Source organism: Brassica rapa, chromosome A07, assembly GCF_000309985.2.
Source record: "Brassica rapa cultivar Chiifu-401-42 chromosome A07, CAAS_Brap_v3.01, whole genome shotgun sequence".
In the NCBI taxonomy this organism is placed as follows: domain Eukaryota; kingdom Viridiplantae; phylum Streptophyta; class Magnoliopsida; order Brassicales; family Brassicaceae; genus Brassica; species Brassica rapa.
In genome coordinates, this window is record NC_024801.2 from 17,777,618 (window position 1) to 17,917,766 (window position 140,149).

Genomic DNA, 140,149 nt, shown 5'->3' on the forward strand with positions numbered 1-140,149 from the left:
CCTGAAGATATATTGAAAATGAATAATAGTTATGAAAATGTTAAAATATATATTATCTAATGATTAAAATAGTAATATTATTAATTAAATCGTATAAAATAAATATTATGCAACTAAACTCTTTCTTAACACTAAACAACATTCAATCATTAAAAACGTTTATTAATTTATAAATTTTATCTAATCAATAATAAAAATTCGAGCTGTTGCGGTCATGATCTAGTTGAGTTTTAAGTTACTTATTTAGATTTCAAATATATATTAATTCATATATTTGAGTTTTTTTTATGGATCTTTAGATTTTGCGCAAATAAATACCTATTCGGTTTGGGTCGGGATACTACTAGATCGGATCAGACGGATTTTTTTTTTTCTCTGAGTTCAGGTACAAATGATCACGCTGTGAAACATGGCTCAAATCTTCTAGGATATGTTGGTTTTCACTCTTTTTAACAGGACGGAACCATCATATTATGGTATGTAGTATTGGTTCATCATCCAATGCCTTTAAAACATTGATCTAAGAGTAGTTAAATAAACATAGTCATCGTCGTCTGTCCTTGTAAATCACTTAGTTAATTGCTACCAAGTTTTAGAGAAGCTGAAATAAACAGCACTAAACTTATCTTCTATGACATAATCTGATCAGCGACATGTGGATTCATATTCCTGGTCGCCATTTTACAAGAGAACAAAACTAAAAGAATCAAAGAACAAACAAATTATTAGAGAGTTTCTACAGGAAAAAAAAAATACTCAAGGAAGAATAGCTAAAATTCATCATCAGATGGTCCTTTCAGTTTGCAGCTAAAGAAGCAGCCTCTTCAAGTCTCTTCCATGTCATCTCTCTTTGTTCCAACAACTCACAAGCCTTAGCTTCGTTCTCCAGATGTCGCTTCTCGCACTCTTCAAACAGCTCATTGTCCATCTCCATAAACATTCTCCTAACGTTCTCAGACAAACCATGCACCGCTTGGTTCCAATGTCCTTTCATGTTCCTCTCCAACGCTTCAAAGATTATCGGAAAGATCATATCTTTGTTCTCAGCAATCAAGCCTACGATATGCTCATTGTTCCACAAGAAAAGAGCTCTCTCTGCAACCTACACCTCTCTTAATCAACACACATCACAATCGAAAGGACAAAACAAACATACAACAAAGGTTTGAGAGAAACGAACCTGGAAGTTTGCGCTGTTAAGACACTTCCCAATCTGTCTAAAAAGAGGAACAACACAATGCTGAAACTCTGAAGGCTCTGTAACATCCAAAACCTCTTCAAGCTCTCCCAAGAACAGAACCTCCTTATTACAATTCGTAAGCGGCCAGTACTTCAACAGCCCACGGATCACAGTATCAGCCAACTTGTAATCTTTCTCCACAAACTGCACCACGCAATACGACAACTGCTGGTGGAAAATGGAGATGCCTTTCGACTTGTGCAGCGGCAAAATGGCCTTCACAAGATACAGTACATGCTCCTCTCTCATCGGTACTGTGAACCCATTGATCACACTCCCGAGAATCTCCAGCAACTCTCCGATTCCAACACACCTCTCAGTCTCATACAAGTACTTGTAGAAGATGTTGTAAATGGAGCACCTGATGAAAGGACGGTGGAAGATGAACTTCCCGTAGATCCTGTGAAGGACAGTTTTCAAGTACTCCCTCTCCCTAGGATCCTCGGAGTCGAACAGATCGAGCAGCCTCGAGACAAAGGTGTGGTTGATGAACTTCTTAGCAGTCTTGGGCTCTATCTCGGAAGACACAACGTAACGCAGGAGAAGCTCGTAAACAAGCTGCAGATGAGGCCACCATGGCTCAAGATAAGGCTCCTCCTCCTCGGGATCGTTACCTTCAGGAGGAGCTCCGGTGTTCTCGTAATGCGCGGGCGGGAGACACCTGAACATGTTCGCCGAGACCATGCGTATAAGCTCGCTCTGCATCGTCTCGTTCACTTTGCCTGAGGAGGAGTGGAGGAAGTCGACGAGCTCGAGAAGCGTCTGCCTCTTGATCTCTTTCTCGCGCGGCATGATCAGTGAGTCTGAGAAGTCGCATTGGCAAGAGCACATGTGAGCCTTCTTCATGAAGAGGAGAGGACGATCCGAGGAGGAGACGTCTTTTAGCAGTGGAAGCACTTCGAGGGAAGGTGGTGCTGTGAACATTGGGTGGTTTGGTGTCTGCGAAGGCGACGGAGCGGCGGATTGTGATTCGCCGGTTGACGATGGAGGCGCGGCGGCGGTTGTGGGGCGGCTGCTGCGGACGACGGTGTTGACGCCGGAGGTGTTGTCTTGATCTGATTTGCTGAATTTCTTCCCGCCCAGTTTCATGATCTTGTTCAACATTTTCGGATCTCTTTTTATTACAAAGATGCAATCTTTGTCTTTTTTTTTTTCTTGTCGGAATGATTAATCACAACCCTAAAGGGAAACAAGATTGGTCGTGAGATTGGTTCTGTTTCTTGTTTGTTTCATCAACAACTGTAAACGAGAGTGCATTGGTGGAACAAATGGTTTACCTTTGAAGCGATGATGAAAGGAGGAGATGTCTGAGATCGGAGAGGGAGAAGCATTAGGACGACACCGTATTGTGGAAGACTGTTCAGGCGTAACCAGAAAATGATGTCGAGGATGAAGGAGATCAGTTTTTGAGGAGATGTATTTTAACAATTTTTTAAAAAGATAATAATTTTCTTTTAATATTAGCTTTTTGGTGAATCATTGTGTTTTTTTTAAAATGTCAATTAGCATTCTAGATTATTGTATAGATTATAAATTTATTTCAACATTATTGTAATTTTATAGATAATTGGAAACATTATAAAAGAGAAGCCCTTATTTAAGAAAATCTAAAATATAATAAAAGAATATTAATATGAAACAAAAATCAAAGTTAAACCATAGGAATTTTAAATTTGCACATTAAAATTCAGAATTAAGTAATAGATAATATGTGTTTCAAAAAAAAAAAAATTATTTGCCAGTAATAGTTGACTGATATTTTGAATTAAATTATTATGTGAATGTCAAAATTTTGAAATCATTTTCTCATACCGCATAATAGAAACAAATACTCATTTTTAGTTTCTGTTGCTTATAGCCAGAGGCGGACCCAGTAAAGGATTGGGTGTGTCAGTTGACACAGGTTAAAAGATAAAAACAATGTTTTTTGCAAAAAGACTCAAGTAGAATCATCAGTCCAGATGGTAAATGCTAAGGGATTGACACCCCTAAACCCAAGTAAACTCAAGTTCGATGCTCCATATTTCTTTTTTTATTGTGATCTTTTTTGAAACAAAATATTATGACACAGGTTAATTTAATTGCTGGGTCCGCCACTGCGTATAGCTGTAGAGTTATATTTCATTCCGGAAATGAAGATTAGGGTGTTTGTGAGACTTAGATTTTTATAAAGTTTGTTGATTTTAAAAGTTAAGAGATTTGTTAAATTTGGAAAGAGTTATAGAGAATTTTGTATATTGTGAAAATCTATAAAAATAAAGTAATGTAGTGATTCTAAGAATTCAAGAAAAACATGTAGTATTTTCAAAATCATGTTTTGTGAGTTAAAATGTTAAAAATTCAACTCCGAGTAACACTTATTTTAATAGATTTGTAGAATCATTAAAATCTAAACTTTTTGAATAACAAATGATTTTGTATAGAATTATAGAATCACCAAACCAATAACACTAGATTTTAATGAGAATGTGTGAATCTACAAACTAATAACACTAGACTTGAAAATTCTATGAGTCATTATAAATCTAATTTCCACTCACACCCCCTAAAATTATTTTTGTACAAAATGTTAATACTTCTCATTAGGCCCATGCTCTGTTACCAACGAGCCACTTCAACACACACATAATCCGTGATTAAGCGATTTTGTTTTAATCATCTCTATTATTAAAACTGAAGTACAAATTAGGTTTGTTTGGAAACATGACTTGCAGTTTAAAAAGATGGTTTGTTTGGAAACATGGATGACAATGTTATATAAGAATTGTTTGGAAACTTGGATAGCAGTATATGTATTTTCTTTTATTTACACATTTAGTCATTGCATTTATAATAAATTAGGTATTTATTTTTGTATTTCTTTTATTTACAGATTCTACCACTACATTTAAAATTAATTTAAATTAATTAATTATAATTCCAAAACTTATCTAAACAAATCGATATTCATATATTGATCATTATTAATATTGTACAAATATTACTAAAAAAAAATTTCTATTTCATTTAATTTAGCCAAACACATTAAAATAAATTTTTTATTTGTTTACGGAATCAGTTAGGCATAGACATTCGGGTACCCATTTAAGTACGGGTTGTTTCTTTCGGGTAAAGATTTTTTGGGTTTTGAAATATCTTTTTAGGTACTTCCTTTTGTATTTCTTTTTATTTACGGATTCTACCACTGCATTTTAAATTTAATTTAAATTAACTAATTACAATTCCAAAACTTATCTAAACAAATCGATATTCATATATTGATTATTATTAATATTGTAAAAATATTACTAAATAAAAAATTTTCTATTTCATTTAATTTAGCCAAACACATAAATATATATCTATACATATATTTATTTTTTTACGAAATCTGTTAGGCATAGATATTCGGGTACCCATTTAGGTACGGATCGTTTTTCGAGTATAGATTTTTTGGGTTTTGAAATTAGGCCATAGTTGGATATAAGTGTGAGATTCAAGTTGGATCTCCCGGATCTGTATGAATTTGGTTCTGATATACAGAAAAGTAAAAATATTCAAATAACGAATGTATTTGAAAATGATTTAGATATTTGAACCAAAAATAATCATATTATCCGGTTCGATCTGGATCTTTTGAATACAATTAGTTATATGTAGACATATCTAAAATATATTGCACTAATCATGAAAAACAAATATCAATGTATAAATACATAAAAACTAATACCTGCGCAGGCGCGCGGGTCAAGCTCTAGTTTTACTTATTAAAAAAACAATTTGATTATGGGTTTTCATGGGCATGTAAAACATCTGCTACCTACTTGGGCCGGGCTGGCCATTATTGATTAGGAGCTAAACCGCAGTCGAGGTTTCTGCCATATTTTGTTCTTCATCGATTTAAGGTTTTTTGTCCTTTCGCATATGTTAGTTTCGCTTGTCACAAGTCTTAAAACATGACTAAAAATCCATAGAAACGATTGTTATTCTTATTTTCTGTTCAGGAGGGAAACTTTTATATATAATGCATAAAATTTATAATCATATGCAATAATTATGTAGTAAACTACCTACGGCTGTGTGGCATGCTAAGTTGCTAACTATCTGATCGCTTGTTTAATTATTTTCACAATTTCTAATCGTGCTATTCTACATTAAATCTCTAAATTATCTCTGTCTAAATCAAAGTTCTAAAAACCAGTCTACTTCCTATCCGAAATTTTCTTAAAATCTGATTTATATTGATTTATACTATTCGAATTGATATAAACTGTTCTAAATCGGTTTAAATCGATCAAAATTTGTCTAAATATGCTAAATTAAGCAGAAATATTATTATAAATCTAGAAATTTTTCTAATTTTTTTTTGTATATATAATTTTGATAACTCATCATAATAATTTTATAATTAAACTTAAAAACTAAAATATATCACATAAATGTATAAAATATATAAAATAAATAAAAAATTTGCTAACACATAGATCTTGCCTAGGCCCTGAATAATCCACCTAGTCGCTAGTCTTCTATAAAGCGCCTAGTTACCGCTTAGTGATTTTTAGAACATTGGTTTAAACCAATGATGTTTGAGTTATTTCCCCAAGTTAAGGTATGAAGTACGATCATTCTGCTAATAAAAATTCAACTACATGTTAGAGCAGTGTTTTAACTCCTAGATTAAGTAGATAATGTTAAAAATATTTTCATTTACATACTTTAAAAAGTAGTATAAAATGCATCTTCTTTTTAGATTGTGGCTGTGAAGCGTATACTTATTTTCATTCCAATTCTTTAATATTTAGGCATGATAGATATTTTACAATGCATTTAAATAAATAGCTGATGGAAAGAAAGAAAAAAAGAAAAGATACGATTACAAATATGGCTAAGAAATTGACCAAGTCAGGTTACCATATTTTGATCATGTTAAAAATATTTTCATTTACATACTCTGAAAAGTAGTACCCTCTCCGTTTCAAAAAAAATAAATATTCTATAAAAAAAATTATTTCAAAATGATATATTTTTTGTATTTCAATTCATTTTTTATCAACTAATACTGTCTAATTGTAAACTTCAAAAAAATTAATTGTATTTTTTAAAAATATTTTTTAGTTTAAAATTATAGAAAACAAATAATCAGGTAAAATTATGCATATAATATTAAAATTCAATATGTTTTATTAATCTATGTGAAAAAACTTAAATATATATCATTTTGAAACGAATAGAGTACTGACTAAATTAAGAATGTGTCTTCTTTTAGGTTGTCGGCGTGAAGCTTATAATACTTTTTTCATTCCAATTACTTTTTATATCTATCAATGAATTCAAATCGATAACTGAAAGAAAAAAGAAAAAAAAAGAGGAGAATTTACAAATATGGCTGAGAAATTGACCAAGTCAGGTTACCATATTTTGATAATGTTTGTTGTCATGTTGTGGAAAAAGACGTGAGAGTGTGTCCCACGATGCATGTCCAGTGCTGAGCAAGAGTATCCCACTAAAAAGATCTTCTTCTACTAGCCTCTCTTCTTCTTCTTCCTTTTCCTTTTACCTTTTCTCAGATAAGAAAAGACAATAAAGTTTATTGAATAAGAACGTAGAGTGCGACCTCCAAAACCCACTTTGTTAAAAAGTTTCACTTTCGGCGTTTTCTGATGCGATTAGTAGAACTGTAGAACCAACTACACACAAGGTAGAGCTAGTGTCTCTATCTTTTCCTGGTTTCATATGCTTAACGTTTATCTCAGTTCAAACTAAATATATAACATACATCTAGTTTGAACATATAAAACATTTACTACAGAGCTCAAACTAGATATGTTAAGCCGTTTTCACTGTCTAAAATGCGGTTAATGTACTCGGTTTGAAGGCAATTATGTAAATAGTCAGACTTTCACTCGTATATACAACACTATGTTTGGATGAGTGAAACGTAACTTATGTGATGTGACAATCAAACTGTAAGGGATCAAAGCTTCACAATCTAAGCCAAAGGGTCAAACGTTTTAGTTACAAGATAAACATTTGCATAAACATGCATTAAATTACCTAACTTAACCATCTAAGCAAATCAAACCCTTTTCTAGCTACACCAAACCAACCAAAATACATATATTACCAAGCTTTTTATGTTTTAGTTAAGAAACGGTTAACCAAACCAAACCAATATAAGTATATATGTTGAAAAAGGTACAAACCAAGACACTCCAAAAATTAGGTATACTTGCGCCCATAAGATAGTAAACCATAATGATATTTCTATGACTTCGTTACGTTTCATTTAAACTATAGTAACCCGAACTTAAACTTAACTCGAACTCTTACTCTATTATTACAAACTGAAAACTAAATGGATTTTAAACCAAGAATGCTTAAGACGGATTTTTGTTGAACAAGCGAACTAAATAGTTAATTAGAAGTTTTAGTTTATCGATCACGAACAACTTTGAATGAAATTGTTTACCGATCGAATGTTTGCATGGTTTGAAACTTTTGAGTATTGAACCGCAAGCAAGATTTCAGCGAGTTACTTTGATGATCTTGGTTCTCGATGTATTTCAAATTCAGATGTTTTGATCCTTCTCCAAATCTTGAATTCTTCTTTATGAATAGATTTGAAGTCTTTTGAGTGATTTCTTCAGTGAGCAATTTCTTCATGTCTTATGATGGTGATTAAACTTTCTAATAATTTAATTGGTAAACTTTTTTTGAACTCTTTATCTCTGACTGTCTTGTTGAGAGCCTAGACAAACCATTGAATAATTGTCCCTATGAAAATTACATCACGTGAGGAAGCAACTAAACTAAAGATGAAATCTGCTACTAGTTATATTTGGACCGACGCATAATTGATTTTTTTTTTAAATTGATATTTAAATTTACAATATATAAAAAGATTGTATAGATGCCAAACAAGTCAGCTAGTAAAATGGTTGCGGCTGTAACTTCCGTTATTCGGATTTGATTTGCTGGAAAATAGTCAAAATATTATTTATAATGTTTGAGTTTTTGGGTAAAAAAAAAGAGTAAAATATCATTTTCTTTGTTTACCAAAAAAAAGTTGTATAGTTGTAAACAAATGAAAATACTGTATTCGAGTGTCGGTGGATGAGGCCGAACCGACAATCAAAGACGTGGGTCTACTCAGACCATCTCCAACTCACCTTTATTTTTATCTCTATATTTTCCTCTAAAATAGAGAAATTCTATTATAGAGGTGGATTTGCTCCAATGTATGCCTTTATAATAGAGTTTCTCTATTCATAGGGGAAAATATAGAGATTTGCTATTTTCATCTCTAAATATAAAGGTAAAAAGTAAGATTTCTCTATATTTTCCTCTAAAATAGAGGAACTCTATTATAGAGGCATACATTAGAGCAAATCTTATAGAGATCTCTATTTTAGAGAAAAATATAGAGATATACATTGGAGATGCTCTCACAGATATATGACGTTCTCGTACCGTCCCTCCCCCGACGCACGCACACGCGCAAGAGCGAGACAACAACATTTGTTTTCTTTTTGAAATTTATAAAACGTTTCAATCTTCTAACTATATCTAAATAAAAAAAACCAAGCTAATGGTTTTTGAACCCCTCCAAATCCAATGATGTGAAGACGAGCACTCTTCGTACATTCTGTACAATAGAGGCTCTCCAAGTGGAAATGAAATTACATCAACTAGGTAATTATCCGCGCTACGCTGCGGGATTTTTTTTAATTTTATTGTTTATAAAATATTTTGATTTTATTAATGAATAATTATATTAATATAAGTTTTGTATCTAAATATTTATAATCTAGACATATATTGTATTTTTTTATATTTTGGTTATTGTATAATAATTATTTATTTGATATTAACTTTTAATAGATTAGCTTCCAAGTTCATTTTTTCGCACCTTTGCTCTCGAGTTGGTGGTGTAAAATCTTTTTTTTTTGGGTTTTAGGTTCCAGTTTGTGGTCTAAAATACTCTAATATGATCCTCTTTCCATTCCATAAAAGTATTTCGTATTTAAATTTTGTTTCAATATAAATATCAGTTTTACATTTTTATATATTACTTTTTGTATCGATCAAATAAAAAAATAATGTGGAATTCTAATTAAAAATAATATAGAGAACTTAAGCATTTTCTTAATATTTTTTTTACAGCCGCCTTATAACCAGACTTATGTATTTGATCCTTTTTTTATTTCGTATTCTATCCTTATTACTAAATGATATACGCTAAATTTTTGTTTACATTACTATTATATTTATACTTTATTATTCATTTATTTTTCAATTGAGTTTAAAGTTAAGGATAGAAGTCCAATTCATTTCCTTTCTTACGCTTTTCTGGTTCACCAAATTTAAAATTCAACATTGTAGTAAATGTCCTTCACCTCACTTCAAATTTAAAATTCAATATTGTAGTAAAATAATTAGCCTTTGTTAAAATAATATATTTTGTAAAATGATTTCAGTAAATATTCTCCATCGCCAATATTAGTATTGACTTTTGAATAATATTTTACATAGAATATATTATGCGATATTTTGATAAAATTCGTCACATAAATGTTTGTGCATTCTTTATTTGTTGATTTAGTTGCTCTTTCATTTTGATGAACTTGGCTACCAACTTTGAGAATGAGACCGACCATCTGCATCAGAATTAGAACAGAGCAAGTATAATCGACTCTTCTTAGCAGTTAGAACCAAAGCTAGTATGATCGACTCTTCTTTAGTTTCAAAAAGAATTATTCTTGAGAAAATCTCAGCTTAGTTTGAGCTTAACAACTCATCAAATAATTCCATCATCGGTTTGATTGTTTGTGGCTTCTTCACCCGATGGAATTATGGATTGTGAATTTGTGGTCTTCTTCATGTTTGAATGTTACTTATGATCCCTAATAGTGTCATGTTATATGGTCTTCGATTCACAAATTTAGTAATAAATTGTGATAACCTGGTCTACTATAATCTGTTTGGTTTGTCTAATTATATTTATTTTTATCAAACCAAAACTCAATTCTTTTATTCACTTTAATCTAACCCGTATATTTCTATAAGCATATATATCTCCTTCTACCTAAAGCCAAGTTGTCATCTTCTTTGTATCGTAAACATTGATGCTTCTCACCAGTACCTCCTTTTTCTTATCTTCTCTTCTTCCCCTCCTTCAGACTTCGTATGGTTCTTGGTTCGTCTCTCAAACCTCCGTTTATGTATGCGAAAAAGACGTTGTGTTCGTCTCCAATCGTCACCACCAATGTTGTCCATAGAGTGATAGAGTCATCTCATCTTTACTCTTGTTGGTATTATGTAGCGGAACCGAGACGTGGATGAGAGCGACGTCGGAGCTGCCGCCTTTCACCATCACTGGACGCTGGAATCTTCACAATCCACCGGAGATCTGCACCGTTACCATAAACCCTATAACTCCCACCCAAAACCCTCTACACTTGTTCACGGATCTCATCGCTCTCCGAGAAAGAAGATGGAGGAGGATCGTGAACTCACAGAGAAATTTACAACATATAAATATCTCAAAAGAAATTTTTGAGTTTTGATAAATAAAAGAAATTACAAACTATTTTTAAAATGTTAACATTTTAGTAGTTTTCAAAAATAAATAGTTTTTAGTATTTTTGATAAGTAAGAAAGAGTTATAAGATATTAACTTAGTATTTGGTACTTTTGATTGAAAACAATAATAGAACATTGTTGGATATCTTGAATAATTTTTTTTTAAAATAATACAAAAGGGATAAAAATGAGATCACTACAGGAAATGTGGGTATTAATAGCTGGCGTTAAACGCTATAAGTTCGTTTTAATAGTGTTTCCTAAAACACTCTGACAGCACCCGTTATCATAGGTCCTCCGACTCTTTTGATAGCAGATTTGTTGTATGCTATAGTTAAATATACAACGATAGCATTAATTTCTTTGCAATTGTTAATATTTATAATAACGTCATAGAAATGTTATTAAACCCCACTAATTTGATTTTTACTATTGCAGTTTGTCATCCATTTTACAGATTTGGCTTTTTTAATTGTAGCTTTTATGATTCCAGTTAATTTTATAAACGCAATTTCTTTTAGAAATACAAAAGAAAATGAAAGTGCAAATTTTACATTAAACATGAAAATTTTACAAATCTACTTCCATCCAAACGTATCAAGTTCAACAAACACCAACAACATAAATTTCCCCATACTCATAACACCAACAACAAATATCCCCATGTCCACTGATCAGTGTTTTCTTCATATTCATCCTCTGAATTAACCTCATCTTCACACAGATCATGAACTGTGCTCACAAACTCAAGAACCTTGTGCAGCCTGTCACTCTACCAACACGTTAACTACACATCATCTCCATTGCTTGAGATGTCACAGCTAAAGTTTTTGTAAACAAGACACTCGGGACTTGGCAGCCTGTTGAACTTTACTCTTGTAAACAAGACACTCTTGCTCATCGCTCTCACCAACTTCATCCAAGATTTCCTGTTGTAAAAAAATATTCACGCCACAAAAGAACTAATAAAAGCCCGGCAACTTCGGTAAAAAAAAAAAGAAATGGTTGAGAGATTAACCTGCAACTTTTGCAGTAAAGTTCCACAAGTAAGATCCCCAAGAAGAGGACCTACAGCATTTGTGACCACCATTTGTCGTGAGTTCACAAGATACCTGCAGAAAATATCAAAACAAAAGAAGACCATAACTAAACTAAGAGTATAATAGACAGAACTTGACAGTGATTAATGGACATTACGCATCAGATTGCAATGAAATCTTAATTAAGAACACAAAGCTAGGAGCAAAGCAAGAAACTCACATAGCTTTTCTTAATCAAAGTTGAAATCTTTTTCCAAATCCAAAAACACATCCTAATCACTCTTATAAATGATTTAACTTCAGAGACAAATAATCAAACCAGCCAGACACTCAGAAATATACACAGCACAGAATCATTGCAGGTTTTTGATTTTAAAAACAGAACAGTTTTGAAGAAACTTTTACAGTGTCAGAAACTGATCAAATCGAAACTCAGATCCTGAGCAGCACATGTTAATTTCGAAATTATCTTACACTTAACAATATCAATTGAAATAAGATCAATCATAAACAGAAACAGATGAATCACTCTTCTCAAACCCAAACAGAAACAGATAACACAGATTCTACAAAACCAAACACAGATCTGATTTCTCTGCGAGAATATGAAAAGTCTAAACTCAGAATTGTGATCAAAGAACTCTATTTTATCAGATTTCAACACCACAAACAACAGAACGATCAAATCTCAGCAGAATATGGAAAGACCAAACAAAAATCAGAGAGAACGATGAAGAGCACTCCCTTTACTGAGTTGCTCTGACACGAAAGGCAGTGGTACCCATCTCTCAATTCGGCTCTAGGCTCGAGTTGATCTGCTTGACATAGAGAAACACGGCGGTTAGGGCATGAGAGAGCAGATCTGCATTCACGGAGAAATCTGGTGGTTACGGCATGAGGAGGAGACTATGCGGCAATGAAAATTGATCTGATTGCAGTAGGCTTGTAAACTTCAGAGAAGAAATTCATCTGATTTTCACTTCTCTTTTGCAAACTTCAGAGAACTCAAAGATAGTAAGGGTGAATGAACGAAGAAGAATGTGCAAACACAATTCCAAAGACGTGGAGAAACAAAATGTTTTAATTGGTCACTTAACTTTTTTCAGTTAATGACATGTCTGCCTCTTAAGATTCTAAAAGTCTGATGTGTCAACACAAGAAAAGAACCTTGTGCTATTATTGTGTTGATTAACCAACGAGACTTTTTGATGTTTACAGTACGTAGCTTTTTTTCACACATTAAAAGAGAAGCCTACAAAATTTAAAAGTAGAAGCTATTTTGAAGTATTAATAGTACAAAGTTGTGTGACCCTTTGGTTTTGTAACATTTGTAGTCTTTAAGGTTCCGAATGGTAAAAGCAGATCAAGCAGTGCAGATCAAGCAGATCATGCAGATCAAGCAGGACAAGTGCAGATCAAGCGGATCATGCAGGAGAGATGCAGATCAAGCAGAACAAGTTATGTTTCAAAGTTATGAATGGCAAAAGCAGTTCAAAAGTGCAGATCATATATTGAAACAATAAAGATTACACCAAAATATCAAAACACATAATAAAAAATACATAAACAAAGGTAAAATAATTTAATGATTTGCCCATAACATATCGGCAATGTTGTCTCTAATGTTTGTCATATGATCTCCATCAGCCATATTTGCTGTCTCCATGTCACTTATTTCATTTTCAGAATCTTCGTTGCTGGTATTTGTATGTCCCATTTCTTCAACAAAATCTTCGTCAAAATAATTTGAAATTCTGATAAAATTATGCAATCCCATTGTAGCACTTACCACTCCTTTTTGAACTGCAATATCATATCTCGGAAATTCACTCAAAATCCTCCATTTCTTCTTCCAAACTCCAAATGTCCTTTCAATAACGGAACGTAGAGATGCATGACATCGATTAAACAGTTCTTGTTTATTCTTAGGAGGAGGACCATTGTTGAAATGAGACATGTGATACCTAATAACACCATTCCGAGAAGATCTATATGGAGCCAAAAAACCTTGCTTATTCGGATACCCAGAATCAGCTACATAATACTTGTCTCCTGGAGGCAAAGGAAAATCAGAATCACCGTCTTGTGCCATCGTGAGAACTGCTGTATCGTGACATGATCCGGGTGCTCCATTCCAAACATATGTAAACAACATATTGAGATCACATATCGCCATGATGTTAAATGATGTCCTATCATGTCGATTCCAGTACATTCCTTGTAGTTCAGGCTTCACTTTAACACATACATGAACTCCATCCACAGCTCCTACAAATCCACTAAAATATGGCCAATATCTTCTGTCCATTTGCAGCCTTTCAGGAATTCGAAGTAGTTCTCGTCTTGTTGGAGTCTTAACATAATCACAAGCAAGTAACTCTGTCGCCCTAAGAACTTCAAAAAATTTTCTATTCACTGTCTCTTGTGTCCGTCCAAACCGTAATCCAACATCTCTTTGAACTTCATTGTGCCCACAAATTCGCAAAAACATTGCCACACTCTCTTCAATGCTAACATTAAGAGTGGGATGTAAACCATATTTTGATTCCAATATGACACATAAAGATCTGAAAACACCAAGAGACATTCGTAGTAACTGAAGACACGCAGCATCATCTTCCTGTAGTCGACGCCAAATATTTCTCCATCCTAAACCACCATCGGTTTGAGGTGCTCCTCTTTCAAAGAAACGATTGTAATAACTCAATGATGGTTGAATTATTAACTCTTCAAACTGCTCATTTTCTAAATTCCATAACTCAAGTCTTTCATCGTGATTTAGACTGTGGAGATTTTGTGATCGCAACTGACATATACGAAAAGCCTGAAAATTTTAACCACAAAATAAAAAATTAAATCAATGAGAAATATCCTTAATCAAAAATACAATACATAACAGACATTACAAAAGAAAATATAAAACAAAACACAACGACTACAAACAAAGCACGAATCTTATTAAGCTAGTTATCCGATGTGGAATCACTTTCTTGTGTTTCATTTAGATTTAGTCCTCGTTCAGTTCCCCAGATATTGAATAATCCTCCTCGTCTTCGTGGACGTGATGCTTTACTTGTAGAAGCATAGTTTGTGAATTCTGGTGAAACTCCTCTGATAACATTCTCGGAAACAGGAACTTCCTTTTCACGTGTTGTAGTTTGTACTTCTGTTTCTAGGGAAAATCCATGTTGAACATTTCTCGGAGGAATATATTGTGGAGCATCTTGTGATGATCCCCATTGATGAGTGGTCGGTGATGATCCCCATTGAGGAACAGCAGATGTAAGACCCCATTGTTGAGTACTTGTTGATGAACCCCATTGTTGAGAATTTTGAGGCGCACCCCATTGTGGAAAAGGTTGTGTACCCCACTGCGGAACATTTGGCGGTGTACCCCATTGTGGAGCATTTGGCGGTGGACCCCACTGCGGAGCATTTGAAGGTGAACTCCATTGCGGCGCATTTGGCGGTGTTCCCCATTGCGGGGCACTTGGAGGTGTTCCCCATTGTTGAAAACCAGAATTCCATTGCCCACAAGTTGGACTACCAAACTTTTGGCCAGATTCTAACCGCTTTCCCACGAATTCGCCGTCCGGTGTATATCCACTAAGAGCTTGTAAAAACTTCAACTTATCTTCTGTGGTTCTTTCGGCTCTGTCAATAAAGTACTTACGCCAAAATCTTTCTTCTTTAAATGCATGAATGCACGCCCAATAGAAATTGGTGTCATTTGGAAGATCCATTGATTCGAATATCTTCACCGCATTATCGAATTCATTGTAATCATCTTCATCAAAAGAATTTGGACGTAGTTGTTGCAAACTTTGGCGCTGAAACTCTCTAAAACCCGTCATCGTATCTGTCAGAGTTGTCTCGAATGATTGTTTTCTACGACTTCCTTGGGATCCACTCCTGGCAGCGATCCGGGAGGTTCCTGCACCTCTTTGTGAACTACTTCCACGCCTTAGTCCACTTCGTTGTTGAACTCTAGAAGTAGGAATCTGAAAATGATCAGCAGCTGGTGAAGAATTCTGACGCAAATTCTCACGGGTGAACTGATTTGAATGACGCATTTCATCATCAATATTAACGCGATAGACTTCTTCGCTTTCTTGTGTCTCCTGGACCTGAGTGTCTTGCATATCACCGCCATATGTTTCAGTTTCATCATTATTTTGACCATCATTCAGCAACTCTTCTCTTCTTTGGTGCAAGGAGTATTGAGATTGTGATTGGACGTCGTATAATACGAAACATCGTTGCATCACATCCCAAAGCTCCGGTGGTTTTCGTTTAAATGATTTTACAATCCTATCTACCTGTTAATAAGATTATGTAGTTTTTAGCTTACAAATATTATAGATATGTTATTTTTTAAATATATTTTGGTTGTAACATGCATGTGGATTTTGGTAGATATCAAAGACCGTTGGAATCAAGAATAGCACATGATTTCCTAAAATGATCTCCAAGTTGATATTTAAATTTAACCATAAAATCTATATTAAAAAAATGGAGATGTTTATATTGATTTTATAATACAAAATCATTTTTTCGTACAAAATCATATTAATTTATGACTGATAAATTTAGAAATAATATCTTAATAATAAATGTATTACTTTCTAAAAAAATAATTATAATGTCATCTATATTTATTTGTTTTTTATTTTCGGTTTTACATTTTATGTGAATTAAAATGTAACACATATCTTTTTCCAATTGATACAAGTATAAAGTATTATACTAATAATTTACATGTATATGTTTTACATTGAAAATATATTTTTCAAAATATCTCTCTTTTTATATATACTTTCAATTTTTAATAGGTTGAATTAAAATATGACACATTTTCTCTTTTCAGTTAATATATATATATATAGTTATATTATTTTTTTACATGCATAAAATATAGCTTAAACTCTAAAATAAAACGTTCAAAAAAACCAAAATGTATCATATATATAGAGAGTTTTCCAAATAAATATTCTTATTACGATATATTATATTTGAACAAAAATAATTAATATAATTAATTAAATATAAATAACAATAACAATAAAAAGTAATTTACCTTATGTTGGAGAGAATTGAGGCACAACACTATTAGCAGAGGATAGCACAAATCTACGACAGTCTTTTTTAACTTCCACCCTACATCACAAGAGTTTTTCGATTAATAATTGAAACTAATATAAATAAATAGATACAATTTAACAAAATGAAAATAAAAGATAATATAACCTTAAGCTAGACAAAATGAATATTGCACAACACAGCCTAACCAGTACACACAACACAAACTACTGCACTTTTGTTTTAATTTCCATAATACAGAACACAACACGAGAGTTTCATTTTTATTGTCTAAGGATTTTTTTTGGGTTACCGGATGTGTGAGAACTAGTAATTCGTAATGATTGAGGTACAACACAAGACAACACAAAGTTATAGCACCTTTTTTATCTTCCACCTTACAAACAAGAATTTTTTCCAATTAACTATACTATATTTTCAATTATAATTATTATTTATTTACATGCATATTTTATAGATTAAAACTCTAAAATATAAATGTTCAAAAAACTATAAAATTTATATCAGACATATAGAGTTTTCGAATTTCATATACTATATTTTCAATTTTAATATATTATATTTGACAAAAACTAATACATATATGTATATATATATTTATATTTATATAATTACGTAAATATAATAAAACTAAATTAAAAATTATTATTACCTTAAGCTGAAAATAATGATTGAGGCACAAGACAGCACAAAGTTACTGCACCTTCTTTTTTTATCTCCCACCCTACAACACAAGATTCTTTTTCTAATTAACTATACTATATTTTGAATTATTAATATATGTATTATATATGTGATCAAATTAATATATATGAATGAAACTTACTGTAAGAATGAATGAAGCTTACGACAGTACTAGGATAAAAGAACTACAACACTTTTTTTTCTAAGAATGGTAGTGTACATAATTTTTTTGGTTGTCTAGAACCTCTTTTAATCGAAGAAGTATGAAACTACGTATGTTCTTACTCTCTTTATTTATAAGTGGTGAATTATTCATATTTTCAGAATTAATTTAATTTTATTAAAAAATTCTATTGGATGAAAAAATGGTGGAATCCGTGAACTGCATCAAAAGTTGAGAGGGTAGAAGGACATGCAGATCATCTGCTTTTACATAGATAAAGACAAAAAAAGTTACCATTGGGCAGGTCTCCTGCTTTTCTTTTCTGGAAAAGTTAAAAACTGTGATTGGCTGTGGCAGTACAAAAAATACTAATGTGCAGGACATCTGCTAACGATCTGCCTCACCATTCACACTCTAATAGTGTCGTGTCTCCACTCTCGAGCTCTGAGAGTGTTTATGATGACTACAAAAAATAAATGATTAGAGAATCTGACTCCTTAAATAGCAGAATGTTAGGATAAAGTTCGGAGAAAATTATAAATAAATACTTCTTCCGTTCCCGAAATTAAGATTTTCTAAAGTATTCACGTTTATTAAAAATTTAATAAATATTTTTTATCTAATTTAATTTTATATTATTATAGACTTTTGAATAATTTTCCACCAATAAAATTTAATTATTTCAAATATCTTCAATTAATATTTCTTAAAAGCATAAAAAATACCTTAACAATATAGAAAATCTATTTTTATGAAACAAGAAAAAATTCAAAAAAAATTTACTTTCCGGAACAGAGAAAATACTATACTTGACCACTTTTGCCAAAAAAGTATAAATTCTCCATTAATCCTCCAAACATGTTAACTTGTGTTGACTGAGACAAGTGAGGTATAAGTTTAGTCAGGATTACTTATCACTTAACCAATGTTTATTTTTTTTAACAGAAACCAAAATGACATTGTTTTACTAAAATACAAAATACCAAAATTTACCGTAAAATATTGAACCTACACATTTTTGTTAAAAATTATGAACTTTTCATTGATCCAAAAAGTATAAATTTGTTTTCAGGTCGGATTTTGGATTTTTGGTTTATATATAATTTTTCTCAACTAAAATAAATTTATATTTTAGATCAATGAAAATTGCACGTTTTTAGCAAAAATAAATGTTGGTTAAATGGAATTTAGTGTTGACCAATGTTATACTTAAAAGTAATTGGCGTAGATGCACCCAGAAACTCATGTAATTTATCATATAACCTTGTTTCTTTTTAATATTTTTAATGACTATAATACTCTTATCTCTATCTCTCTCTTCTCCCTTTTATGTGTTCTAATCTCTTTATCTCTCGTACAAATTCTTCAAATTATCTTCTAATTCAACATAAATCTTTATTTTTTTATTCTGATTCTTTTGACATCCATAATGTTAATCTTATTATCTCACCCCAATTCCAATGTTTCCAATTTCGAATCACAATTAACTTTTAGATAATATATATGTTAGTAGATATTTTATTACTTACATGCTATTATTTAGATTTTAATGGATTCTTAATCGATACATGAAGTGTTAGCGGTTACAAATAGATTTGGAACTATTTAATAGATAACTAATTAATTGTTAATAGTTTCATTAACTGATATATGATTTGTTAGTCGATACATTTGTTTGATACATAGATTGTTAGATGATACCGAAATTATTAGCAAATATGTTAGTTGGTATGTAGATTGTTATCTGCTATGTAAATATTTAGCTGATAGATCTAGAGTTACATGTTTTCGACAAAGCATAAGGGCATTTTCGTCCGCACAGTGTCAAAAGGTTACTCTTTTTTGGGTTATCCATAATTATGGGTATTCAGCAAATTTGGACTTTAATTGGGGATATTCCACACATTGTTTAAAAAACCTAACAAAATTCACCGTAGAAATATTGAACTTACATATTTGTTGCTAAAAAGTATGAAATTTTCACTGATCCAAAAATATAAATTTTTTTTTAGTTCAGATTTTTGGTTTATATATAATTTATCTCAAAAAATATAATTTATCTCAACCAAAATAAGTTTATATTTTGGGTCAATGAAAATTGCATGTTTTTTAGCAAAAATAAATGTTGGTCAAATGAAATTTAGTGTTGACTAACGTTATATTTAATTTGGCTCGGTCAACACAAGTTAACATGTTGTTTAGATTAATAAGTTCATGTTTTTTTTGACAGAAATGTGTAAATATAGTATTTATTTGATGTTTAGTTTGTGATATTACGTTAATTGATTACTTTGACAATTCGGTACGACATACAAGAACTATGATCTTAGTTAAAATGCATTACTTTATCAAAATTTTCTGTAATTTCATTCCAAAGTTTTCGTATTTCACTACAACATTCTGAATGTTAACGCTCAGAAACATATCACATTTATAATACCACTTTAAATTTAGATTTAGATTCGAGGGTGGAGTAAGGTTTTAGAAATGCGAAATTTAGAATTCTAATAAATATATAAATAAATATTTAAAATATATCAAAAACTTAAAAATAAGTTTCAAACATAATTTTTGATTATCAAAAATAAAAAAAAATTATAAAAATTCAAATTTGAAAAAGTATAATTCAAAAACATTTAAAAAATATTTTTTTTTTATCTATTTAAATAATTTGTTATATATAGAGAGAACAAGAGTATAAGAGTATTTTGTCACTTAATAAAAAATATATTTTTAAAAGTATCTCTTTACTGATGGTAAAGATGAATAATGATACCATGAAAATGGTAAACATGAAATTCTCCCCGGAAACAAAGTAAATAAAAGTATACAGTTTTTAGGTTTAGTTAGACTTCAATTTCACATATTCAGAAGAAAGCATTACGAAATATGGTGTTTTCAACATTTACACCATCTAAAAAATAATTTTAATATTCACATATTTCTTTCTTTCATTCCTCAAAATTCATTATTGTAAAAAAAAAACTTTAAACAATTTTTGCCTTCACCAAAACTAAAATAGAACAATAAAAATTAGAAATTTATTTTGATTAGTAAATCATTTTAAACTATTGCTTTAACAAATATTTACTTATTCATTTAAAAATAAAAGATCTTTTAAATTTTATTTATTTGGTTAACTAACTATTGAAACTAAATTATCGTTCCAAAAATTATTCATCGAAAATTCCTATTTGTTTTCAAAAAATAATTCCTTGTCTATAATCATTTTTGTTCATTTAGGGTTATTTGTTTCTCCATCCACAAGGCTTATCTGGATAGAGATGTGAATTTTGTTTGTTTAGACCTTAAAAGTACAAGTCATCGAGATGACTCATCTGAATAAGTTTTAAAATTTAGACTTAATTTTGAAAATTAGCTCGATGCTCCAAATTGAACCATCTGGATGGAGATGGTTATGCCAAAATGGTATAAGGGTTGTTTGTTTCACATTCTATCATCTTCCAGACGATTTATTTGTATGATCTATCCAGATGATCTATTCATATTTTGTGAGATTGTTTGTTTGTCCATCCAAATGGTTCATTATAATGAATCATCTGGATAGATTTATGTTCGTTTCTTTATTTCTATTTCCATTCAGATGAGTTCAATAAACACATTACTAATATACCCTTATTTTGATTTAATCATATATTTGATATTAAGTTTAACTATATTGGCTGTTATTATTTAGTCTAAAATATGTTTACATTAAAATTATCCTAATAGAATATTTTTCGGTTTTGGCTGAAAAGTGAAAAAATTCGGTTTTGGAAGGAAAATGAGATTTTCGGTTTTAACAGAAAACATAATTTTTTATGTTGGCGGGAAAAATGAATTTTCAAATTTTGGCAAGAAAATAAGATTTTCCGGTTTTGGATAGAAAATAAAATAAAGAAACCGAACATAAATCCATTTAGATGGCTCATCTAAATAAACAAATAAATAGTACCATAAAATCTAAACGAGTCATTTGGATGGATTATACAGATGGATCGACTGGATTGAAATGACAGATGATGAAACGAATAGTCCCTTAGTTTATTTTGATAGTCATTCGTCGAATCTTTAATTTAGTCAAGAACTTAAAACTGGTTAATAACTTATCTAGAATAGTGTAAATGTCAATGAAGAAATCACGATGAAAACAAAAACAAACATAAATTACATAAAATCATTATGTTGTATTTTTTTTGGTCAGCATGAATCAAGGAGCGGGAGTCCTTTTAGCAATATGACAAGATGTTTCTCCTTTTCTCCTAATGTCTCATAACTCAAACACAAAACTCAAATCTATACAACAAATCATAACCTGAGAACAAAATAAAAACCATATCCTAAAATATTTAAATAAACCAAAAGAGAACAACAACCTTTTCTTGTTCATCGTTCTCTTGCGGTCACACCAATATCCTTGCCCCTTGTCTTCTGCTCTGCCCTATGAACCGATTGCTTGAACGCTACGGTTGGAGCAATTCTGCAATTTCTCCTTTGATGCTCCAGAACTAGTTCCCCGGCTAACCAGTCAAGCTTCTCGAAATTGCTTTGTTCATTGATTATTTTACCTCCAAACAAAACGGACTCTACATTCTTTTGCTTTAACATCTCCTCAGCTACTCCAACCAGCATATTTACATTGCTCCCACTCGGGTCAGTGTCTATGTTTGGCTTCCAGGGTCCTAAGCTCGACCCGTTCGCCTGCAACAATACCCATCACTTAGTGACTACCTAAACCTACATTACACCTCAAAGTACACTCCAAGAATTGCTTGTGAAGAATCTACAAATACATTTTAAAACGGGTATAATTTCATTTTAGACAAGTATCCAAGATAAACCATATAACTTTTCCTTCCAATAAATCAATCGGATCACACGTATGAGCAATGTTGGAGAAAAATATATGTGGTAAATAAGGGATTAGTGCTTAGGCGGGCACCTAGATAAAAAATCGTTTTAGAATCGTTTTACTTATAACCAATTTGTAGCATATGCTGAGAATATTTTTCATACCTGAATCCGAACGTAGTTACTACTGCGGCAGTGACCAAAAGCCATTGCCACAGCTTGGTCGACCGTGTCGGCAGCACCATCATTCGAAATAAGAGCTGCAGGTCGAGCCCAATGCTTAGACGTCCACTTGATAATCCGATCATACTCATAGCTCACATCAATCAACTGGCCCATACCAAGAGACAACACAAGCAGATCCTCAACTCCACGCACGAACGGAAACTCCTGCTTATTGTGCAACACGTGCGTAATCGCAGCCGCCGTTGGATTACTCATAGCTAATCCTCCACCGATCGCCACACACTTAGTCGTTCCATCAACCGACTTCATCTCCACCGGCTCAAACACCCCTGGCTCGGCCCATGTGGCTCTACAAACCTCCCAGAGCCGAAAATCGTAGCCGTCAGTCTCAAGCGCGTCGGCGCGTGAGAAAAGAAACGGAGCCGAGCTTTTAAGGTCGTAGCAAGGTATGAGCACAGGTTTGAGCGTGTCCTTTAACGTTAGCTCCGAGAAACACTCTTTCATCACTCTCTTTAACTTACCCGTTCCGGAACTACCCAACGACCCGGTTCTCATGACCCGTTTCACGAACGACCCGTAAAGACCCTTTGCGTTTTTCGTTAGGAACTGCCACGTGTCCTCTGCCTTAAATATCGGACGGTTACCATCTCTCGACCCGAATAGCATCGCCGTGTAAACACCGCCTATACCGGACCCGGCGGCGACGTCGAAGTAATCGGCGATACGGGCATTCGGGTCGCCCGACTTGGATTTCAAAGCGTGTTCTAGATAAGCCAACGCCTTTCCGGGTAGAATCCCTCTCATGCCTCCGCCATCGATGCTCAAGATACAGACTTTCCCTCTCTGGTTCTTAGCCGGCCCAGTAACCGCCGCCGGGTTAACCGGTTCGGGTTCGGATGATCCGGAAAGAAACTTGCTCTCCAGGATGGAGAAAATCTCGTAGCTGAGTTTGTCCGTATCGATGCTCGGTTCTTGCGTATCCGTCAAGAGGCTGCTATCATCAGCCGCCGTATCTCCGCCGCCTCTCTGTTTTATTAAATGCTTAACGGAAGCCGTCGTGGCTCCTCCGCTGGGTTTATTGCGTACTCTTTGCATGATGACTGAGAGAAATCAAATCCAGTCCTTGACTCAATTAAGACAACAACAAAACAAATAACACCTAGTTCGTTTTGTCTACCATGAACGCAAGAGTTTCAGACCAAACCAGTCGTAATTGGTCAAACCAAGTAAAGTATAGTCTTTCTCTTCTTTTGCGCGGAATCTTCAAATATTCAACACGAGCTCGTCTTTTTTCGGAGAAAAAAAGAAAATATCTGAATCATCTTTTTTACTTTTCTGCAGAGAGATGATGATAACGAAGAAGAAGAGAGCAAGAACGCAAAGAGTTACAGAGGATGTCTGTGTTTTTGTATCTCACGCTTTACCTAAAACCCCTCCCACCAAACCAAGATTGAAGAGAAAGGAGAGCAGACAAAACGCGGTTTAATAAAAATGGAGGAACGAGCAACAAATATTTATAGCTAAACTTTATGTTCTATAAACACAGAAGTGTTACAATTTTGTCATTAAAGAGACTTGAAGTTGCATTCACTTTTATAGAGATTTTATTTCTATAGTTTAAATAATCACACTAATTTTCATTAGATGCTGATATATTGGCAAAAAATGTTAGTTTTAGTGAGCAAATTTCTATATTTTATATGAGAAACTACGGATTACTCTAGTAATACTGACCTTTGGGTTTAATGTAATATTTAACTCTAATTTCTTTTAGTAATAAGATATTAAAATGAAATAATCAATTGTTTCTGTTTTAGTTTATCAAATGAAAATATTAAATTATGGACTGCAAAAGAAAAAAGAATGTTTATAGGGAAAAGAATGGTACTTGCAAGTATCACCTAATCTTACTCTTGCCCCTCTGTCTTTCTTGTTTTTTACATAAATGTAACGCTCCAAATCCAACGCTTAACAGGTTAATATTCATGCCTTTTTTTCCTTCTCTCATATATGAAATGCAATCAAGAGAATAAAATGCTAATAAAAAGAAAAATAATAATTTTATATAATTTGACCTTTACGGAAAAGAGATGTTTAGTATTTTTGTCAAAAAAGAATACATCAGAAACGTGTGGGGAGGGACTTCGGAAAATATTTTATAGAAATTTTCAATCATATATTATATGGTGATGTAAAATTCGACAAGTCAAAGTTGTATCGTGTTAGCTAATCTTTCTTTTTTTCTCTTTTGAATATGGCATTTAAAGTATTTATTTGCTATGTCACATTTTGGTATAATCAAATCTGTAAATATGTTTCATATAACCTACAACAGTATTGGATGAAAAAAAAAGGTAACTGTAGATAGCCAAGTCTACAGAACTAGGGTTGGGAATTTTAATCAAAACTATAGATCCTGCCCTATATGATCCGCTATGGAGTAGATACGAATCAACATTTAAAAACAAATTGAGTTACTGATATGGGGGGTGATTGGTTAGGTTGTAACTATAAAAAAATTACTTTAGCATTTTGTCTGTAGGATTTTTGATTTAGCTTTAAGTGATGTAAGTTTAAAATTTCCTACAACTAAAAAAATGAGGCTTTAAAAAATAAGATGTTTACAACCATTTTTTGAGTGTTTTTACTGTAGCTTTAATTTTTTGGTTGTAGCTTTAAAAACCAAGATAAAGCATGATTGGTAATATTTAAGGTTGTAGATGAAAATTAAAGCTAAAGTCACTTCCTACATCCCAACCGATCACCCCCATGGTATGGGATAAGCTTATTTTAAGCGGAAAGAATACAGGTCAACCGAATTTGAATTCCGAGTATCCATCGATCTGCAAATTATTATTTTTTAAATATTCTTTCATAAAAAATAAAAAATATTACAAATATGTATATTATTTTAATTACAAATCTATAGTTTATTATTTTCTTTACTAATATATAAAAATTTTATTAGATGAATAATTATAATTGAGAAAATTTTATTATAATTAATAATACCTGCAGGTTCAACGGTTTACAGGTACAATTTGACAGAGGAAAAGCAAATTACAGAAAAATTTTCTTTGTAAATTATACGGATCAGATTTTATAATAAGAAAAATAACTCAATCCACAAACTTATTAATGGATCAAGCAGAATCAGTTTGACTAGCTTTCCAATGCACAAACTACCTTTTTTTTACCCAAAAAAAATAAATCAGCCAATCATATGGTGTTGATTTGCCACATCAGCCTAGCTTCTGAGTTATCGAACAAAAATTCGGCTGCATTAGATTTCGCTACACATTTCAAAACCCAATAAAAGCTCAATGTCTAATGGCCCATTTAAATATTCACACCAATAAGATACTCCCAAAACTCCACCTCACCAATCAGGCGTCCTAAAAAGACTCTTGACTTTTTCTTTTCTTCTCCTCATACTCGACATTTCTTCAAACGATGGTCTTCTCATCTCCCATACCTTCCTCCATGTCTCATGATTATATATTGATTCAATCCACAAACTCACTACCTGTAGATCAATTCGACTGCTTGATTCAATTTCTTCACTACGAAATACAATTTTCCAGTTTTAAAATACAATTCAAACGATTGTATCATATCTCGAACCGTTTTGATATGTTTCCAGGTTTCATGCCCATCTTACTTTTGGTAAGAATGTATTTGTACTACAACTTAATTTAGGATATGTTCTGTATTGAATTGCAGGCCTATATGGTGGTGCGTTCGGACCTAAAGGCACTGAGATAGTACAACTTCATCGTAAGTATGGTCACTGGAGTGATGCCGAGGAAATAACTCCTCAGATACTGAAATCTTTGAATATAGTGAGGCGGTGAAGTTACATGGGATCCAAATGTGTTGGCTGGCCAGGTTAATAATCTATTTAGTGCTGTAACTTTTTTCGTATCATGTATGGGATACAAAAAATTAAAATATGGTCATAAATTCTTGGTAGGTGAAATTTCGTGCAAGTGTTGGAAGGGAAGTCGTGTGAGGGATCGTGGATTGTACCCAGGTGAAATGGGAGTGGTAATGACAGTTTACTCATCTCTCTGAGTTTCGGTTTTATGAGAACTACAATTACTGACCTAAAACCCAGACACGTAAACCGATAAAAAATCCAGAGCAAAAGTCAAAACCGTGCTTCGGTTTTCCTATTGAAATAATAGATACACTAGGTGATAACCCGCGCCTTGCGCGGGGTGAATTGACTCGGTGATTTAATGTTTGACATCCAAAATAAAATCTGTATTTGCAATATATGATTGATAAAGTAGGACTTTATAACACCGGAAGAAAGTTTCAAGAACGGTAAAAACATATTTAAACAATAAAATAAGTCTTTTATAACTTAAAAGCTCATTTATTATTAAGATGCATAATTAAAGAATTTATCATAATAGTTCTTAAGTAAGATATTGAAAGCCAAAACAAAAATATAAATGTGAATAGAATACTAATAAAACGAAAAAATCTCCAGTGTGGAGCTGCGCACCTTAGCGAGCTTGGTCATGTCTCGGTTCTAAGATACAGAGTGTACTCTGCTTCAAAGTGTTCTCGTCGAGATGAATAGTCATGTCTCTCTTCTAAGAGAAAAGAGTGGGTTATATAGTTCATACAATATATACACGTTCAAGAACCATTATGCAGTGTGGATGAAAAATGCTTAGCGAGCTCGGTGATGTATCGTTTCTAAGATTCAGAGTGTTCTCTTCTTGAAAGTGTTCATGCTGAGTTCTTCGCCGATATGAATGTTTATATCTCCCGTATAAGAGAAAAGTTAATTACGTCTTCATCTTCTCGATTCTGTGTTTCTAACTTACATGTGTTACTATCTAGTGCTTCGCAATATGCACTGACAGAGCACACCCGTATATGTTCTGGAAAGTCTTCATGATGGGAAATAATCTTTACGATGGTACGGTGATGTCGTAGCTTAAGCTTTACGTGATAACTCATTCCACGAGTGGTTTTTTTAATTTTCTAGATCAATGAAACGTTTCCAAAAATTCTGTAATAGCAAAACCAATTAAGGCAACTAATTTGTGAGAGTCTCTGTACAATGGACACGTGTCATACATGGTGTGAAAGCATTAACTCCAATGCTCCTCTTTTAATATATAAGGGATACATTTAATTGGTTTGACCATGTTGGCATTTGAATCTAAAGGTTATCCAGAGAGATGTTTATGTATATGCAGCTTGGGAGTTCCATGGAAAAAGTAAGAATCGCAGACTTTGGGTTTAAAACCCAATGGAAAGGTGATACAATAGAGCCAACCCGTCAGTTATTTGTCCTGCGGGTTAATTGTTTGGTTTTTGCTGAACCGGGAATGCGACTATACGTGACAGGCGGGGATATAAACAACGGATGTGTTGGACATAAGATCTTGATGAGCTTTCGTTGAAGCTGTTAATCAGCTTGGCCGTAGTGAACGTGCCTAAGCTTTCCTCTTCTCTTTGTTCCTGAAATTAATATCTGAAGGCTATTATAACTGTAAGCAGTGGGGCATACCCATATATTCTCTTGGATATTTTCTTTCCACCATAGTAGCCACGCCTATGGCTGTTCTGAATCTCTTTAATAACCCTGGCTTGACCAGTTTAACAATAACCATGGCTTCATTCTTACCCTGGCTGTTTATTTCTTTTTTTCCTGTATTTCATGTTTCTCTACTACAGATAGCTCCTTTCTCATTTTCTACTTTCTTTATATTTTCTTACGAACAGAAATACAGAAAGGAAAAGTGTAAGCAGGAGAGTTCAGAAGCTACCGGCATATACTTTCACAGAATAGTACTTATGTGCTTTCCTGAGCTATAAACCACACATGCCTCTAGAAAATGACTCACTCCTTACAGAGGCTAATATCTCTAAGGCAACATGCTACAGAGGGACAAAGGGACCCCCGTATCTTTATATAATTGTTCTTTCTTTCACAGGACAGCTCAAGAGAAGAAGATGACACCTATCGAAGAAATCAAATATCTTGACATGTAAACGTAATGAATTTCAGTTTTCTAACTGGATAACAAACCTCTAATATTTTCTTTTTGTAATTTTGATTGTTATAGGGTTACTTATATATTTAATTTTGTCGCTCTTTCTTTACCAGGAGCATTGAGATCGCATAATCTTTAAGGCTGAAAATTGAAGTTCAGAAATGCCTCCCATTTGCAGCTCGAGGTAATGGTTTCACCTGCATAGCCGCTAAAAACTATCATTTTTTGCCTCCTTTCTAACCAAAAAGAGTATTAGTACTACATATCATGCCTACTGTCTGATGTTGTTTTAGTTTGTCTCATATGAGAGAGAGAGATCTTCGATGTATACATATATAATACTTGGGCAAAGGTTGTATGTGTTTTGATTGAAGATGAACTTGCAACGGTGTAAGCAGGGGATTAGCAAAGGCCCCCGTTAATGGATTGTTGTTACCTTTTATACCAAGTCATGTTCCATCCGGTAAAAGAGGAACCGGGTTATATTGTGGAAAAGGTTGCAGAATTAGCAATCAATGAATTTTTAGATGCAACCTGCAAGTCCTCTCTTTTGGATTTTTTATTAATCATAACTGATACTATGAGGTCTTAGAGGGTGCGTGAGAATGGAACGGTTTCAGATGTCTACGAGGTATAGTTCGTTACTCATTACTAGAATTGTTTTCAAGATTCTCATGGCTTGCCTTTCTACTGCTTCTTAATGTTTTTTGTTTTGTTTTTGGCATCAATCAAACATTCATTCAAAAGGGAAGCTACTCCGGTTCGTTTAGACCAGCTACTAGAGCGGATCTAGGTTGAACCAGAACGTGACCTCGTGATCGTCCTTCCTTGGCCAGGAAGTCCGCACGGGTATTGTTGTCACGAGGTACGTACGAGAATTCAACATCATGAAAACGAGAGAAAAGAAATTTAATATCGTCTAAGTCCGGTGCTAAGGCAGGCCATTCTTCATCTCTACGAGTGAGGTTTATCAGCTGTTGACAATCAGAGCCGAAGCTAACCCCATCAAAGCCTTTTCGCGGGCTTCTGTCATCGCCCAAATAAGTCCGTTAGCTTCTGCGTGAATCGGAGCTTTTGCACGAGGGGCACACTTTTGTCCCTGCATTAGCACAATATCACCTTCTGTTAATACGAAGCCCATACCCATCCATTCGTCCTTATCAGACCAGGAGCCATCTACTTCACACCTGAACCGCTTTCCCGCGTCAGGCGGAACTTGGGTAGGCCTCTGTTCTTGATTTGAATAAATTTAAATATATAATGTATCCTCCAAGTTTCTCTTTTCTCGGATGTTTCACTAATTTATGAACTTATTTCTTAAAGTAAATAACCTTTAACTTTTTAAAATTAATGCATTAATCAAAAGCAAAGGAATGTGAGATTAAATTTATTAAAGAATGACAACACTATATATGCAAAAATACCACCCTAATAATTTTGGTTTATCATATTGACTATTATAAAAAGTAAATATGATAAACGATTTAACCGTTTTAAACTCAGCATTTGTCCATTTTGATGAAAGTAATAGATTTTCAAATACGACCCAAAAAGTGTTCAACGGCAACTTGTTATGACCAAATAATTCTTATTAATATTTTAATTTACCAGTTCTTTAATTTTCCATAAATAAGCAATGCAGTAGTTCAATTTTTCATTTACCATTTTAATAATATACTCTAGTTTTTTTCATTTAATTTACAATATATACAAATCTTACATGTTACTTGATGATCTCACATTTAAATATTGGTTATGGTTGCATCTTTGTCTTTTTAACTCTTCTTGATCTTTTCGATCTTGTACACAATTTTGGCTACATTTAATAACACTGTAATCATGTATTTTATAAAAAGTTCTAAATTTGTTATTCACACTTGTATTTCTTTAAAATATAAATTATTATTTATTAGAAATAAATCTACATATATTAAAACAAATATTATACTACTTTATTGTCATATAGAAATATTCAGACATTTATTGTTAAAAAAGTAATATAGAATTTTGATTGGACATTATAGTCCCAACATTTATGGAGGAGAACGCTTGCAAAAAGCCCGGCATTGACAAGACCCCTTAATCTCCCTCTCACAAACACTTCTACCATAAGGTCCATATACCTTTACACATAAAGATTTACACAGTGGATCACAAGATTTTTTTGTGTCAACTGGGACATTATACGTGCAAAACAGTATTCTATGTCCTTGCACATCTGCCATCATTCCTGTTAGATGTAGAAATATTAAAACTTTTATAAAATATAAAATTTATTTATCAACAAAAATCTGCTTAATAAACTTTGTTTAACGCATTATAAACAAAAAGACACAGAGATATTTTTAGTAAATTAAAAAATGAGCATATGATTTGATAAAAATGTTAACTTTTTATTTTGTGAAAAATATTTTTAAGAATGGTGTACATATTAATAAAAAGTACATATAAATTTTTGATGTTTTAAGAAAAATTACTGTATATATTGAAAACCACAACATATTAACTACAAAATATAAAAATCCAATTCAAAATATTTGATAAATTTATATAAGAACTAACGTTCATCCATATTATGAAAGTTGGTTGTTAACATATTTGGGAGTGAAAGGAAAATGTAGAGAAATAGATGATAAAAAATGAAGATATCTAAAATCATTTTATGATGGTATTTCTTTATAAAGACTATACATTTAAAAACTAAAAATGGACTAAAATAAAAAATAATTCTTAAATTACTTTAGGGACGATTCTTTTAGGTTTAACACAAAAAAAATATTTGACTCTGTTTTCTATATTTTCAAGCCATCTATGTATTTAGATTTTTACACAAATATATAATTTAATACTATCTATCTATATATATAAAGTTGGCTTTTCTCTTCTTATGACATGTGGAAGGGGGGTTTGTTGACATGTGTCCTCATATTTGTTTTTGTATTTTAAATCCTTTTTCTTTTAAATTATTGCAATTTGTTCCATCAATTTCTAATTATGTACTATCTAATCATTCTCACACTTATTAGTCCCTAAAATTCAAGATATAAATAAAACAATATAAATATATTTTAAATATTTAATTTATTTACAATTAAAAATAGCATAAACTTTCACAATTTTATTAGGTTTACTAATTTTTATTATTTCATTTAAAAATTATATATTCATTTTACTATTAATATCATAAGATAATCAAACTAAGAATAAGAAACTAGAGCACCAACGCAAATAACCAAGAAAGCGGGTCAGAAGGAGAATAATAATCGAAAGGTCAAAGCCACCAAGAAGCAAGAACATATATGCCTAAAGCACCAAAATCACAATCAATAGCTAAAAGGTAAGAAATACCTCACAAACTAAACAAGAATATACAACACGGCCATGCAAGTGAAAAACCACAAAGCTCTGGATAGAAGGGACCAAAGCTCCAAGAGACTAACTCTGCACACCTATACCAAAGGAAACATGGAAAGAAAAGAAACAACTTGAGGAAGGAGAATGGAAGACAACCACCAAAAAATCAGAGACTAAACTTGAGACCAGAAATAACCTTCCAAACCCATATAACATGCACGAACGAAAACATTATCCAAACCTCGAGTGGCAAACATGGTGAAAGGGAGAGCCACCAGAGATGCGATGAAAGCTGCAAAGAGATGCGAGAATAAAGAGGGAAAGGGAGACGAAACGAAACGAAATCAGAAAACTATGAAGCCGTCCTCAAGCTATGAAAGAGAGCATAGAAGTTAGAACACCAAAAACTAGATCTTGAAAACCAAGACGAGCATAGACTATTGACGGTAAGCCAACGATGAGGAATACAACATCAAAAACGACTAAAATCTGACCCAACCAAGAAGATGCAGTTCCTAACATCAGCTGAAATCTAAAGAAGAAGAGGAACAGTCAATATTGACTGGAACAACCTACAATTCCGTGAGAATCAACCGAAAAACTGAAAACTGATAAACCCGATCTACAACAAATACCATATAATCTCACAGGTGAAAAAGACAAGGAAGAACAAGAGAAAGATGTAATTCTTTTTCCAGTGATGGTGAGAAGCACCGCACACCAGAAAGGTAACGAAATATATAGACGGTGATGACTCAAGGTCAAAATATAGGGAGAGGGCAAAAAACATCTTAAAAGTTATAATTTTCAAAAATATGAAAAAATATAATACAATTTTGACACTGAAACCGTTAATCTTAGAATCAACAAAGTTATTGAAATTCAATATTCTTTTACATTAGATGCTCATTTCACTACTAACAAGTACTATACACACAACAACACATTATTCGAAAAAACAAACACAAAATATATTAACCTATCTTCTATTACTACGTAACACACAAAAAACACCAAATAATGATCTTAACAACTAAAAACGACAGCATAATTACATTATCTAAAAAATCATGTTCTTAACAATAATAAAAATCATGTTCGCGCGGACACCCCCTAGTATTTTATATAGTAAACAAAATTGATTATATGGGGTTTACAATATATTAAACATAAAAAATTAAGGATATAAGTATTATAATTTATTATAGAAGGAATTAATGCAATATATGAAGATGTAAATACAAACCTAATGAGAGAATGATAAACATAGTTAAGAAGGTGAACAAGAGTTGAAAGGATTTCCTCATTTTGGATTACAGAAATTGATTGATACTTAGTTGAAAATTTAGGGGAAAAATGAAGTATTCTATTGTTCACAACTGAAGAAGAAGAAGTATTCTTACATATATATATAATAAAAATATCAAATTTAAACTAATCACAAATTTGTGTTCCGAGTTAAACGAATCTAATTTAGAAAAATTTTAACTTTTTTTGTTCTTATAATATGTGAAACCCTTAGACTCGTTCGCTTTCCTATAAATAAATATAAGGATGTGTGTCCTAAGAGTGAAAATAATTTTGATGTTTTCAAAAATTATTTCTATCTTGAAATTATGAATTAATTTAAGGGAAATGTCAAGAAAATACTTTCTCAACATCATTACTTAAATATACAGTTATTAGGTGGAAAAATAAATCAAATGTAAATTTTACACGCGTTTTTTCGAAGAGGCAGGACGATTCTGGAAAACGGGGGAAGCATCATCGGTGTCGCCGGAATCTCTGCCGTCGAAGACCATGAAACTCAATCCAGTTGAAACTGCTTGACCGCTCCGCCATCCCGAGTTCGCCGTTGAATTTTTCAGATTCTTCATCATCCCTTAAGTATTAAAACCAGTGAGAAGCTTCAGAAGATAAAACGCTGAGTCTCGCCGGAACGTTTTCAGTAGAGAAACTCCGGCTAATCTGAAACCACATCATCTCTTCTTTGCTTGTCAATCCACTCGATTTTTTTATATCAGTTTTTGATACTCCGCCCAAGTATTAGAACCCGAAGATTGATTTCTTGCTGAATAATAAATCAAGCATAACTTAGGAGAAAATTAAAATCTCCCAAAATCAAACGGGAGAATAAATTAAAACAGGGAAAGAGGAAACAATTTTTTAAAAAAAAAAAGATACACAACAAAATCCTCTAAGGAAGAAGAAAATCCGCTAATCAGAACAAACGAAGATCGATTCAAAGATCGAATAGTCTTATTTAATTACATAAACAAAAAGTAAAGATAGTAACCGGCGGCAAGAGCCACCGGCTACTGGAGATGAAAACAATTGAACGAAATTTTGTTTCTAGAAGGAGGTTGGAGAAAAGGAGAGAGAGAAAGTTTTTTTTTTTTAACTTTTTGGATTTTTTAACGATCCAATTGAATCTCGAGACAACTCTTCTTCCAATGCCCCCCACATCTAATCTATTAAAACAGAGTCCTAATTTTTATCTACTTAAAAATGTTGTTATTAACTTTTGGACTTATTCATACCTCACTAAAGATAAATATAACATCCCTTAACTTTTGGACTTATTTTTATTTTCAATATTTTTGTTAGTAACTGCCCTATGTCTGCTGAAGTTTATTAGTATATTAATTAAATATAGTAACTATAATTGATATACTGTATGTATAAAAGATATTTATATTCACAAAACTGCACTTGTGTATCTAGGAATATGCAAGATCGAGAGTTATTTTCTACACTTTATTGATATATTATATATAATAATTATCTTATATTTATGGAGAGTGATTAATATGTTTAAAAATATTTATATACACTAAACTATATTTATATCACAAAGGAATATAACATCACGAAACATCTTTACAAATTATTTATCTACACTATGTTAGTAAGATACTTTCACTTTTTTCAAGATATAAAAGTGTCGATAATGAAAGTTTTAAAAAAAAATATTTACATAATCAAAACAATACTATAAGTTCCATTTATTTTAGAATCTAATCTATTAACTTAGAGTTCTATTTTTTATCACTTGCAAATAATCTAGGTTGGACAATTACATTTAACTAGCTTTACTATTATTTTTACTTATATCTAATTGAATTATTATTAAATATATGTATACCTTAACCTAAAATTAAGGAACGAAATAACTAATCTATTGTTTTTTAAATAACGAATTCAATTTATATTAACACTAATTTTAAGTAAATAATCAATTATATTTTATTTATTAATATAATAGTATTATATATGCCTACTAATTCATATATATAATTGTACTTTAATTCAAATGCAAGAAACAAATTATTTAAAAATCAGACCAAATACATAATAATGTAATTCCTATAGATAGAGTATTAAAATTAGATATATATATATATATATATATATATATATATGATAAAATAAATAATAATAGTTATTAATATTTAATGATATGGTGGAACATGTTATTATTGATATTTTTTATGAGCATAGTTTTACGGATTGTTCCAACAAACATAAACAATATTTATCAAATATAAAACTAACTGAACAAAACATAAAACATATGTAATGTTAGGCTCGGGCGTTCATGTATCCGTTGGGTACGGGTTGGGTATTTGACATTTCGGTTCAAAACTTATATCTAATCCTATGTCTCATTCTGGTAAATTTATAAGTACAGATCAGATTTGATATAACACACTGGTTTTGCTTCTAATTTATATCACATCATAAAATCCATAAAGTAACCAAATATTGTTCCAATTCAGGTTATATTAGTTCGGTTCTGATATATCCGAAGTTAATTCCAAAATTTTTAAAGCAAAACATAAGAAATAAACTTATTTATATAGAATTGGATATTTAAGGTATTTATTGAAAATTTAAATACTTATTTTTTGATATAATTTCATAATAAATATTGAACTGAATATTTGAAGTACGTATTTATGTTTCAAGTATCTATATTTGTGATTAGTTTGGACTTTCATATCGTTTTTTTGGATTTTTTATGGTTTTTTTTTTGTTTTTTCGGGTTGCCCTTTCGGATTCGGCTAATAACACTTTGGATTCAGATATATGATGTACTATCCTACAAGACCAATTTTGAGATTTCTTACATTTCGTATTGGGTATAGATCGGGTTTTTTTGGTTTAAGTTCGGTACAGACTTGGAATTACTAAAATTATTATGCTTAGACCTACTTTCAAGAAAAATACGATTATATAAAATTTTTACCAAAAATTATCCCGCGCTTTCGAAATCAAGTTTTCATTCTAGATCAAAGAAAGAATAAAAAGTAAATCGAAACATATCCACATCAATTGGGGGCTAATTGTTTAAAATTTAAAAGTTTGAACCAGGATGGAAATAATCAATAGTTTCGGGGGGTAATTCAGGAAAGTGGAAAATGCCTGCAAGATGTGTGTTCTTCGTTAACATCGCGCAAAACACCTTTACCTCTCTATCTCTCCCTCCGGACGGCGAACATCTTCAAATCAACAACGACGGAAAACCCAATTTCTCAAAATCCGAAAGTTGCACACTTTTTTGACTTTTGAAAGATGGACGATTACACCAGAGAGATGATGGATCTCAAGACCTTAGTCACTCGAACCCTCGAGAAGAAGGGTGTCCTCGCTAAGATCCGGGTAACTATAGAGATGATAGATCTCAAAGTTTCAACCTTTCAGCTTTAGATAGAATTAAAAAAAAAAACTCAATTGTACATTTCTAGGGTTCAGATCCGGGTTTGAATGTGACTGATGTTGTAATGCATCTTAGATTCCTCAATAAGTTCATTTCGATTCCAAGTTTCCTTCTTTATAGAAAACTAGGGTATGAGGAGCTTATAATATAATAGTTGGGTTGCTATGGCAGGCTGAGTTACGAGCGAGTGTGTTTGAGGCAATTGAAGAAGAGGATCGAGTGATTGAGAACAACGAAGGGCTGCCTCCAGCTTTGTTGGGAAGCTGCAATGACCGTGCTAGGCAGCTTCATGCTCTTCCTTCAGGTCTTTCTTTGCCTTTATCTCTCTTCAGATTGGTTTTATGTGGTTTTTAACTTCTTTGTGATGGTTTTTAAGTTCGATTCTTATGTGAGAATATGAACATTGAGGTTGTGCGGTTGAGTGAGTAGGTCCTCACTTTGAGGTGTTGAATGTTATGCAGGTAGGTTGCTTTGTGCGTTAGTTTGTGAGTACTTGGAGTGGGCGCAACTCGATCACACCCTCAAAGTGTATCAACCCGAATGCAATTTGGTAATCAAGTAATTGCTTCTCTTATTTTGTTTGTCTAGTTCAGTAGATTGTAGATGCAGTTTAAAACCGTGCTTCTTACTGATCTGGTGATCTGCATTGGTGCCTGAACAATCTATGCACAGCAAAAGGACTCTTGGAAGTCTGAATTAAGCGACTTTAGCAGCAACCATGGTTATGAGCTCAATAGAAATGGAGATAGCGCACCGCTCCTTCTCGATGTTCTTGAAGGATTCTTGAAGTTCGAGGTATCTCTTTTACTCCTTATTCCCTGTGAATATATGTTTAGAGAAAAGAAGGAACTCAAATTAACAATTTTCTACACATTTAAGGATCATGCTTTTAATGTAAAACATTTTATCATTTGTCTTTGCTTTGTTCTGCTCAGGTTTAATGATACAACATTATTGTTTTTGTTTGCAGAGCATGACACAGAACATGGGTGGTAATTCAAGGAGAGAGTCAGAAACCGAGTCTTCATCAAGCCTTGACTCTAGGAATCCTCCTCGCAGATCATCTGCTTCTGACAATTTACCTCCTCTACGAAGGTACACATATCTCCCAAATAAAAGATCTTTACATCTTTTTCCTGTTGCATTATCTGAGTCACTCTTATACTTGTTTGTTTGGTGTTTGAATTAATGTGCAGGACGGGATCTGGATCCCAAGGATCGGGTGAGTCATCATTCCCCTATTTTAGTGAACTAGTATAGTATTAAGTTTCATAATGTCGTATACCAAATGGTTTTTGCAGATAGAAGAGGTGGGAGCAATTACAGAAAAGATGAAATCAACTGGAGACACGGTAATCAAGATGCGCATGAAGAGGTAATGAGAGCTTCAGCGGCACTTGAAAATCTTCAGCTTGATAGGAAAACTCGGAACATGACATCCTCCTGGAGGTAAACCTTTTGAAGGCTTTTATCGTTAGTTTGAAATGGAAAAAGGGAAAAAGCTTGAAAGTGTTGATGTTTTTGTGTTGCAGGAATGTGAGAGATGGAGCAAATGAAGAAGATGGGAGGGATTGAGTTAGGGTTGCGAATAAAATGCAGCTTCTGAGAATGAGTGTTGGTTTGTGTACGTGTGATATGTATGTATGTTCTTTATTTGCAAACTGTGTGTTTCGTTGGAACCCCTTTGTCTCTTTAAGGTTATTCATGAGATCATATTGAACGGTTTAATGTTTTTCTTGAGCTGGTTTGGTAAGAGAAGGAACTCACAATGAACAATCAAAAGGAGGAAAAGAATGTGTTGCGTAAGTGAGTAGCGGCAATGTCATTCACTTTCTTCTGTTGATGGATTATCACTGCTTTGAGTATTCAAAGTAATCCCTCTTCAAAGTGGAAGCAGTTTTGGTAGTTTGATAGAGTGATGTAACTTTCACCAATCTTGCATCATCATATAAGTTTGGTGGTCAAAAGAAATAAACTGCGAACATGGTGTGGTGGATCCAACTATAATTAAACCTTGTAGATTGCATTTTGAATATGGACCTTTTTCATATTTTAAGTCATAACTTGTTGACAAAAAAAAAAAAAAGTCATAACTTCTTTTTTTATTGTCAACAGTTTATGCCATAGGCATTTAAAAAAGCTTTCGAGTCTAAATGCTAAATTGAAAAATAATTTTTAAACCAGTCTTCAGTGAACAAGTGAAATTTGACTTAACTCCCAAAATATGTAATATACATAAATTTCTAAATTGTTAAAAATATTAATAATTTTACTAATTAATTTATAGTTCCCAAAAAATCATAAAATAATTTATCATTTCCCTCTATTGTACTATTACATATTTCATCCGTTTTCAAAATGATACATGTTTTAGATTTTTTTTTCAAAAAAATATATTTCTTACATTTTTAATATATTTTCTATTAGGTAATAATAGTAAAATTTAAATTTTTAAAAATTAATTGTATTTATTAAATTTTGGTTGGAATTTTTATTATAAAAGAAATGTATTTATAACTAAAATTTAATATATATATATATATATATTAATTTGTAAAAACTTAAAAATTTACAGCTTTTGATTTACATCTTAATATGTATAAGAACTGTGGAAATATATTTTAATTTTAAAAAAATGATCTTTTACCTTCTTTACATATTTAATAGTTGTTTGCTCTTTCAGGTTCAGGTGTTAATCGTGGTAACAAAAAAAAAATATGAAAACGGGGGTCGTGTTATTAGGGTTTAAGACCTTTTTGATTTAATTTAGTTTACCTTTGGTTTTCTTCTCCCTCGTTCAGACACAAACTCTCTGTTCAGTCTGTCTTATCCCGGCGTCGCCTTTACTCTACTCTTGTTGTATTGTATTAAGCCATGGAAGCTCGGATTTTGCATTCTTCTTCTCCTTCTTCTTGCTGGTTCTCCTCCGGTTCCATCAACCGACACCGTTTCTCCTCCACTTCACCATCTCCTAACCCTCTCTCCGTCAGCTTTCCCCAGAAGACAAGAACAACAAGGGTTCTATCAATGTCGAAGAAAGATGACGACACCGAGAGTCTCAGTTACAAAGGCTCAGGTGTAGACATCGATGCCGGGACTGAGCTCGTTAGAAGAATCGCTAAGATGGCTCCTGGAATCGGCGGCTTCGGTGGTCTCTTCCCATTAGGTACACAACACAAAAAGCTTCAAACTTTCACCCTTTTGAGAATGTTTATAAAGTTTTCGTTTTTATGATTTGGGTCGGAGCAGGTGACTCTTATCTCGTAGCTGGTACGGACGGTGTAGGGACTAAGCTTAAGCTGGCCTTTGAGACTGGGATCCATCACACCATTGGAATCGACTTGGTAACACAATCAAGAACCTGTCTTGTGTGTGTGTGTGTGACCTTTTGTTGGAGACACACTCATTGTTTTTGTTCCTTTGTTTGCAGGTTGCTATGAGTGTGAATGATATTGTTACTTCCGGTGCTAAGCCTCTCTTCTTCCTAGATTACTTTGCTACTAGTCGTCTCGATGTTGACCTTGCAGAGAAGGTATTGGTTGCTTTCATCTTTTGCTCTTTAGGACTTGATAGTCATGAAGAGTGTCTTTCCAGGTTATTAAAGGGATTGTTGATGGTTGTGGGCAATCAGACTGTGCTCTCTTAGGTGGAGAGGTATGTTTCACATTTTAGAACCCAAGTCATAGCTTAGTTTATGTACATTCCATAATCTTGGTTTGGTTTGGTTTGGTTGTATTAGACTGCGGAGATGCCTGACTTTTACGCAGAGGGAGAGTACGATCTCAGTGGGTTTGCAGTTGGGATAGTGAAGAAAGATTCTGTTATCAACGGGAAGAACATAGTTGCTGGAGATGTCCTTATTGGCCTCCCATCTAGTGGTGTTCATTCCAATGGTTTCTCTTTAGTAAGAAAGTAAGTTTATTGGTTGCATTCAGATACTTAGTTACTTACTACTAAAAAGACCACTATTGTTTGCAGGGTGGTGGCTCGAAGCGGTCTTTCGCTGAAAGATGAGCTTCCTGGTGGATCAACTACCCTTGGTGAAGCTTTAATGGCACCCACTACCATTTATGTCAAGCAGGTTGAGTTTTTTTTTTCTTTTGTTAACAAATAGTTGAGATCACATATGTTACCAACTCTTTCTCTGTGTATCCATACAGGTACTTGACATAATCAGCAGAGGAGGAGTGAAAGGGATAGCTCATATAACAGGTGGAGGTTTCACAGACAACATCCCTCGTGTCTTCCCTGACGGTTTAGGTGCTGTTATCCACACTGATGCTTGGGAACTTCCACCATTGTTCAAATGGATCCAACAGGTAATGAGAGCATTCAAGATGACTCTTTAACGATGTATGTTTTTCAAAATGTTTTGATTGTTGGTGTGTTATTGAAGTCTGGGAGAATAGAAGACAGTGAGATGAGAAGGACGTTTAACCTGGGAATAGGGATGGTTCTGGTGGTTAGCCCAGAGGCTGCTTCGAGGATACTTGGTGAAGCCAAGAATGGAGACTATGTTGCGTATCGTATTGGAGAGGTTGTAGATGGTGAAGGTGTGACATATCATTAGATCCATGTTTGTGTTTTTTACCAACTATCAATGTTCTGAATAGGACCGTGCGAACTGTGTTTCAAGCTTGTGAGAGAGAAGATGTGACCACTTTGTTTCGCAAGTTTTAATCCATTTTTGTTACCGTTAATGGTTTTTATACACCATTCATGTCATGTATCTCACCTCGCTAAAACTCATTTATCTTTTTATATGCTTAGTAAACCAACAAAATAAGAAAATAAGTCAAACTGTGTCCCAAAATTAATTAAATGTGTACGACAAATGTACCTACGAAAATTTGAAGATTTACTGGAACAAAAACTTCAAAGGCTTAATATATCTTATGACATGTCTTGGAGCTTAACGTCTTTGGTTTAGAGTTGGTCTCTTTTCCCTCTAGATCACTTCTTTATAAATAAGCTTTTTTTTGGTCAACTGGTCTTTTATTCTCCTCCATCAACAAATTTTACATCCACAACTCACCCAAAAAATATTCTCACTAAAACTATGTTATAGTTATTCGGTTACACAAATGTATGATATTCGCTCATCTGGATGTTTCCTGAATATTTTTTCTGTCTTGTATCATACTGAAAATGCAGAATATTGATATTCTACATATATCTTGATCAAACTGATACTAACTAACAAATTTTGTCCATGATCATATATATCCATCAAAACTTATCAAGAAAATTCTTATTTGTATATCACCAACATATCTACAAAACTGTTTTCTACTAATAGACTCTCCGCAATGTGAATACGTGCACCAAATTGAAATTTTACTTTTTAAAAAATATCCAATATAAATATATGGATATAAAAAAATATATTTTTTATTTTATACATATTTGTGTATATTAAAGTATGAAATGATGATGTCAAGGTGTATAAAGACAAATCAACTTATGCATACAATTAAAAGCTAACTAAAGCTATTACATTGAGTTGCATCTCAATTACTTATCAATCGGTTCTAAAATGTATTTTTGTCAGTTTAGATACTAAATTCATCTAAAATCCTGCCCTTTGTTTACCTTTGGTATATATTAAGAAGAAATCTATTTTTACTGTATAAAAATTCTATTTAGTATATTAAATATGTTTGGGTATTTGTCTATTATATCAATATTTTAGTTTTAGTAGCGTATAAATTTAATATGATCTAAATTTCTGGATTATTTAAAAATATACAATGAGAATAATGGATGTAATTATCGGCTACATATAGCAAGATATTGATGCAAAAAAAAATCTCCAAAAAATCAAGATATTTTATGAGCTGAAGATATTTCTTTTATTTTTTTTTAATTTACTTTTGAATTACTCTAACCAATCAAATCTGATATTAGTTTATGTGATAATTTATCGTAATTAGTGTTTTTTGAACAGTTAAACCAGTTTTAACAAAAAAAAAACAGTTAAATAATGTGACATTTTGAAGTTTTTCCTCATTTTGATAAGAGATGCTATAACACTGTACTGTCCTCGTTGGTGCACGTTAGCATAACTCCAAACTGCATTATCATTGGCCGTTATGCGTTCAACAAAGGCTTAGGGTTCCGGACTCAGCGGAGGCGTCGCCACCGGAGAAAGTCGGATCTTCTAATTTGCAGATCAGATGGGCGAAGAAGACACCGCGGAATTGGATCAGAACAGTTATAATGGTGGCGAAGATTCTTCCAAAGTGCTTACATTGCCCACCGTATTAACCCTCGGCCGTGTCGCCGCCGTTCCGATCCTCGTCGCGAGTACGTTTAATCATCAGATCTAAACGAAAGTCTCAAACTTTTGATTCTCTGTCTTTGAGTGTAGCCTTCTACGTTGATTGCTGGTGGGGGAGAACTGCCACAACGAGTATCTTCATTGCAGCTGCCATTACAGATTGGCTTGACGGGTACATTGCGAGAAAGGTACTTCCTTTTTGAATACCCTTTTCATCTTATATGAGGTGAAGCTTGATGTTGTTGTGTTATTTCAGATGAGATTAGGCTCTGCGTTTGGTGCTTTTTTGGATCCAGTTGCAGATAAGGTTAGAGGAAGTCTCTCTTCCTTTGTCTTCATCACAAGACTTTTATCTTTCTGATTGAAGTCTTATGGATATGCAGCTTATGGTAGCAGCAACGTTGATATTGCTGTGCACTAAACCTATGGACGCTGTTGTTTTTGGACCAGTTCCTTGGTTAGTGACTGTACCTTCAATTGCTATCATTGGTAGAGAGGTAAGGTATATAAAGTTTACTGTGAGTTGCACTTACCAGCTCTTGGTTTTAACTATTTGGTAACATTTTTCATTTCTAGATTACTATGTCGGCAGTAAGAGAGTGGGCTGCATCTCAGAACGGCAAGCTTTCGAAGGTAAAAGTGATCAAATTCATTCTCTGGGAGCTCTTTCTTTTTGTTACTGTTTTTACTTTACTCATGTAAATGGAATTGATAATGTTCTTAGGCTGTTGCTGTAAATAGCTTGGGAAAGTGGAAAACTGCAACGCAGATGATAGCGCTGACCATACTGCTTGCAAGCCGGGATAGCAGTTTTGAGAGGCTATTACCGCCGGGTATTGGGTTGCTCTATGTATCTGCAGGTCTCTCTATATGGTCTTTAGTTGTTTATATGAGACAGATTGTGAGAGTACTGCTAAAGAAGAAGTAGCGAGATTGCTTTTCTGGCTTTTGCGTTCAGTATATACACATAGAATGGAAGACTCGCCCATCAGCATTTACATCTCTTCTTGAAGAAAGCACTATAAGACTCTTATGATGCTTTAGTTCTGTTTTCAACTTTGGGTACTGCGATCATACTCAGCTTGGTTTGGTTTTGTATAATCTCTCTGAATCACGTTGCTCCTTGCTCGCTGCACACTGAGTTTTACTGAAGCAGGCAGCACGAATTTTTTGGACAATGAAGGAGAAAGCAAGCAGGTGCAGTTTCATTCTAGTTGGAGACTTGCTTGGGCTCATGAACTCTTGAGATAATGAAATAGAACAGTTGTTGCATGTGTTATGTAGATTCTTTTTCAATCTTTTCCTGATACAATATAAACATATATAAAAACAAATCTTTGATATAATATCTCAGTGGCTTCGTTTCATGTATGAATCTTTGTGATAAGCAAATCCAAAAGCAAAAGCAAGAAAAAGGATGAACAAATCATATCTATAAACCCAAAAGAATGACTAATCATCATCGAAAATGATGATACAGGTATAAAGAAAAAAAACAAATCCCAGAAGACTAAACAGAGAAGACTCTTCTTAATACTTGAAATCAGGACTTGAGAAGATGTTGACATGCTTGCTTCCAATTGTGTCTTGTAGTATTGTGATCTCCCCTTCTTTCTCTAACACTTTCTCCTCCAATCTATCTATAGTCCCTCTCAACGTCTCGTTCTCGGAGCTCAACAGCATGTTCTTCTCACAGCATTGTCTTAACTCCCTCCATACTTGGTCTCTTTCATCAGACACTTTTGGTAACACTGTTTTCAAGCTCGTTATGTCTTTTGTGGCTTCCTGGAGATTTAACTCGAGCCGGTTTATGTTTTCTTCTTTCTTCAACATCTGGTGTCAAAAACGATCAAAGTAAACTTATATACACAGCTGTATACCAGGAGCCACAGAAAAACGCAAATATAGGATGTGTTGATGTTATCATACCTGGAGCTTGAGGTCCTTTAATTCGTGAGTCTTCACTGATAGGTTGTCTAAAGTGTTTTGAACCTCACATATCAGAATCTCATTGCCTCGTACTGCTGCTGCTACTTCTGCTTGCAGCTGTTCAATTTCTTGTTCCTTGGAATACAGTTTCTCCCGTAATAAACTTGTGATTAGGGTCTCAGCTCTCAGTTCTGCTCGAAGGTTATCCTACATGAGATTAAGCCAAACGTTAGCAAAGATAACGTCGAGAACGCATCAGAGAAAAACTAAGATATGAACATTTATTTCGAGACTCACTTCAACTGTTTGGTTTCTTTGCTCCTTAGGCCTACCCGTACTTGAGCAAGATGATTCTGAATTTGAAGCTACCACACTAGTCACTGTTTGCAAACTCCTCTTCAAGTTTTCAGTTCCACGCCTTATTCCATGGACTTTCATTTCAGATTCAATCATAAACTGCTCGGTCAACCCGTCCTTCATCAAAACTGTCTCCTGAGAGGTTTCAGTAAACTGAGTTAGCTTCCCTTTGATGAACTTCAGTAACTTGTAACACAGGTGGTTGCTCTCATTTAGCATTGGCAATCCTTGGTCTTGCAAGTAGCTCATACGCATCTTCAATTCATTCTCTAGCTTAAGCGTTGTAACGTCTATCTCTTTGCCGTTTCCTTTCAACCGATTCAGCAGACAGATATTCTCCTGGCGAAGAGAGTCAGTTTCAAGCTTCATTGATTCAACTTCCTTTCTAAGTGAAAGCTCGATCCCTGTCAACCTTACTTGCTCCACCTGCAGTTTCTTCTCTGACGGTTGCTTCTTACTCTCCTCGGAAACCCCATCTCGAAGCCCCTCGATTGTCTTCTCTTGTTCTTTGCAGGTTCTCAGAAACTTCGCAACAGATTTGTGCAACTCCTTGCATTCTTGATCCTTCTCCTCAAAGTTCCTTCTTAAAAAATCAATATCTTCTGTAGCACCTGCGTAGCTCTCTTTGACCTGGGAGAGAGTTTGCTTAAGATACGAGTTCTCATCATGCAACTCATCTGCTGCCGTGGTCAGCTCTGCAACTCTTCTCTCCAAATGTGTGATCATGCCTTTGCTCTCCGTCTCGTTTTCATGCAAAGCCGATAGCTCTCTCTGAAGTGAGACATTCTGCTCAGCGAGCTCTCTGACACGCTCCAGCATCTTCCTCTCTTCAAACTGAAATTTCTCAAGCTTAGAAGTCCACTCGCCTGACCTTCTATCAAGCTCTTTCTCCAATCCAGCCTGCAACTCGCTCCTCTCTTTCTCTATTCTCTGTATGTTCAAGTCCCAATCTGACTTCAACACTCTCATTTCTTCCCTGGCAGAAGCTCTCTCAGCCATTTGGGAGCGCAAAAGATTTACATTCTCATATGCCAACTTGAGCCTCTCGTCTTCTAGTTTCCTAATGGCTCCAACCAGAGATGAGACATCAAAATCACAGTCAGAAAGGCATCTCTGCTGCTCCATTTCTTCAGAGAACACTGTCACTCTCTTCTCAGCTTCTTTAACTTTCATTTCCAGCTCTGAGTCAATATGATTTTGCTGATGCTTTCCATAGCCATGCGCATGATATTCCTTCACAGCTTCATAACGTTGAGCAGTGACATCTGAGCCTGAGTCAAAAGTTCTATCACGGGATCCACCGTAGACATCTTGAATAGTGATGGGTTCATGATTTGACTTGCCGTGACTCTCAGAGAGTCTTTCAATGACATTTCTTGCAAGCGAACGAGGCGATCCATGCCTCGATCCATTCTCCACACGATCAGTAGAAGCTAAACGATGGCGGGTGCCTTTAGCTTCCCTAAACGAATGTGACTTTCTTTTGTCATTGAGATTGTTTGATGGAGATGTACAGTGGACTCTGGGTGGAAGCCTCCTTCGGTTAATGCTGCTAGAGACATCACTGCGTGAAGAAGTACTCTTTTGCTTGCACTGTTCTAAATGCTCTTCTCCATCAATATAACGGTCCAGAACTTTACTAGAGAGATTACTAGAACAAGTTGATGAGCTCCCAGATGAATCTTGCTGGACTTCAAACTGCCTCTCTCTCACTTGTCTTTCTGGAGTGAAACATCTGCCACATAGTTTTCATCACTATTAACAACACCCAAACATGTTTAATCAAAAAAATCTGAATAGGAAGATCAAAAGCATACCGAGATGAATGATCCCGCCGCCTATCCTGGCTTAGCTCATTGGTGGAAGTTTCTCCAAACTTATCAAAAGTGAAACCTGCTGAGGACAAGGAAAGGCTTCGTCTAAGAGCTGGACCACCAGAAGCCTCGCCTTGTGAGTTAGCACTATCGAACTCTTGTTCAGTCTGATTACTAGCTTGGATTCTCATCTTGCTATCCGCTGTTTTCTCACCATTACCAGACGAAGATCTAAAGAAGAAGAACTTCTTCATTGATGTGTTATCTCCAGTCAAAAGAAGTTGCTAACACAACGGCACCTGGAATCAAAAGGATTGAAAGATCACATTTTGCAGCAAAGTAGTGTTCTTGCATAGATAACCACTACTCAAGACTTGATCATAGCAAACATGGAGTGAGGCCTAACTAAAAGACCAAACTACCCTTAGCATCTTCAAATCAGAAGGAGATGCAAACACTACTGCAGGTGGAATCAAAACATAATAAAACCAAATCAAAGGATTGAAAGATCACATTTTGCAATTTGCATAGATAATCATAAGCTCATAACATTCGAGTGATGCCTAATTAAAAGACGAAACTACCCCTAACATCTTCAAAGCTATACCTAAAACCCTGGAGAATCAAGGCACGAAATCGAACCTGAGACCTAGCCTGCGGAGAAACTGATGAAGAAGATAAACGAAACAACTTTTAAGCAAACTGCTTTATCAAAGAAACACAAAGAATCGCTCTTTTTTTTCAAAATTGAAAAAGAGAGGATCTTGGGGATTTATGGGCTTACCATAAACACCGATCTTTCGAAATTCGAACGGAGAAGAAACCGAAACGCAGATTTAGTAACGGCGTTAGATAACGTCGATTTGATCTGAACGAAGCGAGAGCGAGAGAGAGAGAGTGTCGTTTGACGAGGAAGAAGAATCGAAACGGCTATCCCTCTACTTTTGGTGGTGTGTGACTGTAATAAAGAGTATCAGTGGAGGGTATATATGTCAAACATTTGAATTATTTCGTTGCGCGGATAAGCACATTGGAGAAGAGGAGCGTGGTTTGTCATTTTGTTCTACTTTGATTTAATTAATTGAAAGAGGGTGTTCAAGGTTTTTTTTTCCGTAAACAAAATGTTTATAGGTTTGAGTGGTGATATAAGTAAATACTAGATTTTGACCCGTCCTTTAAAGGACGGGTATATTTTTTGTTTCAATTTTTCTGTATTATTTCAAGAAATTTAGTTTTAGATACAACCGGAAAACTATAATCATAATTTAAAATAAGTTTGTGGCTCCAGAGTTTTGTACAAAAACTCATTAAAGCGGCAACGGTAATCCAAAATACTTCAAATACTGGAGATATTTGAAATATTTACTCGGGTTTTAACCAAAGATTTAAAAATAAGTAATTTTATGTTAAATTTAAGTATTTGTTCATGTATTATAAAATTTATATGTCATTTGTTGTTTTTATTTTTGAATCCGGTTTGTGTTTGAAAAATATTCATCAATTAAAAACTTGATAACCCGCAAAAACTGCTAAAACCAGAACCTGCAAGTTGAAATTATGGGAGAACTTATGGGTGATTGACATATAATCTAATTTTGTTTAAATTATTGTTTTTAAAATTTAAAATTTAATTTGTTATAAAATTGGTTTAAATTATATTTTATGTGAAATGAAAAATAAATAATTTGAATTTTAAAATTTTACTATGTTTTTAAACATGGGATTTTCTTTTATTTTAATATTAATATATTTATAATTATATTTTAAAATAAATTAAAAAATGACATAGTTATCTACAGTCACGATATGACAGGTTTCTCCGCTACCACCCGCAAACGCAGCTTTTGCAGTTGCTAGCGGTTGTTGGCGTTTTGCAACAATCGCTCAAACCCCTTTGAACCGCTCCAAATCTCATAAACTCAAAAGATGGTTTCAGCTAGCGTTTGCGGTTGCGAGCGTTTGCGGTTGCGGACGGTTGCGGGATGATACTTTTTTTCTTTTTTTTAAAACAATATAAATACAAAAATAAAATTATTCAATAAAAAATTAAATTGGAATTATAAAAATACTAAAATATATCTATTGTATTTTAACTAATATTATAAAAAATTTAAATAAAAATATTTTCTATTATTTTAAAAAATTTATACTATAACTTTCTAAATATAATTTTTATATTTATTATAATATTATGATTTTTGATATTTTTATAATTGTATAAAATATAAATATTATTAATTTATTATTTAACTGTTGTTGTATTTGGTAGTTAACCAGTCATAAGTATCCCGCAAACACACCGATTTCTGACCGCATAACCAGTCGTACAAATCTCTTAAACCCGCTAATAATCATAACCACCCGCATCCGCAAACTTCTGTAACCGCAACGCTACGTTTGAACCAGTCATACCCTCAATCTAATAGCTCAATGACCGGAAAATAATTAGATTCAATTAAACATTAATTAAACCTTAGTTCATTACCATTAATTTGTGTGGTGAAAATAATATTTATTAAAGTATAGTATCAATATTACTGTTTCCAAATGACATAATATTTATTTATTGGACTTCATAGTCGACAGTTTGTAATATTGAAAGTAGTGGATCATTATCTTAGAAGTAGGTACAAAATTATTTTATTAGTAACATTCGTATATGACAGAATTGGATCCGAAAATTTTGGAATAAAAGTGGAAGTTACAAAATTGTTTTACCAAGGTGGTTATTTGATATATTTAGATAATCAATTAGATGCAGTTATATTTTAAGTTGGACTCAACTATTATCAACTGGACATGTTTCTAATTTAATAGTATTGATATATATATATATATATGATTTTTTTTTAATGATTTTTAAGTTAAAAGAGGTAAAATTATACGATTGGAAGATAGTGAATATAAAAAAGGTACAATGATAAGAGACATTGTTTGTTTTTTTTGTTGATGATCTTTAACAATATAGGAGATGACCATATGAGTTGTTTTTTATTCAGAAGTTACCAATTTTTTTTTGTCAACATAAAAATGTCGGAAGTTACCAACTATATATAAGAAAACAAAAAAGGTAAATAAAAAATCACTATAGGTTTAAAATTAAATTGAGACAATTGTTTTTATTTAAGGAAATTGATCCAGGTAACCATGAAATAAAGCATAATTATGTATCTAACTAAAATTAAACAATTTCCACTATTGTTAAAATATATACTATATTATCATTACTTTCCGGTTGCTAAATATATAAACTTCGTCTTCTTCAATTACATACCACTATCACTATTTCTTCCAATCCACCATCACTTTTTTTGTGAAAAAAAACAATTTTAATAATTTGGGCCTCTATCACCATATCACGGTAGCTATTGTTATCACTTCTTTTATTTATTAACCAAATTTATAGTGGGCGCTTTCATATTTTTGCCATAACATCATTCAAAACACTACTATCTCTTTGATATCAGCCACCACTTTTTCCACCGTAACCACCACCACTCGTTTGTATCTATAAATTCTTGATTGTACTATGTTACTAGGATAAGACCTGCGCCTTGCGCAGGGTAAGTTTATTTGTATATATTATCGATAATTTATATATTTGATCATTTTATTTATACATATACAATATTTTTTGTTGTTATTATATAATTTATTATAGAATCAATTTTTATTAAAAATTATGGAACAAAACTATAATTAATTTATCATGGGTTGATCGGATTGGACATTAAACAAATTATGACATAAAAACCTTATTTTTTTCATCGAACACATTCTTGAAAAAAAATGAACAGTATTGTTTTCACAGTTGAATTATTTTGACTTTTATCTTCCATATGGTTTTGAAAGCTTTCATATCAACCATCGAATTGATACATGTCATTTTTATGTTTTTAATCGTATACTTAAGAAAAACTTACATTTTTATAATTTAAAGTCGTTTTAAAAAATTCAAAATATAACATATAAGAAAAAGTCTAACATATAAGAAAAATATAACATATAAGGTGTCATCATTTTTCGTATTTTAAAAGTTATTTAAAAAATATATATATAACATATAAGGTTTCTTCATTTTTGTAATTTAAAGTCATTTTAAAAAATCAAAAATATAACATATAAGAAAAAATCTGTTTTTTATTATATGGTTAATGTGATTGCTTTTTAATAATATAAAATAAAACAAAAGTGAAGAAAGATGCAAAAATTGTTATCAAATCTTTATTATTCATAATCATTAATTGTCATATATATGTAAATCATATTAGGTAATTTCGTAGCTTTTATTTAAGGAAAGAATACACACTTCTTATATTTTAGGTTAGTATAATGTTCTCTAGTGGACATTAAACAAATTATGACATAAAAACCTTATTTTTTCCATCGAACATATTCTTGAAAAAAGTGAACAGTATTGTTTCCACAGTTGAACTATTTTTACTTTTATCTTCCATATGGTTTTGAAAGCTTTCAGACCAACCATCGAATTGATACATGTCATTTTAATGTTTTTAATCGTATACTTTAGGAAAACTTACATTTTTGTAATTTAAAGTCATTTTAAAAAAATTCAAAATATAACATATAAGAAAAATATAACATATAAGGTGTCCTCATTTTTGTACTTTAAAGCCGTTTAAAAAAAAATATATAACATATAAAGTTTTCTCATTTTTGTAATTTAAAATCATTTTAAAAAATTCAAAATATAACATATAAGAGAAAATCTATTTATTTTTATTATATGGTTACTGTGATTGTTTAATTTTTTAAATAATATAAAATTAAACAAAAAAGAAGAAAGATGCAAAATTGTTATCAAATCTTTATTAATCATAATCATTTATTGCCTTATATATGTAAATCATATTAGGTAATTCCGTAGCTTTTATTTAAGGAAAGAATATATACTTCTTATATTTTAGGTTAATATAATGTTCTATAGTGTTATATACTTATGGAAAAATGGGACAACTTTAGATTAAACTATAGTTTATATTAGGTGCTCTAGAATTCTTAGAAAATAGATTTAGAAGGCATTTAGATGTGCCACATAAGCAAGGGGTCTTTTTTAATTAATACAAAATTGAGGTTACATCTTTTCAAATGCTTCTCAATTAATATATAGGGGATTTGAATAATATATATTATAGTATTTTGTTTATTAATATTCTATTTTAATAATGTTTCATATACTATGTTCCTTTGCATCTTGATCATGATATATATGTCTCCGTGTGTTTTTTTATAAGCAGTGGAGATGATTTTTGGGTTTGTACTGCATCTCTATGAAATACCAAATAGTAAATGTCTCATTTTTTTCAGGACCTTGTCGATATTGACATATTTCGAGAAGCTAAGAGAGTGATTGACGCCCTTAAACGTAGGGAGGTAGCTAATAAAACACGCTTGAAAAAGTCTAAGAGCATCATTATTGCTGAATCCTTAACAATTGGTCCTAAAACTTTTTATTTTTATTTTTATCCGATTTAAAAAAAAAATTAAAAATGAACCAATCGCGGGCCGCCACGTTTCAGTGGGGCCCGCGAACAGTACATGGACCAAACCAAAATGTCTCTTAGTTAGGGACTTTCTCCTTCGTTCTGGTGTTTTTGTGGGCCCTCTCCTCTTAAGGACCAAACTAAAGACTGCAATAATGTTGCCCTAAGAGCATCTCCAATGGTGTTACTACCATTAGAGTTCTTAGCATTATTAAACTAATTTTTTTTTGAATAGTTAAGGATCCTAATCAAAATTCTTTCTCCAATGGTGTTCTCCAGTTTGGAGTTCTTAGGAATAAAACACAACTCTTGAATTTTCTGATTCTTGACATCCTCAATGTTGAGACTTTGAGAAGGCTAATGAATGCTTAAAGTAGAGAACTTTAGTTATATCAGACATAGACCTAAACTTACCAATAGTATGAACATATAGTGACTGAATGAAAAAGGCTAAGTTGGTGTTAGAAAAGGCTTCATATATATAAGAAAAATTTCGGGAAAGCCACACCCTCTTCATACCAGCAAAGGTTTTCAAATCACCCTAGAAAGTAAAACCAGAGACTCAAATAGTTGAGAGTCTGATATGAAATTTGAAATAACTAACTAAGATGGAGATAAAACAAGTAAGAGTACCTCCACAAATCACACCCACAAAAGAGACAATACTCAACATTCAAAGTATGACATCTCACCTGCAGGATATGGCTTCCTTTTCCTTTGTGCATTTTCATTAACAGGAACAAGCTTCCAGTTTTTTCTCTGGTTCATTATGGTTTTCCTTGCCTATTTGGTAAAATATGTAACAATTTATTTAACTCATTCAACATAAAGATAGAGACTTCCCTATATTCTAAGGTCTTGGAAGCAATTGAACACAATCAGAGTCTGATTCACAAAGCATTGGTTTTTAAGTTTGATGTATAAAGATTATAGAGAGCATCCACATTATAAGACCCATCTTACAAATTGTATGACTATGCACAACACTAAATATCATAACAGAGCAGAGTAATAGGTGACAAGGAAAGCAGAACACATGCGTAGGCAAGAAACAAGTCTACACAATGATTTACATACCTTTCCTTGATGGTTTTTAACGAGGCAGACAAAGTAAACTTAACAAAGTCTGATAAGTGAACCAGTAACATGTCGAGCAGCTTCCATCTGTACGAACGACGAGCGTAGCTACTTCTCTACAGCGAGTGGTAGTGACACGAAACCTAACACGAGAAACTCTTAACATCTCAAGATTGCGAAAAAGGTATTGAGCTTTAAGAGAGAGAGAGAGAGAGAGAGAGAGAGAGAGAGAGAGAGAGAGAGAGAGAGAGAGAGAGAGAGAGAGAGAGAGTGCGAGAAGGTTAAAGCATACCTGATGCAGATGAGGAGAACGATAGGCTATTGGATTTGATTCCACCGTGAGCATAAAAGGCGGAAGATGGTTGACGCGGGTCCGGAGTTAGGCGGAGGCACGGCGGCGAAGCTAACGACTTCACCTTCTCTGTGGTGTTGCGGCGGAGATCTCGAAGATGATGAAGCAGCAGTTCCTTTGTTTCCTTCTTCTTCTCCCATGGCTGCTCCTTCTCTCCATTACAGAATCTGGATTCGTCGTTGTACAAGAAGAAGAGTCAATGCCAAGCTGCCATGTCTATAAGGATTTGATCCTTAAAATCTTTATTTAGGGATCAATCCTTAGGTAACTAAGTGTTTATATTGTTATCAATACTATTAAAATGGAAGGAGACTAAAAAAATCTACCTATAAAAGTTATTTGGACTCTTTCATTTAACTCATTATTTTTTGGTCTTATCTTAAATTTATACTAACAATATGTTACCATATATTTCTCTAACAATAATTTAGTCAATTCTTTTATTTTTTTGAATTTCACTCCTAAGTCCTAATCATTACTATTACTATATTTATCATTTTAATTTTTAATCGTAAAAATATTGAAACTAATGTTTTATATTATCACTTTTATCATATAATATATGATTTAAAGCAAGATAAATTACAAGACATATATGTGTACATTCTAACTTCCTCTTTCGTTTATAATAAAGTAATCATATCATATATAAACTTTCCCACTAAAATCTCATATCATATACTAAACTTTCAACCGTCTATAGTTTGATAATATTTTCATATTTAAAAATGATTTTTCTGAATATTCATGTTACCTTCACAAAAATGAAGAAATTCATTGGTTCTATTAAACTAACCCGACTTCACGATATCAGTATTGATTATTCAAGATTTTGAAAATTATTTGTTTAGATATTATGCTTTTATATACTTTTCACTTAAAACGAATCAATACTATTAAAAGGGAAAGAGTTTTAAAAAATCTAATATAAAAAAATTGCTGGAGTTATGTATAACTATTTATTATTTTTCTGATAATACATTAGTCATTCTAAACATACAATATTTTAAATATTTTTAACAGATCTTAATATTATTTCTTATGATAACTTTACTCAGAAAAATATTTCATCAACTATGTTTTTGTACAATAACGTTAAAAATCTATATCAAAAGGTTGTTGGACCTGATATGGACGTAATGGGTCCACATCTGTTTGGGTATTTAAGATCCTAAAAGAATTCGAAATATATAAAAAATCTGAAAAATATCCGAAACACGAAAAGTATTTGAAACTCCAAACAAATCCCAAAAAAATTCAAATACCTAAAAATTTAAAATCTTATTCAAAATCTGATGCGATGAACTGAAAAATACCCAAAATTTTATCCAAATACCCAATTTTTTTTTAAATTAAAAAAATTTACATGAAATCAAAACTCTAATCGTAAACCAAAAACTTAAAAACAATATCCATAATACCGGAAACATATTCGAAATATCCAAATATACCTAATAAACACATATTTATGATCGGATCTAAGGTAGAACCCGGACTCAAACAAAGAGCTACGGGTCAAAAAAAACTCAATAGGTTATCTTCTCTGCACCTGAACTAAACCTATAATTTTGGGTCGGTTCGGTTTCTTTTTTTGATCCATATATAATTCTCATGTCGAAAAGAAACTTACGTAAAAATGTATATATAAAATCTCAAATAAACTAATTTGTAGATTATATAGCTGTTAAAAATTATGTTTTTCGATATAATAAAACTTTGTATTATAATATAATCCAACAATCCCGCGCTTTCCAAGCGCGGGTCAAAATCTAGTTATATTATTAATCCCCTAGGATTAAGAGCTAAGGATTCCTCTTCATCCCCAGTTGCTGGTGGTCTAAGGTATGTATGCTCATTCTACGTGTAATACCTGCTGATTACCAAAGCCACATGATTCCTTGAGGCAATTTATGTTCTGGTTATAAGAAGTCGACATATGTTTGAGTCTCGCTTAGTGAATTTTTTAGAAGATTGCTTTCTACCATTCTCTTCGTAGCATGAAAAAGAGAAGTTGTGGTCACTGCTAATTATATTTTGGCTTCTTTTCATTCAGAGCAAACTTGAGTTCCAACTAAGGCTCCAAGGATTCATCGAGTTGGTACGAGCTAATCCTTTATGCTCGAAAGCATCTGGCACCATGGGGAGCTACCCTTATGAACGAATTGCAGCTTATTCTGGCCACTTTGGCTTTCAATAGTTATGAACTTGGACCAGTGAACTTTAATATCATTCAGACGTCCGATGCTGCGACAAGTCAATTGCATATCCAGATAAAATTGCAGTCTAGTATATGGTGATATTATTAAGAATTATTAAAAAAGAAAATATGTGTCTGCTATTTCTTACCCTAACAAATCAAACGTTTGGTCATTTATTTGCCACCAAACAGCTTTACGTTATGAATCTTTTATATGAATTAATGAATGCATATATATATATATATATATATATATATATTTTTTTTTTTTTATGTACATATTGAATGTGAACAACATATATTCGTTTTATATATCCATTTAGTGTTTTTATACGAATGCATTTTGAATCCATTTTTACTACATTAAACGCTTAGACTTTCTTTTTTTTATCATCCAAAAATTATCATTAACAACTAAAACTTATACACATGAGTTCAAAAATCAACTGATACATAATATCATCTGAGCCATAAGCCGGAAACACACTGAAGCCAGAACCCGGAAACCCTGAAGAAAGAAAACAACCAATAAAAGAAATAAGGCATAAAACAAAAACAAACTTATATTCCAAGAGAAATACAAAATGTGATAGTTATAAATGTTCCAACTTGATTACAAAAGCTACAACAAGAAGAAGACTTAGGCTTCACTTAAATACGTATATTTAAAGGTAGGTAGATGCATTGAAGGCCACCAGAAGTATGTTTTGAATGTGTAGACTATCTTCACGTCCTCTTATTCTTGCTTCCAAACAACAACGAGAAGTAAAACAATATCCTAAAGAAGAGACCCCAAGCTAACGTAATCCACAAGCAGTCCCATTTGCTCAACTGAGAAATACCTTGCTGCAAAAGTAAGTCAGGTCCTGTTCTCAAGCATGTGGACTCCGTTATGTTTGTTCCCAAAGAGTCACTCATTGTATCTAGGAGCTTAACCTTCATCGCTTCAGGCACTTTCGCCAAAAGCGTACCATCAAATACTTGGACTCCTCTAACAAAACACCGAAATGGGTCATCAAACTCGTTGATCAAGACAGCTTCATAGGGATACTTCAACAATGAAATGTAATGAAACCATATCCAGTAGATAGGTATCCGATCCCGGTTGATGTAGAATCCACCCATCAGTAGACAGTATGAAAGATAGGCAATAGTGATCATGAAACTTATCATGACATTCGGAACCAAACCAGATACGAAGGTGACAAAAGATGATCCAGACCAAAAGCCTGCGTAGATTATGAGGCAGTAAAAGAAGAAGCTCTCTAACCCGCCGCTTAAACCAACTGTCCAGAACGTGGTTGCAGCAAATGCAATGGAGAGAGCGAGTAGCTGAGGCAATGATACAAGAGAGTGAGAGATGACATAAGAAGATGTTCTGTAGGCGTTGCGCGTTGTCTCTCTCAAGAAAATGAACCGCTCTTGTATGAAAGCAGGGACACTGTCTGCACAGACGTAGAACATTGTGGACATGCCGTATGCAACGAAAGACATTCTCTCTTGTGCACCTCTTGGAGTATTGTCAAGCCTCCAATATACAGTAGCTAAGAGAAGACCAGTGACCATGACAGTAGCGATCCGTGTTCCCATGAGCTCAGGTGTACGCATCCAGTTTTTCATGTACCGTTTGGCTAAGATGAACGTCTCGACCAGTGGAGAGTTTGCGTATGAAGATACTGACTCCATCGAAATGGGGTTGGAACTGGTCGAGCCGGAGACTAGTTTGCCTCTTGAAACACTTGCGGTAATGGATTCTTTTAAAGACAAGGCTTGGTAAGGTGTGGTCATTGGCGTGGCTCGAGCTGATTGGTTGTGTTGCCACTTCTCGTTGAACTCTACTAACTCTCTAGCTCCTTCGGTAGATCCTTCGAGCTTTCGAACTAGGTCAAGTGTGAACTCGGTTATGTTCTCTTTCTCCGGAACTGGATGTCCGAAATCCGACAAGAATGTGGGAAGACTTGTCGGAGATCCATTGAACACACTCTTGCCACGAGACAATATGATAAGACGATCAAGCAAGTCTATGACTCGAGCGCTAGGTTGATGTATCGACATAATTACAATACTGCCACTCCTAGCTATACGTCTAAGAACCTGCACCCAGGACCGGAGGGAAAAATAAACATTCGGGCAATTCTCTCAAATAACCATTTTTAAATTTTTGTCACAAAATACGTTAATGTTAACAAAAAAAATTGATAAATTTGGAGGATAAGGCGAATGTTTCATCCGGCTGCTTTACCTGCACCACCATAAACGCGTTGGTGGAGTCCAACCCTGAAGTAGGTTCGTCGAGGAACAAGACAATAGGATCATGGATAATATCGATCCCGATCGAAACACGCCGCCGCTCTCCGCCGGAGACTCCACGGTGTCCTTCATCTCCTATTATCGTATCAGCCGCATTTCTAAGCCCTAACTGGTCGATTAGGGTTTCAACGCGCTCTGTTTTCTTCGACTTGGACAAGCTTCTTGGGAGACGAAACTCGGAAGCGAACATTAGGGTTTCTTTGACGGTGAGCATCGGGAACAAGAGGTCGTCTTGCATCACGTACGCTGATATCACTTTTAGCAGACGAGTTTGTAGAATCTTCTCTCCGTTTAGAGTTACCGTGCCTCTCAAGTTACTCACTCTTCCCGCCAAAGCGTCTATCAAGGTGGACTTCCCAGCTCCGCTTGCTCCGAGAACGGCGAGGATATCGCCGTTGCAAGCTTCGCCGGAAACTCCGTCAAGCAGAGTTTTCACCGGAGCCGGCGACGAGAAGTTAAACCGCCGGCGAACTTTGACGTCGTAGCTGAGATTGTTGAAGGACAAGAGAAATGGCACGGGTCGTAGTTCAGGGGAAGCGAGGTCAAGTATGTGATGAAACGAAGCTTCTTCGCCGGAATGTTTTTTCCGGTCACCGTCATCGAAGTATTTTAGCAGTTCGCCGAGCGTCGGTGACTCGTTGCCGCCGTGGGGGGAGATTTCTTGGGATGTCGCTGAAACACGAGGCATCTTAAAGGCAAATTTAACGGCGCGTGTTTTATTTTTCTTGTGTTGACGTCAGTTAACGGTGTATTAACGGTGTATTCTTGGAGATGAAGCTAACAGTGAAGTATCACTGTACATGTGGAAACCCTGAGAAAACCATAAATGTATATATTCTTATATGGAAATGCTTATGGAATCTGTATTCAGTTTTCTGTAGAAAAATACAAACTAATTAATTAAAATTATGTAAGTTTAAATAAGATATGCGCAAGATGCACACGAAAATCATATAATACGGGATTTTTTTTTTTTATATCGGTGAGTCAAGATTGATAAATTAGTTTATTAAAGTTTTCTAAAGATCATGAGTCATTATAAAGAAGTAGAAATGTAGAACTACTATTTGCTCAATTTAGGAAATTGTAAACTTACTTGTTAAAATCTCAGTAATCTTCTCTCTGGGAGCCAAAACAATACCTGTAGTTCAGATTTTTTTTTTTGGGGGGTATGAACATAGCACTATCTCTCTCTCTTTCCTATTTATAAGAAAAAGAGAGAACTCATTTATTAATTTTATGCAAAAAATTAAATCCAAAATAAATAAAATAAAAAAGAAATGAGAAACATATCTTTTAAATAGTACAGCATGTTTAATGTGGGGGGGGGGGGAGATTCTTACCAGGGGGTTAGCGAAATATAAGAATCCCACCCTAAGAACCTCCATTTACGAGACAATAACATAACGATGTATAAAAGAAAAAAAATAACAATGAGCAAATTGCTATCTTTTGTTGCCATTATGGTCTTAAATTAATATCCCATACATATTAATAGAGAAACATTTAAAATGCTATAATATGTATTAATTAAAAAAATGTCATGTTGAGTCGTCACGTAGTTGGAATGCTAATTTTACTTACGTGACGGCTTGATAATCAATTAAAAATTTTGTTAGTCCAAAATTAAATTGATATAGAAAGTTATATTATATATTATGACCATTATGGACCATTCATTTATCAAATTGAAATTTATTATATATTCTGTTATTAAATAAAACCTACGGAATTACCTAATGTGATTAAAATATATATGACAATTAATGATTTTAAATAATAAAAATTTGCTAACAATCTAATTACTTTCTATCATTTTTTTAATTCTTTATTACTAAAATAAATTACACAATTACATTAATCATATAAGAAAATTTTAGTTTTTTTGTATATGTTGTATTTTTAATGTTTCAAAACGAGTATAAATTACTAAAACTGTTAAAAATCTCACATAAACTTTTGTGATCAATGTTTATTTTTTTCTATAATAAGATACAATTATTATAAAATAACAAGAATAAATAATTTTATTTAATAGGTGTTTGTGTTGATATATATATATCCTTTAAATTAAACTATACATCATATGAAAATACATGCTTATATTTTGATATTTGCATTGAACATATATTGAAAATTTAATATTTAATTTTTTAAATCTTCATTTTTAATGATTATAAATTATTGAAACCACTAAACATTACACATTAGAAACAAATCGTTAAATATGCAAAGAATCATAAAATCATATTAGTAGAAACCTCATTTAATAAATATTCATATTAATAATATACTATATATCTATATTAATATCATTTAAGTTTTGTTTTATATCATATATAATAGACAAGATTGATTGTTTTGATTAAATTAGCTTAAAATTGCGAATAAACAAGAGCAGCCGTTTGATTTATATGCGTACGTCAATTTATTACATAATATTAAATGATTTCTTAGTTATTTAATATATACTAATTATTTTATTATTTCATAATATGCACAAAACATATAAGTAATAAATATAAAATATTTATTCTGCTCAAGGCGTGTATCTTAACCTAAGTATGTATCTCTTTAATGATTTTAAATCTTAAATATTTTCTACATCTTAGGCCAAAACAAAAGAACAAAAGGAGAATAAATTCAAAAATCAATATTTATATCGAGTAATAACCAAAATGAAAAAACAATACAAAAAAGAGAAAAATATTGAAGATAGACATAATTGGCACGTGAACGTAAACTTCTCATAAATGTAATTAGCTTTTAAATTATTAAATCATGATATAACACCGAGCTGACATAGTGTCATTGTAATCAAATAGTAGGCTTGAGATTCTTCGGTCTAAACGTTAGGTTCTTATGCGATAAGTGATTTTTTGACCTAAAATAGTTTTTAAAAATAGGATCAGCTCATCAGTAAACAAATTATGTAATTAACAAAAAAAATTAAAAAAAATTGTTTAAGGGCCAAAAATATTAATTCAATCAAGAATATAAATTTTATTTTTTCATACGATATTTCTTAAATAATTTTCATATAAATTTATCATACGTAAATCGCATGTCTTATCCTAGTTCAGAGTATTTCGTATACACAAAATTTTATTTTAGAATTTCTTTGAGTCGGATTATAGTACTATTTTGTCTTTATAAATCCAATAATTAGATATCGTAATCATATAATTTTTTACTTCTGCTAATTAGGAAGTGATATAGGGTTTTTAAAGCCTGAGTAATGTTTCTAAATTGAATGTAGCCTCGAAAAAAACCATTCATGAAAGATTTCTGTAAATATAATTTAAGTGTGTTGACATGTTAACTATTTATATAGAAATGATTTTTTCTACACAATTTGTTTTTGTTGTATGAATTTTTGTATATATTAAGTATCTAGAATCAAATTCATACGTGAGAACAGAAATTAAAAAAGTATGATATAGCGTAAATTTATATAAAAAATAGATTAGACGAACAAAATTTTATGCGGCGACTCATCAATCATCAACTGATATTTAAAGATAGTATTGGCCAAGAGTTTTTTCAGAATATTAAGTCATAGAGAATTATATCGTTAATGGTAGTTTGTTGCGATCACTCACAGAGCCATGCCTAGTAAACAAATTTTGAAGCTTTGGATCATGGCCAGTGCCAGTTTTACTGGTGTGCGTGCATTTCCACTGGATCCCACACCTTTAATTAATTTTTCTTTGGGTGAATTGGTTTAAAACCCTAAAAAAATGAAAATACTAATGATGTGACTAGTTTGTGTCTATGGAAAAAAGTATAACATTGTGGGATTTAGGGTATTTGGTTAATTAGGGTAAAAGTTTAGTGTATGGGGTGCAATTTCTCTTTTTCTTTTATGTTGTAGTGTCCAAGTCCTTTTTTAAATTACCAAATAGGTTTAAAATTTCAAAAAAATAATAATAATATATACACCATATTTTATTTTTATTTTGTATCTAATAGCACAAGGTCCAAACAACTTTTGAGCCGGGGTCTGCTATGACATCATTTTTATGTAAAATGTAAAGGCATATACATATAAAATATTATGGTTCATCGGTAAAACACTCATTTAATAAGTTTTTCTAACTGAACTAGGTTAAGTACCATTTTCAAGACTTTTTCTGAAGTCATACTTAACTTTATAAACTAATAAATTGCAATTATATTTTATTTTATTTTAAAAACTGAAATATCCTGCTAAAAGCCTTTTCTACATTTTATTGTTTATTTTTAGTAAACTAAGCCTTGTAATAGAAAATATTTGGATCTTATACCTAAATCACTATTAATATTTTGACAATTAATTTCTCTTCATATATTATTTTATTCTAAAAACTTCAAAACTAGAATAAATAATACATATATAAAACTTGTATTGATATATTAATTTCTTATTTTAAAAATAAAACAAAATAAAAAATTTAAAGACGGATAGTCTAGCACATAGTGTCATGAAACAACCGTCTTATATCATTCACATGGACGTGGAACCGCCGATTTGGTTTACAAAGTCAATACGAATCTGTTTAAGTTGATGAAAAAAAACTTGTAAAACTTTTTCAATAAAACTTGTTTCACAAAAAATATTTATTATTATATTATAAAAAATTAAATATTAGTTTATCTGCCTTATGGCATCAAAAGTTGTAAGCATGGCATGACAATGGTGAACTCTTCCACCAAGTGTGTAAAGGTATAACGGTGTATACGTGTATTTTGAAGATAATAGTTTTAGACGAATGAACTAAATCAAGGAATGTTAGTTATCAGATTACGTATTTAGGTTCACTTCTAGTATATCTTAAAAAGGAAACAAAAATTTGTATGGGTAATGGGGCCATGAAGTTATTATGTTTGTGTACTAGTTAGGCTAGTAATTGATTTGTGTGTATAGCTTTTTTGTTTTTAGTGTGTTTTTGTATGGCTGTCTTAACTTTTAAAAGGAAACATAGTAAATGCAGAGCTATAATTGGTGTGGAGAATAATTGGGCCACGGAGTTATATTCATGTGGCTCGGAGGAGACTACGATAAAAAAATCTGACACAGATCACCTCTTCGGGTATAATAACCCAGTAGCTTAAGACATGCGCAATTGCACAGAATAAATGTTATATATACACATAATTTTTATTTATTATTATTTATTGTATTCATTTACATATATGATATAAAATTAAATTTCAATGAAATAAATATATATATAAAATATATTTTAATATAAATATTTATTGGCCAAGTTTCAAATATTTATTATTGATAATTTATACTCATGATAAACACAAAATTTCTAATGAAAATTTTAAAACTAAAATATTAAGATTTCAATATTTTTTCAATACAAATATTTATTATTTTAAACTGTATTAATATATAATATGAATATCTAGTAAATGAGACTTCATGTTCATACGATTTATGATCATTTGTATCTTGTTATTACAAAAAAAATCATCGATCACAAAATTTTAGTGCGAGACATTTAACGTTTTTAGTAATTTATAGTCGTTTTAAAAATTCAAAATATAACATAAAAATGTAACCTTTTTATTATATAGTTAATGTAGTTGTTTAATATTTTTTAATAATATAAAATTAAACAAAAAGAGCTAAGATACAAAAATTGTTATCAAATATTTATTATTCATAATCATTAATTGTCATATATATGTTAATCATATTAGACAATTCCGTAGCTTTTATTTAAGGAAAGTTCGAGATTATTCTTTTGTACACTATTTATCAATTTAATAGTTAGTTTAATAAAAATATATAATATAAGTTAAGATGAACCAACCTATTTCTCTAAAAATTCTAAATTTCATTCTCATGGTGACACGTGATACAAAACAATGTTGTAATGTTTCTCAATTAAACCGGGGCTTCTAGTTCTAGTGGTAAATGGCTTACAATTATGAGTACCCCCGATGGCTTATAATTGTGAGTACCGTCACCTGGGTTCGAATCCCGGCCACTTGGGAATTAACATTTAGGCATCGCCAGGGACAGAGGACCGACACGTGGCAATACGTGACTAGTCTAGATCACTTTTGTGGGACCAGGATACCTCTGTATAATTCAAAAAAAAATATTTCTCAATTAATATATAAAAAATGTCAATGCTTCACTTTATCTTTCTTTTTAAAATAAAATCATTCAATAACAAAATTGAATTATATTTCAATGTTATATTATTTTGGAGTGAAAAACAGAGTGATAAACAAAAAAATAAATGAACTAATTTATTTACAGGTTAAGCTCATTTTTATAGTACCACTTAAGTATTTTTAATCTAAACTTTATTTTATAAAGAAAAAAAAAATATCATTAGAAATGATCTAAAAATGGTACCTTGGAATAGTAAAAAAGAAAACAACCAAAAAACTTGAAGATAAATGAATCAAGTTGGTTTATTAGGATTTTAAAGGTAACATGAAGTTCTTTGGTTCTTTCAACATTTTGTGTTCCTGAACTTTTTAGATTATCTTCAATAGTTAAATAGTTAACTAATAAAGATATAATATTTTCGACGGAAACTAATAAATAAAATTATAACGATAAAATTTATAGGTAGAAAGATAGAATAATTAAATATCACATATAAAATTTCTGGAAACAAACATATAATTTGTTTTTGCCCAAGAGCGTGCGAGAGGAAGACAACCATATAGATAGATATTTGCTCTCGGTATTCACGGCTCGAGGGGAGTACCAATCGACATCAAAATCGTGAAGCATGTGAGTACTGTATATTAGTGATAACGCTTTACTTGGAAGAAAATGCATTTTAGCGTTAGCATTTAAATCTGACCAACCATTTCCAATCTACTTTATCAACCAAATCCCTATATATTAATCATAGAGCATTACAACATGTTTTCGTAGCCACGTATCATCACGAAGATGATTCTTAAAATTTTTAGAAAAAATAAATTGGTCCATATAAACATATAGTATATTTTTTATTAAACTAATTATCAAATTAATTAGTAGTGTACAATAATATTTTTTCTTTCCTTAAATAAAAGTTACGAAATTACCTAATATGATTAACATATATGACAATTAATGACTATGAATAATACATATTTGATAACAGTTTTTGTATCATCTCTCTCTCTTTTGTTTAATTTTATATTATTAAAAGAAATTAAACAATCATATTAAGCATATAATAAAAAAATTTAGATTTTTTCTTATATGTTATATTTAGATTTTTTTAAAACGGTTATAAATTACAAAAAAATGGTAAATGTCTCACATTAAAAATTTTGTGATCAATGGTTTAACTTTTTTTTTTGTTCCAGTAAGATACAAATGATCATATATCGTAGGAGTGGGTGTTCAGATACTCGTTCGGGTTTATATCGGGTATGTAGGATTTTCGGGTATTTCAGTATAAAGGTATTCAAACCGTTCGGCTATTTCGACCCTTCGGATCGGGTTCGGATATTTTGGATCGGGTTCAGATATTTAAATTTTTAATAAAAAATAAATAAATTATTCATTGCTTATGTTTTTTTTGTATTTAAAATATACATTTAACTTAACATGTTTTTTTAATTTTTATAAAGATTAAACTATTAATAGACTTGTAGATAAAACTTTAAAAATAGAAAGATACTAATTTAGTTATTGTTTTGAAATTTTAGATGCAACTTCTATTAATGCAAGAAACAAGAGCTTGATATGTATTTTAAGTGAGTAACAAATGATTTTGTCTCTAATTATATGTATATTATCTAATTTTGAGCAATGTGCAGCATTAATATGAATATTTTGAATAAAATGAGAAAAGTAAACTAAAAAATATATGGTTAAGTATGCTTATGTTTAATTATCTTTGGATATCCGTTCGGGTTCGGATATTATCCGTTCGGGTTCGGATATTACCAGTTTTGGTTCAGATATCCATTATCTCCGAATTCAATAACCGTTAGAGTATTTTACTACTTCGATTCGGATTTTCGGATCGGATTCAGATACGGGTTCGGGTATCGGTTAAAATGCCAAGTCCTAAAAAAATTGTATGAATATGAAGTCTCAATAATAAATATTCATATTATATATATATATATTAATATCATTTGAAATAAATTATATACTATATTAAAATATGTTAATTTCAAAATTTTGCAGCAAAAAATTATTGAGATCTTAATATTTAATTTTGAAATTTGTATTGAAAAATCTCACATTAAAAGTTTTGTGATTAACGGTTTAAATTTTTGTTACATCAAATATACAAATGTTAAGAAATCATATGAGTAGGAAGTGTGAATAATAAATAATTATATTAAAATATAATATGTAAGTATGTTAATATCACTAAAGTTTAATCTATACCATATAAAGTAAATAAAATTGTTGTTTTGATTTATTTACCAAAAACGTATTGTAAATTAACAAAAGGTATTGATTTTGATTTATGTGCTTACTCTAATGTGTATACTCTTATGCATACAAATTATTTTTAAAATAGGTTGTTTCTAATATCTTATTTGATCCTCACAATCCCAGAAACACACTTTTTTAAATTGAAGTGCTTTTTAATATTGGAAACACTATATATATATATATATATTATTTCATTCAGATTAAATAATTTAGTCTTAATTTTTATTCCTAAAATAAAATATCATGACAAGATTTCAATCACTTTCTTTTGAGTTTATTCGAAGAATGAGAGATTTGGTCATTCGTCTAATATATATTTTCTCTCTAATACTATATAAAGCTATTATAATTGTAAGAATAAGAGAGTTGAATTATTTATTATAAGTTTTCTAGTTTATCATTTAAAAAATCAAACAGTTCTTAGTTTATACATAGTCTACATATAGTAGAATGGTAAGTATTATATATATATATTTATATGTATACTCTTAAGTAACTAAACCTCAAAATCGTAGGCTAATAAAATAAGTAATTTGTTTTGTTGTTTTAAAATTAACTCGTGAATATATACTAGATATGCATTTATATTTCGAGTCTGAACTTATATTCAATAACACCTTGATATATTAAATTTTAACACCTTGATATATTAAATTTAAACACTAACCTGTTAATAAAGTTTGTTGGTGATTTTCTTCAAAATTTTGATTATTAGATATGTATATGGAGTGAAACTAATCTTTGCAGATTTTCATCTTTTTAAATTGACACTTATGTAATTCACCAAATTCATAAAAGAAGTTAAAAAAAAACTAAATTCACATCAATGAAAGAGAGAGGAGAACAAAAGTATAATTTTATAGAGGGTAGAAAATGAAATCACTTATGCAGAATCAATAGTAAACAAATCGAGAGCAGAAAACCTAAGCTCTCTTCGTCATTATACAATCGATGTTGCATATTTGGTTTTGGTGTTTGTGTGAGCCGAAAAACTTAATTTATTTTTATGCATATAAAGTCTTAAAAATAATTAAAATGAGATGTAATACGTTAACTCTTTAACAACGATGATACATTTAAGAGACCAACATTTGTATTCGTCATTTTACAATCGATAAAGATTGTAGTATTGCAAAATGTTCAAATCATTTAATAAATAAATATTATTATAATAACTCACTCCGCGTATACGCACAAATTATCATCTAGTATTGCTTAAATGAAAAGTTTGCAGATTATCATCTAGTATTTGCTTAATTGAAAAGCTCGCCACTCTTTCAAAATACTCTTTTGGAAATATGACTCATTTCCAAAACTGATGATACAATCACAGACTATAGAGCTCATATATACTATACCAATTGATATTTGGAGTGTTTGCATTGGATATGGCGATAGAAATGATGATAATCAAGAGAGTGACAATTGGTTCCTTTTGTCCAAAAAAATAAAATATTTTTAAACCAATTTGAACAGTTATATCCACTTTCTTTAACCGACCAGACTTAAATTACCGAATCAATAGGTCGACCGTGGTTGAACACAGTGGTGGAGCCACTTTGGTAGGAGGGGGGTCAGTTGCCCCAGGCGGAGTCCAAGGCACCGACTTCACCCCGTTCTCCTGCTGCTGTCGCTGCTTCTCGCCAGTCATGCTCTTAGCCGTCTCTAAGAAAAATTAAAAACCGTCTCTTAAATAAGAGATATAAGAGCCGTCTCTTACCCAAAAAATGTTAAAAAAAAAGTCAAATCATAAGTTAAGAACCCCGGCTAAGAGACTGAGGTTAATCATGCTCTAAAAACTCCCATTAATCATGTTCTTAGGTCATGCTGAAATTTTATTTCTAAAATCAGGTATTTTGAATTTTTCAACTCCTGCTGGCCATCTTTATAATTTTCCCTATATTTTTAAGATTTTCAATCCGGATATCGGTTCGGTTAAGGTTTGGTTTTTTTTTGTTTTCGGTATTTCGGTTAGTAAAATATAACTACCATTCTAAATCCATATTTACTTTGGTTCGGTTGGGTTTATATACCGTCGGTTTTCGGTTTATTCGGTTTTATACCAAAAAACATAATTATTTAGTTTGAGATCATATTATATGAATTTTAGAATCATATTGTCAACACAATCATTTATTAAAAATATATTACATGTTCAAATAAATAAACAAAAAAAGTAAAAATGCTTCTACCATCAAATAAAATAATCAAATCTATAACTAAAATCAACGCTTGAAATTTTGAAAATATAAATATAAAACAAAACAGAAACATAAAAGAAAAGTTTTTCCACTCTTCCATATTAGTGTTCATTAAAGTCATGTTTTTTCAATTGAACACGAAACTCTGTTTGTTTACAGATAAGAAAAAAGTTATTAAAATTTTCTATTAATTATTATCCATCAAATTTATAATCTTCATATTAATTTAGCGAAGACTAAAATAAAGCAAAAAAATCAAAAGAAGACTTAGAAAATAAGATGCCTGAATTGCGATGTATTGTTATTTAATTATAGTTCAAGTGTTTTACAAATTAAAGTTCTTTATTACTATAAAATTATGGTAATAGTTATTAACACAAATTTAACTTATGTAACAACTATATTTTCATGTATTGTTATAAAATAGATACATATTTACATGTTTCTACTTTTAATCGGTTTTGTTCGGTTTATTCGGTTTAATCGGTTATATACCAAACCATATCCAAATCCTACGGTTTTTATAAAATTATATTCATTCGGTTTATATGGTATATACCAAAACCAAACCATATTGTCTATTTCAGTTTGGTTCGGTTCGGTACGATTCTGTTTTACCATATTGAACAGCCCTACATAGTCTCTCCGAAAAGTCTTATCGGTGTTAATGCCGATCTCCCTGGTCTAATTGGCTGTTTAGCCACATCCAGCTTCTCAACGGACAATGCCGCATTCCAAACCTTTTCGTTTGGCTTCATCAATGTTGATTCCGACTATTTCATGTTCGCTGGAGCATCTGTTTCAAAGGTACAAGTGGATTTCTTTTCAGATGTTTCTTTACAATGAGCAAGTCTCCATGTAACATCTCTATCCTTTTTTTTTTATCGTTCTACTTTTGTTGTTCGTCATATCCTTGAGTTTCACTTTGGTTGTTATCGATTTATTTTTACTCCGGTTGGAATTAATTAAGCATATTGCGTCTTTAATATACTGTGTTGCAAAAAAACAAGGAAGAAATTTGAGTAACATTAAATTAAAATGTTAAGCATGGATTCACTTGTAGACGATGGTGAGTAGATATTAAATGTCTAAGATGATGGTGGCTCGATTGTGTATGCCCTCTTGGTCTTCATGTATAGGAGCACAACATTCAATATATTATACTTTGATCTCCAATATGGCAATATGATAATGATTTAGTTAGCTAATCTGATATTTACTAAAACATAATGACTTTAGTAACTAAGTGGATTTGATTTTAACGACTCAGCATCAAGATCAATTGATAATATAGTTTTGATTTATTTGATCCAGTTTCATGAGATTATTCAATTATTCTTACGAGTAGAAGCAAATAAAAACATGTGATGTGAACTAAACAACATGATTAGATATAGAAACATAAAGCCCTCAAAGACGACCAAGAAAAACCTCCCACACAATCAGTTCTCTTTGGCCAACTTATCTCCAAGGGAGACATCGTTAGCTTCATCTTGATTATCAGTCTTTGTTGCATCTTTTTCGACCTTGTTCTCCTTCATCAGCTGAGATAATCTCTCGGCAAGACTCAACCTAGCCCCAGGAGACACACCCTTCTTTCCTATGATCGATTCAAGAACTGCCTCTGCCAACAATTTATTCTCGATTACGGCTTTTCCGGTTTTAGGAATACTATCGTCTTTCGAAAACGCAATCTGCAAACATTTTAATTCACAACAAAGAGATGTCATAAAGTTTTTTTTTTCAAAGGTATCACGTATGTAGTACTACTATATCTTCAAACGTCAATTGCGTTCACACCTAAACAACTTAATGAAAACACAATTTTTACTCAAATATACATGTTTCAAACGTCATCTCTACATTAGCTTCTATATGTAAACAAACTTTTTTTAAAGTCACAATTACGTAAACATACTCCTCTTAAGAGGTAAACACACATATTCTGTTTTTTTTTCTAATGTGAAGAAGTTACCCGAAACCTGAAACTACTAAGGCACTAAGAGCATCTCCAATGTATTACTCCATTTTTTACTCTAAAATGGTGCAACACCAAAATGGAGTAAGGTTTTACTCCAATGTATTACTCCATTTTTTACTCCAAAAATAATATTTCTTAAATGATTTCATTTTTATTTTATTAATAATTGCAAATAAAATCTTATACTTATAAAAATTTAACAATTAACCCCAACTATTTTATGTTTACGATAAATAATTAAAATATAAATTATTTGAATTAAATATTTATTATTAAAAAGTACAAAAAATCATTAAAAAATATTTTATTATTAAAATCTTATACTATTTTCATGTTAATGTATCATTTTAAATATTATTTAAGTAAAAAATAAAAACATTAAAGATTTAAAGGACCATTTTATAAATAAAAAAAGTTCAACTCCAAAATGGAGTAATGAGTAAGATTACTCCATAAATGGAGTAACCCTAACTATTACTCCATTTTGGAGTTGAAAATGGAGTGGGGTTGGAGAAGATTTTACTCCATAATAATGTTTGGAGTTGAAAATGGAGTAGGGTTGGAGATGCCCTAACACGTAATATTAATTCTGTCTCAAGCGTCAACTCGATTACGTGACCTCTACAGACTTTGCGTATAATACTTTTCCAGTTGCTATGATAATTACAGTTGGTCACATTTGCATTTATGATGCCAAAAGCTATGGTTTTATATGTAAGAACAAAATCATACTATATAACATGTAAACGCAAGCGCACAAGTCAATGTTATAAAGAAGTTTTGTGAAAATTACCGTGAGAGAGCCGTTAGGGGAGAGAGCAAAGAGAATCGAAGCACCAGGAGGGAACGTTTGGTCCTTGAAGACCTCCAAAAACTTCTTCACAGCTTTAGCTTCAGAGTCTGTGTAAATACCTAACGATTTCCATATCGCCACACAGTTCTCCGTTACTTTCTCTGAATACTGCTGTCCTGTTAACGGTAGCTTCATCGTCACCTTAATAAACTTCTCAAACGAACCTAATTAAGAGTTAAACAAAAAGGTTATTAATTAATGACGGTCAATACAAATTAGAATGGCCCTTTTTACTTAAAAACACTTTGATATGACGTAGCTTTCTAAAAAAGAAACACTTTGATATAAGTCATATGACGTGTGTCTTAAGTAAGTGGTGTAAGGAAGTACCCGTGACGATTTCACGGAAAAAAAGGACGGATTCTGTTAGCTCCTCTGTGGTTTTGCCTTTCCACTTAACGGAAAGTGACGGGACGGCGACAGCATCTAGGTAAACACCGATGACCGTGAAGATCACGAACTTTCCGTGGATATCCAAACCTCGCACACCTGCGTAGAAAAATAAAAATAAAAATAAACATCATAGATTGATGCCGAAAAAAAAAAAAAAAAAAAAAAAAAGAAGGCAAGCATAGTCGAACCTGCGCCACCGAGGAAGAGGGGATTGGAGGAAGCCGGTGAGATGACTGAGGGTTGAAAAGTAACGGAGTCTACTTGAAGTTTGGTGACGGAGGGTAACGGTGTTGGACAGTGGGAAGAAGACATGGTTTGAGTTTGGGGTTAGGTTTGAATGTTTGATGGTAATAATGTAAGAGAAGAGGGAGGAGGTAGGTAGCAAGAGTTGCGATTACGAGTGTTGGGTATGTAAGCACGTGGAGGAGTTAAAACGATTTTGCCCTTTAATAATTTGTATGGAAGATTCAATATGGTGGTTGAGAAAACTCTGAACCCCTTTGTTTAACAAAGGACTCACTTTATAGTATCGATGTTTTAAAGATATCTATTTCGTCTCAGTTTAGGTTTAATTGGTTTTGTAAAATAGAATAATTTTAATTTTAATTTATTCAGGATTTGATTGATTCAGTGTAGCTTTTGGTTTACTTTATCTTCGTTTTAGACAAAGAAAACTTGTAGTGTTTCAAAAAAAAAAAAAAAAAAAGACAAAGAAAACTTATTTTTCTATATAATGTAATTATTTAATTGGTATTATATTTATGTAGTTTGATTACATACCTTTTGGCTTTTGATATAAGGCTAAAAGTATCATATATGATTTAATGGAGCTTAAGTTTATTCGTTTTGGCTTGGCCTGTTTACACTAAAACCGACTAAATGATATGTTTTAATTCAGTGATAGTTTAATATGTTTTTAACTAAAAACTCATGGTTACAAAAGTATTTTAACTCAAAGTATTTTAATGCTAATTAGATTCAGTTTGGATTATATATGATTTAGATTTTTTGTTATGTTTGAATAATGATATGTTTTTTTCTTTGCTAAACTTGTAAATATCATATTAATGATGAAAATATTTTACAAAAAGCTAAATCTTAAGTTTGCACTACCCAGCAAAAAAGGTAAAAATAAGGCAGAGCGTCAAAAAGGGTAACATATTATACACTCACTATCACAAAGACAATAGATTGTGGAAGTGTTTCCTGTGCCTTCTGGCCGTAAGTGCATTTCAGATTTCTCTATTGATGCCCTGCAACACTGAAGGAGGAGGAAGACAGATAGCATTGTGATTTGTGAACAAGGTTATTTCTCTGCTTCCAAACATGAAAAACAGTGGCTTGATGACCAGCCAACTTTCCTGAGAATTGACAGCTCTTTTGATGTAGGCGATTTAATCCAAGAGAGATAATATGATATATTGGATAAGGATTAACATAAGATTTATCATTTGTGTATACCTCTTAGATTTCATAGCCCGCTCTTGTATCTATATAAATTATGTTTATTGCATTAATAAATTATTTTATAAAATGTATTATTATTTATCAAAATAAATATTTATATATAATTTTATACAAATAAATTTGTACAAGTACTTTAGACCGAATTTTATCCACTTTCACAATTCAAACATATATTTTAAAATCCACTTAATCGATACTTTGTATGTTAGATCAGCAACGCTTGGTCCTCATTTTTTATTCGAAGCCTTAATTTGGTCCAAACAACGTTCAACAACTAGAGATGGAGTAATAATCTCAGATATTTTTAATGAGGCAAAATTTCTTCTGGCTTACTCTTACGAATTCTAACATACTCTCTACTCTTAGTAAAATAAGAGATTTCCAATTTTACCCTTACGTTTTTCCTCCTAAATTGAAAATTTAAATTTTAAATTTTGGGTATCAAATTCAAATTTTGAATTTTGAATTTTAGTAAAACTAAAAACCAAGTTGAACTAAATTACACCAATGTCGAAGTACAAATTTGCTATAACTATGTCATAGTTTTACCAAGTTATACCTGGTATAACTAGGTTTTAGTTTTACCAAGTTGTAAATTTGTCAAGGTACAACTTGGTAAAACTATAACCTAGTTATACAGTTTTACCAACGATTGCACGATTTGATAAAACTAGTACAAATTTTTACTAAGTTGTACTATTGTCGAAGTATAACTTTGTAATACTTTGAACCTAGTTTAACCAAGTTCTACGGTTTTACAAAGTTGTACTTTAACGATTGTATAATTTGGTGAAACTTTGTTTCTGGGTACAAGTTTTACTTTCACATTTCTCATGTATTCTTGCAGCAAGGCAGATCTGTAGTCCGAGAGAGAAAAAGAGAGAGGAAAGAGGAAAACATATGATATTTGAAGAAAAATTCTAAAATTGCGAACAAAGAACAATAAATCAAAAAAGAGGAGAAACATATAAGATTTGGAGAAGAATGAATTCGAAGAAGAAGAGATTCGAAGAAGAACAAAGGAAAAGCTGAACAACCGAAAAAGAAGAAAATTAAAGACAAAAAGGATTTGGATCGAAGAACGAAAGAGAAGAGAGAAAGAAGACGAAAAATGAAAATGAAATCTAAATCTGTAGAGATAAGAGATGAATTTAGATTTAGTGGCATGTTGTGTAAATAAGTAGATTTATATTAGGCATATTGAATTTTTTTTATCAGATTTCAAATTAAAAATAAATGAAAATGAAATGAATTAAAAGAGAAGAATATTGGAGAATACTTTTTTTCTGAAGAGTACTGTAGCAATTGATTCCTAGAGATGATATCTCCTAGAGACCATATGAACTTTTTTAACAATAAAAAAATAAAATAATACTATTTCTTTTTCATTGACAAGATTCTCCATTTTAACTTAAAAACAATACAACAACCCTAAAATTAGTAATCTTTTTAGATCGTCTCTCTACCATCATCAAATCCTTGTCTCTCTCTCGCGATGGCAAAGAACCAAGCAAGCCTTCTCCTACAGAAGCAGCTCAAAGGTCTCTCATCTTTGTTGGATTGATTTCGATAGTGGGATTAGCTAAATTTTTGTTTGTTTCAGATCTGTGCAAGCACCCGGTTGATGGATTCTCAGCTGGGCTGGTTGATGAGAATAACGTTTTCCAGTGGAGCGTCTCCATCATGGGTCCTCCTGATACTCTCTAGTGAGTTTCTTTTTCTAATCTTTAAAATGCTCTTAGCTTCTTCTTCATTTGCTTAGCTGTGATGAATCTTTTGTTTTTGATTGCTAACCTCTGTTGCAGTGAAGGGGGATTTTTCAATGCAATAATGACGTTTCCAGAGGATTACCCAAATAGTCCACCAACCGTCAAGTTCACTTCGGAGATGTGGCATCCTAATGGTGAGTTGAGTTGAGTTGAGTTGCTAGCTACTCTCTTTCTCTTTCATTCTCGGATTATAAGAGTCTCTTGTTTATTTACCAATTTGGGTGCAGTTTACTCTGATGGGAAAGTTTGCATATCTATTCTTCATCCTCCTGGTGACGATCCTAATGGATACGAGCTGGCCTCTGAACGTTGGACCCCTGTCCATACGGTAACCCCCTTCTTTTCATTTTCCAAGTAATTTTAGATCACATATGATGTGATTGAGAGAGCTAATATTAGGTAATGGGTGGTTGTTATCTAGGTAGAAAGCATTGTGTTGAGTATCATATCCATGCTTTCGGGTCCCAACGATGAGTCACCGGCCAATGTGGAAGCAGCAAAAGAATGGAGAGACAACAGAGCAGAGTTTAGGAAGAAAGTGAGTCGCTGTGTTAGAAAATCGCAAGAGATGCTATGAACAACATCTCTCCTGCATGCGTCTTCTGTCTTGTTGTAACAAATTTTCGATTCTAAGTTAAAAGAGGAGAGCCTGGAAGCAAGACGGGTCTGTAGCTATCCTCTTTAATCTTTCTTGGTTTTGTTTTTTCTTTTTTCTTTTTAAGGTTTGGAATATTGGTGGTGGAATCAAACCCACCTTCGTTAGGATTATATATCTATCTCTTCACTTAGTTAATGGATTCGCTTTCATGTTTCATTCTATTCACCAAATTTAGATTCAGTACACCGTTAGTTTGTTAGCAGGTTTAAGAAAATGACATGGAACTGAAGCGACCAGAGGAAACCCTTAGAAACAAAAGTTTATATCATATGACAGGAAGACGTTTGTTTACATCTACAGAAACAAGACGAGCTTGATTTCTGCAAAATAAAAAAATAAAACTTTACAAGAACGACAGAGAGATGATGTCAGAGACTGATTGAGAACACACCTGGAAACGGGCTATTACAATAGTTTGTGTAAGCACTACTGCCCATGTGGGGAAGGGCGTTTACGTAATAAAGTGGTCTTGTGAGGAGAAATGGTTCGGCTCATTTTCATTGACCTCCGAATGGCATTTCACATGACTGTAGGCCGCTACCACCCACCATGCTCCATGCTTGCCACCCATCCTATCCAGTATCCACCATGCTCCCAAGACCATCCATTTATATATAACAGAATCCAAATATCTTATTAGCATCCGAAAATAATATTTCAAAACTGAACAAGAATTCAAATACTTAATTTAATGTAATATAATATCCAGTGTTTTTAAATCTGGACCGATCGGGTTAAACCATAAACCGATAATAATTCGGGTTGGGTTAATACCAAAACCCAACTAAATTGAACCGGTTAAAAATCCCTATTGAACCGTAAAAATTCGGGAACCTCTGACCCAGTGAACCTCAAACCCCGGTTCATATATAAAACAATAGTTTGTTAATGAAACAATTAAGTTTTCTTCTTTTTTAAGTAAAAATAGGATTTATTAAAAATTAATAAAGTATCACCTCTCGTCTTTTTCTTTTGACGTCTTTACAACTTATAAATTACAAGATTCACAAAGTTTAATATTCACGTGAAGATATATTTTTTGTCTGCTTCTCACTTTGTTTAAATTTTATTTTATAATCACTTGGTTTGATGACTTTAATAATTGAAACATTTACGTTTGTGAAAATTTTATTTTAAAATATAACTTCTACCTAATGTGTATATAATTTTTTTAAAGGTAATGAAGATATAGAGTGATAAGATATGGGAATAAATTTTAAATTTGTTTTTCATATTGATTTTAGATATAAACTATTAAATTATTTTATTATTTTTGTTTTTTTTTTGTTAAATTTTTATTATTTTTGTTACATATTAATTGTTATTTTAAGTTTTTCTAAATATTATGACTATTTAAACATTTTATTTGATATGCATAATATTTACAAAATATCATTAAATTCATTTTAATCCAGTTAAACCCAATTAAATCAGGAGTAACCACAATGATCCATGATCCAAAAAAATTCCAGGGTTCGGTTTTAAAAACACTGATAATATCTAAAATATTCCAAATTAAAATACTATTAAATGAATTGAAAATAAATTTCAAAATAGACAAAAAAACGAGATTTAGAATCACTTAAAATTCGAAGTGTGAAATGTACTCCCGACTGCAGATAATATTAATACCTCTATTAAAATCTATTTAGGAAAAAATATATATATTTTAGGAAGGGCAATTATCAATAATAGCACCTTTTGAAGTTTATGTCTCAAAAATAGCACTAGAAGGAGAAAGTCACAAAAATGACATTCATTAAAAGGTAAAATATCCCTAATACCCTTGGTTTAAAATTAAATAAACAAACAAAAATAAATAAAAATAAATAAAATAAAAATTAAAAAAATGAAAAAAAGATTTTTTTTTTTTTATAGTTTCAGATTATATGTTTTCAGATTCGAAATTTTTTTTAAAAAAAATTTTCGAATTTTTTTTTTTTATTTTTTTTTTCAAATTTTCTTTTTATAATTTAAAAATACTTTTTAAAACTGTTTTTAAAATTTTTATTTTTTATTTTAATATTTTTTTTATAAAATTTTAAACCCTAATTCCAAAACCCCACCCCTTAACTCTAAACCCTAAGGTTTGGATTAATTAACCCAAGGGGTATAAGTGTATATTTACCTCTTTAATAAAACCTATTTTTGTGACTTTGAACCTTGAGTGCTACTTTGGGAACATAAACTTGGTTTGGTGTTATCCTAGTCTTTTTCTCTTTTAGGAAACCTAATATTCAGCAAATCACTACAACTTTCTTAATTTCCCAGTTTATGATATTTGTTTGACATATCTTCGACAGAAAAAAAAATCAACACATCATATCGTTATTAACCAATCATTTCCTTAAAACACATTAACCTAAACAAACATTTTCATTATTTCCATTACAATAAAAAAGTCTCGTCCTCCTTACACATTAGCCTTCTTCTTACTTTCTCCACGTTACGGTCTTCTCCTCCTTCTCCGCCTCCAGGTACTCCTTCTTAGTCTTCCCGCATTTCTTAATCGAACAACAACAGATCTATCACCCTTCGAATCCAAAAAGGCTTCTCCTTTATTCTTTATTCAATGATTTAACGTTTGTGTTTGCTTTCGTTTTCTTCATCAGGCGTTGAAAGCTGAAAGATGGTGTGGTTTCGAGCTGGTTCCAGCGCGACGAAGCTCGCCGTACGAAGGATTCTGAATCAAGGCACGAGAACACCACGCTACCTCCCTTCTCAAAACCGTTCCTTTCACTCGACCCTCTACAGACCAAACCCTCAGAGCTCTGCCGCTCCTGTTCCTCGCGCTGTTCCCCTCTCTAAGCTAACCGACAGCTTCCTGGATGGGACCAGCAGTGTTTACCTCGAGGAGCTTCAACGAGCGTGGGAAGCTGATCCCACCAGCGTTGACGAGTCTTGGGATAATTTCTTTAGGAACTTTGTGGGCCAAGCTGCGACTTCTCCAGGCATCTCTGGTCAGACGATTCAGGAGAGTATGCGTCTCTTGTTGCTCGTGAGGGCTTATCAGGTGAACGGTCACATGAAAGCTAAGTTGGATCCGTTGGGTTTGGAGCAGAGGGAGATCCCTGAGGATCTTGACTTGGCTCTTTACGGATTCACTGAGGCTGATCTTGACAGAGAGTTCTTCTTGGGAGTGTGGCAGATGTCTGGTTTCATGTCTGAGAACCGCCCCGTGCAGACCTTGCGTTCTATATTGACGAGGCTCCAGCAGGCTTACTGTGGGAGTATCGGGTTTGAGTATATGCACATTGCGGATCGGGATAAGTGTAACTGGCTGAGGGAGAAGATTGAGACTCCTACTCCTTGGAGGTACAACAGGGAGCGCCGCGAGGTGATTCTCGACAGGCTTGCTTGGAGTACTCAGTTTGAGAATTTCTTAGCTACCAAGTGGACAACGGCTAAGAGGTTTGGGCTTGAAGGTGGAGAGTCTTTGATTCCTGGCATGAAGGAGATGTTTGACAGGGCGGCGGATCTTGGAGTAGAGAGCATTGTTATTGGAATGTCTCACAGAGGGAGATTGAATGTTTTGGGTAATGTTGTTAGGAAGCCACTCCGTCAGATTTTCAGCGAGTTCAGCGGTGGTATTAGGCCTGTGGATGAGGTTGGCTACACTGGCACTGGTGATGTTAAGTACCACTTGGGTACATCTTATGATCGACCTACGAGAGGTGGGAAGAAGATTCATCTCTCGTTGGTTGCAAACCCAAGTCACTTGGAAGCTGCTGATTCAGTTGTTGTTGGCAAAACCAGAGCGAAGCAGTACTACTCCAAGGATTTGGACAGGACCAAGAACTTGGGGATTTTGATTCATGGAGATGGGAGCTTTGCTGGACAAGGAGTGGTTTACGAAACGCTTCATCTTAGTGCTCTTCCGAATTACACCACTGGTGGTACCATTCATATTGTGGTGAACAACCAAGTGGCTTTCACCACGGATCCAAGGGCTGGGAGGTCTTCTCAGTACTGTACTGATGTTGCCAAGGCTTTGAGTGCTCCCATCTTCCATGTTAACGGAGATGATGTTGAAGCTGTTGTTCATGCCTGCGAGCTTGCTGCTGAGTGGCGTCAGACGTTTCATTCCGATGTTGTCGTTGATTTGGTTTGCTATAGGAGGTTTGGGCATAATGAGATAGATGAACCATCTTTCACTCAGCCGAAGATGTACAAGGTTATCAAGAATCATCCCTCGACGCTTCAAATCTATCATAAGAAGCTCTTGGAGTGCGGTGAAATATCGCAGCAGGATATTGACAGGATACAGGAGAAGGTTAACACCATTCTCAATGAAGAGTTTGTTGCTAGCAAAGATTATCTATCTAAGAAGCGTGATTGGCTTTCAACCAATTGGGCTGGATTCAAGTCTCCTGAGCAGATCTCACGTGTTAGAAACACTGGGTGAGTAGGCTTTGTCCTTTTCTTGAGTTCTCCCTTTCTCTATTGTCCCATAAACTGTACACTCTTTTGCAGAGTCAAACCAGAGATACTTAAGACTGTTGGCAAGGCGATTTCATCACTGCCGGAGAACTTCAAACCTCACAGAGCGGTGAAGAAAGTTTATGAACAGCGTGCTCAAATGATTGAAACAGGAGAAGGAATTGACTGGGCACTTGCGGAAGCTCTTGCCTTTGCTACCTTAGTTGTGGAAGGCAACCATGTCCGCTTGAGTGGTCAGGATGTCGAAAGAGGAACCTTTAGTCATCGTCATTCTGTCCTTCATGACCAGGAAACTGGAGAAGAGTATTGTCCTCTAGATCATCTCGTCATGAATCAGGATCCTGAGATGTTCACTGTCAGCAACAGGTACTTTTAGCTCCCTACCATCCTTCTCCCCAATGATCATTTTGAGAGAAGTCCCCTGTTAAAGATGTACTGAGAAGTTTTGGTTTGTTTTATGCAGTTCTCTTTCAGAGTTTGGAGTCCTTGGGTTTGAGTTGGGTTATTCAATGGAAAGTCCAAACTCGTTGGTGCTATGGGAAGCTCAGTTTGGAGACTTTGCCAATGGAGCTCAGGTGATATTTGATCAGTTCATCAGCAGTGGTGAAGCCAAGTGGCTGCGTCAGACTGGGCTTGTTGTGCTACTTCCCCATGGATATGATGGTCAAGGCCCTGAACATTCAAGTGCCAGGCTGGAACGTTACCTTCAGGTAAACTCCCTCCTAGTTTCTTTTTCTAATTGATTTGCATCTTAGCTCTAATTAATGCTCTTCTGTTGCAGATGAGTGATGACAACCCCTATGTCATACCAGACATGGAACCTACATTGAGAAAGCAAATCCAAGAATGCAATTGGCAGATTGTCAATGCCACCACTCCTGCCAACTATTTCCATGTTCTGCGTCGTCAGGTAAGCCTTTTGATCGTTTTCAGCTATTTCAAAGGTTTGTTTCCCATTTTACAATGTCTCAAATGTTACACACGGTGCAGCTACACAGAGATTTCCGTAAGCCTTTGATTGTAATGGCACCAAAGAACTTGCTCCGTCACAAAGACTGCAAATCAAACCTCTCTGAGTTTGATGATGTCCAAGGCCACCCAGGTTTTGACAAACAAGGAACTAGATTCAAGCGATTGATCAAGGATCAGAATGATCACTCTGATCTTGAAGAAGGCATCAGAAGATTGGTGCTTTGCTCCGGAAAGGTATGCAAGCTTTGTGATGAGTCTTGCTGGTCCCAGATTAGCAAAAGACAGTAGAATCATTCTTGGTTTTGCATTTTCGCAGGTGTATTACGAGCTTGATGACGAGAGGAAGAAGGTTGGCGCAAGCGATGTTGCTATTTGTAGAGTGGAACAGCTTTGTCCTTTCCCATATGATCTCATTCAGCGTGAGCTCAAGAGATATCCAAGTAAGCATTGGTTTGCAGTACCTATTCCTCTGACATCTTGTATTGTTTTAATTCGTTTTTGGCTTTGATATGACAAAAGATGCGGAGATAGTTTGGTGCCAAGAAGAGGCGATGAACATGGGAGCATACAGCTACATAACTCCAAGGCTATGGACAGCAATGAGAAGCTTAGGCAGAGGAGATATGGAAGACATTAAGTACGTTGGTCGTGGACCTTCTGCTGCTACCGCCACTGGTTTCTACACTTTCCATGTCAAAGAGCAAGCGGAGCTCGTCCAGAAAGCCATTGGAAAGGAATCCATCAGTTGAAAGAAACTTCATTTATTAAATGAATTCTTTAAATAAGAAAACTTTCGGTGAAACAAAGTGATTAAACAACACTGACAAAATCATGTCCTTGCTTTTTATTGGTCCCATTGATTTTTGAACCTGACTCGTGTTGGCAGGTTAATACGGATCATACTCATTTTCATAAACCTTTTGTTTTTCCTCTACAGTTTTATTCTTTGATACACCTAAATGTTTTGCATTTGTCGTACAACCTTTTTTTTTGGAAGACATTAAATGTTCAACTTTAGCCATGGCCCTCTTCTTTTTATTTGGTTCCCTAATGAATTTTGTGATGAGGTATTGTTATTAGTATTCAAAACAAGTTTCACTATTTTTTTTTGTTTAACTTCTACGTCAAGTATGATTTGAATAAGATCAAAAGTCATTCATGCATTTCATATGTTGTTTACATGTTTGACCAACAGATTGCATGTATAGTTGACCAACAAAAGGTTACTAATTCTGTATTAGCAATGTCAATATCACGCTAAGTTAGCAGTGCAATGTCATCATTGTAGAATGTCCATTGCCAAAATGATTATAGCCACTTTTTTCTTAAAAAAAAAAAGCAATTTGCTATTGTTTAACAATAGTGGACAAACCAACGGCAACTTTTTAGAGTCACGTTTCTAGTAACTAGCTTAGAATTTGAAGGTTAGCGCTTAGTGACCATATAAGGAAGAGAATGAGAACTTATTTTTTTTTGGTTGTAACTAACTAGGAAGAGAATGAGAACAAGAGATCTTTTGGAACCCTAGTACACAACCACGTAAATCTATTGAGAACCACGAATCAAATAGGCCTGATATTTTTAACCGAATAGAACCAAAGTTTCGGATAGTTCGGTGAGAAGCTCAGTTCGATTCAGCAGGTTTATAAAAAGCTTTGGTTTTCTGTTTGGTTTGTTAATCGGTTAGTATGAGTTTTCAAAAAAAAAAATTGTTAACCAAACTTCAAACCAAACTAACAAAAATTCTGAACCAAAATTACCCAAAATTTTGAATTGAATTAACCAAAATTACCCGAATTTAACCGCTTTACCCAAATTTTTAACCGAAATATTATCGAAACCAAAACATTCAATTAGTTTTGGTAAAAGATCTAAAAACCAAACTACCCGAATACCGATCTTTTTTACAGTTCAAGTCGGTAAACCGAACGATTCAAACCCATATGCCTAGATCAAATAACCCATTTATCTAAGAGGGTAATAAGCTCGAGCTAAGGAGGAAAGACGATTTTAGATGATGGTGTCACTCTGTCGTAGCAACTGATCAGTTGCTTTACAGCTTAGAAAAGATTATGTTTTTAACGTTTATATTCCTTTACATGTTGATGCCTTGATGGACCATCACAAACATAAAGATCATAAAGACAGCGGAATCAAAGCCTTTTAACATATGTCTAAAGCGAATATCATGAGAAGTTCCCCTTTATTCATGAGAGAGTTACGTAAAAGGACACATTCTGTCTTTAGTTTTCGCTGAGAGACACTTTGTCAACTTCACACACTTTTCCTTGCCAGCTGTTTTTTCCTAGACAGAATTGACCCTGCTTTTTTGTAATGAAAAGTTTGTTTCCTTTAACAAGATAACCGTAAGGTAAGTGAGTTGTAATCAAGTTTGTGTTCAGTTGTAATTAATGATAAATGTTTAAATTAAAAGGTAGGTATATATCAGAAAAAAAGTTAATTGTTTTGGAGCGTTGAATTTGTTTATAAGCATAAGATCTAACGACTGTTGATAGTGTTTGGTAGATTGTGCAGTTAAGATGGATGTTCTTCGTCTTAACGAAGAAGATGAAGAAAAATATATTTATTTATTAATAGGTGGGGATGCTCTTCTCGAGCTCAAAACGTAGATGTGTTCGTGGAAGTGTAGCGGTGGATGGATAATATTTGTTTGTTACTGCTGGATTCATGTGGATATGCTATTGTGGTTAGACTAACATAAAGGCTCGTCCACAAAAGATCCTAAGGTTTTTCTTGCTGTTTTTTGGTTTAGTTATTGTGAGTGATATTAAATTTTCGGCTTACATTGAATTTACGAATTAAGAGGGTAAAAGTAAGCTCTGATGGATATCAAAAAGTAGAGAAAAGTAAACAAACAGAAAGCAATAGATTAATTAACTACCAAAAGAACAACTCTCTCAATTGGTGACATTAGAATATATGAGAAGACATAGCCCGAAGGGCACATTAGTAGTACAACAAAAAGTGCCTCCCGAACAAGAAAACCTAAGGATGAGATGACTTCTCAGTTGTCGTGGTCAGCGAAGACTTGGTCAGTAAGAGAGTTTTGAACAGACTTGACAGGTGAGTTGTGGTCACGTGAGTTGTGGTCAGGTGAGTTGTGGTCATGTGACTTGTGGCTAGAAGAGTTGTGGTTAGGCGAGTCGTGGTCAGCTGTCAGCGGAGACTTGGTTAGATGAGTTGTGAACATGTGAGCTGTGGTCAGTCGAGTAGTGGTCAGGGTAGTCTTGGTCAAGAGATTTGTGTTCAGGAGATTTGTGGTCAGGAGATCTCTACAATTAAGATCAAAAAGCTTCCCGAAGGATAACTTTCTAATCCTTCTAAAATCTGGATTATCACTTTCCATGTCGGTGGTTGATTTTGAACGAGAAGATAAACTAGACTTAAGTTGTTGATTTTGAAATCAGAATCTAACCTTCCATATCAATAGTTGTCTGTGAAACGAATCGGGGGAGAAGAACAGGCGGCTGAAGAGAACACAGAAAGTTGTATGGAACAGAATTAGAGAAACAAAAACATGGATTCAGCGAGAGCAGATCGGTGAGAGCGAATAAGACGCCGGGCGGCAGAACGAGAGAGAGACTGAAATCGAACGGTGGAAAGGGGTAAGATGTCGAGAGAGACGACTGAGATCTAGGTGGATGAGATGTCGCACAGGAGAAAGGGGTTAGGGTTTCGTCATTGCATACTTTTCTCAAATTAGGGATTTAATTTGCAAGTGGAACCGACCCGATGGACACTTTATCACTTTGATTTTTAATTTATTTTATTTGTTTTACATTAATAGTATTTGTTAGGGATGGATGTCTAGTTAGATAGTCTAACAAGAAGAGAGATTCTTTAGTTAGAGGTTATCTTGGTAAATTTATCAAGAGAAAGTGTCTTGTAGGCTCAATGTGTCTGTTAGCGTAATTGACAACTTAGAATGTGTCTCTTAGGGTAATTTTCTCTTTATTCATTCAAATATAAGGAAAAAGGAATAAATAAATAAACCTTTAACATTAAAACATCCGAAACTAAACACAAAGCTGATGATCTCTCCAATCCGTGACAGTCCCTTAGAACCATTATGTTAGGTCTTTCCAAACATATGTTACATAGAACAAATCTGTTAAGACGCGTCACTTAGAACTTACACGCACCATCACTTGGGTTGCTCCTTACAACGACACCGGTCCCACTGAAATGACACGACCCGTCACTGCGACCATTTTTCTGGAAATAAGCGTTCATTACAAAAGAAGCATGCATCCTCAAACTACTAGGGTTAAAGCACGAGCCACCGGCTTGGATCGGTTTACAGTCAACGCCTCCCTGACTACACACCCAATCAATATTCGCTTGCAACTGCGCATTAGTGGCTCCTGACTTTGCCACGCACCATTTACCACCAGCAGTACTAGGCGCTGGCAATGCTGGTGCTGGACGTCCACGGCCACCACCACGGAGGAGACCGACGTCATAAACCGGAGAAAAATCAGACCGGAAAAGCCCCCAGTTCCGCTCAGCGGTTGGACCGGGTTTGCTTTCTTCGTTAAACAAACCGAAAATGTAAGTCTCGAACCGTCTTTTAGGCATGAGAGGTGTTCCTTGGCCTTGTGCACGTCTGATAATATTGAGGTTGAACCAAGCCGCGTTTGCCGGAGAGCACCAAGGTGCATCGCAGGCAGACGGCCAGCCAGTCTCTCCGACGACGATGTTAACATCTCCGTAGCCAAGAGCTTTCATGGCTGAGTACGTCGAGTCCATGAGAGCATCGTACATGTTTGTGTAGATTTTGCGGGTGAACGGATCACGAACCGCCTTGTACGGTGAACGGAAAATGGCGAAGTTGACGTTTTTAGGGTCGAAACCGAAGTAAGGGTAAGGGTTAACCATGAACGGAGACTTGGTCTGGCGATGGAAAGCTAGAATTGGAGCCAAAATGTTTTTTTCCCAGACAGGTCTGAATCGACCTCGGCTTGGTGCACCGTGCAGGTCATAGGCTATGATGTTAAGTGAATGTGCGGTTGTAACCTAAAACCAAATTGCAACAAATAGTATATTAGAAATATGTTTTACCTATCAGTATCTAAAAACATTTACAAATAATAATTATTTTATATATATTGAATCTTTCCGTTTAAAATTAATTGTCCTTTAAAAATACTTTTTGTTACTAAATAAGTGTCTATTTAATAGTCAACTAAGAATAAAATTGAACAGTTAACTATTTTTTAATTGTGTAAAAACTTTAAACCACTTTTAATTTGAAATAGAGGAAATTTTTAAGACATGGCCGACATATTACGACATGGTTTTGCTTTTGTCCGATCTATACACAACCTTGGACGGTGAGACACCACGTGGGATAGTCTACGTGGTCAGACCTTGAATTATTACCATTCGCTAACTTTAAAAATCTTTAAATTTTAATTTCAGATTTAATAAATAAACAAATTAGATTAACAAGATTTGAAATTAATAATAATGACATCGAACTATATTTCAATTTATCTATTTACCAAGAAAAAACAGAAAAATGGAGATAATGAAAAAATGGAGAGTAAGCTGACCTTAACATCTCTGACACCAGCACGAACCAAAGCACTATTTATAGTTCTCATCGCCGGTAAGAGCTTCGAGATCGTGTTATTATCTCCGGTGAGAAGAATCTCATTGCCGACGGAGATATATTTGATTTTCGTCTGAGGATGAAACGGTAATATATTAGCCGAAACCCACCGACGAGCTTGCATCCCGTTAGCTAACGCCGGAATATCACCGTTAGGGACGGTGACGACGACGGAGATTCCGGTACCGGCGAAGGCACGGAGGATATTGGGATCCACGTTGAAGATCTTGACGCTATCGATAGAAGTCTGAGTCTTGAGGAAGTTTGCAACCTGAGTCGGCGGTGGGAGGTTTCCTAGAGTTCCGTAGTTGACGCCGATGGAGGATATCGCGGCGGGAAAGGTGAGAAGTACGGCGGCGGAGATGAGGAGGAAAGAGATTAACGGTGGCGCTGTCGCCATGTTTGCTAGTAACGAAATAATGGGAAAACCAATCGTTTGAGGTGTCTTTTTAGATTGTTGAGAGAGTTGATACTCATTGACAAAAAAACTATATATACTATATAGAAATGAATAGATAAATAGATATGACCATTTGTATACGCGTATACGTCTGGTATAAGTGTATATGTATGTTTTTTGTGACGAACAGCTGGACCTTTTGGGGAAAGAAAAATTAAATATTGTTGTCTACTCAGGCTTCGAATGGAGAAAGCGGATCAATCGTTGCGGATCTAGCGGATCAAGCAGATTGAACGGAACAAAAGTGGATCAAGCGGATCGAGCGGAACAAAAGTGGACCAAGCGGATCGAGCGGTACAAGTGTGGATCTAGCGGATCTAGCGGTTCTAGCGGTTCAAAACGTATGTTTGAATGGTGAAAGTGGATAAAAAGTGGTTCAAATTACTGTACAAATTTAAATTAATTAATATAAAATTTTATAATACTATACATTGTCATAAATTAAAGGAGTTTAAAAAAAATTATAAGTGAAATGATAAAAGTTTATTCAAAAATATTAAAGGAAATTATTTAAACATATATATTATTATTTTTAGTTTTAGAATTAAATATGTATATGAATTGGATAAACTAAAAATAATTATATTTTGATAAAAAGAGGTGTAAATTAAATATATATCAAATTTTGATGATTTTAAAGTAGGTATAGTTTTTTGGTAAAATAGTATAGTATAATAATTTTGAGTTCTAATATTAATTAACACATCAGTTTTAAAAAAAAAATTGAAAGAAAATAAAATATTATAAAAAATTAAAGTATGATGTCTAATGGTAAAATATATGTAGTCAAAATAATTTTTATTCTTTTGTTAAGACTAAACTTTTGTAAGCATTATAGGATTAAAGCTATTTTAGATTAACATGTGCTACATATTATACAAGTAAAAGAATATATATATATATATATATATATATATATATATATATATTTTAAAGAAAAAGAATAAGAACTGCTAGAAACACTCAAGTATTGTTGTGTACGTACTGTAACAGTGGTTCATAATTTTTCACTCACAAATTTGGACCACAAGCAGTTCATTACTATATACAGTGAACTGAACCACAATTAAATAATAAATAATGAATGGAAACTTTGAGTGCAGTACGCACACCTAATTGTGTCCTACGTCTTTTTACCACCTTCCATTCGAACCCTCAGTTTATGTGCGTCGGTCGAATTTAGGCCGTTGTCAATAATTGAAAAGTAGATTTTATCATATGACCGTGGAATTTTTAGTTAATTTTCTAAGTAGAGAACGTTTACTGATAATTTATCTTGTCATCTCTTTTTTTTTTGCTAACCGAGTATGGTCCCACCGTAATGGTCCTGATTAGAGACCGAAGTGAGCATGGACTCGAAGGTCATCAGGTGACTCATCATGTAACGGTTTTCGATCTCGGATGCTGCAGTCTATATGTAAATTCCGCAGTGGTCAAGGCTCTTGTCATCTTTTTATTATACAAAAGATAGTTTTGGCGTTATTATTATACAAAAATATAGCTGTTGATTATCGTGATAAATATTCTTTTAATGTAATTAGTAAACGTATAATTAAGTTTTAGGTAAATTATTAAATGGAAAAGATAAAGAAGAGAAATACATCGACGCGGTTTCTTATACACATCGGCACGTGTTTGTAGGATGGAATCGTATGAGTTTGAACACTACCGACCAAAGTCAAGTAGATTCGAGTTTCGATGTATGAAGATTTTGGGGAAGCTGGTATTTTAGAGCATGAGCATTGGGGTTCACCAAATTTTTTTAATATTTTTTTGTGGACCCATGAACAGTTATAAACCCGAATTTGTAGTTTTCTGCATTAGTGGACCCGAAGAAGAAGTTTATAGGAATAAAATAATAATATTTTTTTTTTAAAAAAAAAATTAAAATTATTCAGAATACATAAATAAAATATTAAAATATATTATAAAATTTATGAAAATATTTTATTCAACCTATGTTTTAGTTTTGGAGTTTAAGTTTTGGTTTGTGTTTTCAAATGTAGAAAAGCTATGTTTTAAAATTTTATGTTGTTTCTTAACTTAAATTCAATTCATAGAAACATTTTGTTCGATGATCAGTCTACGCATTCAACAAAGGAATTAAATTCGAGAATGTTTAACTTAGGATAAAAGTTCACATAGAAAAACCATTCAAGTTTTACAAACCGAAATACATAAGTTGATAAGTTGCTAATGAAACAAAAAGAAACAAGTTAAGATGATAGAGAGGAAAGACCGCAAAAGAGCCATCTAATTTCGTGAGGTAGAAGCAATGCTACCTGTAGAAGAAGAGAACACAAGTTAAAGCAGAAGCAAAGTAGTAACATTGAAGATATAGACAACACAAACAAGTCAAATGAGAAGACTTACCATCGATTCTGCTGAAGTGCTTGATCAGTAGTTCAGTACACTCTTTCCTTTCCGGACATACACACAGTAATGGAGTTGTCGTCCCGTCTCCAACCACGTTGAACACAAACAAATCTCCGTTGGTGCATCTGTTATCACGACAGAACTTTCTCCACCCTCTGCTGATGTAATATGCGCCGTCTGATTCGCTAAATCCGAAGCGCGCAGTCCATGACTTTTCCTCCTTGTTGACAAGTTTGACCTCTTTGCATTGTTGGTTCAAAGCACCACACCTCATAGCTTCCACAGGAAGAAACTACAAACACATACATAACATCAGCCAAGAAGCACTACTAGAAACAAATAAATAACTAAATTTTACGAACCATTTTGTCGTCCTTTTGATTTGTAGGAGTAACCTCAGCCAAGAAGCAGTAGTCGTATGAGAAAGTAGGAGCATCATCCGCGTCGGCTTCTTCCTTAACGATGTGAGGATGTGTATACTGAATCTCACAACAGCTAGGACCAAAAGGAGTCACATGAAAGACCATGTCTCCTTCGTGTTTGAAGATGACAATGTCACCGATTCGAAGATCATGTGCTTCGGTGAACTCTTTCCAACCTTTGGTGAGTGTCCTGCCTTCTCGGATCACCTCCCAAATTTGATCTGAAGCGTCCGATCTTAGCTTCCATGGTTTATTGATCTCAGCCCCTTGTATGTGTTTTGAGTAGAAGTCAAGTGGTATTGCGACGCTACTTTGAAAACCAGGAAGAAGAGGCTTGAAGAAATGAGGTTCTCGGGGAGTTTCCATCTGCAACAATCGAGTTTTAAACAAACCGTGAACCCTCAATCGCAATTATTAGCACACATTAACGACAGATTATTAGCACACATTACCACAATTGAACTCCCATATCGATTAAGAACCCTAAATAAAAAACCCCAAATCGATTTTAAATCACACAAATCGCAAATCCCTTTCGAACATTCAGAGAAACGAACCCTACATGAAACGACCATGACGATTTACAGCAATTATTCGAAACCCAAACTTCGATTTACATCCCTAACGCGAAAGCCTCAATTTTGAATTGAAATCCGAGAAAACGGTTTCGAGTTTCCACCACAAAATCGAACAAATTCAACCCTCAATCTACTCGATACTCACCTGAGCAAGTGGAGAAGGCACTCCGTCGTCGATTAGAACGAGAAAACCTCCGGGAGACGAAGTCGCACGAAATATCGCCTCTCAGAAAAAAACCCTAGCTTTTTGGTGGAGAAGAACAAATGAGGCGATACACGTCGAACCCCAACTTTCCTCCTCCTCTACGCGCTTTCGTTCAGCAAATCAACACCCGACGCGTGGCTTGAACCCGCTTCATACGGTATCACTCGCAAGGCCCGGTTCATCAAAACGAACCCATTTTTTATTTTCTTTTATTCATCGGCCCATTAGAACTCGAGCCCATGAACCTAACTAAAATCCCTACTGCGCATGGTCTTAACCTGTACGTGTCCTTTTGTATTAATCTTTAGCCACTAGTTCTACTTTCTTTAGATTCTTTCATGCCTTGTTCTCTGCTACCAGCATTGGATAATTCTTCGATGATACTCCCTCCATTTCAAATTATTTGATGTTTTAAAATTTTTATGTTGTTTTAAAATATACAATGCTTTGAAATTTTAAGTTAATGTTAACTATATTAGAAACTGTTCAACCAATTAGATTTTACGGTCCTTATTATAATTGGTTGAATGGTTTTAAAATTATATTTTCAAAAGTATTTTCTAGAAAAATGTAATTTTTTAATCTTTATGCAATAAATCAAAATATCATATATTATAAACCGGAAAAAATAATAAATTGCACTGATTTTTTTAACACAATAAAGTGCACTAATTATATAAACAACATAAGAACATCTTTATTCTCTTTCTGTTTTTTAAGAACCAATATCTGTGCGGATGCACATATCAATCTTTAGTTTCTTTTAAAAGTAAATTTAGAAAATAAATAGTAGACTTTTGTAATATATATTCAAGATTTCATGATCTTAGCTTTTTGACCCAAGATATAACATAACTTTTATATAGTAAACCACAAGGCAGTAGTCTAGTGGTAAACGAACTTTGATTACAAAGCATCCATTTCACTATACCTTTTGGTAAGGTGGATATGAGACCAAGTTTTAGGCTCATTTAGATATACGAAGAAAGAGTTTTTCTATATGTTGTACTTTCACTTAAAGATTAGTTTGGATCATTACATAAATCTAGAATACCCATAGATTAATCAAAAAATTAACTTCTATATAATAAATGCAATCTGGCGGGCTATATGCCGACAAATAAATAAACAAAAGAATTACTATTTTATATGGAAATATATTTATAAAGCAAACAAATAATAAAACAACAATTTTTCACTCTACAACTATGTTATAATTTTTAGACTACTCTAATTTTTATTAACCCTTCGAAATATTTGTGTTGGTATGAGTTACAAATACAACTAACATTCACTTTTTCTTGTTTTGTTAGAAATTAGAAAATTATTTTACCATAAAAAAATTTCAGAAAATGTAATAATTAATTTTTAATCTTCTTAATTGTAAAAATTTAGAATATTTTATATGAAAAATCCTCGCACACACATACCCGGTACAACTTAGAAATGTAAGATTTACACTTCATTGTTAACTGATGAAATATCACAGAACATAGTAAATTAATAATGTTGGACTATAATATTTTTTTAATTTATAGAGTTACTAATTCATAAAAATATATTTTTTTTATTAGATTCTTTTTATTTTAGAATATACTTTTTATACGATAAGAAACATAGTTGATTTAACGTATATTCATTAATTAACTTTTAGAAATTTAAGTTTCATATCGTTTTGTTATATTATTTGGTGTGTATGAAATATGTTTCATAGAATTTAAATGCGGTTTTGGATATAATTATACAATATTATAAAATATACTGGAGTGTTAAGAAAAAATAGAGATGAATTCCATTGTGAATATAAAATAAATAATACAAAACAATTTGTACTTATATAAAAAATATTAATTTATGTCTTTATTGAGAACTTACATTTACATGGAACTTACTTAAAATTATTATCTTATCTTTTTGTATTATATATATTGAATCGGTCTAACTCGAGAATGAATTTTTTTATTAATTTATCATGTTTACTATTTTATCATGTATTAATTTGTACATTTCCTACTGCATTATGAAATGAAACATTTTATAGGAGTAAATACTTGAAATGAAAGCAATAATTTTAAAGAGAAAAAAAAGAAATGAAAGCAATAACAGCTTAGATAGTCTTAGAACAATATCATAAACAAACAAGCCAAACCGGCAACAAACATAACATTATTTATCTAAGGGCCTTCCCTTAGAAATTATAAGTTTGTAAACCAACCAAAAGAATGAAAGATAGAGTCTGATTCACTAGAGAATCATATCGGAGAATAGTCTTCTCACTCAAAGCATTATTTGAAATAAAAGAAACAGAACCAAATAGTTTGAGAACTGTGAAACAGCTCTCACTGTCCATCATGGCAGTTAAGCATGGCTTTAACCTTTGTAATAGTGGAGCTAATCAAGGTATCGACTGAGGTGGTCCATTTATCCATTTGGAGTTCTTCATAGATAGTCGGACCAGTGACAAGGATCTGGAAAGCCACCGTCAGGAGCGTCTTACAATTGTCACAGCCACCGTCTAGCTCAGCGGTTGCGGAGGGACGGCCGTCACGGGAGATGACGAAACCGGATGGGAGGATTGGAATGTCAGAAGGATTGACATTACCTGAAACGGCAGCGTGTGCAGTGCTTAGGTCCACTGGAGCGTAGACCACCATACCTCCTAATGCATCTATGAAGCTGTCTTGTATTATCATCAAGTCACCACCCTCCGCTGCACTTGAAGGCTAGTTAACATATACATATAAACCAACATTAATTAAGGTCAAAAGAATCAAAGTTAATGCAAAGAAGAAGAAGACAACTAAAGAACAAGACCAAAAACGTGAGAGAATAAATAGAACGGGTGTGTGCTTGTGTTATGATGATATTCACAAGTAGAAACAGAGAGAGTGAGTGAGTACAAAACAGAGACCGAACAGAAACAGTCTATTTTTTTTTGTAACTGAACAGAAACAGTCTTGAGAGAACAAGAGTAAGAAGAGAGGCTGGCCGTGACTGAGAGTGAAGGCCAAGCAAAATAATAGCACAAATACATCAAACTGTAATGTAAATACTTCTATGAAAATATCAAAAGACGTGGACACGATGAAAAGATATAATACTTATTATGGACTATGGAGGATGAACTACTTGCGATTGATGACAGCTTTTTTTTTTTCTGAAACAACGGTAGATAGACAACTAAAATCTGAACATATTAACTTGACTCTATCTATTGATTTATTTTTTGAATGACTATCCATTGCTTTTTTACATTTTAATATAACATCTCTATTGAAAATGTTAATTTTAAAGTGGGCATATCCTGTAAAGACAATAAGAAAGTATGAGTAATATACCTGGAGAATATTCACACAGTTCTTATTGTTTGCTCCAGTGACAAAGCGAGCGACCTCAGTAACCGGACTCGCATGGCAGAGAACGTCCCACTTTTTTACATAAATTTTTTGATTTCGTGTTAATTTGCAGCAATGTGAAAATCACTACATTTGTATTAATTGTGTTTAGAAAAGATGATTAGAGATGGACTTGTGCAATTAAGCTTGATATATTTTTACCTGGTGGCGAACCTCGAGATTTTTAAGGAAGTTGTAGACTTGGAGAGGAGCAAGAGGGAGACATAAAGATGAACAAGCGCAGACAATGAGACCGACCGGTTGGCCGGCTTCTTTGTTTACACGCACCGAAATATTAACTCCGCTGCTGTTGGTTGCAGACTGTTGCGAAAAATCAGATTTTTCAGGCATATTTAGTATCCATGCAAAATTCTTCAACATTCTTTCTCCTAAATCCATGAGTCTCCTTCTTCCATTTATGGTTTTCACAACTATATAGAAAACAGAGATAAAATAAAGAGATCTCCAACAATTCCCTTCTTTTAAAGGAGGGACACGCTTAAAATAAAAAGATAAATGAGTGGTTCTTTAACGGTGACATTTTATACATTTTCTTTAAATTTTTAATATATTATATTTTAGTCCTCAATAATATAATCATTAAATTTTCAAAAATCAATAAAACATATTATTTGGTAGATATTAAAATAAATTATTTTGAAAATATATAATAATATGTAGTCAAATATATCTATAAATAGTATAAAAATGTTAATAATGATTTTTAATTGAAATAGTTGTAAGAAACTGTAACAATAAGTACTAAAATATGATATATAAAAAATTATCATGCAATTGTGAGACATATAATTGTAGAGACTAAAATAAAAAAATGAATAGTGTTTAAATTGTTGAATAGTGTTCATTTATATTTGAAGGTGTATTATTCACCTTTTTAAAAAGATAAAAAAAAACTTTTAGAATACAAAATCTTTAAAAAGTAAAAGGATAAATAGCTGTTGAAGATGCCGTAAAATATTAATTAGACACTCAATAAAAAAATTAGTGTTTAAGTGGAGGCTTAGACTTCGTGTACACCATTTTTTGAAAAAAAAAATCATTTTAAAATGATCTAAACAGGCGTCTGGATGTTGTCTATAACAATTTTTAGAATACTAAAATCTATATAAGATTTTTCACCTACTAAAACTAGCACTTGTCAACATCGTTGTTGCATATTAAAGTTTTTTTCTTTTCAAGCTCTAATGGCTATCACAAATATTAATTTGGCCAGATTGATATTATATAGCATGGGATTCTGATATATAATATAAGTACCTCCGGGGTCGTCAGTCGTCGGGAAGTCAGAGACAGAGTAGAGAGATAGCCTCTCACACATTCTCTCAAGAGTAGCGGTCCAACGGCGAGCTCCGTAGCCAAAGCCGCCGCATAAGAGGTCTCTGTAAATCCGATGTGCCCGCACTTTATCATTTACTTCCACGTGCTCCATCCACGTCACCTGCTCATTTTGTTTCACATAGTTTTAGTTTCTATATGGGCCAAAACATAATTGCAATGTTTTACATGTTTTCATTATTCTTGTTTTCCATAAAAATAGTGGGGGTATGTTGTAAAATAATTGATCAAATCACATTCTATTTTTAATTTCTGACTATGCATGTAACCGAAAAAATCGCTTTTAGGTTATATATGAACAACACATTCTAATTTTTGTAAATAAATAAGTAAATATATTTTCTTTCTAATTTTACTAGACTCTATTAATCAAACTTGAAGTGATGTGATAGACTCAGATCTAATACTACTTTCGTTTTTAAAAGATAATTTTTTTTTTAATATTTTCACGTATTAAATCACTATAATAAATATACAGTTTTCTATAATATAATTTTCAATTTTTAATAATTTTTAATCAATATTAATTTAATAAATTTAAATAATTTTCTTAAATTTACAATTTTTAAGAAAATATAAGAAAATTATCTTCGTGAAACAAATATTTCTTCTAAAACATTTAAAGGAGGGAGTTTTTTTTCTTAATGTAAAAACCTCGCTTAATGCTACCTTAAAACTATTTATAATAAGTAAATCCATAAATGATATAAAAATTCTATTAGAGAAACATAGGAGAAGAAAGGAAACCTTAGAGTGACCATTGGGCATGGCTTGGATGAGAAAACCGGAAGGACGTTTGTAGCAAGCCGGAGTCCCAAACTCAAACTCAAAGGCTACTTGATGGTAAGAAACGTCAGCAATCACCCAGAGACCTTCCTCCAGTTGTTGGCAACATCTTAGAATCATAAACTCTCTTGGTGGCAGCAATGGCGACAGTATGTGCAGTTGCTCATACATCTATTTAATGTATCAGCCCATTTATTGTGTGTTCACCGAGTACTTATTATATGCATATATTAAGAGTTGAACATAAAATTATAAAATGTTATAAGATTCATACCAATTTCGAGGATTCCAGCACGTGAATTGTTTTAGCTTTGCTCACAATTGTTGAGAAAAGACTCGCCCATTTCTCCTGCAATAATTTATATTTTTAAAGCTGAAATTAAATTCATGAAATAAGTTTCCGTGATTTTCTTATAATCATGGCATATACGATTTTACAAGTTTTGTGTCTAGCATTTTAGAGGTTCAAGGTAAAAATTTACTATAAAACGTTTATTAAAATATAATTAATATACCAACAAAAATATATCCAAAACTTTTATATACATAAAATTTAAAGAAGAGAAAAAACTATAATAGTAAAAAAATAACATAAAATAATATATATAGGCGTCTGTAAACATCTTCATCAGTTATCTATTTTAATTTAAATATATATACAATGTATATATGTAAAGTTATAAATGATAAAGTAATATAAAAATGTAAATAATACAATATTAATCAAAAAAATAAGATATAGATATGGACAAAAAAAAAGAAATAGCAAAAAATTCGTCAAAACATAATGAAGTTTCGATGATAAATCAATTCAAAATATTAATACCATGAAATAAATATGATGTTAAACAAATTAATCTAAAAATATAGATAGTTATTATTAGTGAGTTGATTACTATAAATATAGAAGTAAAATATACTTACTTAACTATTTGATTAAAGTAAAAAATAAATGTTGAGACCCATAAAATTTGTCACGTGAGAAAGAATTTGGGGAAACAGCCTTTTCTTAAATCATCAAGAATGGTTTTGAATAGTTAAATATTGAACAAATAAAAATATAATTTTAACCAAAAAATAAGAATATCATTTTTGGTTAAGTTTAGATATTACGTACCGTATCTAAGAGCATGTTCACCAAGTTTTTGGCATCCAATGGAATCACCGCGATTTCCTTGGAAGACTCAATACGAGTCTTAAAATAGCTATTTTTAGTAAACTTTTTCTCATAGTTCTCTTGATCAATTACGAGCCTACTATCGATTGACGACTTAATCCACATTGGTTCTTCAGTTTGAATCAGAGTTATAACCTCCGTCACAGCAGCTACCATCGCTTCAGTCATCATCACTTTCTCCATATTAGATAGTGGCGGGGAACATTGCAGTTGTCGCGGCTGAGGCGGTTGGGCGAAGCTGATGTGTTCACGAAGGTATAGTTCTCTTAACAAGCTTGGCGGCTCCACGAGATGGTTGGAAGAGGTTCCATATGTGACATGTGGGTTGTTGGAAGTCGATGCGTGCAATGATGGACCATGGAGATAGGCTAAAGCATTGACAATAGGTTTTGGATGGCCTTCGGTCTTGTATACCAAAATTGAGAGTTTGTCACGCTGATATTCATATTTTGATCAACAAAACATTAGTAATGTAGATACACTTTAAATTAAAACAAAACATGACAGTTTGTAAATCCAGATTAGCAAAAAAACAAATCAGATTATCTTTTAACCAATCAATTAAGTTGTGAATAATAAGATGGGTATCTAGAGCTTGCAACATATCTGCATCTGAAGAACAAACTCAAAACCGACCCAAAAATCAGGTTTCAATACCCGACTCAAGTCCGATCCGATTTTTAATAATGTCCAAATGTGACTTTTTCAAAATTCAAAAACAGATACCAAAAAGAATCAACCCAAATTTAAACGGGTATCAGAATGCCCATGAAAAAATCTATACTAAAAATGACATGTTTAAAAAAGGAGACATTTAAAAAATATATATAATACTTTTTTATGGAAAAGGTTGTTCAATTGAAACTTATATATTTAATCAAAAATTAATTTTACCGTAAATAATAACATATAGATATCATATGTAAAGAAAAAAAAAGAATTAAGTCATATATAATTTGTATTATGTAGAATTATGGGATCGAAATATTTGAATTCCGAATAACAAAAGTGAATTTTTTTTTGAAAAAATTACAATAAGATTATTGTAAATAGAATATATATCTAAAGTATATCTTGTTTGTATCATTTTACCATTGAAGTTTTCATATCATTTTAAATAATTTTACTTTATTTGATGTTTAAAATAACCTGTCTGCATCATTTTTCCATAAACGCTTTTATACTATTTTGAAAGTATTTATAATATTTTACTATATTGAATATATTAAATGAACGATATTACTATATTTAATATAAAATGAACAGTAAGTCAAACAAACTCTAACCATTTATATTGGTTTTGAACCGCCTTTGCCAATATATATTGCATGTAAAACATAGAAAACTGAAAACTGAAAAAACTATTAATCTAAAAGAAAATCATACTATTTGATGTAATTTACATATTTATAGTACGACTAAAATCAATATTGTGCTACAATAAAATTTATTTTTCGATTCATAAAAATATATGCATAAGGACACATATGCTTTTTAAATTGGACATTGATTTTATATAAAACATGTAAAACAAAGAAAATCATTTAGTAATTTAAAAAATTGTATATATGCGTAACTTATAAAAGTAAATGGATAAATAAATTATATAGATTATTTTTAAGCGTAAAATATGATATTATACTGATTTAAATGAGAATAACCACATGGATGATTTGAAGTTTGTAGTTTAAGTTTGAACAATTTAAATCATTTATTTCTAGATTTGATCAATTAAACGAATGGTGAACAGAAAAACCCTGCAAAATCCTTGTTAGTTTTATTTATTTATCTAATATGTAAATATTTCTTGAAAAAGTTATAATAAAATCATTGTAATATATATATATATATATATATATATATATATCTAAAGTATATAACTTTTAATTAAATCTTGTTTGTATCATTTTACCAATGAAGTTTTCATATCATTTTAAATAATTTTACTTTATTTGACGATGTTTGAAATAACCTGGTTGCATCATTTTCCATAAACGCTTTTACATCTAATTTTAAAGTGTTTATAATATTTTTACTATATTTAATTTATTAAATGAACGGTATTACTATATTTAACGTAAAATGAACCGTAAGTCAAACAAACTTTAATCATTTATATTGGTTTTCAATTGTTTTTGCCAATATATATTGCATGTAAAACATGGAAAACTGAAAACTGAAAAAACTATCAGTCTAAAAGCAAATCATACTATTTGATGTAATTTACATATTTATAGTACGACTAACATTAATATTGTGTTAGATTTTCATAAATAATTTAATAGCTTTTTTTTTTTGACAACAAATAATTTAATAGCTAAACATTAGTGAAAATTACAATAAAAATTATTTTTCGATTCAGAAAAATATACACATAAAGACATATATGCTTTTTAAATTGGATGTTGATTCTATATAAAACATGTACGTAAAACAAAGAAAATCATTTAGTATTTTTTATTTGATGCTTATGCAGTTTTATCAAAAAAAATTGTATATATGTTTAACTTATAAAATTAAATGGATAAATAAATCATATAGATTATTTTTAGGGTGAATTTGCTATCTAGCCAAGTTTGGAGTCAACATTAAGTAAATAGGTTTGATTTTGACGTTATTAAATTGATAACATTTCATACACATTTTATCCGGTTATGTCCTTATCTTTTCTAAGTTACCGATGACAGTGGGACCAAGGATTAACGTCGACGAGAGCACATGTCCAAGAGAAATTGAAATTTAATGTTGTCCACGTACGGGTTAACTATTCTAAGTAAGTGTTGTATTCTATTTATAAAAGTACTATGTCAGATAGAACAAACAGAATATCTTCATACGAAACAGAATTATAAACTCTAAACCTAACCTGCACACTTAAATACTAAACCATAAACTCGAGTCTCTAAATCCAAACTCAAATGTTAAATTTAATTTAAAGTTACAATATTTTAAGAAAAACAACAAAAAAATAATAAATATATAAATTTTGAACTATTATTCTATATTATCTAACATGGAATGACGACTACTCTTGTAATTCAACCCCAACTCACCTCTAACCCTAAACCCAACACACCTCCAAGACTGATATACTAAACCCTAAACTTGAATTCCTAAACCCAAATCTAAATGTAAAATATTTTAGATTAAATTAAAATATGAAAATAATATATAATATTTTGTACTATCACCTATACTATATAAAATGGAAAGGAAAATAGACTTGAGAGGAAGTAGTACACCCTAAACTCTAATCACTAAACCCTAAACCCCTCAATAATTAATCATATAACAATCCTACCATAAACCCTTATATACTTAACCTTAAACCATAATCACTAATCCCTAAACCCAAATATAAACCCTCAACCTAAATAGAATGGAACTAGATAAATAGTATAGTACATATTGGTGAATTTATAAAATGTATATGATATCATGGAAAAAGTTAATGCTAACTCCAAATAATATCATGAAATGTCTATGATATCATGAAATGTCTATGTTATGCAATTATAATAGAATACAACAAATAGTAAAGATCAAATATTTCATTTCACATGAATGGTCTTTCCATTCTACGTACACACGATCTATTCCACTTATATACACATTGCATCATTACATATAAATGAGAATATATTTATCAGATGGTTCAAATCCAGTTTCGAACAATCTACTTGGCAGCCTAATCTTCTATTTGTAACCTGAGAAACAAAAGGAAAAGATAGAGGTGTTAGGATCCATATAACAAAGTAAATGTAAAATAAATTGTATAGTATAACAATAATGTGGAATGAAAACCATGTAAGACATTAGGAAGAAGAAGAAGAAATGTGTGACTTTTTGATGACCACGTTTAACTTTAACTCTCTTGAATAATTTTTTTTTTTTTTAAATTGTAGGTTTAACCGGTTGCGTTGAAGGTTAAAAGTGTAATATTATATAAAATACACTCTGTATCGATGTATTCTAGGGTATTTGGCTACTGATCTAAATATTGTTTTTTTTATAGCCATACCACCTAATTCCCCTTATTTTTAAGCGTAAAATTATGATATTATACGGATTTAAATGAGAAAAACCACAAGGATGATTTAAAACATTTATTGCTAGTTTTGATAAATTAAATGAATGGTGAACAGAAAAACGCTGCAAAATCCTTATTAGTTTTTTTTTATCTAATATGTAAATATTTCATGTAAAACAAGCAAAACTATAGATTGAAAATCTGAAACGTTCAACTAACAAAATCATTTTAATTAAAAGACTTGCATGTTTTGTATCTTTCACAGATTTATATTGCTATCCATAAGTATATTAAATTTTAACATTTACCAATATTTTCTAGTGTTAGAATTGAGATATTCATTTAACAATGGAACAATTGATGAAAATCACAATATTAATTAAAAGGGAAACTGAAAAATATGACACACCTCTTCTCTGAGATATGCGTTATTTGCACTGAGGTTTTGGAAATAGAGCTTGCGATCTACTTGCTCAGGATGAGGGCCACCACATGGAGGGCAAGTCACAGTGTTCAATGCCTCTTGCATTGCTTCGTTCTCACGTCGTATTTTCATATTCTCTGTTCTAAGTGATGCATTGTCTGCTTTTTCATTTTGAACCTATAATTTATTTTTTTATTTAAAATAAAAATAATATTAATAACCATAATTTAAGTCATATCAATTTTTTTTTTGTTTTTAATATGCACATGCTGTTTTAACTAAAAAATCTAATTATGCACCTAATATTTTGATTTCGATGAATAAATAATGACTGGTAAATTACTCTCAGAGTTTTAGTTAAAGTAAACCAGTTCATGTCATGTATGCAACTATAATATGTAGAAATAAACATTAACTACGAAAGATTTTACTTTGGCTTGGGTTCTTTTGTTTTGAAACCAAAATTTGATTTGTTTTTGTTTAAGTTTCAGTTCTTCGCCCAATTTAAGTTGCTGCAAATCGTCTGGATGAGGACACTCCTTGAAATACCTTAAATCAATTGACAAAACATTAATTATTAATTAAGAAGATTTTCATTTAAAAACTAACTGTGATCTAAATTAAGATCTTACGCTTCAAGCTTTTGAATTTGATGATTAGAGTGGCGATGGTAAATCCTTTTATCCCCATCACTGGTGTACAGAGAAGTTTCTTGTTCATCACTTGAGCTGCTATCACGACCAGAAGCCATTTTTAAATCCAAATGAAAGAATAATCAAATATGCATAATCTATTAACCATTTAAAAGCTATTTATATAGAAACCCTGGAAAAGACATATATGGTTTAGAAATTTTCCTTATGTCCTTTTTGTTTTGTCAAAAAACTTAAAACAAGACCATTTATGAAAACAATCTCATTACAGATTTTTTTTCTTTTGTGGACGCGACTCTAAAAGTATTAATGAGATATTTTTCTATTTATATTCTCTAAAAGATTTTTTTTTGAACATTTCAGATTTACATCAAGTTCCACCTAGAGTACATTGGATACTCTTAATCTAATCTATTAAAACATGAGTACAAATAAAACTTGATCCTGAATTTTCTTTAATAATTACAATCTAATGCCACTGATCTAAACACAATAGGTTTATACTTTCGCTAACCCATTAATTTCGTTCTACATTATGCCAAGAAATATTTCCAGTATGCCAGTAATTTCTATATTAATCTGCCAAGAAAATATTCCCACTTAACCAATATGAAATATTACGTTAGACCAAAAGCAGTTAACAATTATTTATTCAATGTATATACCTTAGTGAATTTTATTTTGGTAATTGTTTAGATTTAGAAGAAGGAATTTTGATGAATTCATATATATCCGTAAATAACTGATTATGATTCTAAATTTAAAATTTTACCAAAAATTAGTTAGCATCGTCAACTAAAAATCTGCAAATATATTGTATATATATTTAAGTTCTTTTAAATATTTTATCCATAAATGGCTATTCAGTTATAGATTATATTTATACAATTATGCAAAATGCTTTAAGAAATATTCATCCCCGATTGAAGGCTCTTGGTATTTCATACCTTAGCTGGTCTCTGAAAAATCAAAACAAAGAATGTAGATTAGAAGAACCTAATTATCCTAAAACCTCAAGCAAACCTCAATCAAGAAACTCGAACCTTTATGCCAAAAGATGAAGTTATCAATAGATCTATCTTCTGATAATCTTAGAGTGAAGACATTAACTTATTTAGATCAATTGTGAGAAAGCATGCGTCAGAATTTTGTCGGCTGCGGGGAAAGAGATAAGAATAGAGATAAGAATAGAGAACTTTTGATGGGATAAGAAAAGTCGGTAGATGGGAAAAACGTTTTTATTTTTTTCTTGGAAAAATAACATATGGACTTGGATCATTGGAAAAGGTTTTTATTGATAATTATGCGCTTATATCCACTATGTGATTGTAAATTATGGGCTCATATCCACTATGTAATTGTAAATTATGATGGACCAACTTTAAAATCATAAAAAATGGCCCAATTAATAATATAAATTAAGTTTGCAAAATAAAAATTTTAAAATCTGTTCTTATTTTTATTTTTGACATTAATTCTCTTCATATTTTTGAATGTTCTTTTTGTAACTTGGTTTCATTTTTTTATCTAAATAATGTATTAATTTAAAAAAAACTCAATAAAAATTTTGAACAATATATTCACTTTAAAAGAAAATATATATAATATAATTTACTAAAACCCACAAGTATACTTAAACCTTTAACACTTTACTGTTTATTTTACCAAATAAATTAAATAAAAGCACAAGAAAAGAAAAACACAATCTCAATGTCAAACATGAATAACATCAAATCTATAATATAATAAGTATAAACAATTTAACTTATGTGATTTCCATGAGTTAAAATATATAATTACGAAGAACAAAAACCTGCGCGCTAGTTAACAATTAAAATATATTGACTAGCTATGATTAAATCAAAATGAGCTAATGAGGTGTTAACAAGCAAATGTTGGAGTATGATACCGGATTTTCATCATAAATTAAACTTCAAAAAAAAATTGGGTTGAAATGAAAGAATGATTATAACATAGTTCAGATGATTTATTTAATTGAATTTTACAAATCTAGAGTTTTCATGTAACTATATACAGTAACAAATCTATAAATTAATAACGACTATATTAATAAATTTTATCGGTTGACCGGTGCAAAATATAACACAAATCAATAAAATAAAAAGATAACATTTTTTTTGAAGATCCCATGTAAATAAATAATCCCACTAAAATAATAAATTAATAAATTATATATATATATCGTTTATATAAGTAGAAATGATATATTGTATTATTTGTTTATGTTATAGTGGATATTATTTCTATTTTTCTTAAGATTTCTTATTATTTTGATAATATCTAAGAACTAATTTTAAAACACATTTAAATTGCATGATACATATCTCATATACATCAAATAATATAATAAAAAGATATGCAAGTTGAATGTATAAAATTTAATGAATATATAAACAGTGAAATAAATTTTTTTTTTTTCTTATTATGGAAAAAATATATTCTAAAAGATATAAATCTAAAAAAAGAATCCTATAAATTAATAAAGTTCTATACTCCCAATATTATTAAATTATAGATTTTTACTGTATATAATTTAGCGCTATATTTAGCGTGTTGGTTGAGTTATTTAAAAATAACCATTTCAAATTTAATAGTACCAAAATTTTAATATTCAAAGTACATCTCTAAATTTATTAGCACATGATACATATAGTTATTAAATTCAAAATTCTATAAATAATTTATAAAAGAAACAGGGGATTTACATGTTAGTAATATAAAGTTATATTAATTTGATTACAGTGTTTGAGTTTTTCATATGTTATTTTAGATTACATATCTTTTGTTTCTGTATACAGTGTCTTGTATATTAAATACTCTGTAATTCCAAAATTTTGAATCTAATATACACTCAAAACAACATTCTTTGAATCTAAGGTATCCATAGTCTCAGATTTGTTGTAAGTAATTTATGAAGCAAAAAAGAAAGATGAACAACATATGTTTAATACACAGTTGTGCCAAATGTTTTGCCAAGAAAACAAAACATATTTACGAAAATATGTATCAAATTCCATTTTGATTAATAAATTAATTTTTTCATAAGATGTGAAATTTTTAGAAAAATTGATAAAATGTTTTAGTATTTTATTAATACGAAAAACATAAAAAAAAATATGAAAGACAAAATTTTAATGATGTTTAGTAGGCTAATTGTTTATTTTTGTCTTACGATGCTTGATGCAAATAAATGATATTTTTTTCTAAGCTTCTGAGCTATATATCTGCGTTTAATTTTATTAATTGAATAAATCAAACTGGAATAAAATAATTAGTTGATCAGTTCTGCCTAAAATGGGATTGAAAACATAATTAATTTCTAAAACTAAGCTTTACAGTTTTATCTAATTTAGTTTTATTCCTCAATTATTTATGTACTATACTATTAATACGCTATTTGAAAATAAGTTCTTTGGAAAACTTTTGATTTATTTTGATAAAAATAAACATCACATAAAATTATTGTTTAAATAAATAGAGAGCTAAAATATGTCTTCTTTTTATTATATATATAAATATATAATAAAAGAGAATATTTTTAAAATAACCAAATATAAGATGTCAAAACATTAAATTTGGAGCATTTAGTGATTATAAAAATTATTAAAAATCGAGATATGTAAAAATCAAAGGTATAATAATTTACTTATCAGGCATATAAAAAATGGATTATGTGCATATTTTTCAAAAAAACATAATATTTGATGTTTTAATAGTATTTTTATATGGTTTCATCCAAATTTGTGTGCTAATTTCGGCTTTTCTATCTTAAGTTCTCAAAATATTTAAAATTATTTAATTAAATAATTTTAATAATCTATTAAACAAAATTCATAGATGATATATTATCCTATTTTATAATTGAATTATTAAAATTAAAATTAATTTAATTCAATAAGATTAATTAATTAAGATGATTCTAGGTAATATAGTTGTATTTACTTATAATTATTTATAAAAAATGAAAGTACATGAAATGAATATATAGAATATGATGATTCTATGTAATATAATTTTATTTACTTATAATATTTATTTCTTTCTAGTTATTATAATATTTAGAAACTAAAATTACGTACAGAGAAAAAATCTCTACAACAAAATGATCCATGCTAATATTAATTTATTTCTTTATATATATCTAAATTTAATAATAAGTTCATATAAAATAAATAAATCCCAACACAGTATATTCAATGCATAAAAATGAATTTTGATAAGTATAAATATGATAATACTATAAAATTTAGTTTCATTTTATCATAAATTCATTATCATCGTTTAAGGGTTAATAAAAAGGACACTGCAGCTTACATTTTAGAACTTGAAGACAGAATATTTTAGAACATAAGCACATCGTCTTCTTAATGTGTTTATTTCTTTTTTATAATATCTTCTTGACAATTAAAAGCATTCTGTTAAATAGAATAAAAAATACAAAATATTTTATTCCTAATCAGTGAGATGGGATTAGTTCCTAAAGATAATTGACAATAAGAACGCTTAGATGGCTATATGTGCATATTATTCTCACATCCTAATCAAGATGTACTTGTTCCTTACATATTAGAAACGTGGCATATCTCTATTCGGAAAGATATTGAGGAAATTTGGCCAATGATCTTTCCAAATAGAACTGTGATACATCTCTAATATAATATGAAAATGCAAAAATAATTTGTACCAATCCAAAAATATGTATGGATTAGGAAAACAAAATATTTGTATTATGAAGAAAACAAGTTAATTTCAAGTAAGAAATTAAAGAAATTAGAAAAGCTAAAAAAATTGTCCTCATAATTAACCCATATAAGTTGATTAGATTTTGTGGTTCAAGAAAACTAATTTTTTTTTTTAAAGTCTTACCAAAATCTATATTTAGAATTTATTCATATAAAATAATATATTTTCACACATTAACTATATGTAAAACAGTTTTTATAATCTTGTCGACCAATGAGGCTTTGACAAAATAGATCACTAAAATATGAATAACAAATAGAGGAACATGTATCCAATATGGGACCTAATCATCTACAGTACGCCTGTAACAAAAAAAAAAAAGAATCATACTACATTAAGCGTATTATGCAAAAACAAAGGTATGTAATATACTCCATTAAAAGTAGTATGCACCTAAGATGGACCTAGAATTCAAGTGTGCTGCTACTCATAAAAAGTACTGGTTCTCTCTATTCCTAATAAAATAATTTTTTATAATTAAAAAATAAAATCCAAGAGAAAATAAAAACATATTAACAGAATCTAACAAAAAAAATTGAATTGGCTTTCAACAAAATACAAAATTGATAGGAAATTATCGGTGTTCCCGAGAAAGATATCTCTAAATGCTCATATTATTTCAAAAGCTCCGATTGGTGACGGCGGAATTAGTAATAAAAGCGGTACAGAATTAAAGTGCGGGACGGCACAATTGCGGTTCGTACGGAATTGAAATGGCGGTACGGTACAACTGCGGTTTTCAGTAAAAAGCGGTGCGGAATATTGTTTGATTGGTGACGATATATATTTGCGGTATTGGATAATTTTTTTAAAGTAAAATAATAATGATATAAAATATAGAATATAATAAAATAATATATGAAATAGCTATAATTTACATTTTATGTAATGACTAATATTTATATAGCTTAAAGTTACCGATCACTTGTCATAAATATATTAATATTAATAAATATGACTAACACATTTGATTGTGTTAAAAAAAAAACTAACACATTTGATTTCATCACCTGCGTAAGTACTTCAGTTTACAATAATTATTTAACATCATTACGAACCAATTTTACTAACGCTAATTATGTCAATATTATATCACATTATTTAATGTATATTATATAATTTCTATAAACTACAAATCATACCTTAAAAATACGTATGTTGCTTGATAAGTACGAGAGAAAACAAATTTCTCTTTGGTTCAGAATTCACATACAACAAAATGAAGAGTGATACACTTATACAGATTATTCCACGTATCACTAACATATATACTATAAATAAAAATATTAACTAAAACAAAAAAAGTCAGAAAAAAAAAGTCACTACTGTGTAAAGGCGTTTTTTGCGGGACCACATGGTTTTAGGTGTGCGGATTTAACTTTTTTAGTAAATAAAAAACGCTTTTATGCACCCGATTCTTGATTGGTGAATGCACTGTGGTTTTCTAAATTCCGCTTTGAATTCCGCGATACAGAAGTCACCAATCACAACCAAAGAATCTATAAGAATGTTGATCCAGAAAAAGACTGAAATATGAGTTTGAATTCAAAGGTATTCGATGTGACACGAAGTGTGTTCGATGTGGGGCAGAAGAAGTTGGATTCTCTCAAAGATTCCATTCTAACCCATCGTTTTTTTCCAATGCAAATCCATTTTCGCTAATATAAATTATTTATTTTGTATGATTCCACCGTAACAGATAATCACCAATTTGTTTGGATATTATGATATACAAGAAAACTCTATTTTTTTTTCTATTTTGAATATTTTTATTTATAAAATAAAAAATATCTGATTTTCTCGTATACTCATTAATTAAATTTAGCAATTAGGTTTTCATATTTTTTTATTATATTATTTGGTGTATATTTTTATGTTTCATAGAATTCAAATATGGTTTTATATATAATTTTACTAAATATTATCAAAATATATTAAAATTTAAAGAAAAATATAGATAATTTCATTGTGATTATAAAACCAACAATATTATGTTTAATTTGCATTTATATAAAACATTATATATATAGATTATTAACTTATGATTTTTATGGGATCATATATTTACATAGGACTTTGTAAAAAAATATTGTCTTATTATTTTATCGATTTGTACGATATTCTGAACTGACCTATCTCGGGACCAAAATTTTTTATTAATTTATAGTGTTTATTAATTTAACGAATATTAATTTATAGAATTTTTACTGTATTTGAAATAGTCACAACAATATAGTTTTCAGCAATCATAGTACTGTCCAAAGGATACTTTTAAATTGGAAGAAACAGAACCAACTCTATGAAGTTAGGCACAAGAGGCATTGTCACAACATATTGTTCAACCAATGGACTTGTTTCATATTATATCATGCTTCTTATGAATTCTGTGACTTGTGTGTATTCCGTGCGGAGATGCTTGTGAACTTGGACATGCCATGGTTTATCCTTGGTCACTCTGAAAGGAGGGCACTCCTCAATGAATCAAACGAGGTTGGTGACCTTTCATACATGTCTCTACCATTTGGATTTGAGAGCTATGATTTTGATAATTGACCTCAATCCTACATATGTAGTTCTTCGGAGACAAGGTTGCCTATGCACTTGCTCAGGGTTTGAAAGTGATTGCTTGTGTTGGTGAGACTCTTGAGCAGCGAGAGGCTGGGTCGACCATGGATGTTGTGGCTGCCCAGACTAAAGCTATTGCTGGTATGTATATTGTCAAACACTTTTATCTCTTTTTGCTGTTTTAGTTTGTTCTCTTTGACACTGTGAGCCTGTTATCATGATATTAGTTCTCGTTTCTACTCGCTCTACGTGCATAGCTACTTTAGTAAGGCAATACATGGTGACTTTAACTTATCCATACACTGCATTTACTATACTTTGTTAATATTTATTTCCAAATAAATATTTTACTGCCCATTTTCTTACAAAGAACTTCTCTTTGTTGGTAATGGCAGATCGGTGTCGAACTGGTCAAATGTTGTCATAGACTATGGACCAGTGCTGACCATTTGAACCGGAAGCTACCCCAGCTCAAGCTCAGGAAGTAAGTTATTATCTATGCGTGTGAGCAGTGAAGCGTTATTGCTTATTGATATGAAAACCAATACTCTCTCTCTCTCTCTCTCTCTCTCTCTCTCTCTCTCTCTCTCTCTCTCTCTCTCTCTCTCTCTCTCTCTCTCTCTCTCTCTCTCTCTCTCTCTCTCTCTCTCTCTCTCTCTCTCTCTCTCTCCTCTCTCTCTCTCTCTCTCCCTCTCTCCCTCCTTATGTACATGATGAGCTAAGGAAATGGCTTGCAAAGAACGTGGGTGAGGATGTCGCTGCTACAACCCACATCATTTATGGAGGTAAATAGTACTTTTATTTGATCTAAATGGCATCATAAAGTTTTTTTGATACTTAGCTTGATTATGCAAATAAATTATCAGGATCAGTGAATAGTGGTAACTGTCAGGAGCTAGATGGTCAGACCGATGTGGATGGTTTCTTGGTCGGTGGTGCTTCTCTAAAGGTACATATATTATGTTCTGATCTCTTAGTTTGTTTCAATCAATACCATTACCTAATGTGTCTTCTTTCACTGTTGCTTTTGCATCCTGAGTTTATCGACATCATTTAAGCTGCGGAGGTGAAGAAAAGCGCTTTCACTAAGCAATCTCAAATCCTTTTGTGTATTCAATCTAAACTCTGATAAAAAATGAATAAGTTGATACAAGCATTATATTACTCTTTGCTTCGGTTGTATGTTGTCTTGAGAACGCAACAAATATCATTGTCTTCGCCAATTTATTTAGCTGTCAAATTACAGTCTCTCCTTTTTAATCTTCCTTAGTGGAGTTGTGTGTTCGATCTTCCTAACGGTCCTAGTTTTGTGTTTTCATGATTTTTGTAAGGTCATGCTATCTTATTAAAAGAAAAGAAAAAATAATAACCCAACGTAGACAGTTTTTTTTGGGCATTAATTAAGCCCAAGCCCAGTATAATGTATTAAAACTCAAATCACAAATGTGATGTGTTTTTTCTATTCTAAATTTTTTTTTCATTGATACATGATCAATGCATGTTTGTACTGCTTTCAGTGCGGCGGTAACACAATCACGGTACAAAAAGGTGTTATAACTACTTTTTACTCTGTCGCTGCTTACATGTATCTAGAGACCTGATATAATTAGGCCTAGATATAATGATATGTCATTTGTTCCACTCCCACTGCAAAAAGTAAAGTACTGAATGAATGATGAAACTCCCGGTGTCAATGAGTGGGTATTAAGTTTTATTTTTTATCTATCGCTTTATGCATTTTAGTTTATCAAATTTCTAATTTTTGATAGAATATTGGGCAATTGTCAATAATAGCACCTTTTGAGTTTTTGTCTCAAAAATGTCACTAGAAAGAGAAAGTTACAAAAATGACATTCATTAAAGGGTAAAATATCTCTAATACTCTTGATTTAAAATTAAATAAACAAACAAAAATAAATAAAAACAAATAAAATTAAAATAAAAAAAAGAAATTTTTTTTATAGTTTCAGATTCGAAATTTTTTATAATTTTTTTTTGAAATATTTTTTTTTGATTTTTTTTTTGATTTTTTCACATTTTCTTTTTATAATTATTTTTTTTATTTTATAAAATTTTAAACCCTAATTCCAAAACTTCATCCCTTAACTCTAAACCCTAAAGTTTGAATTAATTAATCTAAAGGGTATAAGTGTATATTTACCTCTTTAATGAAACTTATTTTTGTGACTTTGAGCCTTGAGTGCTAGTTTGTGAACAAAAACTTGGTTTGGTGCTATCCTAGTCTTTTTCTCTAGAATATTTCTGAATTTCAAATTTATCAATAAAAACGTTTGAGATTAAGGAAACAAAACGACAAGCTCCCAACGAGATCAAGACTAGCAGAATGGGGCTTACCAGTCTCACCCACATGCCCGTTCTGTTCCCGTTTGGGCGAAACCAGAGATCATCTACTGCTCTCTTGCGAGTACAGTCAAGAGATTTGGAGGGAGGTACTTCTCAGATGCAGGCCGCCACACACAATGTTCACCAACTGGGCAGAGGTCTTGTCTTGGATCAGAGATACATCATCGAATAAGCTATCTACTCTAAGGAAGATAGTGGTTCATATATTATACCATCAATGGAAGCAGAGAAACAACCTGATTCACAATCAGACATCACTCACGGCTGCAACTGTGTTCTATGGAATTGACAAAGAGATAAGGAACATCATCTCAACAAGAAGACTCAGAAATCATTTGGGTCCTTTATTGTTATGTGGCTGAGATAATTGTTTTTTGTAGGTTGAATTTTTAGTGATCCGTCTTGCTTTTTTATTTTATTTTGTTAAGATGGTTCAGATTTAAGATTTTTTTTTATAAAATCTTCTATTCATTATATGATATTTACAGTTTAACAGAAAAAAAAAGCAAAAAAAAAAAAGGAAAAGTCGATTATAATGAGGATATGTACTAATAAAGTATACCGGTTATTTGATAAAAAAAGGTATACCGCTTCAGGTGCTCTAGAATTGAGAAAGTGTCAACATCAGCACATAAATTCAAGCCAATAAAATCATTAGAACATGCCATCTCATCTCAGGTAACAAACATGAATTACATTTGCATGCGAAATCTATCCCTCTTCCCAAAAACCACTAACGCTAACTTTCGTTTGGGATTCAAGGAGTTTTGATCTCGGGCTTTAAATAACTTTACAATGCCTTTGTACTAAAGTTCAATTTCTCTTTCATCCTCCCATCTCACCCTGATCTTCAATTGGATTAATCTAAGGCGACCTTTTGCATCCTTAAATCTCTTGCAATATAATATCACGAATATGTGGATCATGACTCAGCAGGCATGATTCTGACAATTCCTGGTGTAGATCCAAGCTCCACAATGTTAAGCCTTGATGAATCTGAGTCGTCGGATGTTAAACTCAGAAGGTGCGAGCAGCCGTCAGTACTTATCGAGAAGCTAACGAGAGTTGTTGCAGACAGCTAAAGAATGAAGGAGATGTGTTGGAGTTTTTCAGTGGAACAGAGAAAGAGATTGTTAAGATGATAAAGACAGTTATGATGATGAACGTACAAGGCAACCCACCTAGCCAATTTCTAGGTGATATTTCTCCTTTTCTTTGTTGCATTTTAATTTCTTACTCCGACTGCAACCGCTTCTCAACTTATGAATTGTGGTTTAAGCTAGAGAAGCAACACAAGCTCATACACGGCATATTTTCACGTTTGAATCTTTCAAGATTCCAGTCTAAAATCACCTCAGCATCTTGATCCCTACTCTAGATTTTATAATCTAAAATACATCAATTGTGTTATTATATGGATTGTTACAGCCCTGTGATTCTTTTTTTTTTTTTTCACATTTACGTTTTGTTTACAGTATTGTGCAGTTTATCTGAAAACACTGGAAATTGATTCATTTAATTGTCCGGCATGAGACACATTTAAGAAAGTCACAGAGTCATCGGGGCTTGGAATTCACAGCTAGCAAGTAGCAAGGAAAAGTAAAGGAAACGTTTTGTACTGAGACTTTTACTCATACCAAATATTTTATACTGTTTATCTTATTTATTTGCAAGGGCTAGTTCAGACTATAAGACAAGGGTATGTTTAACTGTTCGTCAAACTTGAGAGGTGGATGGATAATATGGTTTTTAATCCTTGCTAGCGGTGGTATGTTGAATTGGAGATGATGTTTTCAAGCGACTTGCAGCCTAAAAGGGATCTATTTAGTAAGATGAATATCCTAATTTTTATATAAGTGCAACATGTTTGTGCTTAATATTCCCCAACTGTTCTGACCTCTCCTCCCCGTTTTGTAGTAGGTGCATTAATGTTTTAGATTTATTGGGCACATGAAGCTCATCGATGAGCATCATCTCCAGAAACGTCCAGTCCTTGACATGATCACGTGGAAGGAGATACACGTACAATTAAAGAGTAAGCAAATTGTATTCCATATTACCACCCAACTTCGTAATGCTTCCATATTAATTTACTCACTCACCATTGAATGACCAAATGCAAGGGCTCAATAGTATATCATGTTTATCCCGGCTGTCTGTAATTGCTTTTAGTTGCTAGCCACTTATTACAACTTCACTGCTTCTGTCATTTTTCTTGTCCTAACCTTTGGATTGTTCCTATATTGTCCCAATGTACAAACTCACAGGGAAGGTCTGGTTCAGCTCAATGTATTCCTCCAGATTCCAGAGTATTCATTGACGACAAGGTCAGCCGACCCATTCAGTATCTATCTTGGTATGTGCTTCTGCTTTAAAAACTTTCCAATGTTTTCCTTCCACCTGAAAAATATATTGTGTTGTAGGCTAGCTGTGCATCATAACGCGTCTGAACTGGTGAATACATCGAAGATATAATGGAGATTGAAACCCTCACAATTGGTGCGATAGTCACCTTCGTCAACAATGAATCCGTTCAGGTACAGCCACATTTGACATTTCACTCCCGCCTGAATAGTATACTTACCCCCGAATTGTTTTACTTTTTTTTTTTGCTCTAATAAATGTTGAATGCTTTTTCCTACTGCACAGAGACAGTTGACGATGTCGAAAGAAATCCCGGGTGGTATTACAGAGGGCCAACATCGTTGATGTGAGAATGTTACCGGGGTTGTGAAGTAATGTCACTCACACAGTTACATTGACGAAACTTTATCTACTATTGTGATGTTGCAAAGTATTTTTAGTTCACGAACTCCTCTCTGTTTTTTTTTTTTTGGTAAAACATTTCCGTTATAATTACAGGTTCCGTGCTGAGATATCTGTGTACGACAGTGGTGACAAAGCCAGCTTCGTACTCCTTGGATATGCACGCACTGAACGTACCAGAAGACAAGCTTCTGACTTACTCGACAATTACTTGGGAGGTATCTTAAATTGTGCTTAAACTTCACCTCCCCCACCTATTGAAACTCACGTATAGTATTAGTGAGTTATATATCTCAGGCTAATGGAGAGTTGGTTGGAATTTTTCATGTATCTCCATGTAAAGAGTTCTCAATTTTTCATGAGGTTTTAATTTTTTAAAAGTTAATTAAAGTATCAAAAACCTATGGAAATATACATAATTTCTAAGAAGAAATACAGTTCACGGATGAACCATTTTTCCGAGTATTCAAATGGTCCTCAAACAATATATTATATCCGCGTGACCATCTGATGGAATGCCTTCAAATCTAAGCTTTCAAACTCAATCGTCTGCGCACCACTACACTATCACGCATGGTTTGATGTTTTAAACTGTTTCATTTGAGAAATTTCATATAATTTTTTTTATAATAAACACATTTTCATATATGTAGCATATATCTTACATTTTCCATGGTGAAATATTGTACATAAAAGTGACCAAAATGCTTTTAAAATAACCTTAAGCATCCATCATCTCCCATCGGTTTTAGCTTTACCCCCAAATGAGAATATAGACGAACTAGTAGTCGGATTCGGTCCACTATAAAACCTAGCTGAGTCCACAAAGTCCTCAAACTCGCCAGCATTAATATTACCGCTTCCATCATCAAGACACATACTATCATTTGCATCTAAAAAATCTGGCGCAGGGACAACTTCCGGCGACGGGAACTGCTTCTCGAGATACATAACCACTTGTCTCATCGTAGGTCGAACTTCAGGTGAGTTGTTCGAACAAAGAAGGCCTAGTTTGATAACCATAACCACTTCATCTTCATCATACTCACCGTTCAATCTCCTGTCCACAACATCTCTAATGTCTCCACTTTGCCACCTTGACCAAACCCAGTCAACCATTACAAGCTCTTCCGGTAACGCATTTGCCTCAATCGGTCTTCTCCCGCAAGCTACTTCCAATAGAAGCGCACCAAACGCATAAACATCAGTGCTTGTTGTTAACTTTCCTGATTTAGTAAGTTCTGGAGCTAAGTACCCAAACGTACCAACCACTCTTGTAGCTCCAGGGTTCGATCCATGCTCATATAACTTAGCAAGACCGAAATCTCCAACACGCCCGTTCATATCACCGTCCAACAAAACGTTTGCGGCTTTAATATCGCGGTGAATAACGGTTTGTTCCCATCCTTCATGCAAGTAGAGTAAAGCAGAAGCAACCCCTTTGATAATTTTGAAGCGTTGGTCCCAAGTCAAGATAACTTTAGGGTTTTCACCGAACAAGTACATGTCTAAGCTTCCATTAGGCATGAAGTCATAGACCAGAAGCAAATCCTGTCGTCTTCGACACCAACCTAGCAACTGAACAAGATTCCTATGCCTGAGGTGACCAATGCTCGAGACTTCAGACATGAACTCCCGTACACCTTGTCTTGACTCGTGAGAGATTCTCTTGACAGCTACAAACTCTTCTGAATCTGGAAGCTTCCCTTTGTATACTTTCCCAAATCCACCAGACCCGAGAAGCTCCTTGTCCGCAAAACCATTCGTAGCTTTTTTCAGCTCTCTATAAGAGAATCTATGCGGACCAAAGTCAAGCTCCCACTCTTCAACTCTGTCTTCATCTTTGACCTTTTTAATACCAAACATAACTGCAGCGACAAGACCCGCTATGACCAAAAGGGAACACGAGAGAGATACTCCTAGGATCAAGCCGGGGCTCTTCTTCTTCTTAAGTGGACGTGGAACCCTAGGGAGAGAGGGTAGAGACAGAGACAAAGCTTCTCCACTCATGTTAAAGTTCCAACCTAAGATGTAATGGGAACTAGCTAGCAAACCGGTCGAAGCAGAGAATCCAACATACATTTCATCTCCAAAGACAGTGGACAGATCTATATTGTAAGAGAGAAGAGACAACTTTGGTTTCTCAGAGAGTGGAGAAAGCTTAACGTCTAACCTTTTCTTGTTTGAATCGTAATCAATCCAAGCTTGAATCACTCTACCACTGTCGAGGAAAAGCTCTTTCTTGGTTGAGTTAGGGAGAAAGTAGGCAGCTGGAGTTGAAGCACTTGACTCCAAACTGTTTATATCGATTCCGACATGGTTGTCATTGATGTCCTCAAACTCCAAATCCTTGACGGTATCGAACTCCACAGCGAAGAAGTGGCTAGAGACGTTAGCTCGGCTTGAGTTCAAAATCCCTAAGTACTGGCTAGAAAGAGAGCCTTGGAGATTTGGAGTTGGCGTGATGGTGAAGGCAAGTCCATGACCTCCAAGCGTGACGTACTCTGGAACCATGGCGATTACAAAAGAGGTGGAGAAAGAGAGAGCTCGGTTTTGTCCGGGTGGCTTGAACCGGATTGGTAAGGAGTAGAAGGCGTGACCAATCACGCGACTTGTGTCCGTTGTGAGCCTGATGGCCCCAGTGCTGGCTATCTCTGTAACTCCTGACATGATTAGATTTGGAGAGGCTTTTTTGAAGCCAATGAAAGAGAAGTCTTGTGTTAGAGATGAAGCCAAGTGTGTGAAGAAGATGAGAAGCAGCCAGACGAAGACAAAAGTCTCCATCAACAATGTGTGTTTTAGAGTTTTAGATTCTCTGTAATTTGTTTCCTTGTGTGAGAAGTAAAGAGACTTGTATATAGCTGATGAGCTATGATGTTATAGTTCTATGATATGGTTAGAAAGAGGAAGATTTGATGGTGACAAATGACGATTATGAAAGCATGTGGTGCTGAGAATGATGTTGGTTATTTGGGAACATGTGATTATTTCTAGACAGATCACAGTATTATAGTATTTATCAGCAAACTGAACTTACTTCAACTACAATTATACGAGGTTAGTACTATTTAATATATCGATGTTGTTGATATCAGTCGAGATCGTCGGTATTGATTAGTTTAAGCAATGAGCAAAGTACTTATACTTTGTAAACAAACGACTTACAACTTTAACTTAATGGATTTCTTATGTACATATACCATCAACAATTAATTATGTATTGATTTGTAACCAAGTGTGTTCACAATTTGTATTATAAGTCTAAATAGTTAACCATTTTTTGGTTATGAACGACAAATTAGAGGTTCTGGCTCGTTGTTTGATGATTTTTAAACTGGCATGTTATGGTTTAAAGAAATCTTTAGCACTATTATTTTCGTTCCTTTTAGTTTAATTTACTGATTGACAATCTATATGTACGTAGGTCCAGAAACAATACATGCAGGAATAATTTGTTTTTTAGCTTCGACGTATTTGATAGTTCTGAAAGTTTTTAAAAAGAGATTGAATTGTTTTTATCACTGATAAAAACAACTCTTTTTTTTAACCCCATTTATAAATTCCTCGGTTAGTAGTCCTTTCGTTTGTATTAAGCATACGTGAGAAATATAATCTTAGATTATATAAGCAGAATTAGTTATACGCACACATTGGAGTAACTCAAACGTATACAGCCTGGTCAAGTAATCAGTAACGTGGCTTCGGCACCAGTGACAATGTCTTGAGCAAGTGCACTTAACCTGATACCAAGAAAACAGCTTTATATACTTTCACCATTCGATAAATTTGATCAGATTAAATATCATAAAAGTATTGTGACGCGCATTTCTATATAGATGAATTGTGTGAACGATTCATCCACTAGACGTTGAAATTTATTGAAATGCATGCAGAATTTCAGAAAAGTTGTAGACAATATTCTTGGATAGGCAACAAAATCAAAAGGTCAATAAATCAAATAATAAAGCGATTGAAAGCAAGTGTTCCAAAAAAAAAAAAAAAAAGTGTTCCAAAAAAAAAAAAAAAGCGATTGAAAGCAAAATGGGAGAAGTCTATATGTTCCGGAGACTATTGGCTTTCGTTCAAAACAAAAGATATGGTTGTTGCAAAGAGATTGATTAAGATGATAAATAACAGATTAATAAAATAATAAAAAAAAACGATTTACGATGATTATAGTGATGACTAAGTCAGACAAATATTCAAATGATGAATAACAGATTAGTAAAAAACACAAACTAAACTAATCAGCCTCAACAAGAGTTTGAAGAAATGATTCGAACAATGTTTAAAACTATTAAAAGGCCTAAAGAACTCGAAAGATCAATAAGAATCACACTTATCAGCATTAAGAAAGGAATGATAATCAAATGCTTTTCAATGTAGAAGCCACACACCATTTCTCTTAAAAGACAAAAGCTCAGGTTTTTAAACATCAAAGCTCAAAGGTAATTCTACAATCAGCTAACTTCATAAAGCTATCCGCGATCAAAATAATCAGTCAGAAAGACCAGTAGCACCACCACAAAACAAACAACTAGCTAAATGTCATCTCATTACCCGCACAAAATTGAAAACTTTTGAGAGCTTAATAAACATAAGTCTATTCTTCCTAATAATTCCAACAGATGGAAACCATAACCACCCCAGCCAAAAGAACAATGCCACCATCACCTATCTAATTATCAGTACGAAGGAGGAGCACGAGCCGGAGGAGCACCCCAAAACACGTCGTGTTGAGCCATTTGGTGACCATTTGGCATAAAGTTAGGAGTCATATTATACATCGGCTGCATCGACTCTTCAGTTCCATCATTCCCACTCTTGTTATCATCATTCTCTTTCTCCTTCGCTTCTTCTACTTGTGGTTGTTGTTGCTCATCTTCAATAGGTAACCTTTCGAAGCTAGCATTGCAAAACGTAGCAGCGATCACAATAACTGGTCCAGATGCAATAAGCGGTCCAGCGACTCCACCTCCCAAGACTTGACCCTGAGCTCCAGCTAAGTAAATGGTCAAACCAGCAGCTGCAGCCGGAGAACCAGAAGTGGGAAGAAAAGCACCGCACATAGACAAGATCTCAAACTGACCACGAAGAGACACGACTCCTCCAGATGCAGCAGGCTGACGCAGAGTGACATTAGTGACCAAACCGCTACCGCTGAGAACAGAAACGCCTCTCCCGCGTCTACGAGCAAACGCGTTTAAGCTTTCCGCCACGTCAGCACCCGTGGCGATCTCGAGGACATGGCTTTGCAGCGAGTTGGGGCTTTCTTTGGTGACAACCACTGGGTTCTTGGGCTTGTTCTTGGAACCAGGAGGTCTACCCCGCGGACGTCGACCCGTAGACCCGGATCCAGATCCATGTTCGACGGCGGGTAACTCGTCCTGCTCCTCTTGGCTGTTCTGAGTATGAGTGTTAGGGCTTCCACTGTTGTTGGTGAAGTCATGGTCCAATCTTGGATCCGACCGAGTCATATTCGGGTTATTGCTGCTTCTGTGATGCAAAGACGGAGCTGATGACGTCACAGGACTCTCCACTCCTTCTATCGCAACGTTCCCTACCCACCAAGGATTCGCCATTGATTTACTTTTTTTTTCCTTCTATCCAGTAAAAATAAAATAAATACCTTTTTCGTGACTTTCAGACAAGAAACTATTATTACAAGAGAGGGAGAAAATCCAAAAACCTTATCTTAAAACTCTAGATTGCATCTTTAACCAAGTTTAAACCAACATGTTGCATGAATCAGACACACGAGACATGGGACATCATTTGTTCTTTATCATATACGTACCTGACTAAAAAAAGGGCACCGAAAAATAAAAAAAATCAGATCTATAACACCAAGAAAAAAAAAATAAACCCATAAACATAAAAATCCAAATTTTATTTTACAATCGAAAATATAAACTTAATGTAAAATCATTTAAAGGAAGTACCTTTGTGTTTTGTTGTTTCTTCTTGTAGAGAGAAAGATAAACCCAAAGATTTGTCTGAGGGGGCAAAGATTTGTACTTGAAAGTAGTAAGAACTTTCTCACCGTCTCTTTCTATTTCGTACTTTGGAAAATATAGGCGTGTGCGTACGTTAGTTAAAAGGACTTTTAGTGGGGCGTACGATAAGGAGTTATGGTGGATGATGAGTTGTGATTTTGATTAGAAGCGGACCAAGCGGTCCTCTCTCTCTCGACCAGAGCCGTCCTTTTGGACCATTGAACATTTAGGTGGTCGTGCAAAAGTTTGAGCGAGCTTCTCTAGACACGCCTTGTCTCTTCTAACACACCAGGCCTGGATTGCTCATTTTTGTGGACCTACTTAGGAAATTACTAAATTTCCCCAGACATCAATTGTCAATTTTTAGATCCATATTTGGTAACAAGTTTTCTGGTTTGATGGTGGAAGATCAGCTGTAGAAAAGGAGAAAGAAAGTTGACTTTAGCTTCGATTGGACTAAAAATTTTAAAATTAATTTTCAGGCTTTCAGCCACGTATTATTTAGAATTGTTTCAGCCACGTATTATTTAGAATTGACATCTTATATATTTTATTTTCTTTTGAACAACTGACATCTTATATATATATATATTAGTAATATAGGGTGTTGTAACTTTTGACTATAGTATAATCCGTCTCTATATTGTGATTACATGATAAAAAATTTTGTTGTAATAAAAAACAGAATAGCAGAATCTATAGTACGTTTGACCTTATAAATATTTTAAGCATATTTGTTGTATGTTACGAGTTTAGTTGGTACAGACTTTGTTGACAAATTTTATTATTGGTGGATGCTTTAATAAAAAGTAATGTTAATTATGAAGCCTGTCAAAAGTTCTAAAAGTCTGATATATGACCATATCCAACAATAATAATAAATTAGGTGTGATTTCAAAAATATTAATAATACTAAAAGTAATGAATTTGGTCTCACTTCTTTAATGAAGTGAATAAAAAGGAGGCCACCACCGGCTCCAATGGCCACTATAACGAAACGCTACATTTATATCAATACATTTAATTAATATACCTACCTCTATATGAGTCTTTTTTTTTTTTTGAAACACACCTCTATATGTGTCTATCAGTTGATTATGTAGTTTCTTTGTCACCGTTTTAAATGTGATTAGTGCAGATACAAAGGACCAGGGGCGAAGCTACAGTTTAAAAGACGTGCACGTGCACTATTCATAGTTTTGAATCCACAAAATTTATGGTAAAAGCAGTTAAACGAAGTAGATCGAGCAAATCATGCATGAAAGATGCAGATCTTGCAAAAAATATATAGATCAAGCATAACAAGTAACTTTATAAATTATCCTTGGCAAAAACAGTTCAAAAATGAAAGTCATATATTAAAACAATAAAAATTACACTAAAATTTCAAACACATTATATATAAACAATACATAAACAAAAATAAAATAATTTAATGAAATATATTTTGATTTGTCTATAACGTATCTGTAATATTATATATAATCTTAAGTGTGTTATAACAACTTTTATTATCTTATAAATTTTTTTGTAAATTTTTAACTATATTTATATGCATAACATGAAAATATAAGTTATATACATATAATTATAAATAAATATATATATAAGAATAATTATAATTTATAGGATAAAACTAATCTATAAGAAATAGTTTCATTGTTGACAAAAAAAGAAAGAAATAGTTCATTATATTATTTCAACTTTGACTAATGCAGGAAAAAATATATTATAAAAATGTTTAAAGATAATAAATAATTTAAATAATATTTACCACACTCAAAACTAAAATAAAACCACAAAAAGATGACTATAGAAAAGGACAAGAGAAAAAAGATTATCATTTCTGCTAGGTATTATATTTAGACTAAAAAAGAATTCTCACACCTCAGTGGAAGATTTGGACGCACTGTCAACACTTCTTCAAGTCCCTCTGGTTGCAGGAACCGTGAACCGTGGTAGTGACGTTATAGGTGCGGGTATGACGGTCAATGACTGGACTGCTTTCTGTGGTTCAGGCACAACCGCAACAGAGCTCTCTATTATAGACATCATCTTCAAGCTAAGGGAAGCTCATCCTAGCTCTATTGTCGACGAGATGAGAAAGTCTTTGATCGATACCTATGTTTAAAAATGATTTTGTTACAATTTTTTTATCATTCTCTTAACACACATTCTCTTAACAATACAAAATTTGTGTGTTTGTATGTGTTTTTGTTACGTATATTTTAAGAACTTATGAGTATACATGGTATTTCTAAAGTTGAATCTTATGTGTAAAACTAAAGAGATTTGTGTCCCAGGAACAAATTTTTTTAAATAAAATTACAAAATCAATGAAAACTAAACTTTTTGAATAACAATAAATTTTACGTGGAATTTAAAATTTCATAAACCAATAACAAAAGATTCTAAAAATTGTTTTAAAATCCATAAGCCAATTAAGAGGAAATCTCTAAAAAAATTAAAATCATCGAGAATTCGGTCACCAATAAACGCTCCTTAAATACAATATTTTTTTTGTGATAACCCATAAGTCAAATCAAAAACATGTCTGTGATAAACGGCCCTCGATATTCTCTCCAGACTAACATGTTCACGGTAATATATATCATTGGTAATCTTTCCGCACATAATTTTTTTCAAAAAAAGATAACTTACAAAAAAAGTTGCAAAAAAAAAAAAGATAACTTACACAGAATACCATGTCCACATGGTTAGTCAGAACTCATATAATGTTTTTTTTTTCCTCAAAACTTATCATATAATGTCGTGTCGCTAAAAAGGGTGAGATATGCAACAAAAACAAATTCAGGCTTAAGAAAGTAAACATTCGACTCATGGTAGAAAAGGATTCAACCTAAAGAAGTACATGTCCTTCAGTAAAATTTGAGTGTTGTGGTACGTGTTCCTAGAGACCCCCGACAATACCTAATTAGATATTTTCTTCAACATTCCTTAATTTCTAAAGAGAATTACCTAGACACCTATATTGTCCACCACCTCACCCGAGCAAAGATTCCATTTGAGCGGATTGAATGTCAGTGTACACAAAGAAAATAAGCTCTTGCTTTTTTTCCATACCCATCAAGGATAACAGATCCAGAGGTGAAGTGTTTTCTTTGGCCGATCTAATTTTGTGTGCGAGCTTTGATGTTGACATACGATTTTGACGAGTGCGGCTTTTCGATTCACGAAAGATATCATTCTTCGCATCATAAAGTGATCTCACCTTAAATCTACAATTTGAAGAATCACAGTAGTAAAAAAATGGAAAATGAGTAAATCTGTACAAAGAATGTCATAAGTTTTCTAGCGATCGAACAAACCGTGAGAGAAAAAAAAGAAAGAGAAGATATAGTAAAAAAAGAGAAAATATTGGTTTGTTTCATTTTTAGCCAAACAATTATTTTAAATATATTTTATTTTTTAATGTTCATGTGGGTATTGAAATAGGGATAATTTGTAAATTACTTTATTAATAGTTTGAAATTTGAAAATTACACCATCTATTTTATTTTTTAAAAACTACACTTTCCTAAATGTGAATTGACATTTTTTGCCCAGATGAGATTTCAGTAACTGAAATATAAATTCGAAATTAAAAAAATAATATTATTATATTTATTTATGTTTAAGATAAATATGTATTTTTGGATAAATATTTTATTTTACCATTTAAAATTTTACAATAACAAGGATATTATAGCCGAACGTAGGAATTATATTGAAACTATAATTATGGAAAAAAATCATCACTTGTTATTCAAGAACAGAGAGGACAAGGGAGAGAGCAATTTCCATAGCAACATACGAAAGTAACATGTTGTAGTTTTTTTTTGTTGCTGTTATTAATTTGAATTGGGAAGAAATAAGCAGTGTCTTGTGGAGGAAGCAACATCATGTTTAAACAAGGATGTTTTTGGAAAGTTTCCTGCATCTTCATGGTACCATTCTACAAACATTACAACAAAAAGAGATAAATAAGGCTGAGAAAAAAGGAAACCAACTCCTGTAATTCATAGTCTATCAAGCCGCATAAACGACACTTACGCCAAACTTGAACATAAGCGGAGTTCTTCAAAGGTATAGAACATCTATCTCTCCAGAACTTATTGATCTGTTCATCACCAGGCTTTTCTTGATAAGAGGAGTTCATTCTGCCAATAGCTGGAGCACCTTTCTTTTCTCTTATATCTTATGGAATTTTCATGTCTTGCTTTAAATTTTCTTTCGGAAATTCATAGACAAAAAAACACAGGTTTCCAGACAGTACTTGCCTCCACTCAGCAAAATCACACAGCAAAACCACAATTGTATTTGCTTCTACTCGCGCAGAGAGAAGCATCAAGTGAAATAGTCAAAGTGTTAGACGTATCGGGTGTGACCAGCAAAAGTTGACCTAAGACAACAGTTCGAAACGTTCTACACTTATACGGTTTTGTATAGACTAGTGTTAGCGTTGTATCACGAAGACATTGTACCTTAGTTGAGACGTTCTAAATCATTACCCAACCTATTTATACCAAAATCTTCATGAACCATATGCACCATATCTTCAAACTTCAAACCTTCTTTATTGGTAAATAATTTACCTCCTTTTTTGTATTCACCGTGAAATTCCATGATTCTTTATTCATCTTCCTCTCTCCAAAAACTCCAGTTATATGCAGCATGATTTTCCTAAAAAAAACCATTTAAAATAAAATAGAAGCAGAAAGAGAAAGTGAAATATAATTCATGAATTAACAAACCTCTGAATGAGATCAGAGGAAGAAAAAAGTTCTTTCAAACATCGAGGGTAAGGAGAAGAAGAAAACTAGACTTGTCTCGAAGGTTTTTTTTTTCAGAAACATAAAAAGTTCAAAATATATAAAAAATAATATTGTCTGGATATTCTAAAGATTTCTTTTTAAAAACATCTTATGTTTGTTAAAACCGTTACTTTGAGTATAAAATAATTATGATGATAAATAATTAAGAAATATTGAGATTGGGAAATTTAGTAAATTTATATATACCAAAGTGTATTTTTCTAGAAAATTAAACAATGGTGTAGTTTTCAAATTAATATTTTATTTAAGTGTATTTCTCCAATTTTTCCCATTGAAATATGTAGTTGGTAAATAGTTATTTTTTAATAGACATAGATAAGAAGGCATGTTAGGGATTCGACCAACAAAAAAGAAGGCATATATCAGGGTTTTCCAATGGTGAATGTTGTAGGAAAGTGGCTAAGTGAACAAGAGTGTCTTAAAGTGTTAAAGATCTTAACGAAAGTCCCTTATTTTGTAATTTCCTCTTATTTTAAAACCTTTTAAGTTTTAACATAAAATTCGTTAATGTCAATTTCCCTCGTTTACCTTTAAATTGTCGTCAAATACTCAAATGTGGATGAAAATAGTTAAATCAAAATATTGTGTTATAACTAAAATAAAAAAAAAACTAAATATTTTTAATAATAAAAAATCAATTAAAATAAATAGTAAGCCCTTCAATTATATTTTGAACGAATCAATCCTTTAACTCAACATCTATTAAATGTCAATCTTCCAGTGTATATAGTTCTTCAAATATTGATGAAAACAACTAAATGAAAAGTTTATTAATGCTTCCATACTAGAAAGTCTGGGTTTCGAATCCAAGACAGAATTCTGTGAATTAATAGAAAAAAGACATACAATAAATTTGTAACATGGCGCAAAAATTAACATCAAGCGTAGATTCGATAGGACGGCTCAGTTGATGCAGTCTTGCATAAATCCTCATAAGCATATAGAATTATCGGTTATAAAGTCGTCTGTAATATTTCTTATAGTTTGTAATAACCTAATTATCCAGGTTGAAATTACTTGATGATTAGTTTATTGTATATTTGAGTATATAATCGTTAAAGTTCTGGTGCTTTCTAAATATTTCGAGAACCATATTTATCAGTTTTGTGTACAGAGAAACATCTCTTCGTCAAGTCTAGCTCTGGCCATTTCTAATGAAACATTTACCACATACTCTGTAAGAGGTGGCAAATTATTCACCTCTCTAGTGGACTATAAATCAAAAGAAGCTCTCGCATTGTTAATGAAACATTTGCCATATTCATCAGTTTTGAACATTTGCCACCTCATTAGAAAAAAATATTCATATTTATAATATATTTGAACTTTTGATTTATGGGGACTTATAAAAAGTAACAAAAGTTCTTTAGTGTTTTTTTCTGTTGATTGAAATATAATTAGTTGTATAGGTAATGATGTTTTTATTTAGAATATATAAATTTCATGTTTCAGCGGTACCGGTCTGTCATGCTCTGACGTTAAATGTTTCTTAATCTTTGTGCACAAGTCTACAACGACAATTAAAATAAATCGCATGGAATAATATATAGGCGTTCATTTTTTATTTGTTTCAACACCCCCACCCCACAAAAAAAATTTCAAAACTTGTCCTTCTCTTCGTACTTGAATAATATCAACCTCTTCATAGTAAAAAAACATAAATTTCATTTACATAAATCATAGACTGAAGCAGATTACCTTAACGAATTTCAAATTGAATTGTTTATTCATTTTTTGGCAACAAAATTTTTATTCATTAAAAATATTTCTTATGATACATTTTTAGTTGTAAGTTTTATTACTAAACACCATATTATAAAATAAAATTATGAGAAATTTTCATGTTTATCTTATTATTGGTATCATTATTCAACGTTTACCTTTATTAAAGTGACATTTTCAAAAATGTCTTCTTCATTAAAATGCAAAAAACTCTTATACTCTTGCTTTATATATAATAAATAATTATTTAAATAAATAAAATTTATTTATACTTTTCCAGTTATAAGTTTTCAAATTCAAACTTTTTATAAATTTTTTTTGAATTTTTGAATTTTTTTGTTTCAAATTTTATTTTTGAAATTAGAAAATTCTATTTGAAACTATTTCTATAAATTTTAAAAAATTAAGTATTTATGTATATATATTTATTATAATCTTAAACTCCACATTCCAAAACTATATCCCACCCCTTCAACTCTAAACTATAAATCTAGATCATTAATTAAATCTAAGGTTATAAGTGTCTTTTAGCTCTTAAAATGAGGATAAAACTGATTAAAGTAAACATGAAAATTGGTATTATAAATGTGGTATTTTATGCAATTTTATTAAAATTATATCAAATTTATTAAATATAAATTAGAATAATTTGTAATAAACATATTATTATATTCAGAAAATGATTTATTAATTTAATTTTCCATATCCGGTTTTAACTTCGCATTGGATCACCACCTACTTTACATTTAGGCTCCGACTAGTAACTTTTCTGAAAAGAGGAGGAATGAATAGAAAAGGAATCTAGAGGAATAAAATAGTGGAAATGAAAAAGAATGTTTGTTCCTTCTCAAATTTATCAAGAAATAATTTTATTCTTTATTCCTTTACAAAAAAAAGGAATGAGAAGGAATGAGAAAAATTTGTTTCCTAATTTATGAAAAAAAAATAATAATTTGTAACTCTAGAGGAAAGCAATAAGCATTTCCACGTCGATGAACACATATCAAATACATGCATTCAACGTAACATTCGTATTACTATGTAGTCATCCATTATATTTACATTTTGTTAATATCTATAAATAGGGAACCAAGTTCATTCTAACAACCCACTCCACACAATTTACACTGCAATGGCTTTCTCTAATAAGCCTCATTGCATATTGATTTTTATGATCTCATTTTTCATTTTTACTCTTTTTGTTTCAGCGTTGGATGTCTCAGATGTTGTGGCGGAAGCACCAGCACCAGGACCAGGATCAGGCGGTGACAGCTTCTTTCCTCTATCAAAAAAGCATGTTATAATCCACAACGTTGTAAAGAACAGACAAACTCTGAATGTACATTGCAAATCTGCTGACGATGACTTGGGGTTGATCCATATTCCTTGGAATCATTACTGGGGTTTCCGATTTCGTGTTAACATTTGGAGCACTACAATGTTTCGTTGCCATTTTACGTGGTATGGAGGGGGATCTCACCTTTTTGTAATATTCGACCCATGGAGAGACGATGATGAATTTGCAAAGTATCCAGCCTGCGATAAATGTCTTTGGCAGGTGAGAAGACAGGATGGAGACGAAGCTATATGTCGCATAGGGGCACGAGGTACAGACCCTTATTGTTTCCCATGGCTCGATAATGTGTAAGAAAAATAAAAGATTGTTGTTATTACTATGTCTAATCTAAGAAAATGTTACCATCGTAATAGATTATAATAAAATAATATGATTTATAATTGCTTAAAATATTTCTTTCAAACATGGTTTTACTTGACCGTTGATGCTAAAACATTGTAGAGAAAATTAAAGAATATAATGAGGTCGGCGGTTTCCCATCCAAAGAACAAGTGGTTAAAAACCATTAAAAACACAAATATCAATAATGGTGTAGAAATTTTGAAGAATCAGATGGGTAGAGCTAGAGTTTCCCATCCGAAAAATATTGCTACTATCATAGTGAAGAATGAATCAAAGGCACAGTACCATCTTTAATTTTTGGAGAAATCCAAATGAGTTTTGGGTGTTATATATTTATATAATGAAGTGTAAATGGCCAAGGCTCAATTTGGGTTGCTGTTTTTCTTGTCAAATGCATTTCATATGGTAAACGTTTACTTAGTGATGCCTATCGTTTCTGAGATTTCGCTAGTGCCTATGCAATGGACAAAGCCTCCTAGGGGATGTTAATTTGGCTAATCTTGAGCTGATCATACCCTCTACAGGTCCATCAAAAACCCTTCTTCGTACAGAAGGGATGCTAGTTGCACTTGGTATATCATATAATTGGTTTATCTTTTTCTATGTGGGATGGTTATACTCTGGAACCCCAGCATGTTTTTAACTAGTGTCGTAATATACTTAATAAATTTGGCATGAAGTCAGCCACAAATTAAAATTTGTCCCAGCATGTTTTTAACTAGTGTCGTAATATACTTAATAAATTTGGCATGAAGTCAGCCACAAATTAAAATTTGTCCCAAACTAGCTAAATTATCATATTCTTAAGTTTGCAAATTTAAGTTCCATAATTCAAAATATATAGTTCAATTAAGTGATATCCTTACTACTCACTTAGGTCTAGGTATGTTCTGCCATTTGGTGGGTAATCTTTTTTTATATAGTCTCAATTTAGCCGAAAAAACAAACTAAGTGAAAATAGTGTTTTAAAAAGAGTTTTAGAGGGCTGTTAAAGGGGCTTGTAGACGCTAATATTTCACAGCAATATTTATGCAATATAAAAATCTTAAGATTTTAATAACAAAATTATATAGTCCATTATTTATAAATTATGATACTTTATATATCATATATTAAATTATCCAAAATAAAATAATATGAATTTTATAAAATATAAATTAAAATAACATGCTATATTAATAACTATATTATTATATTCACAAATGCTTAAATGTACTTTAAGTTTCTATAGCCTTCTTTGAGGTTGCAGTAGATCACCACCTACTTAACACCTAATATTTTCTTAAACAATGATCAAATGTTTTTAAAATAAAGCTTTTAATATTGTTCAAAAGCTCAAAAGTCTTGAGTCTTGAGTCAAGACTTGAGTACATTGAGTCAAGTCTTGAGTCTTGAGTCAAGACTTGAGTACATTTGACCCAAAAAAAAAGTTTTGAAACAAGATAAGAATACATTGATTTGTTTCCAAATTATACACTAACAAAAAACAAATTGTAACACCAAAGGAAAACAATAAACATTTACACGTCGATGAATACGATCACAGACCAAATAGATGCATTCAACGTAAAATAAATAGTTAGTCATCCCTTCAAGTATGTTCAATCTAACAACCTTTTCCACAAAATTTACAGAACAATGGCTTTGTCTAGTAAGCCTCATTGCATATTAATGTTTATGATCTCATTTTATACTCTTACTCTTTTTGCATCAGCGTTAGAAGTCTCAGATGCTGTGGCGGACGCACCAGGACCAGGATCTGGTGGTGACGGCTTCATACCTCTAGCAAAAAAGCATGTCGTGATCCGCAACGTTGTACAGAACAGGCAAACTCATGAATGTACATTGCAAATCTAGTGACGATGACTTGGGGTTGATCCATATCCCTTTTGGTAATTCCTGGGGTTTCCGATTTCGTGTTAACATTTGGGAAACTACAAGGTTTCGTTGCCATTTTACGTGGTATTTCGGCGGATCGCACTATTTTGATATATTTAGTACATGAAGACGATAATGATTTTGGAAAGACTCCAGTTTGTAAAGAATGTATTTGGGAGGTGGGAAGAAACAACGAAGACGAGGCTATGTGTCGTATAACTCAAGATGGATCAGTTCGATATTGTTTCACGTGGGACGATGATGTGTAAGAAAATAGCTTATTGTTATTACCATCGTAATAGATTGTAACAGAATAATACCATTCATAATGTTGTAATGGTTAAAAGCTTTCTTTGAAGATTTATTTTTATCGTACGATTTATTTTTATATCTAGATAAGCAAAATAAATTTCGAAGTACATAAGCCAGAAAATAAAGATGAAAAATTAACTACCACAATAATATTACAAAAAAAAAATTACTTTGTTCATTTCTCAAAGTGGGTGCTAAATATTAAAAATGAACAAAAATTATTAGTTTAAGGATTTATAGTGTAAATGATTTCGGAAAGCTTGACAGCTAATCAAGATCTTAAGTTCGAAAATTAGACCAAACATGTTGATGGTACTCCATAGTACTTAGGTATTGATCGGTGTTTTGAAAACCGGACCAGACCGGCCGGTAGAACCGATCCGATCGTGACTCGTTGAATAAACCGACCCCGGTTTGGTTTAAAACCCGGATCTGCAAAAATTATAATCCAATAAAACCGGTGACCTGGATCATTTTGAAAACTCAGTTCTAAAAATCAACATATAATTAATGTACGTTTTAATTGTCATTAAATTTTAATTCTTTACAATTAATGTATGTATTTAATTTTTTTATATATTTATTTCTATTTTTGTAAGAAAAAGTAAAAAAAAATATCTCTTTGGCTCTCATATACTATTTTAATTTTTCATAGAATTTAAAATTTAAAATTTTAGTTGTAATAATAAATAAATGCAGTAATTTTAATGATCAATCATTTGGGTCTTCATCAGTTTATATAGTTTTCACTTATTTACTGTATATATAGCTAAATTTATGTTTATTATTCTAGTTACTGAAAGAGAACAAAGAACATATTACATTCAGAACTACTTTCTAGGTTTAGATAATGATAATATATCATTATAAATATTTAATTTTGAAAAACAGAAAGGTCGGTTCAACAGGTTGAACTGGTCTAACCAGTCAACCAGTAGCTATACCGAATCAGTATTCGGTCTGGTTTTCAAAACATTGGTATTGATGTTATTCATTACTACTATTGAACACTCTAAGGCTGGGAGCATTAAGTTTCAATATATTGGTTTATCTTTTTATATGTGGGATTAGGGGTGGGCGTTCGGGTACCCGTTCGGGTTTGGATCGGGTATTTCAGATTTTTGGATATTTCGGTATAGAAGTATAGAACCTGTTCGGGTATTTATGTACTTCGGGTCGGGTTCGGATACTTTTAGTTCGGGTTCGGTTATTTCGGATCGGGTTCGGATATTTAGATTTTGAAAAAAAAAAAAAATTTCATTTCTCAAATTTCTTATATTTAAAAATATAACTTTCACTTAACTAATTTTTTATTTTTAATAGATTGAATGGTTAATAGATTCGGATATAACATTTTGAAACTAAAAAGACATTAATTTGGTTATTGTTTGAAATTTTGGATGTAGCTTTTTGTTAATTCTTGAAACAAAAAGCAAAACATGCATTTTAAGTGAGTAGCAAATCATTTTCTCTGTAATTCTATGTATATCATATGAATTTAAAGTATGTGTAGTATCAATATAAATATTTTATATAAAATGAGAGATGTAAGCTAGAAATATATGGTTAATTATACATATGTTCGGTTATCTTCGGATATCCATTCGGATTCGGATATTACCCGTTTGGGTTCGGATATCCAATCTCTCCTAATTCAATACCCGTTCAGATATTTTGCTACTTCGGTTCGGATTTCGATTCGGATTTTTCGGATCGGATTCGGGTGCGGCTTCGAATATCGTATAATGTGTCCACCCCTATGTGGGATAGTTAAAGCAATCCTAATGGTAAATTCTCAAATATATGAAATGTTTTAAAAATTGGACCGCATACCGACTCAATATAGCTATTGGGTTGTTGGTTGAACTAGTTCAATCGGCTGAACTGGGTTTTCTGTTTTTCCAAAATTAATTTTTTTATAATGATATCATCATGACCTAAAAAGTAGTTATATATATGATACACTATTTGTTCTCTTTCATTAACTAGAAAATTAAATATAATTTTAGCCATTATACAGTAAAAGTGAATACTGTGTAGATTGTAACTGATAAACACTCAAATGATTGACCGTTTAAATTATCGCATTTATTTATTCTTACAACTAAAATCTCAAATTTTATGAATATGGCCAAAATGAAAACTGTATATGAGAGATCAAAATAGAGATTTTACTTTTTTTTCTTAAGAGAATAGAAATAAATATAAAAAATAAATTATTGAAATTTAATAACAGTTAAAATACATTACTTATGTGTTAAATTTTATAACCAGGTTTCCAAGTTGACCATAGTCACCGATTTTACCGATTTTTAGTAGATTTTACTGAGTTTTCTCAAATTCAAATTTTATACCAATCCAAACTCAGATTATTCAACGAGATGAACAAAAAAATAAAAATCACTTCATTTATGGAATAATCTTTTATTTTTTTGTTCAATCTCTATTTTTTACTCCATTTTGGAGTAAATTAAAGAATCAGGATGAAGATGTTCTAATTAGGCATGGGCGTTTGGGTATTCATTGGCGTTGGGATCGGGTTTTTCGGATTTCGGTTCTTTTTGATAACACCTCCTAGGTCTCATTCAAGTAAATTTGCAAGTATGAGTCAGGTTCGGATATAACACATCGGGTTCGGATCGGTTTGTATCACATCATAGAACTCATAAAATAACCATATATCATTCGGATTCGGGTTATATCAGATCGGTTCGGATATACCCGAAATAAAATCTAAAAATTAAAAGCAAAACATAAGAAATATATACTTATTTATACTCCCTCCGTTTTTTAAATAAGTCGTTTTAGAATTGTGCACATTGATTAAGAAATCATTAATTTTATATATTTCCTTAACAAAAACATCATTAATTATTTACCTAACCACAAATCAACCAATAATAAAATAGAAGGTATATTATCATTGGTCATATACCATTAAGTATTAATAAATTTTACATAGAAAACCGAAAACGTCATATAATTTGGAACATAAAAATTTCTCTAAAATGACTTATATTAAAAAAAACGGAGGGAGTATATAATTAAGTATTTAATGTAGTTATTTAAATTTTAAATACTTATTGTTAGATACCATATCAAAATAAATATTAAATTGAATATCTGAAATGTGAAGATCGCACCAATCTTGAACTGATTAGAACTTCTATTCTACGGAGCACACAGTCGATCTGTTCACCCGGTGTTCACAGCACCACCACCGTTAACTAGGTGTGTGGCCGCTATACTTCACCGGAGCTGGGATTGAACCAGCAATTTACTATCTTGAACGAATGATCTCACACTCGAGTCACCGTCTCTACAGCTCAATCTCACGGACTAACTCTCTTGTTAATCTCGCATCAACTGATCTAACAACTCCTAATCAGCTATGCTTATTAACTCTTAACTACAGCTAACAGACTCTTATAACTCGAGTTAGTTAACCTGAACATGTGTACATATCACACGCGTATCTCCTAGCTAAAGAGAGAGGTCCGGTTCATTCTCAATTACAAGCTTAAACCATTCTAAACCAAGTCTAATCTAAACTAAGCAATTGAACCTAAACCGATACAATATTTGTCTATAACCAACATGAAGTATATATTCATGTTTGATATAATTACATTGTATATTAGTTTGGACATTCAAACCGGTTTCTTCAGATATCTTTTTGGATTTTTTGGTTTTTTCGGTTTTTCGGGTTAGTCGTTCGGGTTCGGTTAATAACACTTCGAGTTCGGATATGTTTTGTACCACCTTACAAGATCCATTCAGATATTTTTTACATTTTGGACCGAGTGCGGATCGGATTTTTCTGTTCGGGTTTGGTTCGGATTTCGGATTATGGATTTTATGCCCATGCGTAATTCTAATGCGGGATAAAAATAAAACTACAAGAGAATAAAAACAAACATGAAAAATCAATTCTATATAACAAATGAATTATTGAAGATTGAGCAAATAATGAATGACAATTTGTTTCACCATGAAAAAACTCACCTAAATTTGTTTCATATGTAGATGTAGTTATTGTTGTAAAAAAAAGTTAGTTGATAAACTTTGAGTTGATTCTTGTTAATTTTGGGATTCTGATTGCTAAAATTTATTCATAAAATTAATGTCAAAATCATTCAACTCTTTTCACAACCTTTTTCACAGTGAAAATCAATAAACATAGTTAACACTAAATTTTAATTTATCACTTTAAATCTTTTCAATAACAATAGATTTTAAACTCTTTTAATAAAGATATTATAAATACAAAAACTAATAACAATAGATTTTAAACGTTTACAATAATTTGTTTAATACAAAATCAATAACACTAAATATATAAAAAAGGAATTTAAATCAACCATTAAATAACATTAGATTTTTTGGAATGTAAAGTCTATCCAAATCCAACGAACATCTTTATTTGAACATCTTTTTTTTATGAAAGTCTATCTACTCGTATCTCAAATGAGATGTTTCGAGATGAGAGGTTTCCAAAATTTTGAAATTGTAACTGAGTCAATCAAGACCAAAATACATTAATTTGTTTCCAAATTGTAGTAAATTATACCAGAAATAAATTTATAACTGTCGCCAAAATAAATAAATTTGTAACTCCAAAGTAAAGCATTAAATTAACATTTACACGGCGATGTACAATTATATAAATATACTACTACGTACATATCAAATAAATGCATTCAACGTAAGGTTAATCATCCCATCCCTTCGAATAGATTTACATTTAAATAGGGAACAAAGTTTAATCGAACAACCCATTCCATATAATTTTCATTAGCAATGGCTCTCTATGATAAGTCGCATAGCATTTTCATGATTATGATCTCATTTTATAGTCTTTATACTATTTTTGCATCAGTGTTAGATGTCTCAAATGCTGTGCAGGAAACATCAACATCAGGATCTGCAGGCGTTGACGGCTTCTGGCCTCTAGCACCAAAGCATGTCATAATCAACAACACTGTACAGAGCAAGCAAACTCTGAATGTACATTGCAAATCTAGTGAAGATGACTTGGGGTTGATCCATATCCCTTGGAACCAAACCTGGGGTTTCAAATTTCATGTTAACGTTTTCAAAACTACGAAGTTTAGATGCCATTTTACGTGGGGTATAGGCGAATCTCACGAATTTAATATATTTACGGTAGCAAGAGACGACGACAATTTTGGAGATTATGAAGTCTGTAAAGTATGTATTTGGGAGGTGGGAAGAGACAATAAAGGGAAAGCTATGTGTCGAGTAAATCGAGATGAATTGAATCATCCTGTTTGTTTCCCTTGGGACGATAAAGTTATTTTGTAAGAAGGAGAAGATTATTGTTGTTACTCTATATCTAATATAAAAAGTGTTATAATCGTAATAGATTATTTTAAAATAATACCATTCATATTGTCCGAATGCTTAAAAATCCTTTCCTTTGAAAACACAAAGAAAGTAGTGTTCATATATTGAATATACTAGAAATAATAATTTTAAATATAATACTATTTATTTTAAAATATTTTTTTAATTTAGATTTTGGCATTATTCTTTTATATTTTAACTTCATCAATTTGAAAAAATAAAACCATAAATATATTTTTCTAGCGTTGCTCTTTTAATTTGGTTTATTATTTCAATTTAATTTATTTAAATTTTAATAAAGTTAACATTTTATAAAAATATTTTTTTGTATTAATTTTGCATTTAAAGTTTATTTATTTTAAGTATGTCTCTTATCACTAGTTTTAAATATGTCAATATCTAAATATAAATTCAAATAAAATTGGATATTTTTTTGTTTTAGTTAAAATATACTAAACTGGTAAAAAATAAATTTTTATTTAATCGTGTGAAGAGAAAAAAATAAATTAAATTTTAGTCATTGAAATATCAACAAATTTTCATTTGATTAGAATTACTTTAGTTTTGTATTTGTTAATACACACTTACAATTAATTTTGATGAATATATATATTTGTACAGAAGATATTATATATGTTGATGTAAAAATTATATTTTTAATTATGTTTAATTTTTTATTAATGTGATATATACATTATATATATATATATATATTGTTTCAGTTGTGATATATCAATTATTAATTTTTTAATGCTGATTTATTATGAAGTTAAAATTGTAATTTATTAGATGTTATCATATTTAAAAAATATTGCCAAAAACATAAACTTTCTCGAATAAGCCTCATTGCATATAATGTTTATGATCACAATTTTTATTCTTACTCTTTTTGCATAATGTTCGAATGCCCAAAAGCCTTCGTTTGAAGTTTTTATATATCTACATAAGCAGACTAAATTTTTAGTACATACACCAAACAAAAAAAAAGATGAAGGGAATCAACCACATTATATTACACTTTTTTTTGTTAACACATTAAAATTTCAAATAAAAACTACTTTGTTCATCGCTCCAATTGGGTGCTACTATTACCAGAATCAGTTCTAGGTTTGGCCGGGTGAAAGATTCGGTTCAACTCTAATTTCTAAAGAACTACATTATACATTAGATAGTATGGTTTTTAACTTTTTATATTATTAAATTTTTTTATCATTCTAATCCAAAAAATGTTTATAGTCCCGTAAATCTAAGATCCATTCCCGACTACCCCTTGTTTAAATTCAACGAAGGTTGACTGACTCTCAAACTATATATTCATCTCTATGCTCCGCTCTGCTCAAGAATCAGTGTGTTAGGATCTAGCTGCATAACGAATGTGATCCATTTGTTTTTGCCCCAATAAGTCTTGATACGACAACAACCATCACCATCAACCACAAAAAAAATTCATGTAAGCACTTTTTGGAGAAAAAAAACAAGCAAGAACACGATGAAGCAAAGCATGTAAGGCATGTGAAATCCTATAGTGAGGCACTGAGGTAGCCTTTCAGTATGGTCGGAGACATGAGATCGAGCGTTGCGTTGATGCTGCCCAAACAAATCTCGCTGCAGATGCAACTCGCGTCTTCACGACAACCTAGGAACTAGGAAGTGACGATTGCTATGATCTCTTCTTGAACGGTGTATCAACCTTGTCTTTCTTGCTTCTTCCACACGTAAGGGACATGCGGTCTCAGTTTCACCGGTGTAATATGAACTATAAAATTATAATTTTAATTACCTCGCATAGTTCTGGAAAAAAAAAAAAAAAAAAAAAAAAAAAGCATAGTTCTGGAGAATATTTTTCAAATGCAAAAACATGCTACAAGATATTTTGTTCCAATTCCAAACATTTAATATTTACCAAATAACACATTATCATGCCATATTTTTCAAGAACTTTGTCAATAAATGTTTTCTAAGACAACTCTAAACTTCCAAGTGATCTATCACGGAAAAAATTAACTAAAAGGTTTTGAATTTGAACGCTCCCGGGCACGATAACCGAGAAACCTCAGATATGTTTGGTTCCGGACGCCGGTGGAGCATGAGTTCCTTGGCGTCAACCCCCATCCCCACTGCTTTTGCCTCTCTTCTATGTTCGTTTTAACTTGTATTCTGTTTTAATGTCGCTCTTTTACATACTTTATGTTCTGGGTCACGCCGTCGTCGTCTCTGATCACTGTGGCGTGCTCACCGGAACAACACCGTCAATCAGGGATTCCCGAAACCCTCGTCCAATAATCACCACCACAATCACTTTCGCCTCCTTTCTCATTTATCGGTGGTGGGCTTACCGGGATCATCTTTATCATCTCTAGCATCCTTATCATTTGGAGAAGCAAACCGTCTTAACCTTTGTTTCCTTTTTAAACAGTGTTTCCCTTCCAAATGTTAAATGAAAGTGTCTATTCACCTATAAACGTTTTGTTATCTTGTGTAACGGTCTGTTCGGAGTATGAAGA

At 32.2% G+C, this 140,149-nt stretch overlaps 18 protein-coding genes, 4 long non-coding RNA genes and 2 pseudogenes across 34 annotated transcripts; 9 read left to right on the forward strand and 15 right to left on the reverse strand.

Moving 5' to 3' along the window:
- Nucleotides 1–595: 595 nt before the first annotated feature.
- On the reverse strand, nt 596–2,626 carry LOC103830000 (serine/threonine protein phosphatase 2A 57 kDa regulatory subunit B' epsilon isoform). Its single transcript, XM_009105695.3, has 3 exons — nt 2,518–2,626; nt 1,181–2,419; nt 596–1,102 (listed from the first exon to the last, which is right to left on the reverse strand). Exons 2-3 carry the CDS (start codon nt 2,342–2,344, stop codon nt 797–799), a joined length of 1,470 nt encoding a protein of 489 aa, XP_009103943.1. The 5' UTR covers nt 2,345–2,419; nt 2,518–2,626; the 3' UTR covers nt 596–796.
- Nucleotides 2,627–11,335: 8,709 nt separating this feature from the next.
- Nucleotides 11,336–14,819, reverse strand: LOC103844584 (annotated as a pseudogene).
- Nucleotides 14,752–21,634, reverse strand: LOC117126920. The gene has a single exon (XM_033276279.1). It carries the CDS (start codon nt 16,104–16,106, stop codon nt 14,805–14,807), a length of 1,302 nt encoding a protein of 433 aa, XP_033132170.1. The 5' UTR covers nt 16,107–21,634; the 3' UTR covers nt 14,752–14,804.
- A 299-nt stretch (nt 21,635–21,933) lies between these two features.
- LOC103830001 (patatin-like protein 7) lies at nt 21,934–24,479 on the reverse strand. 3 transcript variants are annotated; one of them, XM_033276277.1, is made up of 3 exons: nt 24,003–24,381; nt 22,805–23,925; nt 21,934–22,489 (listed from the first exon to the last, which is right to left on the reverse strand). In XM_033276277.1, the coding sequence occupies exons 2-3, from the start codon at nt 23,918–23,920 to the stop codon at nt 22,175–22,177; spliced, it is 1,431 nt and encodes a 476-aa protein (XP_033132168.1). In that variant the 5' UTR covers nt 23,921–23,925; nt 24,003–24,381; the 3' UTR covers nt 21,934–22,174. The 3 variants fall into 3 exon arrangements, with proteins under 3 accessions (XP_033132168.1, XP_009103945.1, XP_033132169.1); XM_009105697.3 differs by having other exon boundaries at nt 22,805–24,345; XM_033276278.1 differs by having other exon boundaries at nt 22,253–22,571; nt 22,805–24,479.
- Nucleotides 24,480–25,623: 1,144 nt separating this feature from the next.
- On the forward strand, nt 25,624–30,993 carry LOC103830002. Its single transcript, XR_004449667.1, has 3 exons — nt 25,624–26,468; nt 26,549–26,713; nt 26,799–30,993. It is a non-coding gene; the product is annotated as an uncharacterized LOC103830002 (long non-coding RNA).
- A 662-nt stretch (nt 30,994–31,655) lies between these two features.
- Nucleotides 31,656–33,436, reverse strand: LOC117126921. Its single transcript, XR_004449668.1, has 2 exons — nt 32,396–33,436; nt 31,656–32,294 (listed from the first exon to the last, which is right to left on the reverse strand). It is a non-coding gene; the product is annotated as an uncharacterized LOC117126921 (long non-coding RNA).
- A 3,167-nt stretch (nt 33,437–36,603) lies between these two features.
- On the forward strand, nt 36,604–38,659 carry LOC103830003 (protein TONNEAU 1a). The gene is made up of 8 exons (XM_009105699.2): nt 36,604–36,861; nt 37,091–37,223; nt 37,381–37,469; nt 37,592–37,714; nt 37,890–38,014; nt 38,116–38,141; nt 38,221–38,368; nt 38,452–38,659. Exons 1-8 carry the CDS (start codon nt 36,775–36,777, stop codon nt 38,492–38,494), a joined length of 774 nt encoding a protein of 257 aa, XP_009103947.1. The 5' UTR covers nt 36,604–36,774; the 3' UTR covers nt 38,495–38,659.
- A 979-nt stretch (nt 38,660–39,638) lies between these two features.
- On the forward strand, nt 39,639–41,680 carry LOC103830004 (phosphoribosylformylglycinamidine cyclo-ligase, chloroplastic). The gene is made up of 8 exons (XM_009105700.3): nt 39,639–40,085; nt 40,169–40,263; nt 40,350–40,451; nt 40,514–40,573; nt 40,659–40,831; nt 40,898–41,000; nt 41,080–41,238; nt 41,316–41,680. The coding sequence occupies exons 1-8, from the start codon at nt 39,794–39,796 to the stop codon at nt 41,487–41,489; spliced, it is 1,158 nt and encodes a 385-aa protein (XP_009103948.1). The 5' UTR covers nt 39,639–39,793; the 3' UTR covers nt 41,490–41,680.
- Nucleotides 41,681–41,893: 213 nt separating this feature from the next.
- On the forward strand, nt 41,894–44,545 carry LOC103830006 (CDP-diacylglycerol--glycerol-3-phosphate 3-phosphatidyltransferase 2). The gene is made up of 6 exons (XM_009105702.3): nt 41,894–43,225; nt 43,290–43,387; nt 43,456–43,506; nt 43,583–43,696; nt 43,776–43,832; nt 43,924–44,545. The coding sequence occupies exons 1-6, from the start codon at nt 43,096–43,098 to the stop codon at nt 44,125–44,127; spliced, it is 654 nt and encodes a 217-aa protein (XP_009103950.1). The 5' UTR covers nt 41,894–43,095; the 3' UTR covers nt 44,128–44,545.
- LOC103830005 (227 kDa spindle- and centromere-associated protein) lies at nt 44,522–48,482 on the reverse strand. 2 transcript variants are annotated; one of them, XM_018653257.2, is made up of 5 exons: nt 47,942–48,482; nt 47,303–47,598; nt 45,426–47,220; nt 45,129–45,335; nt 44,522–45,032 (listed from the first exon to the last, which is right to left on the reverse strand). In XM_018653257.2, the coding sequence occupies exons 2-5, from the start codon at nt 47,551–47,553 to the stop codon at nt 44,730–44,732; spliced, it is 2,556 nt and encodes an 851-aa protein (XP_018508773.1). In that variant the 5' UTR covers nt 47,554–47,598; nt 47,942–48,482; the 3' UTR covers nt 44,522–44,729. The 2 variants fall into 2 exon arrangements, with proteins under 2 accessions (XP_018508773.1, XP_009103949.1); XM_009105701.3 differs by having other exon boundaries at nt 48,084–48,464.
- A 3,050-nt stretch (nt 48,483–51,532) lies between these two features.
- LOC103830007 lies at nt 51,533–54,730 on the reverse strand. Its single transcript, XR_625642.3, has 2 exons — nt 54,173–54,730; nt 51,533–54,023 (listed from the first exon to the last, which is right to left on the reverse strand). It is a non-coding gene; the product is annotated as an uncharacterized LOC103830007 (long non-coding RNA).
- A 2,237-nt stretch (nt 54,731–56,967) lies between these two features.
- On the reverse strand, nt 56,968–60,009 carry LOC103830008 (ABC transporter G family member 18). Its single transcript, XM_009105703.3, has 3 exons — nt 59,836–60,009; nt 58,672–59,550; nt 56,968–58,523 (listed from the first exon to the last, which is right to left on the reverse strand). The coding sequence occupies exons 2-3, from the start codon at nt 59,425–59,427 to the stop codon at nt 57,156–57,158; spliced, it is 2,124 nt and encodes a 707-aa protein (XP_009103951.1). The 5' UTR covers nt 59,428–59,550; nt 59,836–60,009; the 3' UTR covers nt 56,968–57,155.
- Nucleotides 60,010–70,622: 10,613 nt separating this feature from the next.
- On the reverse strand, nt 70,623–73,064 carry LOC103830010 (chalcone--flavonone isomerase). Its single transcript, XM_009105704.3, has 4 exons — nt 72,763–73,064; nt 72,512–72,670; nt 72,122–72,345; nt 70,623–71,041 (listed from the first exon to the last, which is right to left on the reverse strand). The coding sequence occupies exons 1-4, from the start codon at nt 72,884–72,886 to the stop codon at nt 70,790–70,792; spliced, it is 759 nt and encodes a 252-aa protein (XP_009103952.1). The 5' UTR covers nt 72,887–73,064; the 3' UTR covers nt 70,623–70,789.
- Nucleotides 73,065–75,324: 2,260 nt separating this feature from the next.
- Nucleotides 75,325–76,624, forward strand: LOC103830011 (ubiquitin-conjugating enzyme E2 14). The gene is made up of 5 exons (XM_009105705.3): nt 75,325–75,582; nt 75,645–75,747; nt 75,847–75,944; nt 76,038–76,138; nt 76,232–76,624. The coding sequence occupies exons 1-5, from the start codon at nt 75,537–75,539 to the stop codon at nt 76,385–76,387; spliced, it is 504 nt and encodes a 167-aa protein (XP_009103953.1). The 5' UTR covers nt 75,325–75,536; the 3' UTR covers nt 76,388–76,624.
- A 58-nt stretch (nt 76,625–76,682) lies between these two features.
- LOC108868965 lies at nt 76,683–78,259 on the reverse strand. Its single transcript, XR_001955175.2, has 2 exons — nt 76,860–78,259; nt 76,683–76,788 (listed from the first exon to the last, which is right to left on the reverse strand). It is a non-coding gene; the product is annotated as an uncharacterized LOC108868965 (long non-coding RNA).
- A 507-nt stretch (nt 78,260–78,766) lies between these two features.
- On the forward strand, nt 78,767–82,897 carry LOC103830012 (2-oxoglutarate dehydrogenase, mitochondrial). Its single transcript, XM_009105706.3, has 8 exons — nt 78,767–78,945; nt 79,081–80,869; nt 80,942–81,274; nt 81,372–81,618; nt 81,690–81,818; nt 81,899–82,114; nt 82,197–82,320; nt 82,400–82,897. Exons 2-8 carry the CDS (start codon nt 79,098–79,100, stop codon nt 82,627–82,629), a joined length of 3,051 nt encoding a protein of 1,016 aa, XP_009103954.2. The 5' UTR covers nt 78,767–78,945; nt 79,081–79,097; the 3' UTR covers nt 82,630–82,897.
- Nucleotides 82,898–85,851: 2,954 nt separating this feature from the next.
- Nucleotides 85,852–88,100, reverse strand: LOC103830013 (glucan endo-1,3-beta-glucosidase). The gene is made up of 2 exons (XM_009105708.3): nt 87,457–88,100; nt 85,852–86,917 (listed from the first exon to the last, which is right to left on the reverse strand). Exons 1-2 carry the CDS (start codon nt 87,913–87,915, stop codon nt 86,027–86,029), a joined length of 1,350 nt encoding a protein of 449 aa, XP_009103956.2. The 5' UTR covers nt 87,916–88,100; the 3' UTR covers nt 85,852–86,026.
- A 188-nt stretch (nt 88,101–88,288) lies between these two features.
- Nucleotides 88,289–92,862, reverse strand: LOC103830014 (B3 domain-containing protein REM9-like). Of its 2 annotated transcripts, XM_009105709.2 has the most exons (3): nt 90,714–92,862; nt 90,349–90,643; nt 88,289–90,257 (listed from the first exon to the last, which is right to left on the reverse strand). In XM_009105709.2, the coding sequence occupies exons 1-3, from the start codon at nt 91,137–91,139 to the stop codon at nt 90,229–90,231; spliced, it is 750 nt and encodes a 249-aa protein (XP_009103957.2). In that variant the 5' UTR covers nt 91,140–92,862; the 3' UTR covers nt 88,289–90,228. The 2 variants fall into 2 exon arrangements, with proteins under 2 accessions (XP_009103957.2, XP_033130488.1); XM_033274597.1 differs by having other exon boundaries at nt 90,118–90,643.
- An 806-nt stretch (nt 92,863–93,668) lies between these two features.
- On the reverse strand, nt 93,669–110,010 carry LOC103830015 (homeobox-leucine zipper protein HDG10). 2 transcript variants are annotated; one of them, XM_009105710.3, is made up of 11 exons: nt 104,421–110,010; nt 103,357–104,336; nt 103,156–103,273; nt 102,710–102,901; nt 98,211–98,705; nt 97,368–97,442; nt 97,055–97,264; nt 96,230–96,410; nt 95,114–95,382; nt 94,895–94,984; nt 93,669–94,279 (listed from the first exon to the last, which is right to left on the reverse strand). In XM_009105710.3, exons 2-11 carry the CDS (start codon nt 103,473–103,475, stop codon nt 93,896–93,898), a joined length of 2,133 nt encoding a protein of 710 aa, XP_009103958.2. In that variant the 5' UTR covers nt 103,476–104,336; nt 104,421–110,010; the 3' UTR covers nt 93,669–93,895. The 2 variants fall into 2 exon arrangements, with proteins under 2 accessions (XP_009103958.2, XP_033130487.1); XM_033274596.1 differs by having other exon boundaries at nt 102,710–103,273; nt 103,357–103,452; nt 104,325–104,336; nt 104,421–110,008.
- Nucleotides 110,011–110,358: 348 nt separating this feature from the next.
- On the forward strand, nt 110,359–111,655 carry LOC103831380 (triosephosphate isomerase, cytosolic). Its single transcript, XM_033274598.1, has 2 exons — nt 110,359–110,631; nt 110,715–111,655. Exons 1-2 carry the CDS (start codon nt 110,554–110,556, stop codon nt 110,889–110,891), a joined length of 255 nt encoding a protein of 84 aa, XP_033130489.1. The 5' UTR covers nt 110,359–110,553; the 3' UTR covers nt 110,892–111,655.
- Nucleotides 111,656–115,899: 4,244 nt separating this feature from the next.
- Nucleotides 115,900–119,964, reverse strand: LOC103831381 (L-type lectin-domain containing receptor kinase S.4). Its single transcript, XM_009107282.2, has one exon. The coding sequence runs from the start codon at nt 118,618–118,620 to the stop codon at nt 116,569–116,571; it is 2,052 nt and encodes a 683-aa protein (XP_009105530.2). The 5' UTR covers nt 118,621–119,964; the 3' UTR covers nt 115,900–116,568.
- A 356-nt stretch (nt 119,965–120,320) lies between these two features.
- On the reverse strand, nt 120,321–122,409 carry LOC103830018 (AT-hook motif nuclear-localized protein 15). 8 transcript variants are annotated; one of them, XM_009105713.3, is made up of 3 exons: nt 121,779–122,409; nt 121,526–121,637; nt 120,321–121,436 (listed from the first exon to the last, which is right to left on the reverse strand). In XM_009105713.3, exon 3 carries the CDS (start codon nt 121,416–121,418, stop codon nt 120,522–120,524), a length of 897 nt encoding a protein of 298 aa, XP_009103961.1. In that variant the 5' UTR covers nt 121,419–121,436; nt 121,526–121,637; nt 121,779–122,409; the 3' UTR covers nt 120,321–120,521. The 8 variants fall into 8 exon arrangements, with proteins under 8 accessions (XP_009103961.1, XP_009103966.1, XP_009103960.1 ...); XM_009105718.3 differs by having other exon boundaries at nt 120,321–121,396; nt 121,779–122,324; XM_009105712.3 differs by having other exon boundaries at nt 120,321–121,439; nt 121,526–121,633; nt 121,779–122,320.
- A 9,274-nt stretch (nt 122,410–131,683) lies between these two features.
- On the forward strand, nt 131,684–133,624 carry LOC117126676 (annotated as a pseudogene).
- Nucleotides 133,625–134,216: 592 nt separating this feature from the next.
- Nucleotides 134,217–139,467, forward strand: LOC108869083 (S-protein homolog 5). The gene has a single exon (XM_033275805.1). The coding sequence runs from the start codon at nt 137,079–137,081 to the stop codon at nt 137,601–137,603; it is 525 nt and encodes a 174-aa protein (XP_033131696.1). The 5' UTR covers nt 134,217–137,078; the 3' UTR covers nt 137,604–139,467.
- Nucleotides 139,468–140,149: the final 682 nt, after the last annotated feature.

Bases quoted from the DNA above. Each gene is read 5' to 3' on its own strand.
- LOC103830000 (XM_009105695.3), bottom strand. From the start codon at position 2,344: ATGTTGAACAAGATCATGAAACTGGGCGGGAAGAAATTCAGCAAATCA. The intron at 1,103-1,180 runs GTTCGTTTCTCT...AGAGAGGTGTAG, and splicing joins TTAACAGCGCAAACTTCCAG to GTTGCAGAGAGAGCTCTTTT.
- LOC117126920 (XM_033276279.1), bottom strand. From the start codon at position 16,106: ATGCAACGATGTTTCGTATTATACGACGTCCAATCACAATCTCAATAC.
- LOC103830001 (XM_033276277.1), bottom strand. From the start codon at position 23,920: ATGCAAAGAGTACGCAATAAACCCAGCGGAGGAGCCACGACGGCTTCC. The intron at 22,490-22,804 runs GTATGAAAAATA...GTATTGTTGCAG, and splicing joins GTAACTACGTTCGGATTCAG to GCGAACGGGTCGAGCTTAGG.
- LOC103830003 (XM_009105699.2), top strand. From the start codon at position 36,775: ATGGACGATTACACCAGAGAGATGATGGATCTCAAGACCTTAGTCACT. The intron at 37,470-37,591 runs GTAATCAAGTAA...ATCTATGCACAG, and splicing joins ATCAACCCGAATGCAATTTG to CAAAAGGACTCTTGGAAGTC. The intron at 38,015-38,115 runs GTACACATATCT...ATTAATGTGCAG, and splicing joins AATTTACCTCCTCTACGAAG to GACGGGATCTGGATCCCAAG.
- LOC103830004 (XM_009105700.3), top strand. From the start codon at position 39,794: ATGGAAGCTCGGATTTTGCATTCTTCTTCTCCTTCTTCTTGCTGGTTC. The intron at 40,086-40,168 runs GTACACAACACA...GGGTCGGAGCAG, and splicing joins CGGTGGTCTCTTCCCATTAG to GTGACTCTTATCTCGTAGCT. The intron at 40,452-40,513 runs GTATTGGTTGCT...GTGTCTTTCCAG, and splicing joins ATGTTGACCTTGCAGAGAAG to GTTATTAAAGGGATTGTTGA.
- LOC103830006 (XM_009105702.3), top strand. From the start codon at position 43,096: ATGGGCGAAGAAGACACCGCGGAATTGGATCAGAACAGTTATAATGGT. The intron at 43,388-43,455 runs GTACTTCCTTTT...GTGTTATTTCAG, and splicing joins ACGGGTACATTGCGAGAAAG to ATGAGATTAGGCTCTGCGTT. The intron at 43,697-43,775 runs GTAAGGTATATA...TTTCATTTCTAG, and splicing joins TTGCTATCATTGGTAGAGAG to ATTACTATGTCGGCAGTAAG.
- LOC103830005 (XM_018653257.2), bottom strand. From the start codon at position 47,553: ATGAAGAAGTTCTTCTTCTTTAGATCTTCGTCTGGTAATGGTGAGAAA. The intron at 45,336-45,425 runs GTGAGTCTCGAA...AATCTCATGTAG, and splicing joins AAAGAAACCAAACAGTTGAA to GATAACCTTCGAGCAGAACT. The intron at 45,033-45,128 runs GTATGATAACAT...TTTTGACACCAG, and splicing joins TAAAGGACCTCAAGCTCCAG to ATGTTGAAGAAAGAAGAAAA.
- LOC103830008 (XM_009105703.3), bottom strand. From the start codon at position 59,427: ATGCCTCGTGTTTCAGCGACATCCCAAGAAATCTCCCCCCACGGCGGC. The intron at 58,524-58,671 runs GTAAAGCAGCCG...TCCTGGGTGCAG, and splicing joins ACGCGTTTATGGTGGTGCAG to GTTCTTAGACGTATAGCTAG.
- LOC103830010 (XM_009105704.3), bottom strand. From the start codon at position 72,886: ATGTCTTCTTCCCACTGTCCAACACCGTTACCCTCCGTCACCAAACTT. The intron at 72,346-72,511 runs GTACTTCCTTAC...ACTCTTAATTAG, and splicing joins TTTCCGTGAAATCGTCACGG to GTTCGTTTGAGAAGTTTATT. The intron at 71,042-72,121 runs GTAATTTTCACA...AAATGTTTGCAG, and splicing joins CCCCTAACGGCTCTCTCACG to ATTGCGTTTTCGAAAGACGA.
- LOC103830011 (XM_009105705.3), top strand. From the start codon at position 75,537: ATGGCAAAGAACCAAGCAAGCCTTCTCCTACAGAAGCAGCTCAAAG. The intron at 75,945-76,037 runs GTGAGTTGAGTT...ATTTGGGTGCAG, and splicing joins GGAGATGTGGCATCCTAATG to TTTACTCTGATGGGAAAGTT. The intron at 76,139-76,231 runs GTAACCCCCTTC...GTTGTTATCTAG, and splicing joins GTTGGACCCCTGTCCATACG to GTAGAAAGCATTGTGTTGAG.
- LOC103830012 (XM_009105706.3), top strand. From the start codon at position 79,098: ATGGTGTGGTTTCGAGCTGGTTCCAGCGCGACGAAGCTCGCCGTACGA. The intron at 81,275-81,371 runs GTACTTTTAGCT...TGTTTTATGCAG, and splicing joins ATGTTCACTGTCAGCAACAG to TTCTCTTTCAGAGTTTGGAG. The intron at 82,321-82,399 runs GTAAGCATTGGT...ATATGACAAAAG, and splicing joins TGAGCTCAAGAGATATCCAA to ATGCGGAGATAGTTTGGTGC.
- LOC103830013 (XM_009105708.3), bottom strand. From the start codon at position 87,915: ATGGCGACAGCGCCACCGTTAATCTCTTTCCTCCTCATCTCCGCCGCC. The intron at 86,918-87,456 runs GTCAGCTTACTC...ATTTGGTTTTAG, and splicing joins CTGGTGTCAGAGATGTTAAG to GTTACAACCGCACATTCACT.
- LOC103830014 (XM_033274597.1), bottom strand. From the start codon at position 91,139: ATGGAAACTCCCCGAGAACCTCATTTCTTCAAGCCTCTTCTTCCTGGT. The intron at 90,644-90,713 runs GTTCGTAAAATT...ATGTGTTTGTAG, and splicing joins ATCAAAAGGACGACAAAATG to TTTCTTCCTGTGGAAGCTAT.
- LOC103830015 (XM_009105710.3), bottom strand. From the start codon at position 103,475: ATGGCTTCTGGTCGTGATAGCAGCTCAAGTGATGAACAAGAAACTTCT. The intron at 97,265-97,367 runs GTATGAATCTTA...TACATTAAATAG, and splicing joins TGCTGGAATCCTCGAAATTG to ATGTATGAGCAACTGCACAT. The intron at 94,985-95,113 runs GTAAAAATATAT...TATGTAAAAAAG, and splicing joins ATCTCGAGGTTCGCCACCAG to TGGGACGTTCTCTGCCATGC.
- LOC103831380 (XM_033274598.1), top strand. From the start codon at position 110,554: ATGCTTGTGAACTTGGACATGCCATGGTTTATCCTTGGTCACTCTGAA. The intron at 110,632-110,714 runs GTTGGTGACCTT...CTACATATGTAG, and splicing joins TCCTCAATGAATCAAACGAG to TTCTTCGGAGACAAGGTTGC.
- LOC103831381 (XM_009107282.2), bottom strand. From the start codon at position 118,620: ATGGAGACTTTTGTCTTCGTCTGGCTGCTTCTCATCTTCTTCACACAC.
- LOC103830018 (XM_009105716.3), bottom strand. From the start codon at position 121,418: ATGGCGAATCCTTGGTGGGTAGGGAACGTTGCGATAGAAGGAGTGGAG.
- LOC108869083 (XM_033275805.1), top strand. From the start codon at position 137,079: ATGGCTCTCTATGATAAGTCGCATAGCATTTTCATGATTATGATCTCA.